This window comes from Saccopteryx leptura, chromosome 5 (assembly GCF_036850995.1).
Source record: "Saccopteryx leptura isolate mSacLep1 chromosome 5, mSacLep1_pri_phased_curated, whole genome shotgun sequence".
NCBI lineage: Eukaryota > Metazoa > Chordata > Mammalia > Chiroptera > Emballonuridae > Saccopteryx > Saccopteryx leptura.
The window spans coordinates 38,790,130-38,934,308 of NC_089507.1; the positions used below are offsets into that span (position 1 = coordinate 38,790,130).

At 40.3% G+C, this 144,179-nt stretch overlaps 1 protein-coding gene across 2 annotated transcripts; it reads right to left on the minus strand.

Moving 5' to 3' along the window:
* Positions 1–8,862: 8,862 nt before the first annotated feature.
* KDR (kinase insert domain receptor) lies at positions 8,863–54,335 on the minus strand. 2 transcript variants are annotated; one of them, XM_066384579.1, is made up of 31 exons: positions 53,987–54,194; positions 50,263–50,356; positions 48,087–48,286; positions 45,067–45,197; positions 44,332–44,500; positions 43,215–43,354; positions 42,396–42,573; positions 40,782–40,896; positions 40,531–40,694; positions 38,067–38,223; positions 37,015–37,138; positions 35,998–36,106; positions 35,003–35,323; positions 32,762–32,908; positions 32,317–32,448; positions 29,545–29,651; positions 28,984–29,119; positions 28,524–28,628; positions 27,138–27,251; positions 26,484–26,572; positions 25,733–25,886; positions 23,705–23,802; positions 21,359–21,481; positions 21,099–21,210; positions 20,757–20,856; positions 20,241–20,346; positions 18,634–18,785; positions 12,941–13,040; positions 12,339–12,424; positions 10,387–10,652; positions 8,863–10,124 (listed from the first exon to the last, which is right to left on the minus strand). In XM_066384579.1, the coding sequence occupies exons 1-30, from the start codon at positions 54,051–54,053 to the stop codon at positions 10,430–10,432; spliced, it is 4,053 nt and encodes a 1,350-aa protein (XP_066240676.1). In that variant the 5' UTR covers positions 54,054–54,194; the 3' UTR covers positions 8,863–10,124; positions 10,387–10,429. The 2 variants fall into 2 exon arrangements, with proteins under 2 accessions (XP_066240676.1, XP_066240677.1); XM_066384580.1 differs by lacking the exon at positions 8,863–10,124 and having other exon boundaries at positions 10,280–10,652; positions 53,987–54,335.
* Between the last annotated feature and the right edge of the window lie 89,844 nt (positions 54,336–144,179).

Consider the following 144,179-nt stretch of genomic DNA (forward strand, 5'->3'; position numbering starts at 1 on the left):
CTTTCCAGCCTATGACTCACGGAGGAACTTCCCTGCCTAACCCAGCCTGGACTCCAGATCCTGGGCCGCGGTGTCTCAGTGCCTCTTCCTGTCTCCATTCCGCCCAGACCCCTGAACAAAGCAGAAGTCCGGAGTCCACAGCGAAGACTGAAGTGCTGTGTATATACTTGGGTGTCATCTGTGGAAGCAGCAATTTTGAAAAGAAAAAATAACTTCCCTGCCCTCAGAATAACCTGGTGAGCTCTTAGAAGTGCTTAGTTTAACCATTTGAGCCTGAAAGCTTGCTCTCGCCTCTCGAAAAAAGAAGAGTACACATAGTACATTCCTTTTAATGAACTCATGATAATAACAGGTAAGACCAGGGGTCCCCAAACTTTTTAAACAGGGGGCCAGTTCACTGTCCCTCAGACCGTTGGAGGGCCAGACTATAAAAAAAAATTACGAACAAATCCCTATGCACACTGCACATATCTTATTTTAAAGTAAAAAAACAAAACGGGAACAAACACAATATTTAAAATAAAGAACAAGTAAATTTAAATCAACAAACTGACCAGTATTTCAATGGGAACTATGCTCCTCTCACTGACCACCAATGAAAGAGGTGCCCCTTCCGGAAGTGGGGCAGGGGCCGGATAAATGGCCTCAGGGGGCCACATGCGGCCCGCGGGCCGTAGTTTGGGGACCCCTAGGTAAGACATTTGTTGAGTGCACTGTCCCAGGCACTGCGCATGGCAGGCCAGGTATGGGAGGGCCTGAGCAGGGTCCTGATGGCCCCCGACTTTCCTAATCAGTCTGCAGGCTCGAGGAGGGCCTACAACAACCTTATGAGGTATGTACTGTTATTATCTCCATCTTATGAATGGAGAAGCTGAGGTTTAGAGAGGTCAGGTCACTTGCACATGATCACACAGCTCCAAACATGGATTCAGACATGAGTATGTCTTACTCAAGAGCCAGCTTCTTGATCTCTAACCTGCTGGGCTGAGAGGGAACCTGGAGACCACCTGGTCTGACTGGTGCTCTGATTCCTTAACTCCTTACAACGTCTCAACTCCTCTCCAACAACCTTACAGAACAATCTCTACTTACTCTGCGGAAGGGGGAACCCATGAGCCACAACAGCAAGAGCATGTAATTAGGAATCTGATGATCCAGGGTCTGCCATGCTCGTGGTTTCTATCCATTGACCTAATTTGCTCTTTGGGAAGACAAAATAAAGTCCTAGTACTTTCCATGGAAGCCTCTTTATTTATTAAAACAGAGCCCTTGCATATGTCTTAAATCTTCTCTAGTCTATTTCTAGTCTCCCCACCATTCTTTATGTAAAACCATGTGGTCACCCTTCGGGTATGCTGCAGTTTGTCAAGTTGTCTCTTAAATGTGGTTATAAGAAAGGAATGATGGAATTCAAGGGGGTCTGACCAGTCTTGAAGACAGTGGGGCATCTCCCTCTCTTGATCTTCACATATTTATCTAGTTATACAGCTTAAAATTTCCCTCACCTCTTTGGAAACACCAGTATACCCTGAAAACACAGTCAACAAAAGCCCCTGAGTTTTTTTTGTGTTCTTGCTGGTGCATAGGAGAGTAGGCTAAAATGACAAAAATCAGTTTGCTGAGAGGCAATTGGCTGAAATTTTATTTGCCAAATGACCAATTTTACTGTTGCATTCTCCAGACATTGAGTGCCTACCATTGTCAGGTATGACTAGGCACTGGAGATAAAGGGTGAACAAAATATACAAAAGTCCTGTCTGATGGAACTTGCATTCCTCATATAATGGAGTTGCTCCAGACACTTCTGAGTTCTGATTTCTCTGACTGTCATTTCAACAATGCCTCAAATGGCAGATAAGCCTTAATTTTATATTTCTAGCAATTGGTAAGAAAAATTCACCATTTCATATTGATGTGATTAGTCTGGATCCCTTTGCATAATTTCCATATTAATGGCAAATATCTAATCTAATCATATGCTGAAATTGATGAGTTTGAATGAATCATTGAAAATGATTAAATATATTCATGAGAGGTTTAAGCCTTTTGAAAAATTGAACATTCCATATAATTCTGCTTAGAAGATACATGGAGAAATAGTTCGTTACAATTTCACAGAAAACTTCAAATTGTTGTAATGTTTATAAATGCTTCTTAAAGATTTGGGCTTATTGATTAATTGAATTTGATGAATTTGGGCAAACTGATCATTTGAGAAACTGATTTTTAGCAAATTGGTCATTGTCTGCTTTTGACAAACAGACATTGTTCATTTAAAGCCATTGCTAAAGCCATGGTGCCCCATTCCAAAATTTGTGCAGAAAAATCAAATAAGTTCGAGTCAGCCTTTGAGTCTTGACTAGTGAGCTTTTTCCTTTTTTTGTATTACAGTATAGTTAATGTATACTATTATATGATTTTCCAGTGTACAACATAGTTATTCAACATTTATGTACCTTGCAAAGTGATCACTTGATAAATCTAGTAACCATCTGTCGCTGCACAAAGTTATTACAATACTACTGACTACATACCCTGTGCTGGACATTCCATCTCTGTGACTTTCTCATTTTATGACTGGAAGTGTGTGTTTCTTATTCCTCTTTACCTTTTTCTGCCATCCTCTCACCATCAGTTTATTCTCTGTATCTATGAGTCTGTTCCTGTTTTGTTTTGTTTGTTTTGTTTTTTAAAATTTCACATATAAGTGAAATAATACAATATTTATTTATGTCTGACTTACTTTACTTAGCATAACACCCTCTAGATCCATCCATCATGTTACAAGTAGCAAGATTTCATTCTTTTCTATGGTTGAGTAATAGTCCATTGTGTGTGTGTATCACATATTCTTTATCCAGTTATCTATCAATAAACACAGGTTGCTTGACTATTGTGAATACTCTGTAGTGAACAGAGGGGTGCATATATCTTTTCAAATTAGTGTTTTTGTTTTCCTCAGATAGACACCCAGAAGTGGGATTGCTGGGTTATATGGTAGTTTTATTTTTAGTGCAGAAACTCCACAGTGTTTTCTGCAGTGGCTACAATCCCACCAGCAATGCACACAAGAGCTCTTTCTGAATCCCCACTCTGTCACACTACAGAGTTCCCAGGCACATGCCATCTAGCACTTTGTTTGTCATGCTAAGAGAAGTCTTACGCAGGTCTTTTAACTTAATGAACCAGGGAGAGCAGTAAGTTTCAGACTGAACGATGCAGTCCCCATATATTATCTCCAATTTAATGAGCTAATATGTGAGGAGTGTGTCGTTCAGTGTGCGGCATGTCGTAAATGATCGTTAGTTCTCTGCCTTTGAGCTGCTCAGGTCTCAGTGACTACATAGCTACCTGCAGTGCCCGCCACCATGAGATTTAGAAACAGAGTGAAAGCTAAAGTCATAGCATATATTTAACTAAAAAACTCTTTTATGTTGTGATTAAGCCTGCTCTAATATATACCATCCAAAATTAATACTCACTGGTACTTGTTTTGTTTTGTTTTTAAGTGAAAATTATGAACTTAGTTTTGTAAGACCGGACTCAGGGATGGTTTCTGGCATGACATCTTCCTGTCATGCTCCTCAGTTAAAGAAGCAATCAGCTCTCCTCCAGAACAAAGGACCAGGGGAATGAGAGCTGGCCAGAACACTGAAGTTCACTGATAAGGTGATAAGGGAAGAATGAGGATCCTTTTCTCTCTTCATGACAGGTCCTCAAGGCAATTTGCCAGCCATATTAGACAGGGGATGGGGGGCGGGGCACAGCAATATATCATGATTTATCCATGATGATTGAACTAAAAGAAAATTCATTTCTATTGATTTGAAGTGCAGGCTACTTAAAAGATTCTCACAGTGGTTTACACAGGATTACTCTGGAATTGCGAAACTGATGTATTGAAGGAATGTTGTACAATACATGATAATATTTTTAAATGACCTAGGAGAAGTCATTATATAAACCAATTCCTGCTGAAGATTTCTTAGTGAAACTAATGACAAGGATGGAATTTACTTTCTGTACTTTGGGTTTGCAGCCACTGGAAAAAGTTTCAAATGTAAAAGAATTATAATATAAAGGACAACACTGTGTTGCTTACAGTAAAACGAAAGGTTCTTTTTGTGTTGCCATACAATGCCCGCCAACGTGAAACTCTCTGGAGCATTCTCAGAGGCTCATCTCGCTTTACAAGCGAAAAGTGAATTTTGCAACATGAGGCAAGCCAGACAAAAGTATGCCTTATTTCCTTATCTTTCTTACTTGGTTGTTCCCATGAACATCCTGACTCTAAAGTTAGGTTAAGTCCCCCCATGGTGGAATCTATGTATTATAAAACCTAGAAGGGTTCTTGGCCTCAGGCCATTATTCAAGAATGACTGAATATGCCTGACAGGTGGTGGTCCAGCAAATAGAGCATCGACCTGGGATACTGAGGCACCAGGTTTGAAACCCCATGGTCACTGGCTTTAGTGCAGGCTCATCTAGCTTGAGTGCAGGCTTGCCAGCTTGAGCGTAGGGTCGCCAGCTTGAGTATGAGATCATCGACAGGATCCCATGGTCGCTGGCTTAAGCCCAAAAGTCACTGACTTGAAGCCTAAGGTTGCTGACTTGAGCCCAAGGTTGCTGGCTTGAGCAAGGGGTTGCGGGTTTGGCTTGAGCCCCCCAGTCAAGGCACATATGAGAAACAATGAATGATCAGCTAAAGTAATGCAACAGTGAGTTGATGCTTTTCATCATCTCTCTCCCTTCCTACTTGTCTCTCTCTCTCTTAAAAAAAAGAAAAAGAATGACTGAATAAAGAATGAGTCAATAATAAGAACTGTACTCAATTCATTAAAGTAAGACCATAATAATACATAGAGAGTTTCTCCTCTCTATGGTTCTGTTGCTAACCCTTAACCCATGCAGCTAAAGAAACAGTTTTGACCACTGCCTGCTAAGGTACCTAGCACATAGTAAATGACTAATGAACACTTGTGAAAACCATCAATTAATAGGGTACCTATTTTATAAGTACAGTTAAATATCAACAAACAACAATCAAATAAAATGTTACTCAGTGTTTCTATTAAGGGCTGAATCTTTGGTACTTGATTCTATGGAAGCCCTTGCTTTTTCTCAATATGTGTTGCAGGACACTGTCTGCTAAATGTCTTGTTGACCTGGGGAAGGAATATGGGATATTTTGAGTCACTGTATACTTAGCTTGAAGTCTCTATTTTGCATCTGGGTTTTCATTTCCACGTATGTTCTCTCTGTGGCAATGAATGGAATGTTTTCAATTCGATTGTCAGGATAAATCATTACAACTTAAAGGGATCACCCACACAGCATAGCACCAGGCTCTCATTAAACCTCTCCTGGTAACAGAGGTTTAGAGAGGACTCCTGATGAGTCATTCCACGCCCCATATCCTGTTAGCTGCACAGGCAAGAAGAGAATGAACCCACTTTCCTGTATTTATTTTCCCAAAATGCCATTGGGGAGAAAGGGAGAGCATAAGCAGAATAAAGAATGGATCAAAACAAGTGCAAAGTCCAGTTCTCTTATTCCCTGCTATTTTTCTATTACAATGTATCTAAGAGTTGAGCATATCAAACAATTAAGGTATGAAAGTCCACTGTCACCAGTCACTGGTAAGTACACTGAGCATAGGTTCTAAAGTACCTGGAATAAATGACAAGTGAGGCTGAAATAAAAATTTAAAAAACCATATTTTCATTCTTTCATTTTTAAACAAAGAAACAAAAAAAAATCGAGTTGTTTTTCAGATGACTCAAAGTTACATCAAGTTTGTATGTTATGTTATAAAGACAGGTGCCATTAGAGGCCTTCTCACTAGCGCTCACCTGATATCAATCACAGTTTACTGTACCCTTTGCCTTATCAGCAGTCTTCCTTTTACCCGGGAAACATTTTTTCTAACTCGGAGTCTTTATCTCTGAGTGAGACCCCTGCTGGGGCTGGTATGTTCTAAGACTTGCTTTAGAACAGGGGTACCCAAACTTTTTACACAGGGGGCCAGTTCACTGTCCCTCAGACTGTTGGAGGGCCAGACTATAAAAAAAATATGAACAAATCCCTATGCACACTGCACATATCTTATTTTAAAGTAAAAAAACAAAATGGGAACAAATACAATATTTAAAATAAAGAATGAGTAAATTTATTTTTTTTTATTTTTTATTTTTTATAATAAATTTTTATTAATGGTAATGGGATGACATTAATAAATCAGGGTACATATATTCAAAGAAAACATGTCTAGGTTATTTTGTCATTAAATTATGTTGCAAACCCCTCGCCCAAAGTCAGACTGTCCTCCGCCACCCTCTATCTAGTTCTCTGTGCCCCTCCCCCTCCCCCTAACTCTCTCCCTCCCTCCCTCCCATGTCCTCCCTCCCCCCACCCTTGGTAACCACCACACTCTTGTCCATGTCTCTTAGTCAGAATGAGTAAATTTAAATCAACAAACTGACCAGTATTTCAATGGGAACTATGCTCCTCTTACTGACCACCAATGAAAGAGGTGCCCCTTCTGGAAGTGTGGTGGGGGCCGGATAAATGGCCTCAGGGGGCCACATGCAGCCCGCGGGCCGTAGTTTGGGGACCCCTGCTCTAGAATGTCAGGTCAACTTGGGTGTTCAATTTCTCTCTGGGTTGCTCCTCCCATTCAAAACAGAATAGATAAATTTATTTTACCTTTTTAATCTCTTTACCACCTAAGATCATTCTGTAACTCCCCCCGCTCCACTTCCCCTCCAAATATGGACTTAAAATCGTTGTTACAAAGACCGTTCAGATTTTCACTTATGTCTAAGCCCTTACATGGAAGACATTCCCGTAGCAAATGCAACTTGGTAAGAACAGATTAGAACCCCCTTTGAGCCATGCTCACTACCTACCTGGGAAGGCATGAACATGGCATGACTACTGCCACTGAGGGGAAAGGGCACGCGAATGTGGAAAGCTCTGTATGGAAAGCGACACTCTCAAAGGCTTTTTGCTTTCTGAGTTTGCCTACATTGTATCATCTCAGTGAAACTATCTGAGTAAGAGGCAAAAAGAAAGATATGCCAGGGGAAACGGGAAAATTGGGTTCCATTAACTACAAAGTTGTGGGTTTGAGATTTTTACTTTTCTACTTTCCCTCACTGAAAGAGAACAAAAAAAAAATGTACATAACAGGAAAACTTGGTCCTCCCACAACTGTCGTCTTCCCTGTTGATGTGGTTGAGCAGAAAGGCTGCTGGCCATGGGGCGGGGTGCAGGGGAGGAGAACAGTGCAAAGGGAGAAGCCCAAGGGGAAGGGACGGGGGACTTTCAGAGGAGGGGAAGGGAGGAAGGACAGAGGGCAGGAACCCAGGGCAGACAGCCGGGGCTTCATCTAAAGCACAACAGAAGCCTCCAATTAAAGCTTTAAAAATAAGACCCTGTCCAGGAAATATTGATACTTAGAGCCACAAAGTTCTCTTCAATACAGGGGCAAATGAGAAGAGAAAAGGAGCTAAGAACAGGGGAATGGAGGACAGAAAAGAGAGGAAGGGGAGGGCCACGCCTCACTTCTTAATCATTCTGCCTGAGGTGCTGAAAGTATTTCTTTATAAAGTGTGAAGTGCTAACTGAATCCAAATTCCTGGCGTTGGAAACAGTGCCAGGGGCTGCTCATGAGAAACAAAATCTCTTTTTTCCTAAAACGAAGAAAATTCTGTGTTTCTATGAGGTCTTCTCTATCTTGAATAACTTAGATTCTTCTCCTGTTCACTTGCTGGATGCACGGTAACAATGAGACAGGGGAGGCCAGCTCTGACCTGTAACTTAACAGCATCGGTCAGAAGACCCCAGTCCACTAATCCCAGACAATGGCCAGTCTGTAAGTGATGTCTCCAGAAACAACACACACCCATAGCCACCCTTTTTACCATAAAGCTGTGCAGAATGTCTCAGGGAGATGATAGGGTTTGAAAAATGATACCATGTATAGCTTCTCAACCATGGAGGAGGAAAGGGGGAAGAGGTATATTTAATAAGTGGTGCTGCCATGATGGACAACTGCTTGAAGAAAACAAAGCTAGACCCCTATCTCACTCCATATACAAAAATAAATCTTAAGTTGATTTAAATGTAAAGAAAAAATAAGAAATTTTAGAATTTGGGATTATTTTAGAGTTGGGAAGACCTTACACAATAAGGTTAAAAAACCTAGAAGCCATAGGGGAAAAAAAAGATAGGCATCTTTGACTATCTAAACATTGCAAAATCTTGCGCAAAAAATATCACAAAGAGAAGGGCCACTCGTTGGTGTCAATGATTTGTTAGGTAATCACTGACACGTTAGATAATTCTACTCACTGGATTCAGGCAACAGTAGTCATTGAAAATGGCATCACTGGATCTGCTGTTCTGACACTGTAAGTATAAAATAAAATATTATGGAAAATTATCAATATGCTCCACACTTTCCTGCACTGCCTGGCTCTGGCCGCCTGTCTCAGGCTTTCTCATGGTTGGCGATTCTAACAGGCATGGGGCTTCCTGGAAGGCCACAAATCCTGTTAGAGAACTTACCACATATCTCTCAGCCCATGTTTTAACACTCCCCAAAAATGCCAGGGATATAATGAGATTGCAGATGTGGGTGAATTATTTGTGTTCTGAAGAAGAGGAGGAGGGAGAGCAGCAATTCTACTTCAAGCCAGAAGTAGGTACCCTCAAAATAGCTAGGATCATATTATACCATTGTATTTTTTTTTACTAAGAATACATTTATTTATTGGTTTATAAAGTATATAAACATTTTATGAAAATATTCTTTATAAGAAGAATATAGGAACGTGTCAAAATGAAAAACCACCACAGGGAAACTACGTCTCGTTCCCCGTCTTCATTTTAAAAGTGAGAGAAATGAGAGGCACAGTCTTGCAAAAGGATTCTTTCAAGTTTTCCAGTTTTTTTTTAATAAAATGGCATCAGTTGCTGAAAGAGCATTATGATCTTTGTTATGCTACGTATACTGATACAAAATGTGAATAGTACAAAGTTCATTATATATAATATAAGGTTTTAATATATTACATTTGTTTCTACATAAAACAGACTATAAATATATGTGCCATAGCATGTTTTATAGTCATGGTTCCCAGCATCTCACACTATGGTACCAAACGAAAAATACATTTTGTCTTTTAAAAAGGAAAGAACAATGGCAGAAACCAGTAGAAATAGCTTTACATGTTAAAAGTCTACACAATACAATAGATGTTGTTATAACTTTAGCTATAAAATAATTTCAAAATCTGACTAATAATTATTCAGAGTGAACAAACCAAATCAGCTTTTTCTAGGGTGTAGAGAGGCCAAATCACTAAAATACTGACTAGTTGAGGGGGGGAAGGGAGGGTGGCACAGGGAGGAGCGAAGGAACAAAGAGTAAACTCCTTCCTAAAGTCTCGCCACCACAGCTTGATGCTGAAACTCCTGCGTTCAGGCTCAGACATATCACATCGGGACAGATATGTGGGTATTCATCCAGAAGAAACCAGAAGCTGGTTTGTCCAGTCGGAATTCTTCAACACAACAGGGAGCCTCTGTCTGAACGTCCTTTCTTTGTGATGTCTGAATAAAGGATCAGCCTGGGAGACAAGGAGCTCGAGCTGCATCATTTCCTTCCTGGGGCTTGGCCAGGAGACACGTAAGAGTCCGGAAGGAACTCTCATTAGGAGTCGGAAATGGCACAAGGAACTCTCATTTAGCCCAACCAGGAAGAGCACGCAACCGTCTAAAACCAATAACCTCGTCTGAAGCCTTTATATTCCCTCACCGACCCCAGGCCCACCTCCACCACAGCCAACACAATGCATCTGCAGGCTCCAGGATACTCTCAAAGCAAGCCGCCATCTTCCTTTCTATCAGTCCAAACTCCACACATAAGACTTGGCTCAGGACCCACATTTTAAACAAAGCTTCTTTGATGGTCTCAGTGCTAAATGTCTTTCTCATCTTCCACACCAAAAGCACTTCCATTGCCTGGATTATCTTCTAGTTTCACAGAGGTGTCAATGCCCCAGGTAGTGCTACTTAATGGAGAATGAAGCAATTTCTTGAACTTCTCTTGTTATAACCTGTGGGGAGACCCACAATAGGGAGCATCATACATGATTTTTAAATGAATGAAAAAGACAATAAGGACATCATGGGGGGAAGACACAGACACATTCTTGGGTCACAAGCATCTTGTCAGGAAACGCCTGGGAGACTGGCTCCCTATAGTCTGAGGTTCTTTTTTTTTCTTTTCCTTTTTTATTTTTATTTTTTTGAAATGAAAATCAAATGTGGCTACTTCCTGGCGGTGGAAAGAACAACACTTGAAAATCTGAGCAGCACCTCTCATATGATTTCCAGGAGTGAGGGACTTGGGTAGCTCCTTTTAAGAAGGAGGAGAGCTCAACGAGGTCCCAGAATCGGGCTGCAGAACCTGGGCTGCACTGCCAGCCTGCGGTCCAGTCTCCATCAGCTTTAAAAGTTCCGCCTCCTCACTGGAGTACACGGTGGTGTCCGTGTCATCGGAGTGATATCCAGACTGGTAGCCACTTGTCTGGTTGGAGCCTTCAGATGCCACAGACTCCTTGCTTTTGCTGGGCATCAGTCCACTGCAGAAAAAAAAAATGGCAACCACATGAGTTGATGGAGAGCAGGCTGTTCTTTTGCTTCTTATTCTAACCCCATTCCCAAACCCATGTGGGCTGTAATCTCCCTGGAGACGCCAGCCCGTATCTCTCCCACTTGTTAATCAACATATCAGGTTTTCTCAGACAATGTCTATTTTCAGGTCCTAGTATGAATCTGTCCTTTCAGATAAGTCCTCTTATTCAAGTCCAAGTCTTTCAAGCCTGAGACAAGATGAAAGGCAGTTGTCCTGAGTTATGCAAAGGCTCCAAAAAATAGAGCATTTTTATGGCCTTGTGCAGTGACAAGTGTGTATGTAATGATAGGAGCCAAAAGGATTCTTTCATGCCATGAAGGGAAATGGAGATGTCTTGGAAGTCTACTTGTGCTTTCCCCACACTGTCAATGAGGGGATTACAAGGCTGTGTATGGTGTCAATGAAGTTCTCAAGCAATGGAAACTTTAATAAGTTGGAGTGTGTGTGTGTGTGCAATCAAGCCAGACATGTGAGAAACTGCCTTTCTACTCATCAAAATCACATACTTTGGAAGGACTGAGGACCTAGATTACTGGTGTGGAGTCATGACAGATGGTAATCATGTCAAAGCTTAGAAATGTAGGCTGTGTTGATCTAAAACTTTAGGATTTCCATTTCTCAAGCCATTCTAAGATGGGGGGGTTCCCTCTTAATTAATGCTTTACCAAATTATTCATATTAAAAACTGCAGAAAGGATTTTATTAACTCTATGCTCATCTATGGTTTTAAAATCACTTCCAATCACCTGAAATGTAACTTTCCTTTCAATCCAACCCCAATAAAATAAGTTTAGTGTCTCAGACAGTAGCATGGTAACTGGCACACAGTGATTACTAAATAAATATATTTTGAGTCAGTGAATAAAATATGATTGGCTCTCACGATTTCTGACCTTGGGCCTCAGGCAAACAAAATGGCATGATGGCACATTTTAATGTTTGTTTTCAACATGGACATCCCTTAATAACCCATAGGTATCCCTATTTTATACAACACTTAAATTATAAGTAGTTCAAAATCTTCTCTATTCTTACCTAGAGTGAACCCACTAGCAAATAAATAACTACTCTACATTATATTATTCTTATAAATACAGATTTTTGTTTATTTGTTAGGTCAAAAGCTAGTACATCTATTCAAAACAACTACAAATTCCTACAAAATCACATGGAGAAAATGGTATTCAAAACAAAACTTAGCGTTTCCCCCACAACTAAGTAACTAATAACCCGGCCAATAATATCTAAGTATCTTAAACAAATAGATATAGGCTTGTTTATATATCATACTTCCTAAGGGCAGATGCATCATTTATGTACAGGTTTGAAAATTCTTCAGCGTCCACAAAGATTTTAATCATCTCAATTGCTTTAGGGATCACACCCAATGACCACTTTGTTATTTAGCTAGTATCAGACAAATCTTATAAAGATCTAATTTATTTCAACTTCTCTTTAAGACTCGCCACTTAATTTAATTGTTAGAATCTTTAAGTTCCTTATTAGTTATGTTGATGCAAATTTGCGCAACAAAAAAAGACACTGCGTGAAAACACTGCATCTCTATTGAAAGTCCTAAATTCCTTCCAGAACTTCCTGTTGAAATTTGTCTTTCTATTTGGCTGAGCCTTACCTGAAAGATGGAGCTAATTTGGTTCTGTCTTCCAAGGTTTTCAGCTCTTCTGATGCAAGAACCATACCACTGTCCGTCTGGTTGTCCTTTTTAAGAGATAATGAGACGGCACCGTTGATTTAGTGTGTACACTGACCAACTACTTAATTACACTGATTCCTTAACTCATTTATCAGACAACACATTCCAATGTTCTGCAGAGGGAGGTAAAGGTGTCCTAGCCAGAAACTGGGCAAGCTGCAAGAGGGAGCAATCGCTGCCTAGAAATAGACACCAGGCCAGGGAGGAAAGGGACTTGGGAAGAAGAGGAAACTAGGAAGAAGCTGAGAGACCCATTTCCATCCCTCTTCTCCTAGTAATACTATCCACACTTAAGTGGAATTGGGCATGAAGGTAGAGTACCCTGAACCTTGAACTAGGGGCTTTACTTATGGAAAAAGCAAGGGGGCCTGATATGTTTCATTTCAGTAGCGACCCTATGACACAGACACTTAAGGTCTTATAATGAGCTTCCAAGACTCTAATGCTTAGGCTAATATTTATCTAGCTAATGTTTCCTTCTTTGTATCATTTCGAAGACTATTTTTAAAAGTGGTACTTACATCTGGGATTACTTTTATTTCTGGTTCTTCCAACGGGATATCTTCAAATGTTTTTACACTCACAGGCCGGCTCTTTCGCTTACTGTTCTGCAGATACTGACTGCAAAAAGAACAAATATTTATATTTTAGTGGTGGTATATTTGGCTGCAGATACCACAAGTGACACCTAAGTTCATTATCTTTCAACCACAAGTTTAATGGTGACCTTCAAAACATCCTTTGGAAGAAGAAAAACAAAACAAAAATCCTTCTCTGCTAGCATACATTTGGAGGCTTAATTTCCTGTGAAAGTCCATTTGAAAGTATAATATCACTGAGGGGCCTAGATGAGCCCCAGTTCCTTTGAATCATACGTCTGAGGTCCAGAGCTGGACTGAAGGCAACAACAGCAAACCAAGAGATCGACTGCCTCTGCTTGGCTTCCCAGTTACAGGCAACTCCCCCGTTGAGTTCTCGACATATTCCTGCTCGTTTCACATCTTCCTGGCCATCTCCTAGGAAAGTTTTCCTAGATGTTGCCCTCTGAGCAAGCATCCAATGAAGATGGGTAAAGGGAACACCCGCAGGTCTCACTGAATTTCACTACAGGAGGCTGCACCAAGCGGGGTCTGAAGACAGTCTCTTCCATCTCCAGGGAATAGAGGCTCAGTGTGTAGATGGGCGGGGGGGCTGAGTCTCACCGTTCCCTATTTTCAGCCCACGGAGTTGCTGGTCTTATGAAAGGGCAATGGTGCAAGTCTATGAGGTATTTGTCTATTTCAAAGTCTACACAAACTTGGGGAAGTCATAAATATTTCTATGCCTCGGTTGTCTCATCTTTAACATTTATTGGCTATAACTTTCCCTCTCTCAGTCAGAAGGATAAAGGGAGAAGATGAATAAGGTGATAAATAAATGGTAGGTGGTTAAATGTTCTTGAAAAGAATGATGTTCTATCAACCAAAGCTTGTTTTCCTCCTTTGTATTCAAAGAGTGCCAGTTTACTTCAGAAATCCAATGAACAGGACTTGTCAGACAAGTCCTGTGTCCAGGGGGTGCTCTTCCCTTGCCCTGTGACTTTGGGTGACTCTGACTGATCTGGTTAAAATCACTGACAGCTCAAGTAGAGAGCAGGAAAATCTTCTTCTAAGGAAGGGAGAGCAAATTCATTCTTCACTCGTTTCCCAGTGTACTTATGTCTCCCTGTATTTTCTGTGAAAGAGTGGAGTGAGGACTCACTTGAGCCAAAAGAAGAGAATGGAAACTGAGTCTCCTTCCCTACCCCAAGAGGCTGGCTCCTCCTCCCACAGAGAGGAGCCAATAAAGTTCACCAGTGACATCCTCACTCAGGAAACAAGGCATGATACCCAAAGAGAGAGAAAAAGCCTCCTTTTCCTAAGTTCAGCCCCTAAAAGTGGCAGTTGCTAAAAACTATTGGTAGTGCTGCATCCAAGGGGCTCAGTGCATAGAGTGTCACCCCGGTGTGCCAAGGTCATGGGTTCAATCCCCAGTCACAGCACATATGAGAAGCAATCAATGAGTACACAACTAATGAAACAACTAAGTGGTACAACAAACTGATGTTTCTCTTTCTCTCTCTTTCTCTCTCCCCCCTTAAAATCAATGGGAAAATTAAAAATAAATAAAAACTGTTGGGGCGCTTGCTGGTTGGCTCAGTGGTAGAGCATTGGCCTGGCATGTGGAAGTCCTGGGTTTGTTTCCCGGTCAGGGCACACAGGAGAAGCAACCAGCTGCTTCTCCACCCCTCTCTCTCCCTTTCTCTTTCTCTCTCTCTCTCTCTCTCTCTTCCCTTCCCACAGCCATGACTTGATTGGTTCAAGCACATTGGCCCAGGGCACTGAGGATGGCTCCATGGAGCCTCTGGCTCAGGTGCCAAAAATAGTTTGGTTGTAGCATAGCCCCAGATGGGTAGAACATCAGCCCCAGACAGTGGTTGCCAGGTAGATCCTGGTTAGGGCACATGTGGGAGTCTGTCTATCTCCTCTCCTCTTACTTGGAAAAGAAAAGAAAACACAAAAAACTAATGGCAACATAGTCAATCATTCCTTTACTTTCTCATTCAGGAATCCCTTCCCTGTGTACCAGGCACTGTGCTAAACGCTCCTCAACCACTGCCTGGTGGCATCTTCGCAAACGATACTTCTCTAGGGGAGTATTATTGTCCCAACCTCAGATGACAAACTGAGGCATAGAAAGGTTAAGACATTTGTCCAAAATCACATAACTAAAATATCTAGAATATCACTTTGAGAATAATGAACAACCACTGAATAATTTTAAGTATGAACTGTCCAGCTCAGATATGTCCTTTAGAAAGATGACTCTGGGTTGAGAAGGGTAAGACCAGAGCCAGTGAGACCAGTGAGGGGAAGTTCCCCCATCTGGGAGAAAGAAGGGCAGCCTGACTAAAGAAAGGTGATGCTCACAGGGTCTGGAGAAGTAGACAGGGTGGAGAACTAGACAGGGTGGAGAACTATTTCAGGATACTAGAATCAATTAAAATTGGCAATCTTGGGCAATAGTGGAGCTACCTTAGAAAGGACAGTTCCTTGACTTCTGAGCCCAATAACTCCAAATGTCGCGTGGCCCTTCACAGTTAAAAAGGCATGTCCATGGATATTGCTGTATCTCCTCCTCCCCCAAATAGGTTTTGTGTGTATGTGTGTGTTTTATTTCCCATTTGGAGATGAAGAAGCAGGTCCTTAGGGAGAAAATGGCTACAACTGGGAATCAAACTGTGGTTTTAGACACTAAAACCCATGCATGTGTTTTTTGTTTTTCTTCCCTTGTTGGGATTTTGTTTTGTTTTGTCTTGTTTGTTTTGTTTTACCCTACTCTACACTGACTCCCTTAGAAAAGTATGAGGGAGGAAAAAGAAGAAGAGAACAGTAGATATGCTTGTTCAAGTTTTTATTAAGCACCTAGTATGTGCACAGCACTGCCCTCTCCCATATGTGACCTGCGTGATAAGAGGTGGTGAGGAGAAGAGCTATATGGGGTGTGAGACTGACCAAAGATGGAGAAAAGACAGTTTCATTTCAAGCTGTCTAATATCAGAGCCAAATTCAGGAACCTCTGGCCAACGGGCTGTCCCAAGCATCAATCTACAAGGAGCATTTAGTCATCACCAACAATTAACCAAAATGAAGAAAACACTATGTGCCAAGACCTTTCTCTAGCAGAAAACTGAAAAGAAATCTTTGATAAGCTGGTTGGAGTGGGAGATGAAGCTCTGTAGAGAAACGACGGAGCAACCGCAGATGGCCTCCCAACTGCCTTCAAAGAGAGATGAGCGTAATTAATATGTGTTTTCTTGCAGGAAGCATGCAAACTTGAGGCCAGAGCTGCTCCGCAGGGGAAAACTAAGTCTAGACACTGGTGGTCCTTCCTCCCCACCCTTCCCCCACACACCTCTCAGCCTCTCTTTAAATAAATGCTGAACACATATTTTTTTAACCAGGCAACAAACACGAGGTTGGCTCCCACAGTGATGTCTCTGTCCAGCTCTATTTAAAATGCACAGGAATTGAAAATTAGGAGAAGGAAGCAAGGGAGAGAGCCTCCTCATCTTTTCTACTAGACTGGAAACGTGGCAGAGGAGAACACAGTCTGCCAGAGGGACCCCGGCCTCGTCTCTCTCCCCCCAGGGGAGTGGAACCACAGAGAGCATCACAATGAGGTGTGCCCTGCACAAGATGCCTTGATTCCACCTTTCTTTTAGCCCCGATGATTAAAATGTGACTGTGGAGTCTTATTTTTATAAAAGGAGAAAAGGCAGAGGCGGTTGGGAGGGGATACGGACAAAAGATTCCAATTTTCATTTTATTTTTTAAATTATGGCTGGATAAAAGAGAAACTGAACTGGAAAAACCAATTCAAAACCCCTAGGCAGAAAATAGGAGCCAGGCCTGTGTTCAGAGTATGGTGTCACATTTGTCCACGCTTCTGGGGATAAATGTTAGCAGCCCTGTCTTAGATCCAGCATCGCATTTGGCACTCCCATTACACAAACATGACTTCATCAGTGCTCAGCACCATATGCAAAGTGCCCCAGCGAGCCAAGACGCTGCCGCTGGGGTCCTCACTCCACCTGGTCACAGCAATCCCAAGGAGTGGAGTTCGTGATCAAATGGCTTTCCGATAAACGAGAAGGCAATAGTGTTGCGGGAATAATTACCATGCCAGAAGGCCAGCTGGACTTGAACGAGGACTTTTTTAAACATAGGAGTGGAACTATATAGGCTTTCGTTCCATTACTCTTTCTCTCCGAGAGCCCCTCCTCAGCGTGGGAGAAAACAGCACTGAGTTCAACATCAGAGAAACTGGATTCATCCTGGGGCTGGGATTCTGAACGGCTCACGTAAGAGCTATCATTTACTGAGTGCTTCCTAAGGGTCAGGCCCTTAGAAATGCATTATGTCAGTAATTCTCAAAACAATCATTTTCACACAACACCAGTGACCACCCCCTGGGTTGCAGTGATGATCTGCCCCAGGTGACACAGTTGCTAAGAGGCTGACCTGGGAGTCCAAACCACTTCTATCTGACTCAAAATCTGGATCTCGAATCATTATAGTGTATTCCCCCCCGAAAATCACTCTGAGCCTCACATTCAACATCTCCATCAAAAGAGATTATACTTTCTATCTTGCCTTAAACTCTGAGAGTTATCATGAGTGAAAAACCTGACGATATAAGGAAAAGCTGTTTGCAAAATGCCAAAAGTTCGACAGAATGGAGCAGGCAGTTTGCTTGTTGGCCCCCAACCACTCTGAGCTTTCTCCTCTCTCATAACGGAGTTCCTGCTGCCCCGTGTGAGTCCCTCGCACAAGCTGCTCAGGGTGCCTCCTCACCTGCTACATGACAACCTGGCCAAGCTTTTAAAGGCTCACGCCCCTCCCTGTAGTCAAAGCACACTCAAGAGAGCAGCTTGGGCCCGAACTGTCAGGGGATCCAGTCACAGGAGGAACAAACCCGAACAGGTAAGAAAAGAAACAGAGCAAAGAGAAGTAGTCCCAGGCTGAGCATAAGGCAATTTAATATCAACCTTTTCCTTCTGCACAGGTGCTGGGAGAGAGAAAAAAGAAAGCTGCCTGCAGAACTCCTTTACAAATCAAGGAAGGACTGCAGTGCATGTGTTTTAAATAAGCCCAGAAGTCTCATTATGCAAATACAATCCTGAAAATCAGACCAGGGAGGGGCTTCAGGAGACCTGCTGTCCAGTCTAAGGCAAGGCACACCCCCCTGGCAGACTGTGTCCTAGCCCCAGAGGCATAAGTGTGTTTTCCTATATGCATAGAACTCTTCCTTCCTGACTCTTTCCTGAGCCATTTAATTCACGTTAATAAAAGAGTACATGGGGATAATTTAAATACAGATGTCTTTGTAAAATTGGTCTCTTTTTCTGGAGATTAACAAACTGTGGCATTCCAGCTATTTGCAGCTGCAGGGCTTAGAATTCTGAAAGGCAGAGCTACGGCAGCAATGTGGGCTACAGATGGGAGGAAACACACCTACCCAGGCCCTCTTCAAGGAGTACTTCTCTCTAGATTAATCTCAGAGCTATGGTTGAACGTGGAAGTGGGGTGCAGATGCTTTATAAAATGTCTTTCTTCGACCCCCCCCTTTCCAAGATGGCCTTGAAGTGCCCCGCCCCCACCCCACCCCCAGGGATGTTGGCCATATACAGTACCTGATTCCTGCTGTGTTGTCATAATGGAATTTGGGGTCACACACTTCCTCTTCCTCCATACAGGAAACAGGTGAGGTAGGCAGAGAGAGTCCAGAATCCTCTTCCATGCTCAAAGTCTCTGATATTGGAAGAACAATGTAGTCTTTGCCATCCTGAAACAATAAACACAGAGTGCTATTGTTATGGCTTCAGTCCTTCAAGGGTTTTTTCATAAAAAACCAAACAGCCAAGGGGGCTTTTGGGTGATGGGGTATGTTGCCTTGTATCTCAACTGTAAAACTTTAAGACCACATTGAAAATGGCTTGTCAAACACAAATGGGCACTTGAAAGAGGTGTGTCTGTGAGAGCACAGTAAAGGAGTTCATGAATCAGGAGCTGGGTAAAGGGCACAGAGAACAGTGACCAAGCAGGCTGGGGTCACAGACGCAGCCAACAGAACACACACAGCTCTGCCGAGCTGAGAAACCAGTTCCTCGCAAAGCCCGATCCACACAAGCTGGGCCCTTAAAAGAATGTGTCATCCAATGTTAGCCTCTACGTATCAAAGCAGTAGAAAAACTGATGACAGTCGAGAGAAAAGCAATAAATGTGCAGGGAAATGGGTCTTCTAAAAAAAAAGGTTACACGATTTAACATTATTTCATCAAAAGGAAGATATAAAGGGCAAGATGATACCTTTAAGTGTTTGGAAGGTTTATGATAAAAACAGATTTGACCCATTGTCCCCCAGCTGTTCAGAAGAAAAGCAGGAGGAAATTGGCTTCCATTCACTGTCGTAAGAGGTGTTGACTAGAGATTCAATAACGTTCTTGCAGTAAAGGCTACAAATCTAAAATCTTCCTGTGGATGTCATGGGAATTTGGAATTTTACTGGGAATAAAGTAAAGCCTTCTAGTTTGCTGGGTTCGGGTGTGTTTTTACCTGCAGAATATATTAAACATTCCTTGAAATTCCGTCGACTGTTGATATTCTTCGGAGCAACTAGTTTGCTGTTGTTGTTTTTATTTTAAAGAGCATCTGAAGACTTAGAAAGATACACTGGTAGGAGTAAGAGTGCCCCACTCCCAGGTTATGAGTTAAGATCTCGTTCTGTCTAAAAGGGTAATCACAGCTTTTAGAAAATCACTACTGCTCAGATCTGGAAGAATACAGCTTCTCATTCAGTGGCTGAGAGTATAACATGGTGACCCCAACAAGGTCTAAGGCAGGGGTCCCCAAACTACAGCCCGCGGGCCACATGCGGCCCCCTGAGGCCATTTATTCGGCCCCTGCCGCACTTCTGGAAGGGTACCTCTTTCATTGGTGGTCAGTGAGAGGAGCATAGTTCCCATTGAAATACTGGTCAGTTTGTTGATTTAAATTTACTTGTTCTTTATTTTAAATATTGTATTTGTTCCCGTTTTGTTTTTTTACTTTAAAATAAGATATGTGCAGTGTGCATAGGGATTTGTTCATAGTTTTTTTTATAGTCCAGTCCTCCAACGGTCTGAGGGACGGTGAACTGGCCCCCTGTGTAAAAAGTTTGGGGACCCCTGGTCTAAGGAGTAGAGGAGTTCCTGACACCTAAGTATTCTTTAAAGAAGCTTTATGGATGGAGGTCACAAACCTGCTGAGCGTTAGCTTGTAACAGATTTCCCAAATGTTCCACCAGTTCTGAAAACGTGGGTCTCTGGTTGGGATCCCCATGCCAGCAGTCAAGCATGGTCTGGTACCTAGAGAAGCAAACACTGATGTCATTAATTGCCTCCTTCCTTCAGACCTGACGCTGAAAAGAAGCACTTGGATAAGTAAACGTTTACAAAGAATCTGCCAGGAGCCAATATGCTAAACAGGGATACAGAAGACACGTGATGCTTCCCCACACTTGGAGCATCAAGTGAGTACATAGAAGAGAAGTATAGATCAACAGTTAATAAAAAAAAACAATTGGATGGGATAGATAAATCGCTGTCATGTTGAGAAGAGATGGATCTGTGCTTGAGATTATTAAGGAAGGACTGAAAGAAAAATACAGGACATAAACTGGGCCACAAAGGAGATGAGATGTATATAATGGCAAGTCTAGGCAGGGAGAACTTTGTGAGTGAAGAAAGAGAATAAAAAGATACTTTCAAAGTCTTACATTTCTGGGGTGGTATAATCAGGGGCCCTCATTCGAGTTCCTTCTTTCAGTCGCCTACAAAATTCCTCATCTATCTTCACTCCAGGATAGGGGGAAGCCCCTGGAATAAAACAGGAATGGGACGTTGGTTATTTGATTTGATTTTCTCTTACAGAAAGCCACAAATCTGATTCTTAATACACTCATCAACCTAGATATTTTTTCATATATATTTATTCCAATACAAAGCTTGCAAGTAAGTTTCATCCAATAAAGGTCGAATACAAGACAGGGAAAGGTGTATTGGGGACCACTGACTTTTATCATTCTATTTGGAGTCCGGATGGAAGTACCAAGACTTACCCAAGGAAAATATTTCCCAGAGCAAGACACCAAAAGACCACACGTCACTCTGAATTGTATACACTCTGTCAAAAATAGTTTCCGGGGCCATCCATTTCAAAGGGAGGCGTGCCTAAGAGGGTAGAAGACAATCAGAATCAATTTAGCAAGTTTCTGAAGAGAGACACTTCCTTTACTCCTGAACACAGGTCCTGAAGTTTGCTACAAAGAGTATGAATTCTGTAACTTAACAGGTCACTGCATTCAACTTTGAAACTTACATCTCCTTTTCTGACATAATCTGGGTCTTTATAAATATCCCGGGCCAAGCCAAAGTCACAGATTTTAACCACGTTCTTCTCCGACAAGAGGATATTTCGGGCTGCCAGGTCCCTGTGGATACACTGCAAAAAGAATCATGTGTACATTAGGTCTCAGCACAGCTGATCTTTTCTACATCTGTTGTGACCTCATGCTTTAAAAAAAAAAAAAAAAAACCCACATCAGAAAACCAACTGATTAACAAGCACCGGTTTAATATCTTTTATCAACACTTCAGGGAAAAAAATCTGAGTTTTGTTGAGACGCACATCTGCTTATTCCATAAACGGCCCCAGACTTTGGAGTTAAATAATTAAGTTATAGTATGATGAAGGAGTCATAAATAGACTTTTCTCGGACACAATTAAGAATGTGTTTCTGGTCACATCCACACATCCCTTTTGCCTGGCCCCATACACAGTCGAAACATGTTATTCTAAGGGACGCCCCAGAATGGGGTTATTCTGAATGAATGCCCGGAAACCAGAAACGAGGGGCTCTCGCTGGTTTGGTGCCTTTTGTTGGTTTCCCCATTGCCTATGTAACTCTGATAAACAGTTCCCAGTGGGGCTCATCCTGTTTTCAAAGTGTAGGATTATCAGAAAGGTCTATGAAAGCAATTTCAGCTTCTCACTAGTCAGGTGCATTCGCTGGTGCACTAAAAAGAAAAACCAACTCTCCTTGGCCTTCCTTCTATTATTTCCAGCTCCCATTTCTCTCTTCTCTATATTCTCCAACTTTATCTAGCTTCCTCCTACTAAGCAGCTTTAGCTCCACCTGGTAGATTTCAGAGAGCATAAGAGTTAAAGGGAACATTTTTAAATGAATGAAGGCTTAGATGAGAACTCTTAGGTCAGTGTAGAAGTGACCATGTAACTGACAAGCCTACACCTCACACCTGTGAAGCACTTTGCTCTGAATGAGACAGATTTAAAAGCACAATTGTATAGCATGTTTGAGCAAGGCAGGAGATTCCAAAAAGACAGACAGCCTTTCCCACCTTCTTTCCAAACTAAGAGCATCTATTTTTAACCCGATGACCAGGTCATTTTCAATAATTCCCTGGGTGGACACACGGGAAGCTCACGGCTCTCTCTTCTCCCCATTCCCTTCCCAGCACGGACAGGAACCCTGGCTCAACAGCAGGCTCCGGACTTGAAAAAGTCATTTAAGAAAATCAGAATCTCTAAGGAGGGCAAAGGGCCTTTCTCTCTGGGAACATCCTAGAGGACCCTCCTCTCCCTTGCCGGTGAGAGACAGACAACAAGGGCTCCTGGCACCAAACACCAGGAATCCTGAAGCTCTGAAGGCTGTGATGAGCTTTAAACTTCAGAAAAATAAATGGGTTAAGGATCTCACTCTAGTTTAGGAAAAGCAACAACAAGCAGACAAATAAACCCAAAATGTCAAGTCTTTCTTCCCCCCGGTTGGCTTCAGCAAATGCATTTTATCAATCAACAGTTTTCTGAGAACTTAATTTGAATTTTTCTTGTTTAATGTCAACCCCTTTCCCAGAGGGGTGACTTCAACCAACCTGGCTCCCTCCGCGGTGTTTACAACCTGCGGAATATTTGTAACTCGTCACATCCCCATCTCAGCCTTTGTTTGGCCTACTTTTCTAATTTTAGCTCTTTTAATCTCTCTCATCTGAAGCCTGTCCTTCCTGGTTTCTAATTATACTACTAACAAATACTTTTTTTTTTTCAGGGATGGTGATGAATGTAAAATAAATTAAAAATAGACCTATAACCAACGGATCTGCAAGCTCAGTCCCTCACCTCTTCCAGGTCATTGCTCAAATGTCACCTTCTTATAAAGCCTTCCTTGTCCACTTTGTTTAAAATGGACATATACAAACATAAGAGCATGTGCACGCCAAACATACCACTCCTATACACTCCATAGCCTTTCCTGCTTACTTTTCCCCCTAGCACTAACTTCCGTCGAACCTACTATGGATTGGACTTGTTCATGTTTACTGTGTGTTCCACCCACTAGAATGTAAACTCCATGACGCTGGAGAGCTTTTCCTGTTTGCTCACACAGTATCCTTGGCGCTTAGTAGATGCTCAGTAATCAAAGACTCAAAAATCACATAAATTAATTTCAAGAAATCCTTATCACACACACCCCCCGCCCCAGCCAGTCGAGCTGAAACAGGGGCCTCCCCGATAGAGTTCTTTGAATCGTCCCACGAATGGTGAATGAATAACAGTTCCAAACAAGCAGCAATGCCTGGTACTGGAGATCTTATTTCCAGATCTGTGATCTGAGGAGACACTTTGTCCCTCCTTGAGCTGTCTTACCTTCCGAGATGCCAAAAACTCCATGCCCTTAGCCACTTGGAAGCTGTAACAGATGAGATGCTCCAGGGTCAGGAAGTTCTTGTACAGATCTTCGGAAACTGTCGGAAGATGCAGGAGGATGGAGATCAGTATTTCCACCAGAAACTGTGTGTTGTTTGTAAGTGTGTTAGAGTAGTCTTCATTTTATAACTTGGGAGTTAAATTTCAGGAAATACAGCAGGAAAAAAAAAATGCCCCTATCTTCTGTAAAATTGCTGAATACCAGTATGATTAGCCTTCATGATTCCCCCTTAGCGAAAATATTAGTTTTTCCATGTCAGCCCAATTGAACCAGCAAATCCACAATACAGAGTAGAGGTAAAATTGGCAGAGATAACAGGGTGAAAGAGGACTCTTTCAAATTTACTGTTTTAAATTGTTTTTTTTTTTAAAATGTACCCGGAGGGATAAACAATAGTTTCATATCAAGAACTCTAAAAATAAAACAACAATATTCAGGGTCACTGACTCTTTTCTCTCCAGGCTTTGTCCTGGGACAAAGGACAAAGGTCAAATTATAATCTACAACGGACAACTAAAAATACCAGAAATACATTTTCTTCTCTCACTTTCAGGATGAGAAAATGCTATAAACATAATAAATCTCCCCTGCGAGGATGCTTTGTTCCTTCAAGGGTATGAATGAGAGTTGACAGGACCATGAAGAGAAATGTTGAATTTACTTAAATTGGTGGTATTTACTTCTGTGCAACTGGTACAAATAAACACTCAAGCATTAATGGGTGTTTCAACATGATCAACTTTAGTCAGATAAGACACGGTTTCTTTCCTGGAGACAAATATCACAGTAAATGAAAACTCAGTTATAATAAACTTGCAAGTATTGGAAAGGCTCTGAACCGTTTTCTCAATGACCTTTGATGCTTAGGGCTATAGGGCACTTGGTGAATAATGAGGGAAGCCCCTTCATTTTCCAAATGAAGAAATGGAGGCAAAATTCCAGGCCAACACTCCTGCTCCAACTGACTACCTCAATCCCCTGGGTTTCTAGCTCATGGATCATTGTGAGAGAGAAGGCTAGGGAGGAGATGGCTCCATTTGGGGCAGGTCCAATTATAGGAGGTCTAAACAACCTCTGAAACTCTTCCAGACCACGGTCTAGCCTCACACTGCCTATTAGGCTTCTCAGGGAAAGAAGTCAGATTTCAGTACTATCTATGGCCTCATGTCAAGGGATATATATAGAAGGGAGTATCTTCTATTACTTCATGATCGGATCATTTTAAACTCATGTGCCAAGAGGAGCCAGATATCAGGAAGCCTGTCTCTACATCCATGGAGCTCTCTCTGCTCCTTCTGAGGGAAGCAGACACACAGCACATCCTGGAGGTGGAAGAAGTCCTGGAAGTTAGGCTGGGAACACAGTGCCACTCACAAAGAACCCTAAAATATCACTGGACACATAACTGGACAAAGGAAAGTGTGTTTACCAAGACTCCTCGGAGGAAGTATGGTTGGAAGGAAGACTTGATAAGCCACTGAGGGTTGGGTAGAAACAACAGATGGCCACTACCCCATCTTGGAGAAGGTTGGGTATGAGCTGAATGACTTCTGCCATGCAGGTGAAGTAAGCAATGTGGGCCTGAACTGCTCTGGCAATGGGGAGGCTGATCAGCCACCAGAGAGCCCTCTTTGCCCTTCTGGAACATAGCTCTGAGCCTCTCCGGCTAATAAATGCTGAACCAATATTTTAAAAGCATTGGTTTCATAGCAGCCAATGGCTTAGCTGTCCTGGGGTTCGCGATTTCTCCGGCCAGCCAGGCTTTGTCTTATAGCCTCGCCCACTGCTTTTTTTAGAGCCTCCACACTTCACCTTTGGGGAGACGAAAGGGAGCCAGTCTAGAAATTCAGGTCTTGCATATCAGGCAGCATTAGATTTCTCCTGTGGCATGATTTCTCGTAACACCCTGTCACCTTGTCTGTTCCTACAAGAGCATGCGTGAATGTGCAGCAGACGGTGGCAGGTACCTTCCTCCTCCTCCACGTCACTGAGGGATTTCTCCTCCACAAACCCGGAGCTGGCTGAGCTCTGGCTGCTGGTGATGCTGTCCAGGCGGCGTTTGGGATCCAGGGTGAGTTCCCCAACGTATTCTTTCCCTTGACGGAACCGGGCCCCTTTGGTCTGTAAACAAGCACACGAACAAACAAACTCCTTGACTACAAAACTGATCTCTAAAATATAGTCAGCTTTGGAAACAATTGTAACTGTTAAAAAGCAGACCAGAAGGACATCAGTGTCAGGATTGTGCAGTCTCTGGGCTAAGATTCTGGACTAGCGTTCTACATAAGAAAGATTTTCTTCCACAAAGCCTAGCTCCCTCCTTCTACAGCTCACAGAGATAAATGCCTTGTTTCAAGTTTCACTCAGATGCACTTCCAGCATTAGGGTACTCCTTCCAGAGGGATTTCCACCTGACAGGGTCAAATATGTCCGAGGAGAGACAAATGCAGAGCTGTCGCTCCTTGCTTTAGCCACGCCTACTTTCTCCCCTCCTTAGCCTCCGTCCATAATGGATCGATAGATAAAAGTCACAAAAATAGAAGAGCAGAAGCCTACATCCCCCAAAAGGTCAAAGAGGACGTTATGACATCCAAGAGGGGAAGTGAGAAGATTCCTCACAAGTTTTTCATAGAATTTTAACCAAAAAATTAACCTGTACCACTTTGACTTTTCCTTTATTTTATAATGTAGCCAGAGTTGAGTTAGGAAATGACATACCTTGTAGGGGACAAATTCATTTCTCTTGCTTCTTAAGTAAGTTGATAGGTTTCCAAACTTGCAGAATTCCACAATCACCATGAGTGGGCCTGTGGACAGCAGTATGTCAAGCAAGGAAAATATGTTTTCATTCATGTTTCTAAGTGTATAATATATTTTTGAACCAGAAAATGTCATAGAAAGGCTGCAATCTTCCATTGGGGACTGGATCATAGAAATCAGCTGGTCATAATCCCCTTAATATTGTAGCTTTGCTTTTTCCAAAAGGCACTTCTACAAGACTGACAAAAATTTGGAAAGAATACAGATCCACTTGCTTTTTGACACAATCACCTAAGATGAGTCCATTTTAGGGGGAACTACTATTAATGTGCTTTGTTTTCAAGTTTTGGGGGAAGTTTATTTTTCTCATTTGAACACTTATAGCACAAGTAGAAACTGTATTATAGTGATGTGACATATTTTAACTCACAGGAGGATCTAGCATAATTCAGAGTATCCATTTAACCTCCATAAAATATGTTTACATGCATCTGGAAATCTGGAAAAGTATCCTAAGTGAAGGAAATCGTGAGATTTGCATGGTTTCCCTCAAACACCAGCAGAGACGCATATGCTCTAATCTGGCGACCAGAACCATCCACAGCTACTCACCCCCTGGCTTGGTACAGGCTCCTAGGAGGTTGACCACATTGAGATGATGGCCAATGTGAATGAGGATCTTGAGTTCTGACATGAGGGCTCGGTGTTCACTGTGTGTTGCTCCTTCTACAAACACAGGGCCAAGAGGGAAATCATTAACATGGGTATCGCCTTAGGAAGATTGATGTATCCGACTGATGCACAACGGCAGCCCAATTTACAGACTTGGTCATTCTCCTAAAAGTTAAGTATAAATTATATTTTCTAATTCCAAATCAATTTTTTTCCTCTAAGTGCACTCAGAATGTTTGAGATTTATAGGAATCCACTGTGAAGTCTTTTGCAAAGCGGAGACTACGTCTCCAAATAAAATCACACCCAGGTTTTCTTCTTTTAGAAAACTAGAGTTTCCGATACCAGGTTTGCTATGCTTCTTGGGGCTTGGTAATTTCAGGGCTTCCGCGTAAGGAAGCAATACCATGTATTAAACATCCTCACGTGTTCAGGGCTATGCTGAAGTTCCCGCCGGTCTGTGCTGAGCAGGAAACTTAACAAGGGCCAGCTGGCAAGGCCAGTGGCATACGAGAATGATGAGGCTAAGACTGAGTTTGGCCTAGTGCTGACCCGTATACTTCCCTGTGATTCACAGACATGGTCCACACCTCAGGTCCTGATGAGCCACCTCAAAATTACAAAGCCCCGTGGCTATGAGAGACAACTGGCAAAAGGAGTGAGATGGTTTTGACATGCACAAGACCTATCAGCAAAGGGTGGGTAGCATCACTCCATCAATAAAAATACATCACAGTTGGAGCAAAGTTTTGTATGCATCACCTCCCCAAATAAAATGGCAAGACTAGAATTCCACTACTATTAGGATTAACAACTGTTCACAAAGCTTTTAATTGTTTTTAAATCTCGCCCATCATCCTTTTTCCCTAGCACAACCATTCTTATTTTTCATATTATCTTTTATATGTGAAATCTTTTATATATTTGAATTCTAGGGAACATGCTGTTTCTGTACTCTACTATTTTTACTTATTATATCAAATTTCTTATCATGTTTCCAGATGGTCTATAATTATCTTACTAAAGAACCATAATCTAGTAAGAAAGAATTTTTACATAACAAGGTTGGTTTTTCTCCCCTATAGCCAGGCCATTCAGTGCAGTGGGCAACTGAGACCCATCCCCAGCTTGGCCTGCCTGGCTGTGCACCCTGGCATGAGGCTATAAAAGAGGAACTTTCTTTCCAATTTGCACAAAGGTACATAGGTTGACTGCAGGCTTGGCTAGTGGGCCCACCTAACCACAGAGCCACTTATACAAGCCTTTCATCATATATAAAGACCAGATGAAACAGATTGTTCCATCACCCTACAATTTTGCTTTTACCTTTCAACATTTTGACGGCCACTGTCTTGCAAGTTGCTGTCTTGTCGATTCCAAAGGCATCTGCTTCAATCACTTGGCCAAAGGCACCACGACCAAGAGGCTTACCTACAAGCAGCAATGAGAGCGGCAACAAAACAGACTTGGATTATTACACCACCAAAGAGATATGCAGAGATTCCAGCTAGGTAGGATGACCACTCATCCCAGTTTAACACGAATAGTTCAGTTTACATTCTGTCCTAGCTTAATTGTTTAGTATCTCCCCACTTCACTCCCCAAATGTCCTGCTTTGGACGATTATAAGGGACACTACATTCAAATTCTAGAGAAGAAATGAATATTTCTGAACTATAATCCAACCCTCACATGGATTAGATTTGTCATCATCCTAAAGAAAGAAGATACGGCCTGATAAATCCTAATAAATCCAGTATCAAATTAATGTAACTTAAAAGCACACCTAGTTTCAGCCGGTCTCTGGGGAACTCCCACTTGCTGGCATCGTAAGGCAGGCGTTCACAGTGCTCATCCAAGGGGAGCTCATCTGGATCCATGACGATGGACAAGTAGCCGGTCTTCAGCTCCCCTTCATTGGCCTAGAAAACATTGCTCCTTTAAGTCTCACACACTCTGTTGTTTGGCTATTGTTTGGTATGCTTGTTATTGTTTTGATAGCAGGCCATTCCTGATGTCTCATTTTTAAATAAAACTCATGGAGTTTGAGAGTAGTCCTATTATCATTCTGTTTCCAGTGTCCCCTCAACTCCCAAATGAGCTCAGAATTAAGTTCTTAAATCTTAATTACACTAGACAGTGCAAGCCCTTTTCCCTTTTGTGGCTTCTATCAATTAAAGCCCAGTGGTCCAGCCAAAAGAAAGTGGGCAAGAATGTTATTGTATTAAAATAAACTGTGCCCACTGAGCCAATAACAATGGGAAGAAACAACTCAAAGAGCCCCAATCAGCTTTCATTAATCATGAAAACCACCATGCATGGGATGGAAGAGTAATTATTTGGTTACCCGCTTAACAGTCCGTAGAACAATGACAAGAAGTAGCCAGAAGAACATGGCAATCACTGCAGTGCCTACTAGAATAATGACTTCCAAGTTGGTCTTTTCCTGGGCACCTGGAAAGACACGAGTGAACAAGTATCAACAGTTGGAAGCTCATACCTTTTGAAACAAGATGACAAAGTTCAACACTAAAGCAAGATCTCAAGCTCACCAACATGAAAATATCCTAAATAAAACATCACACACCTCTGACGTGGATGGAGTCTATAATATTCTTAACGAATAATAAAATTTGCAAAATTTGCTCATGAAAATTTCCAACAATAAAATTCTAAAGTAATTAAGGATAGAAATATAGTCTTCAAAGACAACCGTAGAAAGTGAAAGAAGAGAAGACCAATGAAAAGAAAACAGATCAGGTTATATAGAGAAAAAAAGTGTATTTCTGATGAGGAAAAATAAATGCCTGGTTTTACTCTGATAGTTATGTTTTGTTCTGTATAGTAGTTGAGAAAGCCCAACAACAACCAAACAAAATAGAAACAAACTCATAGAGAATATTTTGATGTTTGCCAGATGGGAGGAGGTTGGCAAAAATGGATAAAAAAGGTGAAGGGAGTAAAGATCTACAAACTGCCAGTTATAAAAACGGTCACAGGATATAAAGCACAGTATAGGGAATACAATCGGTAATGTTGTAATAACTCAGTGAGGCGTCAGATGATACTAGACTTATTGAGGTGATCACTGCATATATTATATCAATGTCTAATCAGTATGTTGTACACCAGAAACTAATACAATATTCTATATCAACTGTCATTGGGAAATAAAATAATTTTTTAAACTTCCAGGAAAGAAAAGAGAAGAGAAAAAGCTAGAGGTCAACAAGGAAAGCTGCAGAAGCCCAGGGCTGTGAGGACAGCTCTGAGTGGGAGAAATTAAGGCCAGAGAGGACTCTTTCCACTAAGAGTGAATAGCTGGGAGGCGATAAGAAAGCAGTTGTCACTTAGGGCCTCCAGTGGACGAGGGCTGTATGAATCAAACCGGCCACAAGCTGTGCGTGGCCTATAGCAGCTTCATGAAGGCAGAAAGACAGGTAATTAATTAGTTAGCAAAATAAGAGTTAATATACACAGTTGAGAGACAAGCATCTAGGATGCTTGGAAGCAGATTTTGTTTCTCTGATGGTCATACTGAAGTAATTCTCTCTTTACACATAGAGATTTAAAAGTCCATTTATACACGGTAAAAAGTTCAAAGATTTAATTGTCTGTATAGGTTTGTGTATTAATATTCCCATAATAATATTTGGGAACCTAACAGGAAAATTAAACATGTACCTCTTCCTTTCTTAGTATTTTCTTTGGGTAAGAGGTAAATCAAATCCCTGTGCCAATGTTACCTAATTAGCTATTGGTAACATTAGCTAATGGAGGCCAGGCAGAGTGGAGGAGAGAAATGAATGTCTTGCTTAGGATTGGCCCCCAAACATGAAGCACTTTGGAAGTGACAAAACTACCATGTCACTTGAAATCTTTATTTATTTCATGCACTTGAAAGCTTTATTTGCAAGCACAGTTTATGAAATGATAATAAGTCTACAGATTTGAAAACAAGTCAAGATATCAAGATGCAATACATGGCAACAAAGATTTGACAGATTAAAGGGACTACAATCTAGACTTTGAGAGACAAGTTAGGATGAGTTCATAGAAATCCATCAAGTCCTCCATCTGTCACCACCTTCTTTCTTCCCCTCGCATACCACTCCTTCACCCGCATAATACACTTTCGTTGTCTCCCTGATGGGTTATTAACAAAAAGATATAGAAATACACTCCTGAAGATAAAATATTCTGTCACAAATTACCTTTCCCATCTGAGAAAATGCCAGATCTCAAATCATTCCTGATCACACATACAAGTTTCCTTTCATGTTTAGATAAGAAACCCAAATTTTTCAGTTCAGAGAAGCAATGGTCTATTGTTCACAAATGAATCTTAATTTTCTTTAGTTCAATGAAAACTATGAACATTTGTGAATATGTGGATAGCACCGATTTTCATGACTAGGCAGAAATACTAATGATTTTCTAAATAAATATAGAGGTATAATTCCATAACAAGTTCACTGAGCTATTCAAATAAAGAAAGAATCAGGGAAAGGCGGATATCCTGTCTGCCTGGCAAGCATTTTTCCACAGTAAGAACTGTAGGGGTAGAAATGTGATGCAAACAAAATGAAAATAATGCCTGACCAGCCGGTGGTGCAGTGGATAGAGTTGGACTGGGATGCGGAGGACCCAGGTTCGAGACCCTGAGGTCGCCAGCTTGAGCGAGGGCTCATCTGGTTTGAGCAAAGCTCACCAGCTTGGACCCAAGGTCGCTGGCTCAAGCAAGGGGTTACTCAGTTTGCTGAAGGCCCCCGGTCAAGGCACATATGAGAAAGCAATCAATGAACTAAGGTGTCACAACAAAAAACTAATGATTGATGCTTCTCATCTCTCTGTTTCTGTCTGTCTGTCCCTGTCTATCCCTCAATCTCTCTCTCTCTCTCTGTCTCTGTAAAAAAAAATAATAATAATAAATAAATAAATAAATAACAGGAATTACGTTCTCTGGTTAAAATAATATCTACTCATTATAGAAAATTTACAAAGTACAAAAAATATTTTAAAAATCACCTATAATCTTCCCACCCAAAGTATATGAGTATGTATAAGACACAAACTAATTTTTTAAAACCATCAGTTGTGTCAGTAAACTCCCTCTGACCTTCTATTATGAAAAATGCCTCCACTTTTGCGCATCCAAGAACATTGCAAGCCTGGCAGGTGTAGAGGCCTTCGTCCTCCTTCCTCACCCTGCGGATAGTTAGGTTCTGGTTCCCATCTTTCAGTACGATGCCTAAGAGAGGAAGAAAATGATGACTTTCACTTATGATATGGTCTGGTAAAGTTTTTCAGGAAAAAATTTTTTAAATAAAAATGTTGCCCTTTATCTTGGGCTATTATCTAACTCCAAAGAGTTTTATAGAATCAACTGCTGACTCATCACCCCTGGCTTCCATGAGAATTCAACAAGGCACTGAATAATCTTGATTCCAATTCTATGAAATGAGCCAAACCACGGGCCCTTAGATTGTTATTTTTTTTCTACCTCAACTATATCAAGAAATAACATGGATTTTAGACAACGTGCCCAGGAAAATTCTATTCACCTGAGTCTTCCACAAGTGTCTCATTATCTTTAAACCAGGAAATCTGTGGAGGGGGATTCCCAGACGCTGTGCACGAAACCTCAATGGTTTCACCGATATTTGTCGTCTGATTCTCCAGGTTTACTGTCATTGTGGGTGCCAGGCGCTCTACACACATAGAAAGAAAATAGAATATTTAGGCATAACTTTTGAAACGGTGTGAGTATCAGTAAATAGTTAGACTGTTTAAACTTAGTAAACAGTACATTGTTGTTTTACTAAGCTGAAAACACACAGAGGTTGATAACAGTACCGTGGGTCACTGAGTAGTGAAATGAAGTCACTAAGTCAGACAGTTTAGACAGGTTATGGCATCTCTGTGAACATTCATATTAGTGAATGTGATGTGGAAATCACATTACAAAATAAAGGTTGTCACCTTTATGGATTTTTTCTCTAATCAGACATGGCTCTTCCCATAAAGTTCTAACCTGTGACAACCTAGAATTCCTCCATGTTTCTCTTAAAAAGTAGAAACCTTTAGTGCAGTTCAACAAAGAATGCCGTATATTTACTTAGTACTCTTTACAAAACTCATTTATACTACTTCTGTTGTTCATTATCGGTCCTATGACAGAGAGGACGGGAGTATTAGCCTTATTTTACCGATGAAATAATTGCAATTCAGGGGGCTAAACAATTTGCCCAAGTCTTTAGAACTAAGTAAAATATTGAACCTAATAGTCCAGTCCGATGCTGTTTCCACTAAAACACAAACAAAACAACACTCTAAGGAAAGTCAAAGTTTAAAGAAAAGTAAGCCCATGGGTGTTTATTTCCATCAGCAAAACTTTAGATCTACTTTTTTCTTATAAGTCACTAACGTGCTACGGAAATATTTTTTCCAAGCCAACCGAACATTGAAAGGAATCTTGCTGAAAGAATCTGTTTTAACGGTTAGCAAAATGAGATTACCTCCATAGTAAACTACATTGGGGTTTAAGCAAATATCCTGACCTTTAGTCAATTTCTTAGTATAATTTTTGGGAGACAACTTGGGAGTCCCTAGGGAGTCAATCCAGCTCATTGTGAGCACATATTTCCTGGGCGTGGCAAGGCCTGGAGCCTCCTTCGCATCTTTTTTCTGAATTCTTCCAGTGGCTTAAAACCAGGCCAGTCACCAAAGTGAACAGAAACCATGACATGTGGTGTGTTTTGAAGGGCTCTGGGATGACATCACCCAAAAATATCTCTTCTTTTGACACCTGAGTCTTAATTAACACTAGCAAAAGCCATCCGTGTCTGTCTAAAGATATCTCTTCAAATATGCCCAAAATAAGGCCTCTGAGGTATTAAAACTTTAATATAGATGAGTTAACCTGGAGAGCTCCACTTCCTAACAATAAAAAAAGTTTTTTAAACCATGCATCTTAGAAACTGGGAAGGGACACTAAGGAGACGAGAAAATGGAGGGAGCTAGCACAAGGCGAAGCTCACCAAATTTGCCTGATCTCCCCAGAAACAGAACCATGGCTGCACGGGTATTGTACAAAGATCAAAGCTGGATGAGGTGTAGACAGTGGCTTCACGGGGATTCACAAAGCTATCTACTCACTAAAATGATCATCTCGGGGGCCTTGAACTACTCTGGGCCACATGGCATGATGCAAAGGTACAGGCATTGAGTGTAGCGGCCCTCACCTAGGCTCTCACGGGTCCTAAACTACCTGTCCGTCACACTGTTCACGCCGCAGATCTCTCGGCCTGTGCCACTGCGTTCAATGACCGAAGCAGAGCCAGAAGTAAAATAGAAAACCATTCCTGTCCTCACAGACACAGGGACCTCACTATACTAAGACTGCCCAGTGGTCATCTGTATTCTCATCCTGTCCACCTATTCATCACTGTGAAGTTCTGTCATCCTCCTAACGCATACTAGACATTTCACAAATATGTGCCTATTCAAATAAATGAATGCCCAAGAATAAGGCAGAAATTTCCCTGGGTCAGGCTAATCCCTTGCAGATACTAGTAAGTTATTTTATCATCAGGCTTGGAAAGAACCAAGCTGTTTTCTCCTTTTAACCCATCACTTTACCATTATTAGCTTCTTTCTGCCTCAAGGACTTTCAGTGAATAAGATAAGCATGCACCAGTTGACTTTATAAGCTCCTAGCAGGAAGTAATCTTCATTCAGCCCCAGAAAACACTACATTTAATGCATTCCAACAGCCTCCGGATGACCTAGAGTTGCCTCCCTACCTAAGACTGTGAGCTGCCTGACCACGCAATGTCTCTTCTTGGTCCTCCTGTCCTGAGCAAAGCAGACGTAGTCTCCTTGATCCTGCAAGGATGCATTCTGGAGCTCCAGGATCAAAATGTCATTTGTGCTATTAGAGAACATGGTGGCGTTCATTTTCCAAAGAGCATCCAAGTTCTTGCAGACAGATGCGGGGAGAGCCTGTGGGCCAAGTCTGTACCACGTGAGGTTCTCAAAGGTCGTTCTGTCTGCACTGCACCACAAAGACACGCTCTCCTGCTCGGTGGGCTGGGCGCCAGGTTGCACAGTGATTTCAGGACCCTCTGAAATGTAAGACCCGCGGTTAGAAGACAGTGATTCAACTTGGGCATCACACTATTGTATTCCTGTTGCCTTCAGACTGACATAAAGCACCAAGAAGAGTGAAGCTCTAGCAATCCCAGACAATGTAATAATACAAGGAGACAACCACACTGGACAATTTAGGTTTCAAAAAATATTATTTCACCAAAAGATATTATTTGAAAATGTAAATAAATTTTTACAAATATCTATCAAGTATCAACTAACCTTAGCCAGAAAACTAAGCAGAACAGACAAAAACAGCAGCATTTGGATGGCACTGCTGGTATGTCATTACAATTGCCTCCAGAAAACCCAGCCTTATCAACTGGTCAGCAGCAAGCCACCAGAATTCACGGAACCAACCATAAGCCCAGCATTGTGCTAGGCTCTGATGACAAAGACATAAATATGATGCAGGAATTGTGATATAATAAAGGTATAAAACTGTTATCTCTCCAGTGAAGCTGGATGTACCTACTTCTCATGAGCCGCTACCTGAGGAGTCTCAATTTATAAACAAAAGCACAATCAGCAACCCAAGTCCTCTTCTTAAACGCCATGTCACTCAGAGGACTAGCAAGGGCTACAGAGTATCAGACAGCTTAGCACAGGCTTGGAGAGACCCAGCCCACCCGTGGACAGCAGCACTTACTGGTCACGTGAAAGGAGATAACCCTCTCTCCTCTCCCGGCTTTGTTGACCGCTTCACATTTGTACAAAGCTGACACATTTGCCGCCTGGATAACAAGGGTACTTACAGTCTGTGGAAAAAACAAATCCCAGGCCATCAACAATGGAGGCTGTGTTTATGCGCATGCATTCGGGCTAAATTCAGCCACCCCACAACTGCTCTGACATGCCTACTGCATTCATACCACTGCACTGACCACTCTCAAGTTCATGCAGCTTTCATTATGCTGGTTTAGATCACGTTACAGAAAATGGGCTTTGGAAATTTTGTTTTGTTTTGTTTTGTTTTCATTTTTCTGAAGCTGGAAACAGGGAGAAACAGTCAGACAGACTCCCGCATGCGCCCGACCGGGATCCACCCGGCACGCCCTGCCCACCAGGGGGTGATGCTCTGCCCCTCCGGGGCGTCGCCATGTTGCGACCAGAGCCACTCTAGCGCCTGAGGCAGAGGCCACAGAGCCATCCCCAGCGCCAGGGCCATCTTTGCTCCAATGGAGCCTTGGCTGCGGGAGGGGAAGAGAGAGACAGAGAGGAAAGCGCGGCGGAGGGGTGGAGAAGCAAATGGGCGCTTCTCCTGTGTGCCCTGGCCGGGAATCGAACCCGGGTCCTCCGCACGCTAGGCCGACGCTCTACCGCTGAGCCAACCGGCCAGGGCTGGAAACCTAGTGTTTTAATATAATATATTTTCTCATTTTCATAATTATAAAATCAGAATCACCTCGCAATAGATGTATTGATTTAGTGGCATGTGTGTTTTACCCTATTGTAATGTAAGCTATTAACAAGTCAATGGTGCTTCTAAAAATCAATGGTGTTTTCAAACTGACTTAGCCGCCAGTATTTTATCATTTGATTTATTTGATTATCAATATCCAATATTCCTCACATATTATTAATACCCTGCTTCCATGCCATCCTTCCATCCTGCCATGAAAGAGAGAAAGAGACAGATTTTCAAATGAAAGAACTTCAAACTCACTTTGTTTTTCCCTTCAATCAGGGCAAATTGATTTTTGTTGACTTCAATTTTATTTCCCCCCTGGAAGTCCTCCACATTCCTCCATTCTTTACAGGTGTATGCGTTTGTCGTTAAGACAGCTTGACTATAAGAAAGCGATAACAGATCATATTATGATTAAATTTTTCTTTAATTTACATTAATAGTAAGAAAAGGAGTCAGATTTGGGCTACCATGTTCTTAGAAATGACTTTCAATGCACGCCTTGTTACAAGACTTGGTGCCAATTAAAAATAGGCCTCAGCAATTAGGGAAGAGGTTCTAGGTAGATTCATTCAGGATACAGGAGGGAAGCAGCTATTCTGGGAACAAACCTCCATTCATAAATTGGATCGACAAGACAATTCAAGTTAATTTAGTTCAAAGGAAGGCAAGGAAACTAAGAAACCACTGGGCTCCTTAAAGTACTCTCTGTGGGACTGTGGCCTTTGTGTAGGAAATGGTCAGCATCTGAGGAAGAATCTAGTAGTGGCCATCTCAAAAACAACAACAGGAAGTGAACTGCTTAGGGTGGTGGTTCACTTAGGTGGCTTGTTGTTGTGTTTTTTTTTTTTCCTAAGGATGTCTGGACTTGTGTTAGAACCTGATAAGCTGGCTTGAGCCTCTGAGGGCTGGGGTGCAGTGAGGTCTACTGCTCCCCTGAATCCAGCAGGCCTTCCCTGAGATGAACCTTCTCACAGATAAGGAGAAGAGATGTGGTGTTCACCAGTTAATTGGTATAACCAGAAAAACCAAAGACTGGCAATTAGCAAAGTGAGCCAAGAACCTGCATTTGGAGAGGTGTACATCTGGGCTAACCTATGAAGAGAGAGCAAGCTAATCTGCAAGCAGGGTACCCCAAGGAAAGACAGCTAATATGTAAGACCAGGAAAGGTAGAAGGAGGTTAAGAACACAGCCTGAGGAATAACTATCTCATCAGAGACAACCTTCTTAGCTTCTCATGGAGTCAGAGCAGAGCTTGGTGAGAAGAAATGCAAAACGGCAGGAAAAAGGAGGGCATGGCCCTACTTACGTGGGCCTGTAGGTGCACTCTTCCTCCCGCTGCCAATACCAGAGGATGCAACTTGGGGGAGGAACCGCGTAGACGGTGCAAGTCAACGTGTGGGTGGTGCCGTACTTGTAAGAGTCCACAGGAGAGATCAAAGATTTCTCACCAATCTGGGGTGGGACTAGAGATGGGAAAAATAACTTGTGAATTATCAATCAGCTTTGCAAAAGTAGAAAATAGAAGTCTTCAGCAACTAAAGCCTACATTTTTCTAAGCAAATGATTTTTGGTTTTTCAAAGAACATCTAGACTAGGAAACAGAAGACCTGACTTCCAGTGACAGTACTACTGCTGCTACTAAAAAATTACTATCACTACTAATAATACCACTTATTAAAGCTGAATGACTGTGCAATCTCACCCCCTTGTTCCTCAGCTTTTCTCATCTACCTAATAGAATAGTTCTCTTCATCCTTCCATTCTCACAAACCAAGACAGACGGAAAGAAAATGGTTGTGAATAATATAGTACCATAAATATATGTATGTATTATGCAACAAGCATCGTTCTGGCTGTTTTACACTGATTGGTTCATTTAATCCACACAACCACTATTGTTTTTCTCTATTTTACACATGAGAAAAATGAAACATTAGAAACACAAATGACTTGCCCAAAGTTACTCACTTCTCCTCCCACTTCACCTCCCTTTCCTTCTCCTCCTACTCTTCCTCCCTCGCTCCCTCCTTCTCTCTCTTTTTTCTTTCTTTATTTTTTGGCTCTAAACTCATTCATTTGAAACTCTTTCCTCATCACTTTTAACTTAAAGCCTTAGATTATACTTTCAAAAGTTGAGTGCTTTTTTATTATACAGCCGGGTAAATATGATACTAGGGCGAGTCAAAAATGTTCAATGACTTCATGAATTAATGAGGTAGGATTATTCACCATCCATTTTTTTATAGGTTTCCCTGTTTATTTCCTTCTCCCCACCTCACTTCTCAGCTTCTCAACTTCTCGCCACTCCTCAATCCCCTACTCCCAAGTGGCCTCTGAGGAACATTGATGGAAACTGTTATCTTTAAAATACTCCCTCAAGCTGATGTCCCAGCAAAGAAATAAAGCCAACCTCAGCAAACATACAGGGAGGTGGTAGATACAGGGGGAGACACCTTACTGTCACATGAGAAGATCCTGGAGTTTTAATATGCACACCAATAAGGAGGACAAAGAATTTACAACAGAGATGTATTTCTCAAACTGTGTTTGGAGCATGGTATTAATGAATTTACTGGGGGAGGGATGCTTTCGTCAAATAAGTTTGGTAAACCTTGAAGCCTCTATGTCTCTCCCTTGGAGAATGGCAATGTACATTCTCATATTAAAGGTCCTGAGAAGTCTTGCAATAAAGACAACTGTTTGACATCAACTTAGATCGCCCGCACTTACTTGACCATGACACCCCTTTTTTCCTCCACCCAGAGCACTTATTTGCATCTTTCAGTTTGAGAAAACAAAGTTCAAATCATCCTTAAATAAAAAAACAAATATCTTCTCTTTACAGCCTCAGAGTCAGATCCTAGGCTCCCATTTAAAAATAAAAACAGGCCCTGGCCGGTTGGCTCAGTGGTAGAGCGTCGGCCTGGCATGCAGAAGTCCCGGGTTCGATTCCCGGCCAGGGCACACAGGAGAGGCGCCCATCTGCCTCTCCACCCCTCCCCCTCTCCTTCCTCTCTGTCTCTCTCTTCCCCTCCCGCAACGAGGCTCCATTGGAGCAAAGATGGCCCAGGCGCTGGGGATGGCTCCTCGGCCTCTGCCCCAGGTGCTAAAGCGGCTCTGGTCGCAACAGAGCGATGCTCCGGAGGGTCAGAGCATCGCCCCCTGGTGGGCAGAGCGTCACCCCCTGGTGGGCGTGCCGGGTAGATCCCGGCTGGGCGCATGCGGGAGTCTGTCTGACTGTCTCTCCCCATTTCCAGCTTCAGAAAAAGACAAAAAAACAAAGCAAAACAAAAACATAAAAATAAAAACAAACAAAATTTGAAAAGCTTCCAACCAGCTTGGGCAACACTAATACATCAACCACAGAGTCAAACTGGAAGCTTCCCACAAAATGCAAAGGAGCCTTACACATTTGCAACGCCAGGTGCGCAATTCTGTGAGATGGGAGCAACGTGGTGCAGGTTAAGTTTCTCAGCCAGCCCCGCGGGCATTCTCAGCATTTAGCCATTGAGGGTACCATCTACTTTAACCTGTCATTTGACCACCAAACAGTTCATTTGCATGGCCTCTTAAGCAAGCATTTCCAGAGCACACTCTCCTACACCTCATTTCAACTTGACTGCTCTGGACCATTCTTATACACAGAAGCCCACTCATGATGCGAGTGAAGCAGCAGGAGGCAATGGAATGGCGGCCTGGCTCTTCAGGAAAACATAGTCATCCCCTTCATAATAACTTTCGGGTGGAGAAGGGAAAATGCGTGGACTCACCATTCACAACCAGAGATATCATGTGGCTCTGTTTCTCTTTCGAAATGGGATTGGTAAGGACAACAGTATAATTTCCTGTGTCCTTTTCACTCACTTCCATAATAGTCAGTACATGCCCCACTTTAATGGTATGATTGGACTCAATAGGTCTTCCATTTTTATACCTATGGGGAGGAAAAACCCAGAAATTATACAATCTAAAGATTTTCTTTCATGTGGAACAATGTTTTGCACGGATTTTCAGGAGTTACCATTTTATTTCTGGGGTGGGGTAACCAAGGAACTTCACAGGGATTCGGACACGGCCTCCCACTGTGGCTTCCACCAAAGAGTCCATGCCACTATCAAAAGCGACAAAAGGTTTTTCTGAAATAAGATAAAAACAATATAATTTTTATAAATGTCTGTACCTGGCCATCCAGCTTATTATTTCATTTCAAATGAAGAGTCAAAGGCCTGGATGTCTAAGTTCACGTATTCCCCACACTATCTTGCTAAAGGCCACATTCCAGCCCCTCCCACACCTCCAGGCTTTGCGCTGGCTTTTCTCTCTCCCCAAGTGCACTCTGTAAGCCTACCATGTGCTCAAGTCGCAATTCAAGGAGATTTTCCTTTGTGAAGCTCACTCTGAGCTCCCCAAGGACAGTTGGGGGCTCCTTCTCCTCTGCTTCCGTGATACCTCAAACGCACCCTCTCATGTCCCTAGGACTCAGTCCTCAGTCCTCTTCTCAGTCTGCCCTGTCCTCTACGCTCAGGCACAGGTTCCATTCACATGCTCCTAAATGGATGGCTTTTCTGTGTTCCAGGTTATAAACTAAATACCTCCTTTGGATGGTTGATGGACTTCTCCAAAAGATCAACCCAATCCTGTTTCTACTTACCCCTCTCTCAATCTTCCCTGTCTCAGTAAGTAAAATCACTATTCACTCAGTTACTCATGATAAACACTCAGAGGTCATCCTCCATTATTTTCCTCTTACCTCCCAGAGCCAGCGAATCAACAAGCAGACCCTATTGGCTCTAACTTCCACAGTATATCCAAATCAGGTCCTTTCTCACTTCTACTTCTACCACTTTGTCAATTAGCCTCCTAACTTCTGGCCTTACTTTCCTAAAGTATTCCACATCTGGCTTGAATGCAGGTTCACTAGCTTGAGCACAGGGTCACTGGCTTGAGCATGGGATCATAGAAATGAGCCCAAACATTACTGGCTTAAGCCCAAAGGTCACTGGCTTGAAGCTCAAGGTCGTTGGCTTGAAGCCCAAGGTCACTGGCTTGAGCAAGGGGTCACTGGATCGGCTGTAACCCCCCAGTCAAGGCACGTATGAGAAAGTAATCAATGAACAACTAAGGTGCTGCAATGAAGAATTGATGATTCTCATCTCTCTCCCTTCCTGTCTGTCCCTATCTGTCCCTCCTTCTGTTGTTCTCACTAAAAATAAACAAATAAAATAAATGAGAAATTAAGTTATTTGCCCAAAGCTTCACGGAAAGTAATTCAGTCCAAGTTTCTCCAAATGCAAAGCCCATGCCTACTCAAGTACAACTCTCAACCTTGCAATAAAATAAAAATTTAAAAACTATCTTAGATAACAACCCTCTGTTTATTATAGCAATAATAGCAACAACAACTACAGGTACTATTTAGTGAACATTAGTGATATAGTTACTGTCTCATTTTATCATTAAAGTTGGGATTTGAACCCAAGATATGCCCTTGACCTCTAGGTCATGACACATCTCTAGCAAGAGTTCGCATATATCTGCTGAATGAACAAAATAGAAATCACTAGCTGACCCAAGTTCATTTAAATTATCTCACTTTCCAAAATGCAGCATAATTCCAAAGGAGATGTTAGCTTACCATGGACCCTGACAAATGTGCTATTCTTCTTGGTCATCAGCCCACTGGAAGCCTCACAGGTGTATGTCCCTTGGTCACTCCGGGTTACCCCATCTATAGTCAAGGTGCTTAAAAATTTCTTCGTGTCACTCTCAGTCTGGGTTTTCAGATCCCGGTTTACAGGTTTCTTATGCTGATGCTGAAAAACAGTTTAAAGTCCAGCATAACATTACCCAGTAGCTTCTAGATACCCAGAACACCAAGCCTTAGCCCTTTGTCAACACTATTTAATGCTAATAATAGAGGCATCAGAACCTTTAACATATGTAGACAACAAATATATTTGGTTCCAGGAGAAATAAATGGAAACAAGTGAATTGGGATTTTTTTTAAAACTTCACATAGTGAGAATGTGACGGGTGTGAATTGCAGAAACACAGGTAAATAGAGCCACTGTTTAAGAAGAAGTGTGCCTCATGCCACATCTTGAAGAGAAATTTCCCTAAAAGAAAAATAGATCAAGGACTTTGCCAAACAGAGAAATAATGCACCCTGGGAAGATGTAATACCCCAGAGAAAACTGGTCTTCACAGCCTGACTGCAGCAGAGTGAACACAGTTCTTGGCATTGCATCTTTTCCATTAATGCGGTCTGTTCTACAGTTCTCTTAAAGTGTGTGTGTGTGTGTGTGTGTGTGTGTGTGTGTGTGTGTGTGTGTGCATGCGCATTAAGGCATTTACATTTTATCTGGCTAGACAGGTCCCTATCTCTCTCAAGCAAACTCCATTGGGGCTGATCATCAAAGCATTTACAGATCTGGTTTTAAATTGTTAGTGTTACCTTCAAAGAAGGGTATTCCCACTTGAAGTAAATCCCCACATTCAGTTCAGTCCTCGCTGTACAATTTAAAACAAGCTTCTCGCCAACAGCCAGCTCAACTCTGTGAGGGGGGCTCAGAACTACATCATAAATCTTGGACCCTGGATTTTTTCAAGTAAATTGAAAAAACAGAAAGTGAGAGAAAAACCAAATCTATGACTTGGCACAAGTTTTTCCCAAAATGATGCAACTTTAAAACGTGTCATATCATCTTTCCCTGAGGGTTTTCCCAAACTTGGGAACTCCCAGAAAAATGGCTATAGGTATTTACAAAGCAGACCTGCAGGGCTCTCAAAGATGGTGGAGCCCAGTGCAGAGAAAAGTAATAAAATTTGAGTAGACAATAGCCAATGGGCCAACTTTAGTAAACTGCTATTATTTCCATAAAATAGGTATAATTAAAATAATCAATACCAACCAATGTTCTGAACATTCAATATTCTATAAAATATGCTTCAGTTAATAGTATTCTTTTTCATCCTTGGTCATGGCAAGAAAAGAGAAAACCTTGTAAGCACATAGGTTTATTTGATTTAAAAAAAGAGTAGAGGCCCTGGCCGGTTGGCTCAGCAGTAGAGCGTCGGCCTGGCATGCAGGGGACCCGGGTTCGATTCCGGCCAGGGCACATAGGAGAAGCGCCCATTTGCTTCTCCACCCCCCCTCCTTTCTCTCTGTCTCTTTCTTCCCCTCCCACAGCCAAGGCTCCATTGGAGCAAAGATGGCCCGGGCGCTGGGGATGGCTCCTTGGCCTCTGCCCCAGGCGCTAGAGTGGCTCTGGTCGCGGCCCCCTACCCCCCCCCCAGGGGCAGAACATCGCCCCCTGGTGGGCGTGCCCGGTGGATCCCGGTCGGGCGCATGCGGGAGTCTGTCTGATTGTCTCTCCCTGTTTCCAGCTTCAGAAAAATACAAAAAAAAAAAAAAAAAAAAGAGTAGAGATAATGAGTTGTCCCACACCATGTCCTGAGTTAATACATTTTTCAAATCCCTGTCCTTCACCCTAAGCCTTAATCTGCAGGCTATTAATACAAGAATCTTTATTATGTGATAATAATGATGTAGGAAGGAACTGTCCTCTTACCTACAACCACAACTATGTACATAATAGACTGGTAACTTTCATCATTAATTTTTGCTTCACAGAAGACCATGCCGGCATAGCTGATCATGTAGCTGGGAATAGTAAAACCTTTCTTGCTGTCCCAGAAAATTCTGTTACCATCAGGAACAAACCTCTTCTCTGGATATCTCTAGGTAGAAAAAGGAATATTAAATATTTAATCAAGTGCTATCCAGAAGTGAAATCATGTGAAATGATGTCTTTAAAAAAATGGACATTTTTAAGAATACATATTGGTTTTATTTATTGTCATTTTGATTTTTCCTAAAGGATCTTTACATCTCATTGTTGATGTTAAGCTACTCATTTTTTTTTTTTGATTGAGATAGAGAGAGAGTCAGAGAGAAGGATAGATAGGAACAGACAGACAGGAAGCAAGAGAGATGAGAAGTATCAATTCTCTGCTGTGGTTCCTTAGTTATTCATTGATTGCCTTCTCATATGTGCATTGACCGGGGGGCTACAGCAGACCGAGTAACCCCTTGCTCAAGCCAGTGACCTTGGATCCAAGCTGGTGAGCTTTGCTCAAACCAGATGAACCTGAACTCAAGCTGGCAACCTCGGGGTTTCGAGCCTGGGTCCTCTGCGTCCCAGTTCAATGCTCTATCCACTGCACCACCGCCTGGTCAGGCACTAGCCATCTTAATATTAGCTTAAATGATGGAAACATAAGAGATGATTGAAGATGTAACTTACTGCACAAAGTGACACGTTGAGGTTTGAAATGGACCCAAGACATGGAATCACCACAGTTTTGTTTTTGTTCTCCATGATGTACACAACTCCATGTTGGTCGCTAACAGAAGCAATAAATGGAGATCTATAATCTAAAAAAAAAATTAATTTCTTTTAGTTAAGGGCATTTACTAAAAATGTTGGTTATCTTTCAGGTTCATAAACTCTGACCTGAGAAGTAAATGATTGGGAATGACACTTCACACTTAGCAAAGGAATCCACAGTCAGTCTGCTGGCAGATATCAGGCTCCAAGTATACCCTACAGGGGGTGTGCGTGTGTGCGTGTGTGTGTGCGTGTGTGTGTGTGTGCATGAAAATATAAAAGAAAGCTCTCAGAATGGGATTGCTTCTTGTCACAAGGATCATCAATCTAGTATATTTTATAGGAACCACATTTAAACAGACTGATCATTATAATTTTTCAAAATGAAGGAGCATACTTCTTTATTTTTCATTAGTTGTTTTCATATACACACATATTTTTTATATATAAATTTTCAAGTAAATTTAAAGTTAAGTCTTTATACTTTACCTACTGAGTTTTATTGAGGTTAAAATTTTTTATGCTTTCTTTCTTGGAGCAAATAATGAAAATATATTAATGGGTCCCAAAAGACCTTTAAAATAAACAAGAAATAACTAACAATTTTGAATTGTTTTATGTGGGTATTTTAAAATTGTGAAGACTAGGGGTGAGTTTTTAATAAAATAATGTTTAATGTTATTGCATTTAGTTTAATATTTAGCAGTCATTAATATCTTCAGTGACAAAAACTTGAAAAATCTATCATGGCAAAGAGTAAGGAGAAAGCAATAGAGATTTCAAGATCATCCAAACATTGTTCATACAATGTTAATACAGTGCTGGGAAACCCCTCCACGCTGCAGAGATAGAGTTGATGTGGGGTGCTAAGTCATGCTTGAAACTTCAAGGGAAATAATGGTTCAAACTGCTATGACCAACACACCTGACTTGGCATTTTCGATGCGCTTCATGATGGTTGGTTCACGTGAAGGAAGAGTTAATTAAACCAAAGAGGACAAAAGCAACTAATTCTCTGAAACAGAAGTTTGATTTCCTTCCCAGCTGGAAAGCACAGAAAGGCAGCCAATCCAGCCTACCACATGCCACAGCCATTATCTTGTGAGGCCAGGACCCACTTCTTGGCTCCATCCATTGCTGGAGGGAATGGGGTCAGAAGGCTAGGGAAGCAAGGTGGGGACCAGAGGGGCCATTAAAGGGCTGTCCATAGGGAATCCTTCAGTGTTTTCTTTCCCATTGTTAAGCTTTATGACCAAAATCTTGAATAGCTTACCTCTTAGACAGGAAGCAAAATTTGATGGTATACCAAAGATGGGCAATATATAAATAAACAGTGCTAGGGCTTGTTACTTCTCAATATTACCTACTTTTCATCCATATGTTAGGAAATGTTAAATAGCTTGCTTGCAGAGCAAGCCTTTTGCTTGTTTTACAGAAACTTTTGGAAGCTACATTAACCCCTTTGACGTAAGACTAAAACTATTCAGTAAATCAATTCTATTTCAGTATCCTATGAAAAGGAAATAAACAAAAGAAACCCAAACAACCACCCATCCTCTCAAAATAAAATATTTACTGAAACTCATGAAATGAATTTTCACATGTCTCCAGGTTTCCTGACTCCAGGGAGAAGGAAATAAGGAGATATTATGGGAGAGGTTCATCTTGTAGTCTATTTCCAGACAGGCTGAAAGCAGGAAATCCTCGCAATCTTCTGAGAAAGCCTGGTCTCCCAACACTGCCAGATCAAAAGGAGCCAGAAATTGTCGAAGAGCTGACTGAGCCTGTCTCTTTCTAGTTCTGCAGAGGGGCGGAGAAGGGCACAGAGGTCTACCTCGGATTGCGATGATCCTGGACAACAAGAGTTCTCAAATACTCTACAGCCCAGAAGTGACATTTGTTATTCTGATATAGTCTCCACTTTTCTACTGTAAGTGGAGATACGCAGTATGTTTCCCAAAGATGACAAAATTCCTGTTCTGTAAAAGATGCTTCTGGGAAAATAGTCGAACCCATTTTTGCCTACCTCAAATCCCTGGGAATTTAAAGAGGTATATAAGTGTATAAATAAAATGTCTAAAAAGCTCATTTTCACTGAAAAAGAGGTATTTAGTACATCCAAGCAAAATACTATATAACACTTACATTCCTCTAGATTATGATCATAGATATCTCATTAGTCAAATCAAGATTTCACAGGGAAAATTTGGGTAGTTGAAGATTTTTGAAACACAAAAGAAAGGATAATTTATATAATAAATACTGGACACAGGTAACATTGTATTTTATCTGACATGGATGTTAAATTGGCCTCCACAGTGTCAATCCCAAGTTGTAAACTCTAGAAAGATGTGGCCTATTATCCAAGATCTCAGACCACACAAACAATGGGAAACAACACTGTCCTCAAAGGCCCTTCCAGGCAGCACCTTCACTGCACCCGAGTATGGGAATTGTTTATTACAAGGTCTGAGAGGGAAAAGGAACGTCCCTGTGTACAAAAGCTCCTGCTTCTGGGGCTGTCTCCCTGTGCATTCTTGAGAAAATCTCTTACTGATCTAGATAACCTATCTCTCCACAGAAGCCTCTCCATAATTCACTCTGAACCTTCCTTTTCAAGTATTTCTGAGGCTTTTTTCTCAACCATCAGAAGGTTTTATATAAATCTCCACAGCCAATTATGAACACAGATTGTCCCTATAAAAAAGATCAGAATGAAACCAACTGGGCAAAAGAGACGGAGCAGAGCCCAAGCTCCAAAACAAATCAACACGCCGTATTCTCAGAGGATGCCTTGGAGAGAGGAGTTTTGTATATTCCTGTTGGCCAAGAGCCTTTAGGGTGAGCCTTTTGCTGTGCTCCGATTTTAATTTGTGCCTATTGTGTTTTATGGCTGGTAAACCAATGTGGGAAATGAATCTCTTTTAACCACTTACCTTGAACGTAGACATAAACAACTGAGGCCACCACCTCCATGTCCTGGTAGAAACACTTGTAGGCTCCCGTATCATTTCCTATCACTTTCGGAATTGTAAGTGTCTTACAGAAGAAGCTGTCACTGCAGTCAGTCACCTCCACTCTTTTCTCAGAGCTACTCTGATTATTGGGCCAGAGCCAGTTCAAGTCCCTCTGTCCCCTGAAAATTAATTCCAGGAAAATATTAACACAAAATGCCATACTATGAGACTGTTTCTATAAAAACAAACAAAAAAAAACTAAGAAGGTCCAGTTCTCAAACTTCTATAGGCTCCTCAACAGAGTCACACGGACTTCTACTAACAATAACAGGTTATATCAACAAATGACAAAATGTCATAGACTTCGCTTCAGAAATCACTTATAGAGATTCCTGAGGTTTTTTATTTTAATTAATTAATTCCTACTTTCAACAAATACTTATTAGGTATGTGCTATGTGCCCAACATTACTAAAAACTGGAGCCACAGCAGTGAACAAACCAGACAAAAATCAATGCTGTTATGGAATCTCAATCTAGTTGGAGGAGACAGGCAATAAAAAAAGTAAATGAACCTCAATAAAGCAGAAAAATTTTTAAAAAGTATTTAAGTTGTATTTTTTTAAACAGTAGTGATTAGTACTATAGACAAAATATAGATGATGCAAAAATGAAAGGGAAGAGTTCTGGGAGGAAGGGACTTAACGAAGTCGGTCCTATGGACATTGGAAGGAATAGCGTTCTGGGCAGATGGAACACAAGTGTAAGGGCCTTGGGATGGGTACATATCTGAAGTATTAGTGGAATGACAAGGAAGCCAGAATGGCCAGATAAGAGCGATCAAGCAGGAACGTAAGAAGTGAAGTTAGGAAGGAAGGGGGTGCAAATGTTTGAGAGCCTCGTAGAACCTTGTAAGGAGTGCATTGAAACACAGATTACTTTTATTGCAGCATTTTCTCTACAAATTCCCAAGGAAGAGAGTCAGTGTTAAAAAGAAAGTAACATCATCGACCCTTCTTTCAAAGAACTTGAAATTTCCATGAAGTTGCAGCTACAGTCACGAAGTTACTTTTAACACACTTCAGAGCTTTTTCAGAACATAAAAAAAATGTTTATTCGGAGTTCAAAAAGGGAGTATGAAATCTTTGAGGACTTTAAATATTCTTTGTTGTTGAGGGTAAGAGGAAAATCTACTGAGAAATGTATCTTGAAATAGCAAAGCTAGAGAAGCAGCACCTGTTAGTGTGCTTTTTTCCCCCCAAGGGCTGAGTATTAGTGATAATGTACTAGGGTATCCTTTACACTCTGCAGTCTAAAATAGATCTGTGTCATTGTGTTGAACACTTGATATTCAATGATCATAAACAATGGCAATAAGCTGCCCAAGGCTCTTGGTGGCCTTCCAGCACTCTTCTCAGAGGGCAACACTACCTCCACCCATCGTTCTGCCAAAAACACACTGGTCCTGACAAGCTTCTGCACAATCACTACATTAAACCCAAGGGTCTTCTACTTTTCCTACTGGGAAGGGGCTGAAAGGAAAAATTTAAAGGCCTCTTCTTCTTGGCACAGAGGCTGTTTCCCCAGTTAGGAAAAATCAATAATTGCATGGCTTCTTGCTAGCAAGTGAGAAGAGAGGCATTCCAGAATATCGAGCCAGAGTGTGGAAGTTCATTACCTGTGCAGAACAGGCACTCAGTAATATGAAGGGCTAAATATTTAATTGTGAATCTAGTCAGAATTTTATCATGAAATAAAGTTCTTGAAAAAAGTTCAACAGGTGCCCAAGAGCCACTCTGAGTATTATAAATATGGCCCCATACTTCTTCAACTCTATCCCAAAGGTGTGTCCTCAGTTTCATTTATTCATTCAATATTTATTGAGTGTCTATTATATACTATATGCCAAGTACTATACTGGTTATTGATGTGTGTGTGTTGGCAGAGGGCAGTAGAAAAAAAAATACCAGCAAAATCGTGCAGAATTTTTGGGAGAACACCTTTCTCATTTTTTCATTATTACATCATTTCTGAGAAACCTCACTACTTATAAACAATTACTATAAATCTATTACAATTATGCTGTATGGAAATTATTTTTCACTCAATAACAAGTTACTTAACATAGGAAATATATATCTAAAATCAATCTTTACCTGCAAGTTATCTGAAGAGTTGTATTAGCCATAATCGTAAGGATGTCTTTTTGTATGCTGAGCCTGGGTGGATCAAAGGAAACAGTAGGCAAACCTAGAAACAAATTAAGTAAATGAATGCAGTTGCCACTGAGTCAGACTCAATAGGAAACACCTTCTATAAACAATGCACACTCCATAACTTTCAAAGACCTCTTCAGAAAATCATTGTATAAAACTGTGAATTTACTTTTCACCATTCCCAGTAAAAGTTCATAAGCTGTGTCATAACAGGAAGAATGGGCAGATGGTCATAAACCAGCACAACAGTTCTGCAATTCATGAAGCTAGGGTGGAGTTCCTGTTTTCCCGCATTGCCAACTTCAAGGTCTTACAAAAGGATATGGGACATTGAAACCAAATGAACCTTCATCTGATGATCTCACTCCCTTGGAAAAGGACCCACTGACATTTCTTATAAAACGTAGGATGCACACATTCGACTAAATTGCTGATTAATGAATACCACTTAGAAAGAGTTCTATATAGTTCGTATGTACCCTAAAGGGATTAGGAATATCCATGACCTCGACTCATTTTCCTTTATCCATTTTCTAGTGTACTTCCTCTGGTAACTGAACGGCCAAGTTTGAAAGACTACATTAAAACTAGTTGAAGAGAACTGAGTTAAAGAAAACATTTTCCAATGTCATATAATATGCCTGTTAATATACTTTTCCTCAGAGAATGGGATTTAGAAGAAGTGTAATGCTAATGAATTACAGTCGGGGAATCTCAACGTAATAATCAAAGCTCTGAGTCCCTACTAGCTTGGAACACAAGAAATCTAACTTTACCTAAAAATACCTTGGGACAAACTCTCCACCATGGGTTAGATTATTCCACAGCAAGAAAACAGTTCTTCATCAACTAAATACAACCAGCGACCAGATGTTGAAAAAGTATCAGAGAAAGAAAAACTGTCCATGATGCTATGGTCTTAACTGATATTCAGATCTTCAGAACACCACCTTAAGACAAGATTAGTGCTTGGTAAGCACCCAAACTTAATATGATTGTTAACTCACCTCAACTAAGTACAAATGACTGTCTAGGCCTAAACTGGCAAAGACTTTGTTGGACAAATAAGGGGGTCTTAGCAAATAGGAGAGAGTATGAGTAAACAGAGTATGAAAAAATGTTCAGTGCAAATATTCAATGCATTGAATGTATGGATGCCAATGTGAACGGCTGCAGGCAAAATGAGCAACTAATCACACATTCTCACACACTCACTCAAATGTGCAAAATAGGCTACTGATTGATATAACTGTAGATTTGTTGATAAGTAACATAATAAAAAATAGTTTTGAAAATCTGTTAAAACCTGGAAATCAACTTATATCAACAAATCTCAGAAACTAATTGGCATTTGTACCAACTTGTGTTTCAGCCAATGGTTCTTAGACTTTAGAATGTGTCAGAACATCCCTGGGCCTACAAATCTACATTTTAACAAGCTTTTCAGGAGACTTGATCATATATGGTCTATGAACCACTCTTGGACAACTATTGATCTTGGATGGTCATATTCAATTAATTAGCACTGCACTTTTCAATATGAAGGAAATAACCACCCCCAAAGTAGACAATAAAGCAAAATGTTTAAAAGCAAAAGAAAAGCCTTTCAATAATGGAATCGCACTTTGTCTAAGAAAAGGAAAATGAAAACAAGTCATTTGGATAAGCATAGATACCAAACTCGACTGAAAAACACTAGAAACATTTCGAAAGCAGTAACAATCTATTTCACACAATGATCCAAAAGAGAAAGAACCCATTATTTGGGCACATTTATGTGAGAAAAGAGAAATGGTGGCTCTGTCCATCCCACTAACAAAATAAGAGATTCTTGAATATCTTCATAAATTATTGCAACAGATTATCTCACACTCTAGATGTACTTTCCTATGTTAGAAAAAAAAAATGTTATTCTTTGTGGAAAGCCAAAACAACACCATACTATTCTAGAGACATATCAACAACAAAAAACTATATAACAAGGCTATCAAAAATGGTAGCTTTCAGTTCATATCTGTACACCAATGCTCAATTTATTATTTTTTTTTCTCCATTAAGCTTCATTCATTCTCAGTGCAAGTTCAAGTGCTACTACTCTTCAGAAAGTTCTAAATAAATAACTATAAGAAGTACATATGCTACTGCTCAATAAAAAGCCCTTCTATGTTCAAATCCCATAACCAAAATTAATTAATTTGTGCACTGTTACCCTTCCAAAGACAGGAAGGAATAACAACAGTGCCTCTGTCTCTAAAACTTGATGGCACCAATTATAGTCCAATCCAATTAAGCAAGTCACACACTCCAAAAGGGCAACCTCATCATTATATTCAGTGCAACCCGATTAGTTTACTACTGCTGCGCTATGAAACACCCCAGGCTTTAAAGCAACCCACTTCTTTGTGGGATACAGAACAACCACATGTTCCAGACCTTCATTCTATCCCCATAACGGGGAAGAGAGAGAGAGAGTTTGTCAGGGACAAATGAATGTCCATGGTGGAGCAGGCCCTGATGAACTAAATCATTAAGAAAATTCAATAACTATAGACAGATGATCTTCTTACTTTATGTGTGTGTCTTTTTTAAAGACCTGATTCTTTTCTATTGATAGAAGGCATTTTTCCCTGAGTTACTTTACCCTTTTCCCATGGTCTCCACCCTCTCGCCTTTCTCGCCCTCCAAAGGGTGCAACTCTGGAAATCAGCTATCTGTGGCTACAGAAAACAGAAAGGGAGGAGAGGTGGGGGAAAGAAGAAGAGAAAAGAGAATTGATTGCATCAAGAGCATATGTGTTCCTAATCTTGAAGGAGATAGATATTTGTTGGCAAGGAGAGTGCTGGGTGGCGCTAAATCTAGGTACCAAGTCCCGCAGAGGTCGTTTTCAGAACGGGAACTTCTGACCATGCGCTTAGGGCAAGGACCACAGCGCTTGGCTTGGAAAGATGTTGAAATTGTTTTTCAGAGGAAGGTGACTGTTACTTGGAGACACTTTGGGAAGCTGTCAAAGTCCCGGATCCAAGTCCCAATTCCCCCCTTCTTTCTGCAAGGAAAGCCGCATCCTGCACCAAGAAGGGAAAAACCATTTTTCTCCCTCCGGACCCCAGCTCATATGGGGGTGGGGGGGTGTATGTGAGTTTGAGCCAAAAGGGAAGAGCAGACCCGGGTCACCGCTCGACTCCTACTGAGGCAGAACCGAGCGCACTCTGCGATCCCAGCGAGCTGGCTCGCGCTCCCGGCAAGGCGTCCTTCTCCGCGCCGGGCGAGGATGGTGCGAGCAGCGGCACCGCGTTCCACCGCCCGGTCCCGCCCGCGGGGGCCCCTCCCGCCCGCCAGCCTGCGGCCCCTTCCCACCCCCGCCTCCCGAGAGCCCCAGGGTGCCTCGGGTCCGCCGCACACGGCCCAGCAGAGGCCCCTGTCCGAGGCCAGAGTCGTGAACAGGGAACAGGGATCTGGTGACTACCAACTCGCCAGGTAATCTTGGGCTAGTAGCTGAGCCTCAGTTTCCTCGCTGGCAAATGAAAGAACACCCAGTGTCAGGTCACTTTCCACTCCGCAGCTCTACGATTCCGAGTTAGATGCCGCCTGCAGGTCCTCTCCGCATCCCCATCTCTCCGCCCGCCCCCGGCCTCTCCGCCTTCCTTCTGGGAGGTGGGCTCCTTACCCACGGAGGCGGCCCGGGTCTCCGCGCAGAGCCACAGAACGATGGCCAGCAGCGCCTGGCGCTCCATCCTGCCCCTCACGCCGGGCACGGTGCCCGGAACTCGGGCCCGGGTTCTCTCTGCCCGGGCCGGCCCCGCAAAGAGGGAGTGGAGGTGGAACGCGCGCTGCAGCGCAGGACTCCGGGTCGCGCAGGGCGAGGGCGCCTCGGCTCCCGGCGCAAAGGCGTCTGAGGGTCCCGGCGGGAGAGGATGTCCCGGCTGCGGGACGGCTCTGGACTTTTTGTACCGCGCGAGTGATGCCCGCGCGGGCAGAGGGGACGCAACCAGACAAGCCTCGCTCGCCCGGGGTCCCGGGACTCAGTGCAGGGGGGGAGCGCGGCCGCAACTCTAGAGCCCGGGGGCGGGGCGGGGCGGGGCGGGGCCGGGGCGGGGCTCCCACGCCTGCTGCCGGCCCCGCCCCGCCCACGGTGCCCAGCCTGGATCGCAGGCTCCCGAAGCCCATTACATCTTATCCCTCCGCTTGGCCAGGAACCTCTCCTGGCCCCGAGTCGCTGGAGGGAGGCGTCTCAGGCGCAACAAGCCTGTTTCTGGTAGGAATAAAATGCAGCTCGTAACAGGTTCTGAGCTACTCCGAGGTTCAGTGGGTTGCTGAGTCACCGAGATGTTGGGGAGCAGTGCTGGGAGCTCACACTCTTGCTGAGCTCAACACCATGGCCTTCGGGACGCGCGCCCAAGTTTGGGAAGGTCTTCGTCACCACGCGAGCCTCGAGTGGCTGGGGGACAGATTGAGGATGCGCAGCAGGTTGAAGCCACTAGGGAGAAGCGGACGCTGAGCGAAGCGAACGCAGGGGCGCAGTCTGCCCGAGACTGCGGCCAGCACGGGTGTTTGGTTGGCCAGCACAGTCGCACAGTAAAAATCCGAATCTGAATGCCTTTAGCGACTACAGGTACTTGCTCGGTTCTCCAACGTTCCCGCTATGTTCTCTTCTACCTGGAGGCTTCAACTGTTTTTAAGTTACCTGCCTAACAGTTACCTGCCTAGCCGGCATTTAAATTTAAATTTGACACACACACACACACACACACACACACACACACACACACACCCTTCCATTATGTGGCTTTTGTCGAAAACCTAGAGGTACCCAGGGCTGTGGCGGACAGGCAAAGGGCTTGAGGGTCACCCGCCCAGCCCCGTGGGGCTTTCCTTGAGAAAGGACTTTTGTGCACCATGCCGCCCTACAAGGAGCCACTAGAGTGACACTTCTTAGGTCTTAGGCCAGGTCCCTTTTCAAAGCACAGCTTCCAGACAAGAGTGCCTTAGGCAGAGGGGACTGAGGCCCAGCTGCCAGCTTCTCTGGAGAAGCAATGAAGCAGGAGCTCCCAGACCCTGGGCACCCACCAGGGGTCCCAAACTTTTTACACAGGGGGCCAGTTCACTGTCCCTCAGACCATTGGAGGGCTGCCAAACACAGTGGTCCTCTAACTGACCACCAATGAAAGAGGTGCCCCTTCCAGAAGTGCAGCGGGGGCCGGATAAATGGCCTCAGGGGGCCGTAGGTTGGGGACACCTGGCTGGGCCAAACCTCACAACCCTCTCCGCATGTGTAGACTCCTTGTGGCGCTATTAGGTAGAAAACTCAAGATTCCTTTCTAACCATAGGTGTTCCTTCTTTTCTTCTCTCCATTTCTCCCCACATGTGGAGAATGACATCAGATGTCTTCTAACCTCATTAAATACGGATCTTCCAGATCACTGTCTCCTACTTCTCAGGTGTTTTTGAATGACAAAAGGACAGTCCTTCCCGGAGAGGAAGAGGTAGAATTATTATTTCTATCTAGTCCAAATCTCTCCTCCTGAAATACACAATTAATGTAAACTATTGCTTTTGTTTCACTATTTTAAAAAATATTTTACTGTAATAACTCTCCTACTTTGACAGGTTAACAATCGAAATACTTTAACCCTGAAATATAATGCATGAATATGGTTAAATTTTTTTTAATATAAAAAGGGTTAGAATGAAAAGCCTTTCCTTAGGCAGAAGCAAGCATTTCTACCTTTCCTTTTTTTTTTCTAAGCAAATTCTATGCATGTGTAAGTATAGCTATATCATTCTCCTCTGTCCACAAAGAGTAGTCTTGGTATAAATACTGTTTGTGTGTTGGCTTTTTTCACTTTAAAATGTAACTTGTGGTCTGACCAGGTGGTGGCGCAGTGGATAGAGTATTGGACTGGGATGCGGAAGGACCCAGGTTCGAGACCCTGAGGTCGCCAGCTTGAGCGCAGGCTCATCTGGCTTGAGGGAAAAAAAAAAAAGCTCACTACCTTGGACCCAAGGTCTCTGGCTCAAGCAAGGGGTTACTCGGTCTGCTGAAGGCCCGTGGTCAAGGCACATATGAGAAAGCAATCAATGAACAACTAAGGTGTCACAACAAAAAACTGATGATTGATGCTTCTCATCTCTCTCCGTTCCTATCTGTCTGTCCCTATCTATCCCTCTCTCTGACTCTCTTTCTGTTCCTGTAAAAAACAAAAAATAAAATAAAATATAACTTGTGGGTCATTCTACATCAACCCTCAGCCCCCATCTTGTTATTTTTAATAGAGGCATGGTTTTCACTATATACATGTGCTAATATCTAATCTATGAGTTATTTATTTGTCAGGGGCAGGAGTATCCTTAAAGAAACTCCTCGCTTCCTGCTAGTAAACTTAGCAAAGAAAACAGGATGGGCTCTGGCAAATTTGGATGAGGGGGAGAAAGATGGAACCTGATTTGGAGAAGACAACTTTTCTCCATCTCTATCTCCGAACAATTCTTCTCCCTGCCTTATTTACAAATCATGACACTTCCTTTTCCACGTCTCACTTAAGAAGATAGTGTCTCCTCCGAATGCAAACCAGAACCTGCAGGCCATGGTAATAGCCCCCTTTAGAAGTCTTGGAAGGAAATGATGTGTCTTTGATGGCCACAAGACCAGAATTTGGCAGGGTCTCAATGAAATCAGTCTACCACAGTCCCTCCCACACAGCATTCAGAAGTGCCTTATGTTCAGGAAAAATGACAAAGTCTGTTTAAAAAACAGAAAACAAAACAAACAGAAAAACCTGTTCCATATTCAACACCCTTCCTTATCAGACACCACTACAGAGGAGTGATTTTATGAGTTAATCTGTCAGTACACATATGACCACCAGCTATCAAAGTGCGCAAGTGTGTTCAGTGCTCCATAGATGGTACTCAGACACAGTGGGGTGTGGGGGGGTGAGAACAGTGTGGTGCTAGGTTGACAGACTCTGGGGCCACACTGCCTGGGCTTGACTCTCAGATTAACCCCTTACTATCCATGTGGTCTCCAATTACTTACTGGTTGCATATCTATAAAAAAAAACACAAAAAATTATAAATAGTGCTTTTCAATAGAGTTTTTGCAACAATTAAGTGATTTACTGCACGTAAGGCACTTAGACTGGACCTATCATCTGGTAAGCACAGATGCCTAGCGCGCATTAAGTACCCTATACACATTAAGAAGTATTCTGCAGAGTTACACTGCAATGCATGGTCTCCATCCTGCTGCCATGACCGAGACTGCAAATAAGGCTCCTTCATTCCACAACAGTTTTTGAGCACCTACTATGTGCTAGGCACTGTATTAAGAACTGAGGTTACAATGGTAAAAACAAAGGCAATGAGAGCATAAATGAGCAGTCTTCACAATAGCTCTGCTCAGGGCTTTATGTACACAAAATATACATTGTTCATCTCACCAGAGCACACTGCACAAATTACACTCTGTAATCTGGTTGCATTGCCAGCAATATTTTGGACTTCAGATCTTAAAGAGTAAATATGAAAGTGAGCAAATGTTAATAATTGTGGAAGTTGGAATATGAGTACATAAGGGTTTATTTTTACTATTCTCTCTACTTTTACATGCTTTTCCATGATAAAGATTTTTTTTTGTTTTAAGAAACCCTAATTAAAGTGATGCCTGGTTTAGTATAATACCTCACCTCTGGGAAATGATTGAAGCAGAGAGGCTGGTGGATGAGAACTGGCACTTTTGACTTCATACATTTTTATAACTTTTTGTCAAAACAAGAACTGTTACTTTTACAAAAACGTATAAATCAAGATCAACTCTGTCTTCTAGTGGCTGCTACATTTTCCAATATTGCCATTTGTTGGTTACATAATCCCCTGACACTTTCTCTTTTTTTCATGTTTACTTCATTTAGCGTTTTCAATATTTATTTATGCTGTAACTTACCAGAACCCACGACTACCTTGCCAGATGTGGGCTAAACTCCATAGCTGGTGTGGACTCACGACTATCATGCGTTAAGAGATTATGAGCATACCCTTTCTTTCTCATCATCCACATTCCTTACACGCCCACGTTTGCTTTACTCTCTGTGTGATTTATATTTTTAACTTAAACTTAAAATGGATCTGTATGTTCAAGGAAAAGAAGGCTACATCGCCACGAAGTCGGGCTTGCCTTGCCTTGGGTGTGTCTATCGGTGTTTGGTTTTATATATAAAGTCTTACATTCTAATAAATATGAAACAAACTCTCCATCCTTTTTTTGAAGCAGATGAGACAGAGCTTCATCACTTCCACCTGCAAAGGAGAAATCTCTGTTACTAGAAATATGTATGCCCAGGTGCTCTCCTACACACTCTCCCATATAATTTCTTGTTATGTCACACAGAAGGACAAATAGAACAAGTTTTAAATGTGGGAAGCATACAGGGAATTTAATTAATTAACTAGAAATCCACACTCTACCGGGAAAGTATGTTAGAAAGTGAGAGTAGGCCCTGGCCGGTTGGCTCAGCGGTAGAGCGTCGGCCTGGCGTGCAGGGGACCCAGGTTCGATTCCCGGCCAGGGCACATAGGAGAAGCGCCCATTTGCTTCTCCACCCCCACCCCCTCCTTCCTCTCTGTCTCTCTCTTCCCCTCCCGCAGCCAAGGCTCCATTGGAGCAAAGACGGCCCCGGGCGCTGGGGATGGCTCCTTGGCCTCTGCCCCAGGCGCTAGAGTGGCTCTGGTCGCAGCAGAGCGACGCCCCGGAGGGACAGAGCATCGCCCCCTGGTGGGCAGAGCGTCGCCCCCTGGTGGGCGTGCCGGGTGGATCCTGGTCGGGCGCATGCGGGAGTCTGTCTGACTGTCTCTCCCCGTTTCCAGCTTCAGAAATTAAAAAAAAAAAAAAGTGAGAGTAGCCAACACTCACTGAGCACATCGTTTGAGGGGGTGCTGTTCTGAGAGCTTCCCTTCACCCCTTCCCTCATTCTACAGCATCCCATGAGGGCAGGGAGCACTGTGAGCACTTCTTAGTGAGGAAGAGGGTAAAGAAAAGAAATTATTTCTTCTTGATTTAAGTGAACGTTCCTTTGCCTTCTTAAAAGTCTTGCAAAATAAAAAGTTGTTTTATCTGTTTTTGAACAATTAATGTATAGTTTTCTCTCCATTAATTAATGACATGATACTAATCAAGACACTTTGTTTTTTAAAAATAGTAATGATACTAATAATAATAAGTAGATTTTATGTGCCAGGTACTTTTTTTTGGATTATCTTATTTTAATGTTCACAGTGACTCGAAGAAGATATAGTAATTATTCTCATGGGGGACTGGGGCGAGATGAGGTTTACAAAGTAAGTGGTGGAATCAGCAAAGAAGGTACAAAACATTCCAGACAGACCCCACTGGCACATACAGTTTCTTGCTGAAGACTTGTCTCTTTCAAAGGAGGAGGCTGAGTGAATTGATGCCATCAGCTTCCTCAGCCTCTTTCACTTTCCTAGGTGGATGGGAGATCAAGTCCCTCAGGAGACTCACGCTGGGCCAAATGCCCAAGGAAGAATGAAAGGCAGGTCATTAGATCTCCCCTTCCCCCACCCCAGGAATCCCAACCCAACTGGATCTTCACCTTCCACCCAACCCCTACAGTGCTGATCTTTTCCTCTGAAGAAAAGCAATTGCTCCTCTGCACGTAATTACTTGGGCATTTGGGGGATTTCTCTTCTGCCAGGATTAATTTTTGTCCTTTATTTTTCTGAAAAACCTGAATTCATCCTTCAATCTCCAGCTCTATGCCCTTCCCAAGTGATATGATTTAGCTTTTTAATCAGCTGTCTTCTTCAAGTAAGACCCTTTCAGAAGAAATAGGCAGATATTTTAAATCTTACCTGAGTAGGTAATTGGATTTAGAAGGACAGTTGTTAAGTTATAAAAAGAGTGGTGAAATGCATGCTAATGATACTTATTTAATAAAATGTATTTTGTATACTATAGACTTAGTGTGATATGTCTAATTAAATACAGCTATTATCAAAGATACTGGGGGTTAAAAATGTTTGTGCTAGCTATGTATCATGTACTTTACATGACCATTCTTAAATTGACATTTAAATCATTGTTGTACTGTTATACATTTAATAAATATATCCAGAACTGTAATGAATTTATACTTTATCCTAGAAAAATTAATATGTGTTATTTTGTTATTGATAGAGCTAGGAAATTACTTTTCTTTTTTTATATACACAAAGCATTTATACAATATAATAGATGATATATGATAATATAGTCATATGTTTATATGAATGATTTTCCCTCAAAAGACAAAATTAGGTCAAATTATTTTGTGTTTTCAGTGCCTAACAGTCTCTGTGGATACTCACTTCTAAAGACATTGATGAATTTCCAATAATTTTTGTCATTTTCCTTTCTTCTGCTCTTTCCTTCTTCTCTGCCTCCTCCATCTTCCCAGGATCATATGCCTCTTGAGTATCCACCCCAAATGTCTTTACAGAGAGCAATTTGTTTAAATAAATAGAACTATAGAAAAGCAACACAGACAGAGAGTGAAAGAGTCCTTAATTTGCTAAGCAGTGTTGATTTTGATTTCGAGTAAATGAAAGGAGAAGAAGAGCATTTGTAAGATTTGCATGTGCTATACAAGAAATGTGTGACTTGACCTTCAGGTCTGTGCCTTTTACAGATTGTAAGCATTTTCCAATGAATTAATACTATCTCCCCTCTTAAAACCTTATCATCTCTCCCAAGAACCAAATAATGAAAAAAGAAAAATGCTCATTTCCAAGCAAATTGTTACCAGTCACTCATCTCTCACAGAAAGATATGTATACATTTCTAGCTCAGTTGTATTCGTTTGCAGTGTTTTTCACATTTATACATAATAAAGGTAGTGTTCCCCAGTAATGGATTTCACCAGCATTGCTAGTCAATGACAGCAGAAAAGTTTTATGCATTTTGTATATAAATTTAGTCTCCAGAGTTTCCAAAACATTGGTGAGTAAGTCCCCTGAGGCACAAATAAAACCTCTCTCTCTGGGAGTGTTTCTAAACATTTATTTCTAATACTTCACTACCTTGGTGCACATAATAAAACCAAATAAAACAATTCACTAAAGAACACCTCACACAGAGAAATTTATAAATAAAATGAAACCTACAACTTCAGATCTCACTGATAATCATCCAAAAATTGGTCAGGCTGGATATAGGCAGATGAAAAGCCAGAGGGGAGTCATTTCATGCATCTGACCACATAATATCAATAGAAGTTCCAGATGTGGAGAAAATGAGGCCAGTAACAAAGCAACACATCGAAAATATTAAACAATAAAATTGGCCTTTGGACTGTATACAAAAACACATTTCCTTGTCTAAGAAACCTTGTCCTTGCTTCTCCCTAAATCTATTGTACCTAGTTGTCTATTACTTTTACCTTTCCTTCATCAGAAAATGTCTTGAAAGGGAAGTCCTCCTCCTTCACCTTGTCTCCTCAAATACAATAGCTTCTTCCAGTCTTGACTGTCCAGTGTCTCTATAACTTGCATCCCATTGTCCACCCTTCCTGAAGCTCAATCTCTGCTTAATGCTCATAATGCTGAACCACATACCTATTCAGCCAGTGCCCTTCAGTGGCTTAAGATTCTTTACTCAACCCTCAACATAGGGAAAGAAGACATTCTTTGTCTTCTTTCATGATTTTCTTGAGAATCTCACTCTCCTTTGTGTCTTCAACTATCTTCTTTGTAGGGATAACTGGCAAAATTGTGCTTTTCAGTTCTGACTTCCTACCATAGCTCCAGACTCTGATCTGCAGCCCTTCCTGGACATCTCCATGCGTATGTTCCACCAATCTCTTAAGTCCAAAGTGTCTCCAACGAGACTCTGTTTTTTCACTTGTACACTGGCTCCTTTAGCCTTCTCATCCACAGAGTCCTTCTAGATGCTTATCCTCCACACTTTCCTGCCCTGTTATTCTCCAGCCTTTTACCTTCCACCCAAATCCAATCTTGTGTGCACTGTTTACATCTCTCGTAACCACTCCCTATTTTCATTCTTCAGTCTGCCTCAATTCATGACCATTTTGCCTTTGTCCTGGAATGATATTTTGATTTCTCTATCACTCTGTTGCCAAAGTTATCTTCTTAAAACACGAGGTTCATCTAAGGCTTCATTCTTTGCCCGTGTCCCGATTCTCCAGCTTATCTTCCAGTATACCATATAGATGCTCAATATTCCAGCCATATAGGATCCACTGCCACTTACAGAAAATGCTTTATACTCTCCTGTCTCAGGCTCCATGTATTTTTTTTTTTTTTTAGAATGTACTTTATTCCCATATCTGCCTAGAAGAGGCTGGCCTTCCTTTGAAACCAGGCCTTGAGACGTCTCCTCCCTCTTCACCCTCCCACTCTACCCATTTGAATTACTCTTTCACTGATACAACAGTCAGGATTCCTTGGGCTTTAAGCAACAGAAAAACCAACTCGAGTTGGTTTAAATGTATAAGACCATGCTGCTGTACGTTATAGGCTGGCTTCATCTAGTTTGGTCAGAATCACATTGTGCAATCCTGTTATTTCTCTCTGTGATTTTCTCAATCTGGCCCTTGGGCTCTCTTCATAGTACAAAATGAATGGCTGTTCATCCTGACACCACACTGTCCAAAGCAAGAGGAAACCTTTTGCCAGAAGCTCTTGAGGAATAATGAAGAAGACTTTTTGTCTTTAGCAAACATTTTTCATCTCATTTGCTTATTCCTACATCAATTACCAGAGTGCAGTGACTTAGTCTGTTCTGGCTGCTATAGTGAGACCCTACAGACGGGGTGACTGATAACAAACAGAAGAGTATTTCTCACAGTTCTGGAGCCTGGGAGTCTGAGATCAGGGTGCCAGTGTGGTCAAGTTAGGGCCCTCTTCTGCAGATTTCTCCTTGTATTCTCCGATGGCCAAAGGAGCTGGGGAGCTCTGTTGGGTCTCTTTTATAAAAGCACTAATCCCATTCATGAGCCTTCACCCTCATGACCTAAGCATCTTCCAAAGGCGCTACCTACCATGACCATCACTTTTGATTTCAACATATGAATGGGGGTGTGGAGATAGACACAAACATTCAGACCATATAGCAGGCAGGAATGATGCCATTTGATTTATTTGGGTATGCATGTCTGTCTTTCTCATTATATAGTGAGTTAGAAAGCAGGTTCAGTGTAGTTTTCATAATGATTTTTCCTAAACTTCCAGTTACCTGAGGGCAAGTTTTTTTTTCATTCTTCCTCTGAAATACTTCCCCTTCATCTACTGGTATCATTATAACAATAACTAACATTTTTTGGGTTACCATGTGTCGGGCCCTGTTGTAAGCATTTTACATGTGTTCACTCCCTTAATCTTCACCACCAACCTGTAAAGGATGAACTATTATTATTCTCATTTGATAGATGTGGAAACTAAGGATTAGAGTTTAAGTAACTTGCCCCAGGCCATGTAGCTTTCGTGGGGTGAGCCAGGATTTGAGCGAATACTCTAAAGCAAACTCTTATGTTGATTCATCTCTCTATAAAATACACTTCCTGGTAAAAAAAAAAAAAGTCTAAAAAACTCCTTTTTGTCTTTCAGCCCTCTCATTCACAGCATCACTCAATCTTTACTAACATCTGTTATTTCTAGTTTGTTCTTCTATTAAACCAGCCATCCAAGTTCTGACCATCTCTTGGCTAGACTTCTAGAATCATATATTTGAGAATTAGTCAATCTCATAACTTCTGCCAAAACTATCCTCCTGTCCCCAATATTTTGCTTCCTGACCTGATCTCCAATATCAAATGTTTAATGTCTTTCAGCTCATAATCATAAGAGAACAAAAGTATAAGAAACAAACGTTGGGTAATAATCAGAGTTGTTCCTGACAATAATTCTTATGGGACAGTGTGTCCATTGACTCCTTGATGTTGCTTTTTCTGAGATGAACTCTTAGAACTATAGGGACCCTCAAGAGATTATACAAACTATTCTCCTGTTTTCAGTCAACAAGTCATTAGCCACTAAAGACAAATCATGATTATTTACATCTTGAAAAAGTATTGAGAAGATTCTCTACAACCACACTTGGCAACTGTAAAGCCAGAAGCCAGGGTCAGGGCCACCATCAGAGCAGCCTGGCCAGTGCAGGTTTGCATTGGATTCGGACAGTTGGTAAAGAAACAATGGAGCCAAACACTGATAGGCCATTTTCTTTAATTCTAGCTTGCACCCGGCGGGCAAGTAAAAATACACACTGGGTTCCAAAACCCACTCACATTCAGTGCTCACAAAGCCACTGACTTCTCCGAGTTTCCTAGAATCAAAGGTTTCTAGCTCACCAGCCTTATTCTCCTCAGTTCCCCATCTCCTTCCTTATCCCAGATACAAACTCTGCACAAACTGGCATCTCACTCAGCACTCCGCCATCTTGGCTGTTTCTCCTGGCCACATGGCCTCTTTCTGCTCTCTGCTCTGCTCCCTCTGCTCTCTCATGCTAATCATCCCAGGAACCAAGAGAGTAAGCTCCCGTTCTGCCCCCATTTTATAGTGTAGAAATCCAAACCTTTAATCCAATATACAAAACAGGGAAGTCTCTAATACAAAGACACTTCTCTGAGGCATGATTGGATTGTACCGCCCCACATCAAAACGGGGTGGGAAAGGCCTAATCCCAAAACCAAGCCCCAGGCTACAAGGATTCTACCTGCCCACAGAGACACACATTAATATCACCTGGGCGGCGGCCTCCTCGTGGGCAGCGCCGTCTTTAACAAAGTGAGCATAATATATTTTATCTGCCCAACAACAACATAGAATTTTTTCTAGCATGTGACTGCCACAGAGTCCTCCCAAAATGTCAACACTATGAGGTTTTGTCCCACACTCTGTGCTCAGAAACCTACTGTAATGCCAGAGATCTGTCCCTAAGTACAGGTGGCAAACTACTGAGCAATCCTTATTCACTCAGCAAATTGTTCGTTTTCTTTTCAGTAACAAGATAATTACAACATATCTATGAAAACACAAGAATTTTAGATGTTTAAAAGGTATTACCTATGAACTAGATATACTGGACTGTTCTTGTTTTTTATTAGAGGGTTTATTAGGCATTTATTATTTTATTTTATTTTAAAGTTATTTTATTATTTTATTTATTAATTAGAAAATTTATTTATCAGTGTTAAACCAGTGGTACTCACTCCTGGATATACATTAAAATCTCCTGAGTCTAGGGAGTTTTGAAAAAATACTGGTACTTGGCAGCATCCTACATCATTTAAATCTGAATCTCTGGGAGGAAAACCTAACCAACAGGTGTGTGTGTGTGTGTGTGTGTGTGTGTGCGTGTGTGTGTTTTAATGTAACTCTAACCACATTAAACTCTTGTTAAACTCTTGTTCATAAGAATAAAAAGATATTTTCAAAACATAGAAATAAAAAACACTCATTATAACTTCAAGACTATTTTATCCATTCTGTACTATAGTCACTGTGAGCTTTCTAAAGAATACAAAAAATATGTGAGAAATTTTAAAAGTATAATTCATAAGAACAAAGTAATTTATTTTTAGCATACTCAAAATTATTTTAAAACAGTTATAAATATTCTTCAACCAAAAAAAATATCTTTAATGTGAGGAGTGCATTTTAATGTATTTGACATGATACAGGAGGAGTCTTTCAAAAGAGCACCTACAATATAAAAAGTTCTGATAACCAGAGAGAGAGAGTGGGTGGGGGCAAGTGGAAGAGGGTAAAGGGAGTAAATGGCGATAGAAGGAAACTTGAGCCGAGGTGCTGAACACACACTACCCTATACAGGTGATGTATTATAGAGCTGTACACTTGAGACCTAGATAATTTTATTAACCAGTATCACCCAAGAAATTTAACAAAATATAAAGGTCTTATAGCAACCTCTAGTACTTCAAATGACAATTTCATATTTATAGCAGAAAATGTTTCTATCTACTGCTGAAGAAAATGTCAAGGCAATAAGAGTCTGAAGTCAACAGTTTAGTAACAACAATTCATTTTGATAGAAAGATTTACAGCTTCCCAGGCCTTAGCCTCAAACAGAAGATAAGCTTTTATGTTTATTGAAACAACTCTCCCATTTTTTTCTGAGTTATGCGTTTTGTGAAGTGCCATTTCAGATGAAGGAACTGCTTGGGGGAGGCTCGGAAGGAGGAAGATACCAAAATTGAGTTTCAAGAAAGATGAATCATTTAAATCAGTTTCTCTGATCTAGAAACACTGCTGAAATCAATGTAGTACATGATGTTGTCTTCCGCCCTTTCTAGCGCCCAAAGTCAAAAACCAATTCCAACGAAATGAAGTAACATGTAAAGCTAGCGCATACATCTAGTTACAAGAATTCTTCACAGGCCAAAATGAGGATCCCAGAACTACAACCATTCTTAAAATTCTTTATAAGCTTTTATTTCTAAAAGTTTGTAAATGTCTGTATATATGTATTTGTGTACAGAAAATAAACTAAAAACATACACATCAGAATTTAACCGTGATCATTCCTTGCTGAGAGAAATATGGATAACTTAAATTTTCTGCATCATAAATTTTTATATATATATGCAGAAACAAATTCTTGAAAGGCACCCATGAAACTTAAAAATAATTACTTTTAAGGATCAACAATGGGAGAATAGAAGAGATTTCATTTATTACTCAATACTCACGTTTTTGAGTATTTTAATTGATAACTTATATTTTAAACTTTAATAAACATGTGTTAATAAATTTTGAATTTTTAGAAAGCTATTAAAGGCCATATTCAACACTTTCATTTGCCCAGTTGAGTAAGAAAAAGTGAACGGGGCTTGGTCTTCTCTCTCCTGCTTAGAGAGCATGGAGTAGTTATAATACTCCCTGCTTTCTCGTGTGTTTTATGGTGGCACTAAAACAGGATCTTGACCTATGAGAAGTCAAAAGTTCTCAATAATAATTTATGGTAAAAGTTAAAATGTATTAAGCTCTTGCTGTAGAAAACATTCTCTTATATATTATCTCATTTTTTCTTCAAAATAATCCTATGAGGCTCAGAAAATGTAAGCATTTTTGACAGCCTACATCACTAAGAAATGAAAGAGTCAGGATTAAGTCTACATTTTCTAACCTCACAAATCAGTGCCCTAAAATGGAAAGAAATTAAAATTGTGAAGCAATCAGGAAATTTGAACAATAAGTGGATACCAGTCTAAGTGGATAATATTTCTGCTGACATAATTCTCTTAAAAACTTTGTAGTTCTACAATTCTTCTTGATATTCACTCTATTAGTCAAAACCCACACTCACAAATCGTTTTGAGATACGTGTTTCTCCACCTTAGGGTTCTGTTGAGACTGCCGGAGCACGATAGCCTGGAAGTTTCTCAGGAGTCCAAGTGTTTGACTAAATAAGCTCTGAGACAATATCTGAGAGCTTTCTGCTAAACTTTCTGCTTCCAGCATCCAATATTTTCCTTTATGACTATACTCAAATTCATCAATATTCTTTCCTTTATATCATTTCTTCTACACTTACATATATTAATGGCTTAATAAAAAAAATTTTTTAAGCAATACTTTTTTAAAAATTTCTTAAAAATTTTACTTATTGATTTTAGATTTTAGAGGGAAGATAGAGAGAGAGATGGAGGAGGAGCGAGAACCTTCAACTCATAACAGTTGCTTCTTGTATGTGCCTTAACCCGGCAAGCCCCAGAGTTTCAAACCAGCAACCTCAGTATACCAGGTCAACACTTTATCCACTGTGCCACCACAGGTCAGGACAAGGCTTAATAAAATTCTATATGAAGAAGTTTTGGCCTGACCAGGCAGTGGTGCAGTGAATAGAGTGTGGAATTAAGAGAGGACCCAAGTTCGAAACCCTGAGGTTGCCAGCTTGAATGCGGGCTCATCTGGTTTGAGCAAGGCTCACCGGCTTGAACCCAAGGTCGCTGGCTTGAGCAAGGGGTCATTCAGTCTGCTGTAGCCCCCCCTCCACCGTCAAGGCACATATGAGAAAGCAATCAATGAACAACTAAGATGCCGCAACAAAGAATTGATGCTTCTCATCTCTCCCTTCCTGTCTGTCTGTCTGTCTGTCTGTCTCTGTCCTCTCTATCTCTGTCACACATACACACAAAAGAAGTTTTGATATACAGGGTTTGGTCCATATATTTTTTTATTTTACATCAATTGACTAATTGATTGCATTTAAAAATAATTTTTAAGCAAGAGAGAGAGAGAGAGAGAGGGAGGGAGGAAGGGAGAGAGATGAGTATAAATTCGTAGTTGCAGCACTTCAGTTGTTTATTGATTGTTTCTCATACATGCTTTGATGGGGGTGAGGGGGCTCCAGCCAAACCAGTGACCCCTTGCTCAAGCCAGCAACCTTGGGCTTTAAGCCAGCAACCTTTGGCCTCAAGCCAGTCATGGGATCATGCATATCAATGATCCTACACTCAAGCTAGCAAACTCTCATTCAAGCTGGTGAGACTATGCTCAACCTGGGACCTCGGTATCCCAGGTCTATCCACTGATCCACCACCGGTCAGGCTGCATTTTTAAAAATTGATGCCTGTTCAACTCTGCAGCATAAGGCCTTTCTTCATAATGAGATCTTTAATAACTATCCCATGACTGAAAAGGGGAGGGAAACCTTCAACATATATTCCACATAACTGTGAAAAGGAGAAAATCCTCAAATAGTGTATATATATTGGGAATTCACATTAGCTTACATGTATAGGCTGCCATTACTACTTTTTAAATCAGATTTCTATAGGTTAAAATCTGTAGTATTTAGTTTCATATGAACTGTCCTAAAAACATTTCCCTTTTCCCAGTTCTGTGTGTAAGTAGAATCTCAGTTCTGCTAACTGAGATTTTAACAATTTTAACCATGCTGAGCCACAATTTTATCTCTTTTCTTTTACTTATTTTTTGTCTTATTGTATTAAAACAATTAACATGAGACCTAACTTTTTAATAAATGTTTAAGTGTAAAATAGAATACTATTATCTATGAGGACAATATTGTACAGCATATCTCTGAAAAATATTCATTTTGCATAACTGATATGTATTTTACCAAACATTTAAAGAAGAATTAACTCCAATCCTTCCCAAACTATTCCAAAACATTGAAAAAGAGAAGACACTTCCAAACCCATTTTATGAAGCCAGTATTACCGTGATACCAAAACCTGACAAAAGACACCACAGGAAAAGAAAACTACAGTCCATTATTCCTGATGAATATTAAGGCCCAAATCTTTAACAAGATACTAGCAAACCAAATGCAACAGCATTAAAAAGATAATACCATGATCTAGTGATATTTATCCCTGGAGGCAAGGATGTTTTAGCATATGAAAATCAACTATTATGATACACCAGAGTGAAGGATAAAAGTAATATGATCATCTCTTTAATATTATTTAGCGTTTTATTAACATGCTCCTCAAAGTCCTGACAGTCTCTTCTGACCACTCCATTCAAAAGCCACTCCCACATTTTTAAATGTTCAAAAATCACCTTACTTCCAGGTACCAAAACCTGTGTTAGTTTTCTATTACTGCATAAAAAATTACTCTAAAACCTATTGGCTTCAAACAATAAGCAGTTATTATCACAGGGTTTTTGTAGTTCACAAGTGTGATTGAGGAGTTGGGGACAGTTTACTGGATTGTTCTAAACCTGGGTCTCTCATGAAGCTGTCAAGATGTAGGCTAGGATTTGGTCGTGTGAAGGTTTGGATGAGGTTGAGGAGTTTATTTCTGGTGCGGCTCTCTCACATGACTTTTGACAGAAGGATTCAGATTCCTGCTGAATGTTGGGAGCCTCCCCAGAACTACTGAAGTGTCCTCATGGCATGGAAGTTGCCTTCCCTAGAACAAGTGATCCTGGATACCAAGGTAAAAGCCACAATGTGATTTATGTCCTAGAATTAGTAGTCACAGCTTGTCATGTCCACAATATCCTACTAGTTACACAGTTCAGACCAATTCACTGTGGGAGAACATTAGTACGAGGGCTTGAATACCAGAAAAGAGCAGTCATTAGGAATCACCATGGATTTACCTATAATTTCTATCATTAAAGTTCTATAATTTCAGCATCCAAATCTTCACCATACTTTTTTAGATTCATCCCAAAGCATTTCATGTTCTTTGATGCCTTTGTAGATGGTACTATACTTTTAGGTTTTGTTTTTCAACAGTTTTGTGCTACTATATAAAAATGCAATTAATTTTTATATTATTCCTATCATCTGTGTCCTTTTAGACTCACATATTAGTTCTAGTAGCTCTTTGGTAGATTTGGGGGGGGGGTTTACGTAGATAATTATCTTTCTGTAAATATGATTTTATTTCTTACTTTCAAATTTGTATGTTTTTATTTGTTGGCTTATTATATAGATTAAGATCTCCAATATAATGTCAAATAGAAGTGATGAGAGAGGACATCCCTGTCTCTTGTTCAGGATTGAGAAGAAGGCATATAGTCTTTAAGTGTCTCAGACATTTCTTTTATCAGGAAGAAGAAGTTCCCTTTTATTCCTAATTTATTGGAAGTTATGAATGGATGTTAAATTTTTCTGACACTCTTGAGATAATCATATGGCTGTCCTGAAAAATTGCATAGTTTGCTTCTTCTATGTTGAGCCAAATTTTCATTCCAGAGATTAAACTCCACTTGAACACAATGTACTATCTTCTTTACATATAGCTATATTTGAGTTGATAATATTTTGTTAATGATTTCTGAATCTCTGTGCAGGAAGAACATTGGTCCATGGTTTACTTGCCTTGTAATACCTTTCTTTGGTTTTGTTCTTGTGGTAATGTTAGCCTCATAAAATTGGTTGGGATGTGTTTCCTTTTTTATTTTTCTGGGCCACATATATTTACAGGTGAAGTAATATTAATATCTTGGATATGCTTTAAAATAATTTGTAGTAGGTTTGAGGTAATGCCCAAGAATCTGCATTTATAACAGGGTCCCAGGTGATAATGATGATGTTGACCCAGGAACCACAAGAGAAATTCTGTTTTAATATAAAGTTTCAGGTTTTAAGTGTTTTACAATTTAAGCCCTGGGTTTAATCCAAATATAGTATTCTTCAGTTCATATGCTACATTGACTCTAAATCCTATTTAAATAATTTCATCAAACTTGTTTGGACATCCACTGTGTACCAGAGCCTCTGCTAGCTTCCGAAGGTACAAGGATACATATTAATGCATTGTCCCTGCCATTGAAGATTTCACGGTCTGATGTCCTTATCTTTAGTCCTGTTTATTAATTAAATTTTTTTTGTTCAATTCTAAGCTGTTCTATTTATTTCAACTTACTTTTAACTTTGTTTCTATAAGATAAATTAACAGCTGAGTTCATCCTGTAGTATAAAAATTAAGATGTTTTTCTATGTATTGGTTTTATAACATAGTCCAAATCCTTCCAAGTTTCCCCCAGAAGGGGGTCTTAGAAATCATTTCATTCATCTACCTACTCCCCTTCTACAGTGAGGAAACTGAAGCCCAGGACAATGATACAACTTTCCCAGGGTCACTAAGTTAGTAACTGACAGGGCTGCAACTAATCCCAACTCATAATAGTGCTCTTTCTTGGACATCAGGCCTCATGACTTAAATTTCAACTTTAAGAAAAATCATGGATTTCCATACCTAGTAAATATTCCAAAAATTTCAGTAGAATTTCACAATTAAGTTAAATTATTGAAGATCTTGATGAATTAGAGGAAAAATGTGCAGAGAGAAATATGAAAGGATGGGACAGGGTTTTGGTAGACATAGTAAAGGCATTATTAATAGTAGTAATAGTAGTAATATATAACTTCTTATGTGTTACATACTGTGACTTTCTTAGGACGTTTACTCTTCTCAATAACCTTATGAGATGTGTACAATTATTATACCCGTTTTACAGATAAGGAAACGGAGACACAGAGAAGTTTACTAATTTGCCCAAGGGACAACAGCTTTTGCCCTGAATTTTATCTAATGGCCTTGGGTAAAATCAATACCACAAATGTAACTAAATCCTGCTAAGAAGAAAATGCAAATAATATTTAATCTCTGTGTCAATTTGCATAGTTCTTCAAAGCCCCAGGACCTTTGTAGAGAACTTAATAAATCTCAGTAAGATAGTTGAAAACAGAAGGAAATTAAAAATTCTTTCTTCTATGCTTGTTAAAACAGATTTAACAGCTCTGTTCTTCTGAACAGGTCAAATAGTAAATAAAAAGAGTTCTTTCAGCAACCAGGATTCATAAAGAGGTCAATAGGTTTCACTGGAATGGAGCATGCACCAGGTACACACACAGACACAGACACGTACACACACACACACCCTCATTCAATTTCATGTGTAAACAAATATTACCTATACCCTTGGGAATTATTTTTCACTATCTTTAAGACAAACTGGTTTCGCTTGGCAGACTGCAACCCCTACAGGTGGCACCTATTCTCTGTGAAGTGTTTCCTTTTCCCATAACTGAGACATTGGCACCACGTACCTCCTTGCCATTCTCGACATCTGTTTCTACTTACGTGCCAGCTAAGGCCACCTGACCTGTGAAATGAAACAAAACAAAGGCTCATGGTCATTGTCTACCAAAATGTCTTGTTTTGGTCCATGCAGGCCCTGGAAACACAGACTGGGAAACTCAAATGGGATGCCAAATATTAGTCTACCTTAGGAAGAAGCTATGAAAAAAATATATTTCTCTTATTCATCTGCTGCTGATGTAGAAGTTAAGGTAGGACTCTAGAGGTCTAGAGAAATCAACTCATGAAGTGACTAAGCATTCACTACCATTTACAAAGCATTGCATATTGCTGCAGAGGTAAAATACATAGAGGTAAAAAGCTTGCCATGAAGAGGTTCATGAAATGAACAGCTCAGAATATGTCCGTTAGAAAGTAAATAAGCAAGGTGAAATACATAGCATGTCAAGTTTACAGGACAAGCAATAGTATCACTGGCATTCTTTAGAAGGAGTAAAGCCAAGGGCAGGGCTAATAGAAATACCTCAGTAGTAGTGAGATTTAAAGAAGAAAAAATTAACTTATTCTATGACAAATGAAATCACCTTCTTGTAAATGTTAATATAGGATGAAAATTACCAGGTCACATCTCTCCTAAAGTTGAACTTCATAACGTGTAAGAAAATAGTTGTCCGTGTTTACTAGGTATATTTCTTTTCTGCTTCTCTTCTTTTCCTATAGACAGCTTTCAATTGTCTATAGCAGTTGAGGATAGAGACCAAAGAGGATAAATCTAGGGAGATGTCATACCCTTCATTTTTGCCTTCAGGCTCTGTTCCCAGTTTTTCAGAACTTCACTAGAGTTGGTAATAAACACCAAAATGTAGTGATTTGAAGATATACATGCACAATTCTACAAAGGTGCCTATAACAATGATATTCATTGCAGGATCAGATGATTTAAAAGGTTTTAAAATTGGAGACAACTTTAATATCTATCCGTAGGGAAGAGTTAATTATATTGCTATTGGAAAAGAACAAACTGCCACGGATGTATGTTTTATATGATTGCTTTTAGTTAAAGAAAAGAAAAGGACTTCTGTGCCTCATAAATACACCTCATGCACAAACCAATTTCAGAAGGCAGTGTGAGAAATTGGAAGAATGTTGATATTTGTGAGATTGGCAGCTGACTTTTATTTTTTATTGTATTATTTTCTGTGCTGGTGAAGATTTTTAAAAATATATTACATTTATAATTAAAAATAATTTAATTAATATACATACATGTATATATGTAATATTTAAATTTTTTTTCAGCTATACTGATTTACCAAAAATGACCTCAAGACATCTACTCAAAGTGAGGTGGAATATGAGCCAAAAAGTTATAAAAGTCAACCATTAAGCATGAAAAATGGTCCTTATACATTGATTTTTTTATTATTATTTAAGCATGTTGGTCATTGCCTCTTAGAAAAAATTTTCCTCTAACAACAGATGAATGAATATTTTGACTTTAAGGTGCTAATAAATAGTCCAAAGCCTCAGAAGCTTGAATTTTAAAACCAAAACAATGCATGGCTCATAGAACTGATCATAAACTGTGAGAGGCTAAAAGTAGAGCACATGTTGATATGATGCTCTATTGGCTGATGACATTCTATGACAGCTGCCATCCTTAAGCAAGATTGGGGAGTTCTATATGTCCAAGTGGCCTTTCTTCTCCTTTGCTTGCTGAAGCCCAAAGCAGAACAGCCAGATGGCCATGAACTCTGTGTTTGGGATCTGAAGATAAGTAGGAGAGGTTCAGCATGTTCTGCTGATCCACCAGTTCAGGAAAAGTTAGTTGACGCAGCCCTTTGCCTTCCGTTTGGCTTGAATAAAGTCAGGAAAAGTGGTTTAGACTCAGTACTTTCTCTGCTCTTCTCGGGGTCCACATGTTTCCTGACCCTTGACCTTTTTTTCTGTCACCTGCACATGAGCTTAGCTGACAATGACTTCCTGCCTATCTCTCTGTTGTGGACCCATCATTGTGCTTCCACTGTCTGCCTATGTCTTCTGCCCACCATTGCCTGACCAAGCCATTGCTTAACCATACAGCCAAACTGGGTGTTTTGTTTGTTTGTTTAATGGAAATGGAAACCTTTAAAAATGGTAGAATTGAAGTGAGTCTCCACAGAAACCAACTAGCTAATTTGCATAGTTAAACATAACCCCAAGGAAACTAGTTTGACCTCTATAATTTTTAAGGAGAGTATAATGGCCAAATCTTTAAGACTGATGCTTGAAACGTCTGTTTACAATGATATTCAGTCCTTTATTTTTTCTAGACCTACAAATTTGGGGAGCTCCATATATAAGAATGGGTCAACACCTTGTGTCCATCTGTCTGGTTATGTCCCACAGGAAGCAACTGTGTGTCGTAATTGACATAATCCCAAATCTTAATATAGTGAAAAGAAATTGGACCAAGAATCAGAAAACCTGATTTTAATACCAGTTCTGCAACTGACATAATCAGGGACTATTTTTTCATTAGCAAAATATGGAAGAGGATTACTAGGGTCTTCTTAAGAAGTGTTTGATTCTGTGGACCAGTGGCCAGCCAGGGGAGTAGATTCTACTTGGTTGTATTTTCTACTCTGTTCAGAGAGCTACAGTCAGGCAATCTCGCGAATGCCCTAGAATGTGGCAAACCTCCCTTACACTGAAAAAGAATCAGAACCAATTACATCACCTGTCAATTGTGCTACTCTCTGAAAAACTTGGTCTATTTTCAGAAATTATATTATGTGTCAATGACACAAATGGAAAACTAGGTCTAATTTTCTTCATGGTGACTTAAGAATTTTAGTGTAGCAGAAGAGAGAAAAGAGAGAGATGATTGATAGAGAGAGAGAAAAAAAGAGAGAGATGATGGGTAGGTGGGTAATGGATAGATGAATGGATAGATAGATTGGTAGCGAGATAGAGTTGAGGTTCTGAGCATGGTCTCTAGAGTCAGACTACCTTGGTTCAGATTACAGCATAACAACATCCGGGCTGCATCATCTCAAGTACATTACTCCCCCTATTTGCGACTCGGTCAATTTACTGGAAAAATTCAAATAATAACAAAGGTGGTTGTCAGAATTAAGTAAAATCATTCATGTAAAGTTTATAGCATAGTGTCAGACTAATGGTAAGCATTCCATAAATGTTAACAATCATGATTGTTATAACTTAGGAAATAGAATGTATGTTATTTTTTCACCTTCGTTCCAATTACCAATTCTCCTGCCTCATACAACACACCCAGAGGTAACCACTGCTAGAAGACTGGTGCGTGTTTTTTACCTATTATATACATACATACACACACAAACACACACATAGTTGGTGTTACTGCCTCCAAAAGGGGGTTGTACATAATATATTGTTTTAAGACTTGATTTTTTTTGCTTAGCAATGTGCCTTATAGAGCATTCCATATCATATATAGACATTATCAATTCACCAAAATATATTTATTCGTATCCTTGTTGATGGACATTTATCATATTTCCCCATGTATAAGACGCACCTTTTCCTCAAAATTTTTGGGGTCTAAAAACTGAGTGTGTCTTATACAGTGGTTGTAGTTTTTTTTTAACTTGTATTTCCCACTTTTTCACATGGATGAGGAGTTATATGAATATTATGATGAATAAAACTTAAGTTCAATAACTTCATGTAATACATTTTTTTTTCAAATTTCGGACCTCAAAATTAAGGTGCATCTCATACATGGGGAAATACAGTAAGTGGTCTCAAACTTTTCAATGGACCTCTTGTAATATTTATTTTTCTCATGTGCTACTATTTCTGTGAAGCAGGTTCCTATCTTGCTGAGTCATAAGGTACGTTCATTGAAATGTCTTACGTACACTGACAAATCATCCCCTAAAGGGACATTATCAATTTCTATGCCCATCAACAATTTATAAGTTTGTCTGGTTTTACACATCTTCACCAACATTGGGTATTGTTAACATTTTAAAAGCTGCCAATCGGATGGGCGAATTATGGTATTTTTTTTATTATTTCCAAATCTTTTTTTAATGTTGAGCTTGAGCAAGCTTTGTAAAAACCTTTACTCTGTTTTATATTTTCTGTTAAATATCTATGTAAAAAATGTTGTCGGTAAGTGTGAACAAAGCACTGGACAATACCCCGCTGGTCAGGTGATCACCATTCTGGGTCCCCTTTCCCTCATGTTAACACAAGCAAGGTTGGAAAAGAGAGTAATTTTCTACTAGGGTTGTTACTGCCTTATTCTTGGTATTTTTTGTTTTCTATTATCTCTATCATTTGACATAGAAATCCAAAATTCTAAATTGGTACTATTCTAATAATACTATCTTATGAACAATTTGCTCAGTTGCATAGGAAAAAAATCTAATAAAGCCTAAATGTTCTTATTATAACAAATTTCCTTTAAATTCTTAACATTAATATTCACTGCTAATGGGAACACAGGGGAAGGGGGTACTCTTCAGCAGTACTGATAGATAGCCATGTGCTACAATCTTCACAGAAAGCAATCTGTTAAAACACCTGCTAGAATTTAAAGCATCTATGCCCTGTTTTCTTCAGAATCCCACCCTTTGAAATTTAACTATAGAAATGATAGCACTAGTGTGAAAGGTTATACGTACTAGGTCAGTGTGCAGTCTTCAATGTGAACATGAATCTTCTGGGGGTCTTGTTAAAATGCAGGTTCTAATTTAGTCGACCAGGCAACTGAGAGTCTTCATGTCTATAAAGCTCTAGGGGATGCTACCACTGTGGTCACAGACCACACCTGAGTAGCAAGGCTATTTATTGTAGCATTGTCCGTTAAAAACTAAACCCAGGGCCATAGCCGGCTGGCTCAGCAGTAAAGCATCGGCCCAGCATATGGAAGTCCCAGGTTCGATTCCTGGCCAGAGCACACAGGAGAAGTGCCCATCTGCTTCTCCGCCCCTCCCCCTCTCCTTTCTCTGTATCTCTCTCTTCCCCTCCTGCAGCCAAGGCTCCATTGGAGCAAAGTTGGCCCCGGGTGCAAAGAATGGCTCCATGGCCTCTGCCTCAGGCTCTAGAATGGCTCCGGTTGCAACAGAGCAGTGGCCCAGATGGGCAGAGCATCACTCCCTAGTGAACTTGCTGGGTGGATCCCAGTCAGGCACATGTGGGAGTCTGTCTCTCTGCCTCCTCACTTCTCACTTCAGGAAAATACAAAAAAAAATAATAATAATTAAACCCAGAAACAAAGAATGAACATTCATCGATAGGCTCAATAAATTATAGAATATCTGCATAATTTAGAATTATGCAACATTTACAATAATGAAATAAAGATAATTTGGAGGAAATGCTACAAGCAACATGCAGAAAATAGTATAACATGATTCCATTTTTGTAAAATAGTGACAAAAATTCTATTTGTGTGAGGAGGATGTGAAAATATTATCATAGAGAAAATATGAGAGACTAGTTTTTGGGTTGTTAGTATTAATTACCAGAAATTTTTACTCATTTTTAATACAGTTTCTTATGCTCATACCAATCTAAAAATGGTGTATAGTTTCCACTCTGAATTATGCTCACTACCTTCAATGGACCCTAGCAATCCTACTGTTTTTCTTTCTCATTCTCCAGGGAAACTTCCCCAAGTCTTCTTCACTTCCCTTAATCCTTTCACTCCCACATCAGGGAAAAAGGAAAAGCCATCATTCGGAATATCTCATCTTCCATTATTTAACATGTTAACCTACCTACATCTGTTCCTATCTTGCTATTTTTGTTTTTTTCTGATCTAAAAAAGATTGTTCTTCTTCTGTGTTTTAGAACCCATCCTCTCCCACCTTCTAGGACCCTAACACTAACAATAATGCTTACTCCTGCAGATGTTTCCATGCCCACTCTGCTTCACTGATTGTCCGCCTGGTCCCTGGAGTCACTAAGGTTTATGATGCATGCCTATGTTAATAACGTGGTATGTGGTATATATCTGTCATACTTTTTATACTTATATAATATAAACATACTTACCTTATTTAAAGCTCTTAATATTGTGTTTTATAAAATTAAAAGAATCCATCTGGAATTTAAGTGTTTATATATAGCTTAAACCAAGTAATGATATAATTTTATTGCCCAGGTTCAAATCCTGACTACACCACTTATTAGCTGTGACTTTGGACCAGTTACGAACCCTCCCTGAGTTATAGTTTTTCAAATGGGGATAATAATAGTTTCTATCTCAAAGGGTTGTTATGAAGATTGAGTTAATACATGAAAAACTCTTAGAATAGTATCTGGCACACAGTAAATACTTACTAAATGCTAGACGTTAACTGATCTAGTTGAAAAATCCTGCCATTATTATTAAATGATCTTTTAATTAAAAATGCTTCTTTTAGCAATATAAAGTCAGCAAATACACTTGGATCTTCTCCAGACTCTTGTGTTCCACTGATTTATATATAAGTATTATATTGTTTTATTATTAGCTTTACAGCAAATTTTAAAATTTTGCGGGACACGTGCTTTTCTCTAACCTTTTTCAAGATTTTCTTTGCAATGTACCTTAATATTCTTTGATATAAACTTCAAGATAATCTTGTCCCACAATATTTAGCAATATAAACTTTAAATAACTTTAAAATGATTTTGGATAGAGGAATGGAACTAAGATACCAGCTCTACCCTCTCGGGAAGAGAACTAGTACCAAACTAATACAAAACTATTACAGTACCAAAAGTGCCGATCGAGTCTATCCTCATTCATTGGAAGGCACTTACAACTCTTGGCATGAGGATGCAAACTTCAGAAGCTGTTGGATGGGTGAAGAGTTATTTCATTCATTCATTCATTCATTCATTCAATTATTTATTCATTCATTCAAATTCCACTATTTTACTATGCATTGTTCCGTATCAAAATCTAAAAGATTATATCTGCAAGAGGACAGCCACACAGGAAAAACAAGTCTCTGAAAGGCAACTATTGCACCAAATTGTTCTTAACACAGGGAAGTGTTAGCTTCTCCTACCACTCCAGCCATGGGTCATAACACAAGGATTCTTGTGTGTTTACTTTAAACTGTGTTTGGCATGTATGCTTTCTAGGATAAAATAGTTTATCTGGATTTGCAAAATCATTTCCTGTCGTTCCAAGATCAAGCACCATCTTGACTATAAACATGTACTCTTCTGTCCCCCCCAAGCAGCTTAGAGGGCACCAATTCAGGTTTCCCTTCCGATCGTGACCAGGAAGAGGCCCAATAAATATTTCAAACATAAAAGGATTGTTATAACAAAGGGGTCTTAAAATCCTCCTGGGTTATCTGAACAGCTTTCCGTTTCATTTTGTTTTCACCCGTCTTCCCCCTGAAATTGGAAGGATTGTTTTTTTACTCAGGATGAAACAAAAGTTTATGCACAGATGGGTGGAGATTAGAAAAAAAAATGAACAGCAGCAACAACAACAAAAAAAAGTGGGAATCTCCTAAGTGAATACATAGATAGTAAGCGGGAGAGAGAGCTATGTCAGGAAGATGATCTGACCAAAGGCCAGCGTGGTAATCCCCGCTCAGGATGCGTCTCCTGAGAGCAAGCAATTCCTGCTTCAGTGACATCTCCATGTTTTGGGGTTATAAACACAAACCTATCAGAGCATGTATTACACACACCTTACTGTCACATGGCAAATGGTGCCTGGCTTCCAAGATAAGCTTTATGGAGAGTGAAGAGGAAGGGACAAGAGAATTGAGAGGCCCAAAACAAAATAGTTCCTTTAATCCTTTGATGTCACCAGAAGTGATCAGTGATGAAAGAAGCATCATGCTTAATCCCGCCCCTTCCATACCCTGAAAATAGAGACTGAGGATCATCCACGATGGCTCTCTTCAAGGAGATGGTTTTCTATGAGCCTCAAACCAAAACCCAAAGCAAATGACAGTGGGTGTGCTGGCCGAGCATTGTGGCGAGGCATTTTTCCTCAGCTTTATTTCTTCAAAGTCTCTCACTCTGAGTGCCATTCGAAAGTATCTCTAAGAGATACTTAGATTAAAGAAGGGAAGTGATAACCCCCTGGAAATTGTTACAGAAGTTGCCAACCAAGGTAATTTATCAGAGGTTTAAATTTTACAAAAAGTACAAGCTAACAATGGACTATTTAGCTAAATTAGGTATAATGATATCTGGCCCAATAGAAACAAATGACAGTACAACAAAAACATCTGGATATTATGCAATGACTCTGGGCTCAGTTCTGGAAAAGACACTGGGTAGAACTGCACAAGAATGAGCCACACAACCTCACCACTCTGAAGACTGTCTTTCTTGTTAGAATAATACTTAGGCAATAAATCAAAGTAATAAGAGGCACTATATGATACATTATTAAAACTATGCATATACCATACGTGCAATTGGACTTGCAATAGTTGTTTGGATTTAATTGTAATGAGATTACTATATAGAACTCAAACTACAAGGTCAGGTCTTTAAATTATAAATTATTCTAGTTAAAGTATACTTCTTTTTCTTGAAATACAACTTTGGGCTTTTTCCTCCTCCAAATTCATTTATATAGTTGTTTGGGGAAAGATTTTTCTCTCTTTAGAATTCTTAAGTTTATGTACATTTTTAGTCTATTTAACTTTATTCAACTATCTGAAAATAATCTGACCTGAAATAAAGTAAATATCTAATAAGATTACATTCCCCCTACAAATAAAGTTAGTCTTAGCTTGAACTATGAAACTCCACATTAAACCATTTAATAATGTTTAATTACAGTTCTAAATAAGAATGAATTAGGTGTAGGAAATCACACAGAAACAAAGCCAATTATTCATTATAACACAGATGTTTTCCATAGTTTAAAAAAAAAAAAAAGGGAAGGTCAACAGGCAATCATGGAGAAAATGAAGCGAGCAGTTGAAGACGATGTGTCTGTAATGTATCTCCAACCTTCCCAAAAGCCATTGACAAAATCGTGTAGGAGGTTCATGTCATTCAGACCAGCTGTCCACACTGATCAAATCATACAGACAGCTGCTTACAATAGCAGTCAGTCACTGATTATCAAATTAAGCTAAATATTCAGCTCTCCATACTTTACAGCACATAGGGCAATGAATTTTAAATTCATTAAATAATAAGTAATGTTTATACAATGCTTAATCACAAAAAACTTTCAATTAAAGAAATTGCCTCCTGACCTGTGGTGGTGCAGTGGATAAAGTGTCAACCTGGAAACCCTGAGGTTGCCGGTTCAAAACCCTGGGCTTGCCTGGTCAAGGCACATATGGGAGTTGATGCTTCCTGCTCCTCCCCCCTTCTCTCTCTCTCTCTCTCTCTCTCTCTCTCTCTCTGTCTCTCTCTCTTCCCTCTCTATAATGAATAAATAAAATCTTTAAAAAACAACAACAACAACAAAAAAAAGAAATTGCCTCATTTGCCTCAAAATAGAACTCGGGTAGGTAGCTAAGGTGTCACTGTAATCCTCACATTAGTTTAAAAAAGAATAGTTTCAGAGAGGTTAAATCCTCTCCCCAGATCACTCCACAAGTGAGCCCAACTCAGACACTACCTCCCGCCCTGGCTGAGTTGAAGAAGCAGACTTCAGGTTTCACACCCCATGCACGTGTGACTGTTGAGTAAAGACCCTTAATTCATTGGAGGTACATTTACTACATAAATTGTTTTTACTTTTTCAAATAACTGCTATCAACTGCTCTGCGGGCAACCTCTCACCCAGCTGAGAGCGCCTCCTTTAACCACCTCTCTGCTGGACTCACTAACTTCCTGCCACTTTCTGGTTAATAAAGCCGTCCCATTTCAGCTAGCTCCCTCCTTCCTGGAGCAGGCAGGCCAGGGTGGCCCTGGATGTGGAGCTGGACACAAAGGTGGGGAGGGGAATCCCTGTTTGTGCATGAAGAAGTGGAAGTCTGCTTTCATGGACTTTCAGGGCTGTGAGCTGCTATGATCTCGTGGAGGTTGAGCCAGGCTTTGCCATGGCCTGGCTCTGCCCCAGAGGCCCTGGTTTGGTGCCTCTTCCCACCCCCAGCCACATTTGACCTCGGCATCACTGCCAAGAGGACACACCTCTCCCAAGGTGGGAGCCAGCAGCCGGGTCGGAGCCTCCTCCTCACTCCTCGCCCCAGCTGCTCCCTCACTCCCTCCCCACTGGGCTCTGGATGGGGGTCCTGAGCTGAGCCGCATGGCCACACATGCTTCCAGGTGGGGCAAGACTCAGTCTCATCTTCTTTCAAAGTTCAGATGGAAATCTTTTAGAGATGACATCTCACACCTTAGCCTTTGGGAAGGCGAACCCACTGGGAGTACCCGGGCCCCTTCCCCACCATGCCTCCACCTTGAGGGGTCCTGGCTGTGTCCCCCACACCAGCCCAGGTGTCCACATCTGGATTGCCTCTGAACTCAACACTGATCTGTATCCCTTGTACACTTGCACTACCATTAATCTCTGAGAGGAGAAAGAGACCTCAGGAACCGCCCCCGCGTCACCATATGCTAGCATGTGGGAACCTGAACGTTGGCTTCAAGTAGAGGTGCTTACCTTCCCCATTTATTGTTTTAGCTTTGTTTCTAGGCCTAGCAATGTGTATTGTATAAAAGAAACTCTTGACAAATGGTTATTTTTTTCTAATCTACCTGACTTTTTTCTAGGTCAGTTTGGTAAAACCTGCTTTTAAAGAACTTGACATAACAGCACTCATTTTTTTTCATTGCATTTGTTTTTTTCATATTCTCCATTTTTATACCTCGCACTGTAGATTTGAAGTGGCCATTATAATAGTAAGTAAACATTTCCAACTTTTTAACTTAAAAAATAATTACATTAGGTGTTATTAAAGGTAGCATAATGTAAACCGCAAGCCCCAGGGTATGTATACAGTCTTACTCAAGTGACAAGTCATAAGAGCTATTAAAACTTTATTGCAATAATAGTACTGTAACCTTTCGTTTCTAGAGTCTGAACTGTGTGCCAGCCTCTGTTCTGAATGTTTCAGGACTGTTAGCTCAGTTACACGCGTTAACTCACATAACCCTCCTCACAACCTTGTGGAATGGGCAACCTTAAATCTTCATTGTGCAGACGGGGACACTGAGGCTAATGGCCCACGTCTAGAAAGAGAGCAAGATTGGCACCATTGTTAACCACTGTGCAGTATTGTCTCTCTGGCCATGCCTGGGGAATATAAAACCAGTATCTTTCATGGATTTCTGTCAACTCTGGTCACAGAATCCCTGGCATTTATCAAAGTCTTACACTTTTACACAACCACTGTGTAAGACCTTTAAGAGCATTGTGTCATTTAACCTCAAATTCTGCCATTTCCAATCCCACGCGAGTCAGATGCGGAAATGGCAGCCGCATTTTTACAAACGTGGAAACTTCACCTCCAAGACATTAAGTTCTTTGGCCAAGGTCACGACATGAGTAAGGGTAGAGCCAGGCCACTAATCCAGGTCAGCCTGACACCAGCCTCTGGACTCTAAACCATGACACTTTGGGTTCTGTTCAAAGTGAACTAAATTTGGTTTAAACTCAACCCCAAATCCAGCCACCTGGCACAATCACTGATGCTATTATCAAGTCAGAGGTTGCAAACAGCTGACTTCAGGGTTTCCAGCCACCGCGGGAAGCACGGAAGGTCTGCAGCGCAGGGCTCACGCTGCATGTGCATGTGCCTTCAGACTGGGACTGAGCAGTGGCCGCTCACACAGCAGGAGCTCAGGCCCCACCCAGGCCACTTCACCCGACTCCACCAGATACCAGGCCCCAGTGGACCTTTAATTTTTCAATCCCTAATGTTGGGACGTCCAGGCCTGTTGTGGGTCTAATCTGATGACTGCAAACTGGTCAGAGCATGAAATAAATTCTTACCAATTGAGCATGGTTTTCCTCCAGTGTAAAGCTAGACATTTGGAGCTGGGAAGTTCTAGTGTTGCTGCCCTCTTGTTATTAGGCAATCCCATATCAAGGGTCCAAGATATGGCTCTTAGTAAAAGACGGGTGAAACTAATTTCTCTCTGGGGAAAAGGATCCCTGGAACATGAGGCTAAAGTCAACCTCCACGTGCATTTGTGCTCTCAGCAGTCTCATTTCTCTGTGGATTGCCACCTCACGTCTACACACACCTTCCAAGTCTTCTCTTTTCCTGGAGACCCAGAGGGTAAGGACAATCTGTAAGGTCAGTGTGATTCATGCGTTAATGTGGGGAGATGCTCATCTGAAAAGAGAAACTTGGCTTCCACAGAGCTTCAGATAAGAAATAGAAGGTGTAGAGCAAAGACAAAAGAGGAAGGAGGGACACCTAGTCTTTGCAAAACAGATACACTGGGCACGATACGATTGGACAGACGGGATTTGTGCATGGAAGTTGGCTGTCTGAACACGGTGTGGTTTGTCAGAGACACTTTGGGGGTAAAAAAATAACACGATTTCTCATTGTGACGTATTTTGGAAACCAGCCAATAAGAAAACAGCCTCATCAACTGAGATATTTTTATTTTGACCATCATGAAAATGAGCATAATATTCTGACATTTTATTTCTCTAGGCTAAAATTTACATATTGATAAATTCTTCTTTTCTGGGTGTAGAATACATAGATTTTAAATTATTGGGGATTTTAAAGACAAAAACCCACTTGAACAACAACAACCAAAAATTGACTTTATTTGTTCCTATAACAAACATCCAAGTAGTTCTGGCTTCAAGTATGGCTGGATCCAAATACTCATATGGTGTCATCAGGAATTATCCATCCCTGGCTCTGCTTTCCTTTATGTTGGCTTCCTTCTCTGGCAGGCTCTCCCTCTGTGGTAGCAAGATGGCCTCCAGCGGTTCTAGGTATGCACTCGGCCAGTCTAGCAATCCAACAGAAGGAAATAATCTCTCTCCCAACAATCTGAGCAAGCGGCACAGGGCTGTCTCTGTGTGATCTGGTGTTGGTCAAGGGCTCACCATAGAATTAATTACTATTATGCCCAGAAGGATGTGCTGTTCTTAATGGTTGAAGGTGAGTCCTCATTACAGCCAAGGAGGAGTGCCTTCTCTAATTTAACGGTAAGAGATGCTTCAGGGAGATGGAATTCTCCAAAAGAAAGAGATGGGACTCTATGTGTGGGTGAAGGGCACTGTGCAGGCCAGACCACAGACAGTTACTACAGCGTTCCTCATTCAGATCTTTGGGGAGGCTTCATTACTTCATTTTTCTCCTGGTCCTTTTTCAATAGTGTGTTCCTTAGCTTCTGGGTTCAACCCACAGATAAACCAGAAAAGTAAAAATTATTATTTTCATTGGATCACTGCACCAAAAACAATAAAACAGGAGCCAATATATCAACACAGAAACTATTTTCATGAGATTTCTTGGCTAGTCTTACAGACCCAATAGTCATCTCCAGGTAATATTAAGCATTACAGTGATACTCCCACATACAGGTTCTGAGGCTCCCACATCACTGATAGTAAGCCAACTCTTAATTATTAAAGGACAGAGAATATGGAAAACCATGGATAAAATCCAAAGTCGTGTTTTAGCCAACAGATTCAACCTCTTCCCCAGATAAACCTTCACCCCAGCTGCTGGGAGCAGCAAGGCACACTAATTTGACTTCCACATCTGGTGGAGCTGCTCTCCCACACATACCTAGATAGGTCATCCACTCCTCAGCACACTTCACAGAGTCTGATTCATTCAGATCAACTTATCCGAAATGCAGAAGGGGAGCATTTTATCATTGTTGGTTAAAAAAAAAAAAAGGAAAAAAAGATTCAATTAACCAAGAACTCAAAAAGCCAAGGGTGAAAATCAGTACAAAAGCTGACACTTGAAACTGAATTCCTTCCTGCCTTACCCCCATCTCCAAGTTAGCCACAGCTCCCGGCCTTTTTTCCTACCATCCCCACCACAGAAAGCCTCTTCTTTCTCACCTACCCTTAATTATTCTGGAAGTGTCTATAATTACCTAAGCATACACGGATCGCCACGGAGAGGTTGTAGATGAGAAACGGACAGGGTTGAAGACGGAACCTTGAAGGCAGGAAGGTGCGGAGGAGCCAGCTGAGAGCGAGGAAGAGCGGTCAGAGAAGCGGCGGGACGCGGAGGGGTCACGGGGGAGGCTGACTTAGAAGGGGCTGGCCAGCCGTGTCAGGCTCGGTTGTCAGTTTTATTCCATGTTGGGCTCTTCTCCCTGCATACACTCCAGCTGCCAGAGAACCTCGTTTAATTCACTAGAAGCCTTCTCCACAATCTCTTTTGGAAATGTTCACCTGGACCGCATGTTGTAGCCAGTCTGCTTGCTGACGGACCGCCCGGTCTCGGTGGTGATTTGTGCCCCTGTCACTGCTGCCTGCTAACATCATTCAGGCCTCCTGTGTGCTTCGCAGTGTCACACACCGGGCATGAGCTACCCGGTTCAACCCTCACAATAATTCAGAATGGGACGCTTCTGTTAATCCACAGTTTCCTAATGAGGAAAGTTGGCTTCCCATGATAAAATCACTTGCCAAAGGTTAACCCACTAATAAGTAGCAGAGTAATGACACATCTCAAAAATGGAGAGAAAGGAAAAACCTGGCCTAATCAGTGGTTCCCCGATCGGACTGTTTATATTTTTTAATAAAGTTATGATTCTCTTTTTAATATACCTATTAAGCAAAGCCTTGATTTTAAAAAAAAGTATATAGACTGTATTTTTTCATGGAAGGCATTTTAAAACAGGAATAATTAATACAAATCACTTTTCAAGACTAACATATTCTAGTAACATTGAGTTCTGAAGAAATATTTGTTTTTTCTAAAAGCACAGATCCCTCTATTAACTGAGAGAGAACAGAGACCTTATGGCAGTGATTGGATTGGTGGGTTAGGCTTAAATTCTGGCTCCCAAGATGAATTTTTTTTAAAAGAAAAAAAAGCCTTTGCAATTACAGCACTAGAAGCTAGCATACCAGGAAACCCGGGTTGGGATTTCAGGTACTGATTAACTGTGGGAGTAAGACAAATCTCTTAACCTCTGTGGGATATGAGGACGATAATAAAACATAGGCACCAGATTGCCATGAAGATTAAATATGATGGTGAACGAGAAAATATGGTTGGTACCTAGCAGATGCTCAAACAAGAAATTTAATTGAAATTTTCAATGCACTTATTTTTGACCCAGCAATCCCAATTCTAGCAGATAACCCCTTAGAAAGAAAAAGCACAACTGCATAAAGGTGTATGTATAAGGATGTTCATCAAGCACTGAAGTAACAAAGAAGAAATAATTGGAATGGCTGACTAGACTGTGGTGTGTCCACACCATGGTGGCTGCAAATGTGGCAATGGAGCCAAACTGTGTGGATGACAGAGTTGGATTATCAGAGTCGGAATCCTGGCAGCATTAATGTTCTATGATCCTGGGCAAAGTCCTCACTTTTTGAGGCCTCAGTCTCTGCCTTCAGCAAAAAGTGAATGATAAAAGTGGTTGCCTTGCAGATAGATCATTGTGAGGATTAAAGTGAGTAAATACTCGCAAAGTGCTTCAAAGAGTAAAGAGCACATGCTAAACTTTGCTAAATGTCAATGATTTTATAATCATTTTTAAAAGGAAGAATTCTACATTCTGATGCGGAAAATGTAAGTAAAAAGGTAGCCAGTTTTATCCTACATTGTTTAAGAAAGTAAGTATACAGATAACTGCATGGTTAGGAATAGAAATGGAAGAATATACCCAAATTGTGTACAGTTCTATCTCTGGGGCATGACATGAGAAGGGTCACAGAAAACACTCTTTTTATATAATTCATCTAAATGGTGAGATTACAAGTATTTTTCTTTTATTACTCTTCTTTAAAATTAAAAAATATTTCTAAATAAAAATAAAAATAAATAAATAAAAACATTACTGGTACTTGAATATAATGCTCTATTAGAAAGAGACCTCCTTAAAACAGCAGAATATACATTCTTTTCAAGCACTCATGGTACATTCTCTAGAATAGACCACATGTTAGGGCACAAAAGCGGGCTCAACAAATTTAAGAAGATTGAAATCATATCGAGCACTTTCTCTGATCACAATGACATTAAACTAGAAATCCACCACAATAGAAAAATTGAAAAACATTCAAACACTTGGAAACTAAATAGCACGTTATTAAACAATGAATGGGTTAACATTGAGATCAAAGAAGAAATTTAAAAATTCCTAGAAACAAACGATAATGAGCATACATCAACTCAAAATTTATGGGACACAGCAAAAGCAGTCCTGAGAGGGAAGTTTATAGCATTACAGGCATACCTCAAGAAGCTAGAAAAAGCTCAAATAAACAACTTAACCCTGCATCTAAAAGAACTAGAAAAAGAACAGCAAGTAAAGCCCAGAGCTAGTAGAAGGAAGGAAATAATAAAGATCAGAGCAGAAATAAATGACATAGAGGCTAAAGAAACAATACAGAGGATCAATGAAACCAGGAGCTGGTTCTTTGAAAAGGTAAACAAGATCGATGAACCTTTAATGAGACTCACCAAGAAAAAAAGAGAGAGGACTCAAATAAATAAAATTAGAAACGAGAGTGGAGAAATAACAACTGACACAACAGAAATACAAAATATTGTAAGAAAATACTATGAAGAACTGTATGCCAAAAAACTAGACAACCTAGATGAAATGGACAAATTCCTTGAATCATATAATCTTCCAAAAATCAATCTGGAAGAATCAGAAAACCTAAACAGACCAATTACAACAAATGAGATTGAAACAGCTATCAAAAAACTCCCAAAAAAGAAAAGTCCTGGGCCTGATGGCTTCAAAAGTGAATTCTACCAAATATTCAAAGAAGAACTAACTCCTATCCTTCTCAAGCTATTTCAAAAAATTCAAGAGGAAGGAAGACTTCCAAACTCCTTTTATGAGGTGAGCATAATTCTGATTTCAAAACCAGGCAAAGACAACACAAAAAAAGAAAATTATAGGCCAATATCCCTGATGAACTTAGATGCAAAAATCCTCAACAAAATATTAGCAAACCGGATCCAGCAATATATGGAAAAAATCATACACCATGATCAAGTAGGATTTATTCTTGAGAGGCAAGGCTGGTACAATATTCGCAAATCAATCAATGTGATTCATCACATACACAAAAGAAAGGAGAAAAACCACATGATAATTTCAATAGATGCAGAAAAAGCATTTGATAAAGTCCAGCACCCATTCATGATCAAAACTCTCAGCAAAGTGGGAATACAGGGACCATACCTCAACATGATAAAGGCCATCTATGACAAACCCACAGCCAACATCATACTCATTGGGCAAAAATTAAAAGCAATCCCCTTAAGATCAGGAACAAGGCAGGGGTGCCCCCTTTCACCACTCTTATTCAACATAGTTCTGGAAGTCCTAGCCACAGCAATCAGACAAGAAAAAGAAATAAAAGGCATCCAAATTGGAAAAGAAGAAGTAAAACTATCATTATTTGCAGATGACATGATATTGTATATAGAAAACCCTAAAGTCTCAGTCAAAAAACTACTAGACCTGATAAATGAATTTGGCAATGTGGCAGGATATAAAATCAATACTCAGAAATCAGAGGCATTTTTATACACTAATAATGAACTGTCAGAAAGAGAAATCAAGGAATCAATCCCCTTTACCATTGCAACCAAAAAAATAAAGTACCTAGGAATAAATCTAACCAAGGAAATTAAAGACTTGTACTCAGAAAATTATAAAACATTGATAAAAGAAATCAGGGAAGATACGAATAAGTGGAGGCATATACCATGCTCATGGTTAGGAAGAATAAACATCATTAAAATGTCTATATTACCCAAAGCAATTTATAAATTCAATGCAATACCGATTAAAATACCAATGACTTACTTCAAAGACATAGAACACATATCCCAAAAATTTATATGGAACCAAAAAAGAACACAAATAGCCTCAGCAATCTTGAAAAGGAAGAAAAAAGCGGGAGGTATCACACTTCCAGATATCAAGTTATATTATAAGGCCATTGTACTCAAAACAGCATGGTACTGGCATAAGAACAGGCACATAGATCAATGGAACAGAACAGAGAACTCAGAAATAAACCCACAGCTCTATGGACAACTGATATTTGACAAAGGAGGTAAGGAAATACAATGGAGTAAAGATAGCCTCTTCAACAAATGGTGTTGGGAAAACTGGACAGCTATCTGCAAAAAAATGAAACTAGACCACCAACTTACACCACTCACAAAAATAAACTCAAAATGGATAAAAGACTTGAATGTAAGCCGTGAAACCATAAGCATCTTAGAAGAAAACATAGGCAGTAAGCTCTCTGACATCTCTCGCAGCAATATATTTGCTGATTTTTCTCCACAGGCAAGTGAAATAAAAGACAGGATAAACAAATGGGACTTTATCAAACTAAAAAGCTTCTGCACAGCTAAAGACAATAAGAACAGAATAAAAAGACAAACTACACAATGGGAGAATATATTTGACATAACGTCTGATAAGGGGTTAATAACCAAAATTTATAAAGAACTTGTAAAACTTAATACCAGGAAGACAAACAATCCAATCCAAAAATGGGCAAAAGAAATGAATAGACACTTCTCCAAAGAGGACACACAGATGGCCAACAGGCATATGAAAAAATGTTCAATATCACTAATGATTAGAGAAATGCAAATTAAAACCACAATGAGATATCACCTCACACCAGTCAGAATGGCGCTCATCAATAAAACAACACAGAATAAGTGCTGGCGAGGATGTGGAGAAAAGGGATCCCTCCTGCACTGCTGGTGGGAATGCAGACTGGTGCAGCCACTGTGGAAAACAGTATGGAGATTCCTCGAGAAATTAAAAATCGAACTGCCTTTTGACCCAGCTATACCACTGTTAGGAATATACCCCAAGAACACCATAGCACTGTTTGAAAAGAAGAAATGCACCCCCATGTTTATGGCAGCATTGTTCACAATAGCAAAGTTCTGGAAACAGCTCAAGTGTCCATCAGAGGATGAGTGGATTAAAAAGCTTTGGTATATATATACTATGGAATACTACTCAGCCATAAGAAATGATGACATAGGATCTTTTACAACAACATGGATGGGCCTTGATAACATTATACTGAGTGAAAGAAGTAAATCAGAAAAAACTAAGAACTATATGATTCCATACATAGGTGGGACATAAAGACATGAACAACAGTGTTGGGGTTACAGGGTGGGGGGAGGAGAGGGAGGGGGTTGGAGGATGGGAGGGGCACAAAGATCATGGCTTTTCAGCATTTGCCATATTTCCCCCTTAATCTATAGACAGACAGCAAATATTTACGTATGGTGTTCCCAGTATAAAGACTGCTGTCTTAGGGACAAATGTTGATAAACTATTTCAGCAGTTCCTCCTTCTTCAAAGACTTATATGTCAACATAGAGCTCCATGTTTCATAGGAAATACTCAAGCTCACTCCATGCTCCCTGGAGCTTTAGCACAAGGGAATGCCCCCCCCTTTTTTTGTAGTATTTTTTCTTTTATTTATTTATTTTTTGTATTTTTCTGAGGATGGAGATGGGGAGGCAGTCAGACAGACTCCTGCATGCGCCTGACTGGGATCCACCTGGCATGCCTACCAGGGGGGAATGCTCTATCCATCTGGGGTGTTGCTCTGTTACAACCGGAGCCATTCTAGCAACTGGGGCAGAGGCCATGGGGTCATCCTAAGTGCCCGGGATGGCTTTGCTCCGGTGGAGCCTTGGCTGCGGGCAGGAGGAGAGAGACGAAGAGGAAGAAGAGGGGGAGGGGTGGAGAGATAGATGGGCGCTTCTCCTCTATGCTCTAGCCAGGAATCGAACCCGGGAATCCTGCACACCAGGCCAATGACTCCGACGGGTCTACCATATCATGCTTTTTACTTAAAAAAAAAAAATTTACATTTCTTTTGAATGCTGATGAACAGGAGACACCAAATCTTTTTCGCCTGCAAACTACTACCTTCTTTATTAGATCTAGCTAATAACACTGATTTGTCTTTTTCCAAATAGCTCCAGATACATGGAAAAGATTTATATAGGCGGATGGGGATCCTCAAACCCCTCAGCAAGATCTTCTGAGAATGGCTTTTAAGATACCTAGAGGCAGAAAAAGCCCAATAGAGATCAGGGGAACTACCAGCTTTTAGGATACACCCTTAAAGGCTCCAACGCCCAAAGGGGTCTCATAGGATGCCATCTGGGTCCTGCTTCAAAAGTGGAAAGGAAGGTCATTGAGCTAAAGCCTGCCAGGCTTACACGCCTCTGCTGTGAGGAAACAGGGACACTGGAAGGTGGGCTTCCCCCTCGCTCCTCTAAGGGAGGGTTCAGTCTCTTCCAGCCCTGCCCCAGCCACCTATGACCTAACCTTGCCCAGAAAGCTGGGGTTTGCCACTGAAGGCTGAAGGTGCCCAAGGCCATCGGCCCCATCTATGACACTGTGGACGAGCCTAGGGTATTTCTTCCAAGAAGAAGGTAAACTGATCTCATTTGCACAAGGGCCACTTAACTATGTTTTGCCTGAATAGTCAAGTTTTTTATTCTTCCCTCAAAGATCTCTGTTGTGGGTGTTGATAGTCCTATTTTCTGCTGCTTTGCTTAATATATAGTGTCTCCTTTATCCCTCCTACCTCAATGCCCCTCTCATATTTCAGGCTGGGACCTACTCCTAATTTAGAGCTCTCTTTCCTCCTTTTGCCAACTTGTATTATGAATTTACCTTTGCCACCCAGCTTAGTGTATCCCAAGGTTCTCTTTACCATGCCACAGTCCCAGAGCTCCAGGGAAAAGCAACCTGGTCTCAACTTTCCAGGCAGAGGAGAACAGAAGCTCCATATCCACGCATGCTGCAAATGGCTTTTTCCAGTCTACCTGAATCATTACCAGCTAGAAGCAGTGGTCATTGGGACTTGGACATGAGCTGCAAAGTATAGAATGGTGACAACAATTCCAGTGCCATGCGGACTTTTCCTGTGGGGAACTTTCCTGTACTCCTGCTTCCTGTGACAGCTCCTAACAGACTGAACTGTGGTTGGGTTGCATTTTTCAGGGATTTGGCATGGTGATGGGGCCAACTTGGACTTGGTGAACATGTTAAGGACACTATTCTTTTATGGATTCTTGCTGTATTGGCCAAGAGTTTGCTTAAAGGCTTTTAATCACTGTAAAAAAAATAGAGGACTGGATGAAGAAGATGGGGCACATATACACCATGGTATACTATTCATCTAGGAGAGGTGATGACATCAGATCACTTGCAGCGGAATGGTGGAGTCTTGGTAGCATTGTGCGGGGGTGAAATAAGCGAATCAGAAAAAAACAGGAACTGCAGGATTCCATACGTTGGTGGGACATAAAAGCGAGACTAAGAGGCATGGACAGGAGTGTGGTGGTTATGGGGGGTAGGGGAGAGGTACAGAGAGAACTGGATGGAGGGTGGCGGAGGACGATCTCTCTTCTGGTGATGGGTATGCAACAGAACTAAATGACAAGATAACTTGGAAATGTTTTCTTTGAATGTATGTACCCTGACTTATTGATGTCACCCCATTAAAATAAAAATTTATTTATAAAAAAAAATTCTGATTTATAACTTTAATGATATGGGAATAAAAAAATGTTAATTTATTGTAAAGTAAACAAAGTTTTTAAAAAACATCAATAATTATATCTCTAAACAATAGACAACTAAAGTTTTGTATAATAAAAATTATCTTCAATTTGAAAAAAAAAAAAAAGAAAGAGACCTCCTCCTTTCCTAGAAACCCCTGCAAAACAGGTGCCGTGGTGTTTGGTCCCCCAAAGCAGTGATTTCCAATCTTTTTTGAGCCACGGCACATTTTTTACATTTACAAAATCCTGGGGCACACCACCTACCAAAATGACACTTTAACACAGTACATATTATATATATAGTTAATAATATAGTTTCTAAATGTATTTATACTCACTTAGTGTGAAACCTGGGCCTGTTTCGATGAACACAAAAGGGATATCCTGGCAGGAATGGTAGAAAGACACACATGAAGCTCTTTCTCAACGGTTCTCAGTCTCTCTCTGTTTTTAGTTTTTATCTCAGTCAAGCTTGAGAAGCTCAGCTCACATAGATATGTGGTTGAAAACAGGAGGAATGTCAAAATAGCTTTGTTGGCCAGAATGAGGGACTCCTTGGCAACAGATAACCAAAAACTGTCCAAAGGAAGATCAGCAAACTTTAGCTTTAAAGTTAGATAACATTGTGATGCATTGTATATCACCTTCTGTGGGGCCTCTTTTAAAAAGAAAAAGGTCAAATATTTATATACACCATCAAGATAGACATAACCAGCTGAGGCTGAGGCTTCATCTAGTGGTGGCAACATTTACCTCCAGTACTGACCAGGATTAGAAATCGGGACCATGGGGATGAGTAGCAGCTTCAACTACTTGCCAGGGCCACACAATGACAAGTGCGCGGCAGCCCGAGCAGGGACCTTCCTGGGTGTGGATGAGAGGCGGCCTACTATTGGTTCATCGCTAGTGTTCGGGATGAATCCTAGAAGGTGATTGGTCAGTGAGCGTTCCCTGTGCCTCCACTCTTCCTGCCACTGATAGCTGGAGGGATTGTGAGGGGAATGTTTATGTTCGGATGGAGGTGGCTGGTGGTGGGCTGGATAAATAGCCTCCGCGGGCTGTATCCGGCTCACGGGCCGTAGTTTGGGGACCCATGTTTAATTTCCCCACGGCACACCTGACCATGTCTCACGGCACATTGGTTGAAAAACACTGCCCTAAAGGATATGAGGAGGTAAAAAGAAGACCTCCAGAAGGGTTTCCCGACATTTCACAAAGCCTAGCAGAAACTGTGCATTTGCTGGTAATGAGACTGCTTAGCAGAGCTAAAGCAACCTGTGTTTCTGCTCCTGCCCAAGATTACATGAACTCAGTATGACTAACTTTGATATCCTATGGCTGATAAGACATTCAGAAGGGTAGTTTTATTTTTCACAAATTATGATTAATTAGGTTTAAGAAGATAAAATAACTCTTGGCTTCATAAATGCTGTTAGTCATACAAAGGCTTTCAAAACACAAAAATCAGTGTTTTAAAAGACTGAAGATCACCAAACCAGCAAACCTTGGTTGTCTGCTGGTAGAGTTAACCATTTTTCAAGTATTCAAAAATCTCTAGGATATTTTCTTTATTGAAGCAAATAAAGGCAGTCCTTCTTGGCTGTTCCTGCCTGATACTAAGAACTCTTAAAGCCTTCGAGTCAGGCAGCAGTGTTTGCCGACTAACAAACAGCTTGATGGTCTCCAGGTCCAATACGGCGTTGCCATCATTGCTCATTTATTCTCACCAGATGGAGTAGTAAATAATACACTTTGCCTAACCGGGTAGCTCTCATAAGCTGCCTCTGGCCCCCTCTCTGCTGTAGCCATGGCCTCAGTCTCTGCCAGTTAAGCCCTGCGTGGCTGAAGGTTTAGTCATCACTTCAGAGCCACTCTTCCAGGAAACGGCCATTGTTCCTGCATTTCCTGATCACTTACTTCCTGTCTTTTTTTTTTCCAAAAGGAAAAGAGTAAAGACCATTCTAAAATCATAGCGATTCTGTGCAAACTCATAATTGGCAGTTTGTTGGGTTATAATCATTTACTTGACTTGGGGTCCGTCTCAATAGGCCATGACTTGCCTAACCTAATCAATAGTGTCCCAAAGCCATAGGCCACTTCTACATGAGTCTAGGATGAGTGCCACCTTGTTTTCATTTACAATTTATTTGTGGCGTACAATTTATACTTTGCTCCAAGACGTCAAAGAAAGCTTGTAAGAGTCTCGGCTTTATCAACAGTACCCCACAACCCATTTGATGACGAAGATGCTTAGGTCACAGAGGGTCAACACCCTCCCTAGCTGGAGAGGATGTGGCAGGCACATGAAAACCTGGAAATGCCTCCTCTCTGCTCCTGCCCTTCCCCCAGCTCACACAAAGATAACTTGGTCCAACCAATGGAGTCTTGCTGTCCAGAAGTGACTGAGTCACCAGGAGGGGGAAATGAAGAAGTGGGAGCTCAGGAAACTAAGAACCTGGGTTTAATATTGGCACCCACATACACACTCACTCACACACACACACACATACACATTTAAGGGCTTACTGTGTACCAAGCATTGTGCTAAGTGTTTATATACACTATCTTGATTAATTTTGACACCTCCTCTGGAGTAGGCACCTTTATTTTTCCCATTTTACATATTAATATACTTGTTCAAGTTCACACAGCTGGTAAGTAGTTCGTTCACACTTGTCTGACAAAGCTACACCATTACCCTTCTATTTGCTACCTATGGGACTTCTGTGAGTCACCTAACCATGCTGAGCCTCAGTGTCCTCATCGGGAAAATGGGAATGATAAAACCTATAACATCTGCTTCCATATTGTGTTGAGAATTAAGTGAATTTACATACATAAAATATTTACTGCATATGTTTCTCCTCCTTACCTCAGTTTTGGTTTGTTTCTAGATAAAATGTTTATATCACAAAGTTATTGTAAGAATTAAATGTAGAAACACATGAAATGCTTTGGAAACTGTAATTTGCTACATAAAATTTGTCATTATTAATCTCAGATATATTTTAAACCATATATATGACTAGGTAGTCTAGACAAACCATATAGTCTGCCAATTATCAAAAAGGCAAAGATAAAAATGTTTGGTTTCACATTTGGGTTGAGGGCGTTAAGAGAAATGTGCTTGCTCATACATTGCTTATGAGTATGTAAATTGTTACATGCTCCAAGGAGATAAATTTGACATTTGTCAAAATTGCAAATTTGTCAAAAAGGTTAATAATTATTCTTTGATCTAGCTTTTCCAACTGCATATGTGTGAAATATACAAGGCCATTTGTTAAGCATCATCTGTAAAAATTGAGAAAAAATGGAATCAACCTAGAAATCCAACAAAAGGGACTGGTTATGTAAATGGAGTTTTATATAACAGAACCCTAAATAACTTTTAAAAATCTCCTTATCAAGTGATGTGAAACATTTTCCAAGACATCCTGCTACTTGGAAAAAGAAAGATGCAGAAAAAGTTTATGCCACCACACATGGTTGTGCGCGCAGACCCCACACACAAACATATAGATGGATATACTCATTTCTGTAGAGACCAACACTGTCCAGTGGAAATAGAACACAAGCTACAGATGTGAGCCAAATATGTAACTTTACATTTTTTAGTAACTACAAAAAAAAAAAAACCCCTCAAAAGAAACATGTAAAATGCATTTAAAGATATCCAAAATATCACTTCATTGGACAATCAATACAGAAAGTGTGCTGAGCTATTGCACAGGCTTTCTTTCACCAGTCACTAAATAGGAGGTGTGTTTTACATTGATAGCACATCTCAGTTGGGACGAACTACGTTTCACGAGCTCCATGTAGCTACACACACACTAGCACACGTGGCAAGCAGCTACCTCGCCGGACATCACAAGTAGTTATCTGCACAGGAAATTGGGAGTTGCCTCTGCAAAGAAGAACCAGTCTCTCTGGGGATGGGAGTAAAAGCAAGAATTATTACTTTTCACCCTATACCTTTTTGTCCTTTCTTAATTCCTTGCCTTGTGCATGTATCACCTTTCCAGAATAAAATTATTTTTACTATTCTTTACAGGAACTTCTTATTCACTGTGGCAGACGAATAGGGACAGATGATTCATACAGTGTGAAGAGAATTATCCGCAATGAATGACTCTTTCCTATTCCTTTTACTCTTGTCATTGTTTAATAATGTAAAGGATCTGTCTCATAGAAGTGACTGTGGAGCAATAGTTTGTCACTGAGAGAATGGAGCCAGACAGGGGAAATATATACTTCTAAATGTGGAAATCAGTCAAATTAGAAATATTTTTTTAAACTAATTTATGGCTGAGTGAGTGTAATGTACAGTGATCCTACCCAGGGAGGATCCTCTCAAACATTCCCCCTATGAGCTCAGAGACGCCTCCGTGGCAGGACGCAGAGCAGGAAATCATGGGGGGCACATGAAGGCAACGACAGGAAGAAGGGAACAGGAAGGACAGGTGAAGAAAGATGAGGTTTCCATAAACAGGAAACAACCGTATGGCCTCTTTACCTCTTAAATCTTATGTGGAGACAAGCAGAGAACCCCACTCCCAACCAAGCTTAATCCTGGTAAATACTCAACTGAACTGAAGCGAGGTAATATCTTCCTCTGATTCCTTCACTGGGGGCAGGGGGTGTGGGGAGGGAGAAGCAGGGTACGTGGTTTGGCTGAAGGAAAGGGGACACTTGCGTGTGCCAGGAAGAAAATTTCACAGAAGTCAGAGGGACATAGGATCTAGGAGAGCAGTAACCAAGGAACAGGTTTATGGCTGTGGACAAGATTTAGCTTCTAGGACGTTTATCAAAACAACATTCATAACCCAGGCACACTGAAGACAACCAACGTTTTCATTTGGGGATTATTTGTGATATGATTCAGGAAGAAAAGCAGATGACAAAACAATAGGACACTATAATTCCATTCTTAAAAATAATCATATACACATGGACAACACCTACACACATGTAACTGGGTGGATATTTAGTAAAATAAAAAGGGAAGTAGTGGGAATGTAGATGTTAGTTAATTTTTCTTTTCAGCTCATCTGTATTTTCCAGAGTTTTCAACAATGAGCTCATATTCACCAGCAATAATATAAAGGGAATCATAAATTTATCTCACAACTATCGGATATACAAAGAAGAGCTAGTTTCCTTATTTGATATGTAATTGCCTCATTCCTTACAATACCCACTTGTTAGAGGGGAAACATGAACTTTACATCCTCTCTACTTTAAAAGATACTTCAATCCAGTACATTAAATAGTCCCTATAGAATAGGCACTGTCCAGTATGGTAGCCACTAGCTACTTGTGGCTATTTTATTTTAAATTTTAATTAGTTAATATTAAAATTCAATACTCCACATATCTACATAATTTGATTTCCCTATTGATTCTTTAAAGTTACAAAACAAAAAGTTTATTTTCACTGTCTTGTATCAATACTTAGAAATATTTTAGGTCTCTCTCTAGACGTATTTAGAGGTAAACTAATTAAAAGTTGATTTTTATCTTGTATGTGTTCTGTGAATTAAAAAAATGTAAAATAGAGACACAAGAAAATACAGACTCAAAGAGAATACACAAATAACTTTATGTTAAGGCAGCGATTTTCAACTGATGTGCTGCAAGAATTTTTAAAACATTCAATACCTGACTTTTTAGTTAGAGACACTAACTTCTTTTCTCTTAGGTTGTCAAATCAAAAAAATGACAATAGCCAACACAACAATAGCCATCTGGTGTAAATGCCATGTCTTGAACCATAAGTATATAGACCACATATTAGAGTCACACCTTATTGGTCACATTGCATAATAAGGTTGTGTCTGATTGGTTAATTCTTGACACCAAAAATCCTTATATACATGTATAGGCACCTAATTTTTTAAAAAATCACTTTGGAGGAAAAAGGGTAGGTAATTGCTATTATTAATTTTTTTAAATCAAAATTTTACCTATTTTTTGTCAGATTGGCAAAAATATGTATTTTTTGGTGTGCCATAGAATTTTAGTAATTAGTTTATGTGTGCCATGAGATGGAAAAGGTTGAAAATCACTCTGTTAGGGTATAAGGATTATGAGTGATAGTGTTTGTTGTTTTAAATTTTCCTTTAATGTTGTTACATTGTTTTTTACAGTAAAAAAAAAACCTGCTGAAATTGAAAATAAAATTTCAGTTTCTCTGCATCATTAACCACATTTCAGCCGATGAGTAGGCACATATGGCTCATAAGTACCATACTGGGTACTGAGACTGTCTGCGTCATTGTAGAATGTTCTGTTGACGATGCCCCTGATAATGCCTCATCCCAGATTTATCCGCCATCCGGCGCCTCCTTGGCTGGGGGATCGGGGTGAGGTCTGCAGAGGCTCCAGCTGGGCAGAGAAAAGAGTGTGGTTTCCCATCCTCCTGGCTCGGGCAGGCGGGAGGCTTGTGGCCTGGTGCTGTTCTTCAGTGAGCTGGGGCTTCCTGGACCTCGGGGCTCTTCAGGTCTTCGAGTACCCATAAAACATCCCTCCCTCAACTTTCCTGACTTCAAGGGTTTTGCAGACGCTGAGTCTCTATTTGTTCTTCTGACACACTCCCCCAGTTCACAAGCAGGCCTGAGGGGGCAGGGGCACAGCCAGCTTCGCTCCCTGCAGCACCTTCTGTGACCTACTCTGCAGTCTAGGCCCACGGGGTTCTTCTGACCACCTGTCGTCACTCTGGCCTGGGCGCCTCAGGAAACTAGGACTCTACTCCATCAGAAGTCTCCATCAGCCATCCCTGATCTTAAGTCTGCAAGCCACAGTTTTTCCTGAGTCTGAAATGACTGAGGGCCCAAGGTGATTAGTGTTGTGCCTGAGAAGTACGGGCAAGGCCCCAGCCCTCAGGCTCCCAAACTCCTCGGGCTGTTTTTAACATATATCCTCCCTCAGAAGCTTCAACCCAGAGAGAGACAACCCAATCTCCACTGGCTGGAAGAGGCTGAATGGCTGAGAAATCCGAGTTTGAGCATTGCTGGACAGACACTGTCCAAGGGAACATTCTACAACTATGTAGTTGGTCTAAATATCCAATATGGTAGCCATGAGCTATACATGATTATCAAACACCTGAAATGTGGCTAGTGGCAATGAGAGGTTGAATTTATTTTTTTCAATTTTAGCTGTTATTTTTTATTGTGAAAAATCAATATAACATTGTCCGCTTCTTATCTCTCCCCTCCCTCCTTTTCTCTCCTGCCCCCTTCTCTTCCCATCACTCCTCAGGGCTGGAAAGGGACTGGTATTCGTTTAGTACCCATGTGACATGGCAGTGCAACAAGCCTAGTAACCAGTCTGACTCATCTCTACTTGAGAGAGCAAGAAATACTCCTCAGTGTATTTTAGGGGGAAAATAAGAGATTTGAAAAAGCCTTCCTCAGAACAATAGCTGTCTACCAGCAGAATGCAATTTGTTTGAAACATCGGGAGGGACTATTACTTGTACCTTTGTCTTTGCATTCTACATGTAAGATTTCTAATCTCCACACCCTCTCATGTTTTCCCACCCCACCCACCCACACAGAGGGATGCCTGGGTCCCACCAGGGCCAAGGTCATCGCCTCAGAAAGATTAACCTGAAAAAGCACATGAACAAGTTCCAAATCATTAAACAATGAGGGTAAAGTGTTAATTTCTTAAATTTTCATTACAATTATTGGCTTAGAGTCTAAGCCTTAGACCAGGGGTCCCCAAACTACAGCCCGCGGGCCGCATGCGGCCCCCTGAGGCCATTTATCCGGCCCCCACCGCACTTCCAGAAGGGGCACCTCTTTCATTGGTGGTCAGTGAGAGGAGCATAGTTCCCACTGAAATACTGGTCAGTTTGTTGATTGAAATTTACTTGTTATTTATTTTAAATATTGTATTTGTTCCCATTTTGTTTTTTTACTTTAAAATAAAATATGTGCAGTGTGCATAGGGATTTGTTCATAGTTTTTTTATAGTCCGGCCCTCCAGTGGTCTGAGGGACAGTGAACTGGCCCCCTGTGTAAAAAGTTTGGGGACCTCTGCCTTAGACTAATCAGAAACCACTTTTAGAGAGGTGGTAGTTCCCACAGTCCCATTTTTTATGCACTGTATTCCCCATGTGTAAGATGCTCCCATGTATAAAATGCACCTTAATTTTGGGGCCTGAAATTTGAAAAAAAAATGTATTACATAAAGTTATTGAACTCAGGTTTTATTCATCATAAAATTCATACAACTCCTCATCACTGTCAAAACTCCCATCCCCTAGCTTGTGATCATCTGTGTCTGATGACAAATCACTGTCTTCAACAATGAGCGTAAAAACAAGCATGAAAAAAACAGGAAATGCAAGTAAAAAAGTCTATATCTGCTGTATAAGACGCACCCAGTTTTTAGACCCCAAATTTTTCGAATAAAGGTGTGTCTTATACATGGGGAAATACGGTAGTTGAAGAGGGGATCAAATGGATATTAAAGAGCTGACACACCAAATGTCTACCACACTACTAACTCTGTGACATTGAGCAAGTTGCATTACTTCTCCATGCCTCAGTTTCCTCATCCATTAAATGGAAATAATAATGTTATTATGCACTATTATGAAAATTAAGTAAAATCGCATATGTAAAGCAAAATGTCTGCAACGCAGTAGCCATCTGGGAAATATCCCATAATAATACAACTAAAAAGAATAAAAACAACATTAAACAGAGGAAATCTTCAAACAAAGAGTATCAAAAAGCCCAGTTCTTGCTTTTTGGTCCAGGATGGTTTGAAGTGTAACCATTAAATGGTTTAATCTCCTTGAATCTCAAAATGTGGTAGAATCACAGGGATGACAGATCCTTACAGATCACTCACTCAACTCTCCACTAAACCTTGGTGTCTCCTGAGAGCAGTGACTAGCCATTCTCCAACCTGGGATACCTCCACAGAAGGGGAACTCATTACTTCCAAAAGAGCTGACTTTTTTCTTTTGAGTACTGATGTTCTAATTCTCTTCCTTAGATTATGTTACTTTCTCTAATTACAACATTTTCTCATTTATTCTTTTAAAAAGCCATCGTAAGTCAAACAGCATAGCAGTTTGTAAAACATTAAAGATTCCCCACTACACTCCATCAAATTCTACTCTCCAGAGGTGACTCCTCTTAACAGTGGTTTTTCCATTCCATTTACTCAGACATTTTCCATTTCTACACAAAGTTATACATGTACACACCTTGTCATAAATGGGATCAGACTCTATAGATACTTCTGCCACCAGCTTTTCAAAAATGTATTAGTGTATAAATGGACCTGGTCCTATATCCTGACACTAGGATTGGTATCACTACAGGGACAGGCCAGGATTATTCTAATATATATATATTTTTTTGATGGGCTTCTCACTGGCCCTTATGTGTACTTCTGGTGCCACTTGGAAGAGACTTCATGGTTCTAAAACATTTAAAGTCAGCTATCACATGAAAGGTTTCTCATACGACATAGTTCTAAATATCTCCAAATGCGCTGGAGTTGGCCTGGGTCCCCAGAAGCCAACAGCATGTCCAGGACAGCAGCACAAACCAGTGAGGAGAACAGGAGGCCGGGCCTGAGCCTCCTGCGGGAGAGCTTAGGAGACTACAGTACTCACTGGCCAGGCAGCCAGTTTCCTCCCTCCATAGTTCAGTGACCATATGATTTATCTGCCAAACCTGACCTTTTTAAGAGTGGAAAGTACACTAACTGGATAGGGTATGAAGAAACCAGGACTGTTCAGAGCGTAATAGAGTTTTTCAGGGGAAAATTGAAGTCAGTTAAAATGGTAAGGCTTTTCTTGTTTGTTTTCTTTTTTGTTTTAACTGCTTTTAAGCTATGCTCCAAAGCTGCAGTTTATTCATTGGGGGTGGGGGAGAATTGATTTTGAAAAGAGCAAATCTTTATCAGATAGAGCAGACATGAGACACTAACCACTCTAACTTCTATTATGGATGAAGAACGAGGCCCAGAGAGGTACAGGGATCTGTTTAAGGTCACTTAGTTATTCAGTGACATCTTTTTTAAGGAAAAAAAAAATTATATATATATATGTATATATATATATATGAAATAGAACCACAATTTTTTTATTTCTTTTCCTTTTTTTATTTTAAAATTTTATTTAAAAATTAACTTTAAATGGGTGTATTTTTTTCAATTTCAGTTTATATTCAATATTATTTTGATTTAGTTTCAGGTGTACGGCACAGTGGTTAGACAATTATATACTTAAAGAAAATGGTCCTCTCAATATTTCCACTACCCACCTGGCCCCATACATAGTTGTTACAATATTACTGACAATGTTTCCTTTGCTGTACTTCACATCCTCAGGACTACCTTGTGACCACCAATTTGTATTCCTTAATCCCATCAGCGCTTTCACTCAGTCCCTCAGTGCCCCTCCCCCCTGGCAACCAACAATCTGTTCTGCATATCTATTGATAAGTCTGTTTCTATTTTGCAAGTGAAATCATATGGTATGCATATTTCTCTGACTGGCTTATTTCACTTAGCATAATACCTTCTAGGGCCATCCACATTCTCACAAATAGTAAGATTTTTGTTCTTTTTTTATGGCTGAGTAATACTGCATTGTATATATGTACCACCACTTTTTTATCCACTTGTTCATTGATGGGCACTTGGGTTGCCTTCACATCATCTTGGCTATTATAAATAATGCTGCAATGCACAGAGGGGTGTATATCGTCTTTCAGATTAGGGTTTTGGGTTTCTTCAGCTCTATTCTTAGAAGTAAAATGACTGAGTCATAAGGCAGTTCCACTTTAAATTTTTGAGGAACTTCCATACTGTTTTCCACAGTGGCTGCACCACTCTGCATTCCCACCAGCAGTGTACAAGGTAGAACCACAATGCTAACCATAAACTCTTAGTTGCCAGTCACCGTGCTAAGGTTTTAAAAAGCATTTTTATTCAGTTAATATTAATAGAGAATCTACTATATGCCAGTAACCATGTTATGTGCTTGGGAGGCAATCCTTGTCTTCGAAGAGTTCCAATCTATTGACTCACAGAACCTACCAACAAACCACCAGAGTCAATAGTCTTATCACATTTTAAGATATATGGAGAAATGTAGGAGGAAAATACAGCAGGTCCTTGATTAACGTTGTTTTGTTCAATGTTCTTTTGTTACAGTATAGATGAGATGCCCTACAAACTTAATTTTTGTTTATCTCAATTAGTCTGTGGTAAAATTGGTTTCCTTATGTTTTGTTTTGCTTAAAGTTGCAGGACCTATCAACGACATTAAGTAGGGACTCGCTGTATATACATAAGAAGAAACAGAGGCTCTGAAAAGCGAAATGTATTCCCAAAGTCACATAACAAATAAGTGGGAGAGCAGGATCCTGACTGTCTGCCCTACTCCCAGGAATCCCTCCACAGTCTGTTCTTCCCTAACACAGACTCTGGCATTGGGAAGACTTTCTGTCTTCCTGTTGTCTTGGAGGTGATTTAAACTACAAGGGTATGTTCCATGCCCGGCTCTCAGGCTGAGTCCCATCAGAGCAGACAGGCAGACTGACTACTCAGGTTTCCTTTCCTTGGTGTTTTCTTATCTGTCTCCCACCAATGGCTTAGCCTCTGTGGGTTACTGGGGTCAGGAAGTGGCATACGGTCTCTGTTTTTATTCTCTGTGTGGAAATTTTCTAATTATAGGTCACACCAAGAGTTTCCATTCTCCCCCATGGCACTTCACTCTGTTTATGTAACTTAATAAGCCAAGACCCAGAACTTTTTTTTTTTTTTAAAGACTTAAACCATGAAGCTTTTAATGAGGAATCAAACTCATTCCCTTATCTTCTGACTAGCGAATAGCCGACATCTGTTATCTGCCTAGTCTGTAGCTGAAATTACGGTCTTCTCTCCGGTCGGGATTTTATAGTCTGATTGCGCCCGAAGCTTCCTGTGTAAGTCATCAGCGAAAGTAGGAACTTTAACTCCCCTCTGCCTCCCACCATTAAAAAATAGATTCAAGTACAGCCCTTTAAAATCCTAGCTTTCACAGAACAAAGAGATGATATATCAAGTAATCAAGAAACAAGAATTAGAGTTCACGGTAGATGGATAGATCAGGGCCTCTGATGCATGCAGCAGTGCTATATACATTTAGAGCATAAAAGGGAGTGAGATTTTACACAACTGTTATGCTTTGGAGAACACAAGCTAAGGGCCGGCACTTAAACAGTTTTGTTCTAATCGTGTGGATATGTCTTCCCTAACTTCACTGCCTAAGAGGAAATTCTTAAAGTTATGCCATCTCAGCCTAGGATCGACTGGAAATGCATTCAGCAATAATAACGGTTAGGCAAACCCTGACCAGTAACAATAAACTACTCATAAAGAACAAAATAAAAACGAAGATCCCTCTTTTATGAGGCAAAAAGACATTTTTAAGCCAAATTTTTTAAAGTCATAAAACTGCTATGTAGGAAAGCTCCTGTCCTCTCCCTGCCAGCCGAGCGGAGACAGAAGTCTGCGCTGCAGAGCCTCCCAGCCACGGAGGCTGAGGAGGAAATGGACAAAGACGGGGTTTGGGTCAAAGACCTTGACCCCGAACATCTACACTAATATTAACTTGTTATAAAATTAAATTTTTAATTATCCCCTAAGGGCTGCAGAAAACACACCTAAAGAAAGGGAAAAACTTCATGGAACCGGCTGCCAAGTAGAATCACGGAAGGTGCTTGTTATTCAGGAAGCAAATGCACCAAAGCAGGAGCGCAGGGCCCAGAAAGAAGAGCCGACTGCCCACAGGAAAGTCACTGATGTGGCAACAGGAGCAGCCTCGCCACCAGAACTTTCCTTACCGGCCTCCCTCCTCCATGTGGTGCAGCGGAAATGCAAAACCATGTCCTATGTTCCTAGCACAGAGCCTGGCACAAAATCAGGGCCGTCGCCATCATGATAAACGCTATTGCTTGGGAATTCCAAGCAATTGTCATTTAAGAGATAATTCAAAATCAAGCATTTTCCAGCCTTTAGGTTTCCTGAACAATTTTATTTTAAGCTATGCTCTATTTTGAAAAATGGGGGAGGAGGGGGAGTCTTACCCTAGTGTCTCTGTTAAACTTTAGCTTGTTCCCCCGTGTGGGAATAACCCTAGAAATCCCCAGTCTATCTCCTGTGTTGATTCACCAGCCAGGTAGAATTTGTTGAACTTTACTTTTTTGGTGTTTATATTAAGAAAAGAGTGCATATTTTTTTGTGGCTTGGTATAATGCAGAATATTTCATATATACAGCATTACATCGCTTTATCTATTACATATTGTTATATTGATATGTTTTTCTCAAGCATATACAAGTTACTTTCTCTTCCCCTCAAGGCCTCTCACCAAATCCTGCATAAAAATCACTGCTTTAAAACTTAGTCTAGGAGAATTATTTCATCTCTGATACATATTGCAGGTGAGTTTTCTAAAAATATAGAAGTTTGGGAACCTGCTGAATTCCTATGAATGGAAGTAAAAAGAAATATCCAGGAACGTAAGGCTAATATGGAGAAAAACTGGAAGAGTAAGGACTAAATAGACAAGTAAAGACTAAATACTATAGTCTTCGGCCCTCAACAAAGTGAAAGTGGTCACCTGAGCAACCAGAACAGTAACACTAAATAAATCCAAATATCTTTTCATGTAATCACCAAGGCCACCAGCAGCCCACATAGTGCTTTTAGGCAAATGAGAAAAAGATACCTGTTCTTCAAGGCACTTTATTTTCATCTTCTGAAAAATCATTGCAATATACTGACTTTGTTTTTTTTTTGGTTGTTTTTTTTTTTTTTTTTTTTTGTATTTTTCTGAAGTTGGAAACGGGGAGGCAGTCAGACAGACTCCCGCATGCGCCCTACCAGGATCCACCCGGCATGCCCACCAGGGGGCGATGCTCTGCCCATCTGGGGAGCTGCTCTGTTGCAACCAGAGCCATTCTAGCACCTGAGGCAGAGGCCATGGAGCCATCTTCAGCACCCGGGCCAACTTTGCTCCAGTGGAGCCTTGGCTGTGGGAGCGGAAGAGAGAGACAGAGAGGAAGGAGAGGGGGAGGGGTGGAGAAGCAGATGGACGCTTCTCCTGTGTGCCCTGGCCGGGAATCAAACCTGGGACTCCTGCATGCCAGGCTGACGCTCTACCACTGAGCCAACCAGCCAGGGCCCTGACTTCGTTTTTAAGAACAAGAAACTTCAGTCCCACGCGCTTAGACAATGCCATGTAAAGTTGTCCAAGTCTACAATGTCCATGATGTGAATGATGTTCCATCGAAGGACCTTGAGTCAGTCTACAAATCAAGTTCAATGATACTCAGCTTCCTTGGGAATTGTTTGTATTTGTTTGTTTGTTTGTTTGTTTGTTTTTTAAGTCCATCACCCAAATCAAGAGGAACAGTGTCTGTTTCATGCATTGCTTCATCTAGCTCAGTCCTTGGCACCTAATATGTTCTTAACAGATGTCAGTACAATGATTGAATGAATGAAAGGTTCTCCTTTAGCATAAGAACCAACTGCAAAAGTGAAAAATAAATATCGCTGATGTTTACTGAGCACCTTCTATATACCAGACCCATGCTAAGCACATGCGCATTTTCATGAAAACCTTGTGAGGTAGCTACTATTATTACACTCTACACCCGCAGAGTCTTAAAGAGCTTAAGTAACTTACTGTAGTTATTCTGCTCATGAGTTATAAGCATGATCACCATAATCACATTCCGAACCACTACACTGACAGGTCAGTTTGCAGCCTGCATCGCTCCAAGAGGCTGCTACACCCATTAGAAACACAGAGTTCCATTGTGTGGCCAGTCCAAGGGAGAGAAGGGACCAGAGGCTCCACTTCCTTTTCTGTCTGCAGAAACAAAGTCATCCTCTTTATGCAAGCCAAGCCGGTAATGAGGTCACACAATAATCCTGGTCCTGGCCTGCATGCCCAAGACTCACCTTTGAAATCAGTTTGCAGCAATTCATTCAGCTACAGAACAACAGGCCCTTGGGTGGGTCACCTGTGGGTACAATACCTAGACTGAAAGCACATTCTGAAATGGCCTGGCCACTAGATGGCATCTAAGCTCAAATGACACAGAACTATTTGGAACACTTCTTTCACCATATTATTTTGCTTATTGTTAAGAAAATAATAACAATAACGGTATTATAAACACTTACTATGTGCCAAGTACTCTCCCAAGCTCTCTACAAGTATTATTATCTTATCTAATCTTTACAACAACTCTTTAGAGTAGATCCCCTACCATCTTCATTTTACATAGAAAAGAAACTAACCTTTAGAAAGTCAAGTATCTTGACCAAGGTCACACAGCTAGTAAGAGGCAGAGCAGAAATTTTAACCTAGGCAACCTGACTCTCTAAAACCCAATGTTCTTTTTTTTTTTTTTTTTTTTTTTTTTTAAAAAGATTTTATTGATTGATTTTAAAGACAGGATAGAGAGAGAAAAAGAGAGAGAGAGAGAGAAAGGCGAGGAGAGGAATGGGAAGCATCAACTCACAGTAGTTGCTTCGCATATGTGCCTTGACCAGGCAAGCCTGGGGTTTCAAACGTGACCTCAGCATTCCAGGTCAATACTTCATCCACTGCGCCACCACAGGTCAGGCAAAGCCCAATGTTCTTAACTGCTCCACTCTTCTGTTTCCTCCTACCCTATCATCATCCTTACACTTGGCTGCTGAGCACAGATTCAGTATGACCACAGATTATTTTTTAAACTCCTTTTGGAAAATTCTCTCTCAAGGACAGAAGAAAACCCCATTTGCATCACATAAGCAAGTCAACCAAAAGCCAAGATTCAGATGTACTGGAATTATTTACTCAAGGGCACAACCTCATCATCCTAGTGGTGAAAAACCCGGTCACACCTGTGGTACAGTAAAGGAAAGTCATCTGGATCTGGCTGCCAGGTCTTACATGTCAGAGAGAGCCCTGCCCCGGTGATCTGAGGTGGAGTCCTGGCTCCTACTTACCCATCATGGGAGCTAAAACAAGGCCTTAGCTTTTCAAACTATAATACTACATATAGCTAAGGTACTATAGCTGTTAAAGGGGGTAAATAATGCATGGCCTGTTCTTTTCACTGGGTAAGAATAAAGCATGTAAAAGTGTTCATTGTTGTTGTTATTTAATGGTAAGTAAAGTATAATATCATTAGATGCCTTCTTTTCCTGTTTTTACCTAAGCAACCTCCTGTTTAACCTTCATGCTCAGACTTTTTTAATTTACAACCCAAGACTGTTTCCAAAGGACTGTTCTTACAGCATAAATCTTACCAGACCTGTTCCTCCCACTCCCACCCACCCATTGACTAAAAAACAATTCCAAACACGGCGGCCAAGGCCTTTCATTGCCCACTGCCAATCTGCCTTTTCTTCCTCATCTCTCCCAACTTAGTCCTCCTTCACCTCATGCCCCAGCCAAACTAAATTCTTCGCTGTGTTCAAACACTTTTCTCCTTTCCCTACCCCTCTATCTTTACTCAGCTCTTCCACCTGTCTGACTATAGTGTGTTCTGCTCAACATCAGAACCATAGGATTTTGTTTAGAGCTCATGATCTTTCTTTAAGGAATGACTCCCCTGGCGTTGCACTGGCCCAAGCATTGCATGATCCTTGTCATACCTGTGAGGCCCTCTCACCTTGAAATATATACCTTGAGAAGTATAATCTAACCCGACAGTGTTAAAGTGACCCATAGACCATGCTCTGAATAAAAATCTGCCACCTGTTCTGATACATCAATCCACAATGCCTGTTCCCTTAGAGGTTCAGTTTTTATTTCAATTCAGAAGCTATTCCCACAATTCTCTATAGATTTCTCCCTTACCTGTCCCACTCTCTTCAATTAGCCACTCAACAGTCCACTAAGATTCAGTTCAAGGCAGGTGCTTCATGAAGCCTTTTTCAAGCGCATTGTACAGCAATTATTTGTATATATTTTTATTTCCCCTCTAGGCTGTTTATTCCTGTAATTGAGGGACTAGGGCTTATTCATCTTTGTATCCCCAATAGCTCCTATTACAGTGTCTCACAAATGGTCCTTTCTTAAAATGTTAGTTCACTTAGATGGCAAGTCATTTAAGAAGCAGGGTTACTCTTGCATTGCTGGTGGGAATGCAGACTGGTGCAGCCACTGTGGAAAACACTATGGAGATTCCTCAAAAAATTAAAAAGGGAACTGCCTTTTGACCCAGCTATCCCACTTTTAGGAATATATCCCAAGAACACCACATCAATGATTTAAAAGAAGAAATGCCCCCCATGTTTATGGCAGCATTGTTTACAATAGCCAAGATATGGAAACAGCGCAAGTGCCCATCAGTGGACAAGTGGACTAAAAAGCAGTGGTACATATGCACAATGGAATACTATGGGGCCATGAAAAAGAAGGAAATCTTACCTTTTGCGACAATATGGATGGACCTGGAAACTATTATGTTAAGTGAAATAAGCCAGACAGAGAAAGAAAAATATCATATGACCTCACTCATTTGAGGAATCCAATGAACAATATTATCTGAGGAACGGAATAGAGACAGAGGCAGGATTAATGGGTCCAGAGGGAAAGCAGACAGAGGGAAAAGGGATGATAGGAAGGGATCAGAAAAGGGAAAGAGATTGGTGAAATTATACACACATAACACAACGTTATAGAGAGCAGAAAGCTAACCCTGGAGGAAAAGGGGGAGAGTGTTGCTGGGAGGGGGGAAAGGGGGATGTTGTGGGGAACACAGGGGAGAGGGATGCATTCGGGGGGACACTTGAATCTATGTAAATACAATAAATTAAGAAAAAAAGAAGCAGGGTTAGAACAGCTTATAGGATTTGGTGGTATTTTAATTCTGTATTCTGCAGTGTTCATACATGTTCGCTAATTGAATTTGTTCTACTACAGGACTCAGCTATTCAAATTCTACAACCATTACCATATTTTCAAGAAAGCCCAAGGGTGACAGTGAACTTGAGAGTGTGCTATTTAGATCCAGAGGCTTTCAACTCTGGCCCTGCTTCTCCTCCCTGCTGAAATGTCAGGCCGCTGGCAGCTGCCACCATCAGATCCCAAACAAGCGTGTGAATAACAATGGGAAGTGTGACAATTCCCTAGGATTTTTTTTAATGCCTTCACAGGAAGAGCTTGACTATGGAGAAATCTATGTTTAGACTGTTGTTTTGTATTTAGTTTAGTAAACTGCATTTCAAGGCTTCTGGGATGCAAGTTATATTCATTATATGCACAAACAATTTCCCCTTCAACATGATTTTCAGGTCAGCATGATAAAGGGTAACCAAAATATGAGAACCATTGTACAAAATTGACCCACAATGAATATGAAACCTTAAGTGAATACAGTTGAACTATTTGTTGAAGCATATATATAAATACAGTAAACCCAAGCATGATTTTTGCTATCTCTCTCATGAAAACGCATTACTTTTCTCTTTCCAGATTTGAGATAATTTTGAAACAAGGGAAGAGGGAACAAACCTAAGAGGGAGGGTGTTCGTGAGCAGAAGGTTTCTGAGCCTACTGCTCCTTCCCCTGTTCACCAAGAAGTACGGTAATAGGAGGTAGTCCTGATAGTGGCCATCCAGCCAAAGTTTTAAATCTAATATAAATGTTCACTAAATTAGGTGCCCTGTCTTAAGTTGTATGTCTTGTCCATTTCCAAAAATCACTATGAACATCCATCACAAGATTGAAAACCATTTTAAAAAGTTATTTCTCAACACACCCCATATTTCCAAAGGCTGTCCCGTAATACAGCAAAGGATAAGATTGAAATCAACCTATGTCTTACTAGTAAAATGAAGGGACATTACCCATGTATATAAACAAAATGTCCAGACTGGGAAGATGGAGTCATTGCACTTTTTCCTGGCCCTCTCATTCACTACAACTAAAAACCCAGACATTATGCATAAAACAAACATAAAAAGACTTTGAAAGGTGGCAAGAATAAGGCAGACTGAGAAGAAAAAGGAAATAATAAAGATAAAAGATGAAATCAATAAAGTTGAAAATGAAAAAAAAAAGTAGAGAATATCAAAAAGAAGAGTTGGTACTTTGAGAAAATTAATCAGGCCCTGGCCAGTTGGCTCAGTAGTAGAGTGGCAGCCTGGTATGTGGATATCTTGGGTTTCATTCCCAGCCAGAGACCACAAAAGAAGTATCCATCTGTTTCTCTACCCTTCCCCCTACCCCCTTCTCTCTATTTGTTGTTCTCTCCCCCCCCCCTCCCACAGCCATGGCTTCATTGGTTTAAACAAGTTGGCCTCAGGCACTGAGGATGGTTCTGTGGCCTTTGCCTCAGGTGTTAAAAAAAATAGCTCCATTGCTGAGCAATGGAACAACAGTCCCAGATGGGCAGAACATCGCCCCCTAGTGGACTTGCTGGGTAGATCCTGGTCCAGGCACATGAGGGAGTCTATCTCTCTGCCTACCTTCCTTTCACTAAAAAAAATAAAAACTAAATAAATAATTTATCAAATTGGCAAACCTCTAACAAGATTGATAGAGGGAAGAAAAAGACAAATGGCCAATATCAACAATAGAAATGATAAAGGAATATCAATACAGAGTCTGAAGACATTAGAGGAGAATAGGGGAATCCTACAAGAATTCTACCCTCATGTTTTAACAACTTAGACAAACTAGACCAATTCCTTAAAAAACACAAATTACTACAACTCAAATAGTATGAAAGGGATAACTTGAAAAGCATATAAATAGTAAGGACATTGAAAGCACAATTTAAAAATTCCCAACAAAGAAATTTCTAGGTCTAAATGATTTCACTGGAAAATAATAGAAAACGTTTAAAGAAGAAATTAATATCAATACCATACAATTTCTTTCAAAAAATAGAAGAGAAGGAAGTGCTTCCCAATTTGTTTTCTAAAGTTAATATTACGCTAATAACAAAATGAGGAAAAGGCAGTACAGTAAAAGAAAACTACAGGGTAATATCCTTCATGAATAAATGCAAATATTTAACAGAATATTAGCAAATAGAACTGAACAATATATAAAAAAATTATATATCAGACCAAGTGGGATTTATTTCAATGATAAAGGATGATTTGATATTTGAAAATTAATATAATCTATCATATTAATAGGCTGAGGAAGAAAAATAAATGATCATATCAATCAATACAATAAAAAGCATCTGACAATATTCAATACATTCATGATAAAAAGTAATCTCTGAAAAACATAGAAACAAACTTGCTCAGCTTGCTAAAGACTATCTACTAAAACTTGCAACTATCATTGTACTTAATAATGAAAGAAAATACTTTTTCTCTAAGATAAAGAACAAAGAAAGATGTCCACTAACATCACTCTTTTTTTCCTCTTTTTTCTTTTTTTAAAAAAATTTTTTTATTGAATTCATCGGGTGACATTGGTTAATGAAACTATATAGGTTTCAGGTGTACAATTCTGTAATACAGCATCTGAATATTGTATTGTGCGTTCACCACCCCAAGTCAAGTCTGGTTCTGTCACCATTCATCCCCCCTTTACTTGCTCCTGCCTCCCCACCCCCTCCCCCTGTGGTAATCCCCATGCTGTTGTCTGTGTCTATGAGTTTTTTTCTTTGCTTAATCTTTTCACCTTTGTCACCCAGCCCACTAACCCCCACCCCTTTGACAGATGTCAGTCCGTTCTTTGTATCTATGAATCTGTTTCTATTTCATTCATCAGATTCCACATATCGGTGAAATCATATGGTACTTGTCTTTCTCTGACTGGCTTATTTCACTTAATATAATCATCTCCAAGTCCATCCATGCTGTCACAAAAGATAAGATTTTCTTCCTTTTTGTGACTAAGTAGTATTCCATTATAAAAATGTACTATAACTTTCTTTATTCACTTATCTACTGATGGGCACTTAGGCTGCTTCCAAATTTTGGATATTATAAATAACACTGCAATGAACACAGGGGTGCAATACCAATCTTGTTCAACATAGTGTTGGAAGTTTTAGCCAGTACAACAATGCAAGAAAAGAAAAGAAAAGTTATAAAGACCATAAAAGAATACATAAAACTATTCTTATTTTCAAAAGGCATAATTTTCAGTATGGTAAAATCTCAAGAAATGTGAAAAAAAAAACCTTCTAGACCTAACAGAGTCACAGGATACAAAATAAACAAACTACTCTCAATCATATTTCTATATGCTAGCAATGAACACATGAACATTTAAATTAAAAATAGAGTCCATTACAGTCATTCTAATAAAATGAAATACTTAGGTGTAAATCTAACAATACATATACAAAACTTATATAATAAAAATCACATAACACCAGTAAAAGAAATCAAAGAAGATATAAATAAATAAAAAGGGATACCATGCTCATGGATTGGAAGACCCAATACAGTCAAGATGTCAATTGTCCCCAAATTGATCCAGTGGCTAATTGAAATTCTGAACAAATCTGAGGAAGATTATTTTGTAGATACATGATAATTTTTAAATTAAATGGAAAGGCAAAGAAACTAGAATAGTAAAACAATTTTGAATAAGAAAAATAAAATAGGAGGTTCAGTTTAGCCAATTTTAAGATGTAATATAGCTACAATAACAAAGACGGTGACTATTTGTACAAGGATAGACATCTAGATCAATAAAACAGCATAGAGAACCTAGAAATAGATCCACACAACATACTTAATTGGTATTTCACAAAGATGCAAAACAATTCAATGGAAAAAAGATAGCTTTTTCAAAAAAAATGATGCTGGATAGATTAGACATCTGTAGACGGAAGGAAGGAAGGAAGGAAGGAAGGAAGGAAGGAAGGAAGGAAGGAAGGAAGGAAGGAAGGAAGGAAGGAAGGAATATTTAATACTTACATGAAAATTAACTCAAAATTGATCACAGACTTAAATGTAAAACATAAAACTTAGTAAAGTAAAGGGTTTTGGGGGAATCTTTGGAATAGAGGACTTATGTAAAGAGTATGTAGACAATATCAAAGGCATGAATCATAAAAGGAAAATTTGATAAATGGGACTTCATCAAAATTTAAAACTTTTGCTTTGTAAAAGTTCCTTTCAAGAGTATGAAAAGACAAACTACAAACTGGGGAGGGTGGGGGTATGTTTGCAAACTACAAATTCTAAAGAGGACTAGTATCTAATATATATATATTTATATATATATGTATATGTATATATATATATACATATAGATATATATCTGTCAAAATGCAACAGAGAAAAAAAAACAGAAATGGTAAATAGAAAATTTAAAAAGAAGTAAAACCCATGAAGAAATACTTTACTGGAGAAGATATACTAATGGCAAGTAAGTACATGAAAAGATGTTCAACTCCACAGAATTATGCTGAGTGAAAAAAAAAAAAGCTAAACCCAAAATGTTACTACTGGCCTGACCAGGTGGTGGCGCAGTGGATAGAGCATTATGTGGAGGACCCAGGTTCGAGACTCCAAGGTCTCCAGCTTGAGCGTGGGCTCATCTGGTTTGAGCAAGGCTCACCAGCTTGAGCCCAAGGTCGCTGGCTCGAGCAAGGGGTCACTCAGTCTGCTGTAACCCCCCAGTCAAGGCACAGATGAGAAATCAATCAATGAACAATTAAGGAACTGCAACAAAGAATTGATGTTTCTTATCTCTCTCCCTTCCTGTCTGTCTGTCTGTCCTATCTGTCCCTCTCTCTGACTCTCTCTCTGTCTCTGCCACAAAAAAAGAAAAAAATGTTACTACTATAGGTTTCTATTTATAAAACATTCTTGAAGTGACATAATTATAGAAATGCAGAATGATTAAAGATTGCCAGGGTGTAAGCAGGGAATGGGGCAGAGGGAAGCAGTTGTGGCTATAGAAGAGCAACCGAGAAATCCTTATGGTCATAGAAATCTTCTGTTTCTTGACTAGTTCAATGTCAATACTGTATCCTGATTATATCTTACCATAGTTTTACAAGATGTCACCATTTGGAACAGCTGGGTAAAAAATACATAGCAATGCTATGTATTATTTCTTACAACTGCATGTGAATCCACAGTTATCTCAAAATTCAAAGTATAGTTAAAAAAAGTTTTAATAAGTAAATAAAAATAAAAGGTACAGCATTTAAAGAAAATACCAGAGGAAGTAAACAAAGTAGATTAAGTGTCGCCTCTGTTAACTGTAATATACAAGGGTGGGCAAAAGTAGGCTTACAGTTGTGAGTGACATTTTTTTTGAGTTAATAAAGCTATAGTAATAATCATAACCTGCATATTATGAGCAACTGCAAACCTACTTTTGTCCACCCCCCCTCATAGTTTCTACCTTTTGTTTTATTTTCAAACTACTAAACCTCTTTCTTTTTCAGGATAAAACAAGAAGACACAGTAAGAGGGAAATTTTTGAAAGAGCTTGCAGACCAGTTGGTTCATTATAACATGGGAAAAGTTGAAAGTTATAGTACTGTAAGATGTACATGAAAGTGAGAAAATAAACCAGTGAGCCAGTCAAAGTAAAGATATCTCACCCAACCTGGTAATTACATTTGGCCTATGAGCCTGCAAGACCTACAGGAGATATTTATGACAGGCAAAAACAAACAAAAAACAGGAAACAAATACATTTTTAATGGAGAGAAAAAAGAGCCCCAGTTTCAGACTGTATTTGATTTTCAAAGTCTTCTCTTCTTGGCCTTCACGTTTTCTGGGCATGATGGTTTTGCAATTGGAACCTACTGTTGATTATCAAGATTATTGTACACAAAAGTAAAACTGGGCTTTCAGGTCCAGAAAATGCTTTGCTTACAAAGAAAGATTTAAAAACTTTTATAGTCAGCCTTGGGAAAATATTACTATTGGACTATAAAAATATATATATCACCATGTATTTCCCAGCCATTCCAATTTTAGATATGATGCATCTGATAAAACTTGTCTTAAGTGTGCATCAATCATTAGTCACAAAACATTGTTTTATTTGTGACTTTGCTGAAGTTTAAAACATTTCTCGTAGGTCAACGGTGCAGCATTCATTCGCATCACATTTTTGTGATGGAATATTCTCTCAGAATCCAGATGAAGCCAGAAAGAAGGGCATCTATAAATTCCTTCCCAAAGACATCGTGAAAAACAAAATGTCATTAAAGAAAAGCCAAATATTTCTTTAAAAGCAAGAAAATAGTCACTATCTTAACAGATAACAATTACGAACTCAGCCCCAGTACAGGGAACAAGGTAAATGGTAGAAGAAAATATATTTTCAGTAACATTATTTTGATTCTATAGAGATGAGACAGGCAAGTGCAAACCAGTTTAATTTCTAGCCTTAATTTGGCCTTTGAAGAAAGGAAATAATTTTAGTCACTCTTTCTTAGGTTTAGGTTTGGTCTGAATTATATTTTTGCTCCATTTTGTGATGGTCAACTAGTTTGTATTTTCTATTTCAAAGGAATTAAAAAATAACTGTCATTGTCTTAAAATAATTGTTCTATAACTGCTATCTATGATTTATTATATGCTTTTAATGCTTTACTTCATTTGTCATATATCAATCTAATGGCAATTGGATTGGATTTTTTTTTTTTTTTACATATGTGGGGCATTTAATATGAATCAAGAGAAATGTCTCTTCATGTGGTAGGACTAGATAAAACTGAACAATTAGTTGGCCTGACTCATGGCCACTTGCTTTTTTTTTTAATTTTTAAATTTATTTATCCATTTTAGGGAGAGAGGAAGGGGAGAGACAGAGAGAGAGAGAGAGACAAAAACATTAATCTATTTATGTGCCCTGACCAGGGATTGAACCAGCAACCTTTGCATATAGGGACTATGTTCTAACCAAGCAAACAATCTGGCCAGGGCCCATTCACTATTAAAACCCATAGTACAGCCCTGGCCGGTTGGCTCAGTGGTAGAGCGTCGGCCTAGCGTGCAGAAGTCCCGGGTTCGATTCTCGGCCAGGGCACACAGGAGAAGCGTCCATCTGCTTCTCCACCCCTCCCCCTCTCCTTCCTCTCTGTCTCTCTCTTCCCCTCCCGCAGTCGAGGCTCCATTGGAGCAAAGATGGCCCAGGCGCTGGGGATGGCTCCTGCCCCAGGCGCTAGAGTGGCTCTGGTCGCGACAGAGCGACGCCCCGGAGGGGCAGAGCATCGCCCCCTGGTGGGCAGAGAGTCGCCCCCTGGTGGGCGTGCCGGGTGGATGCCGGTCGGGCACATGCGGGAGTCTGTCTGACTGCCTCTCCCCGTTTCCAGCTTCAGAGAAATACAAAAATATACATATATATAAAACATTAAAACCCATAGTAGAGAATCCATGTTCCTTGTCCCTTCACATCGTTTGAAATAAATGGAGACTAATAAACAAAGGATGAAAATGGAATCAGCTTGGACTTTTGCCCTGCGCCTGCTACGTGAGTAAAAAGAAAATTCGGTCATGATTCAGATCCTTTTTTAAATGCCATTTTATCAGTGACTGTTATTTTGAGCTGGAATTTAATAAAATTTTGTGAAAAACACATAAACATGTATAGGTTTACTTGTTTCCCACCCAAAAGAAGTCCATCAGGAAGCAATTGAGAGCTGCTAAGGGAGTACCAGACTCCTTATACTTTTCATGTATCATTGTCCCTGACACACGACTTTCATGGCTGCATTAGGGTTCTCCAGGGAAACAGAAGTCACAGGATGTATGTATAATCTGTGGGAGGGGGCCATTTTAAGGAACTGGCTCATGTGATTGTGGAAGCCAGCAAGTCCAAAATCTGTAGGGTCGGCCAGCAGGCTGCAGACCCAGGAAAGAGTTAACATTTCAATGTGAGTCCAACAGCAGACTGCAGGCATAATTTCCTCTACTTTGAGGCACACCAGATTTTTTTCTCTTAAGTCCTTCAACAGATTGGATAAGGCCCACCCATATCATAGAGGGAAAGCTACTTTACTCAGTCTACTGACTTAAATGTTGCTATTATCTAAAAAATACTTTCACAGCAACACCTAGACTAGTGCTTAATCAAATATCTGGGTACTGTGTCCTATAAAAGTTGACACATAAAATTAACCACTACAACAGCATAATGAACATAGAAGTCTGTTGAAACTCAGTCACCACGCCTTCTAAGTAGCAGGAAGGGGTAATAGGCAAAGGCAAAGGGCATACGATAGTGTCTATTTCTCTTAAAGAATTTTCCTGGCAAACCAAATCAACAAGTACTTACATCTCAGTGGCCACACCTCATTGCAAATGGTCTGAAAATTGTAATATTTCAGTTAGGTAAACTAGCAGTTAGCCAAAGTAAATAATTCAGGACCCAAAGTGAGTCTTTGTATTTATTCTGCTTGAGGTCAGTAGCACTTTTGTATCTGTGCCTTGATATCTTCCATCAGTTTCAGAGAACTCTGATCATTATTTAAATACTGTTTTTGTTTAGTATTACAACCCAGTAGCAAGGTACCCGCTGCTGTGCAGGGACCACTTTTACTTGTGGAACTGAAATGATAGGATCATCACTTCTGATATAGATGGAACAATAACCAAATCTGATGCTTTGGGACAGCTAGGTGAAGGCTGGACTCATCGGGGAATCACAAAGCTCTACCATGTCATCAATGAGAGTGGCTACAAGTTTCTGTACTGCTCTGCTCGTTCCATCAGCATGGCTGATGTGACTCGTGGCAAGGGCACGATCTTGCCCTGGGGTCCTCGGATGCTGTCCCCCAGAAGTTTGTTCTCTGTCTTGCACAGGGAAGTGACAGGAGATCAACCAGAGAAATACAAAATTGAGGGGTCTAAATGACATGCAGCATCTGTTTGCTCCATCTAAGCAGCCTTCCTGTGATGCCTTTGGAAACTGTCCAGATGATGTCTGTGGTTACACACAAGTTGGAGTTCCAGACTGCAGAATATTCACTGTGAACCCCAACGTGGAATTAGTACGAGAGAGGTCCAAAGGAAATAAGTCATCATATCACAGACTGAGCGAGCTCCTGGAGCACAGGTTTTCACTTCTCAGTAAGAAACAGAATTCTGCCTTTCTATGCTCAGAGTCCCACAGCTTCTGCTCCTGGTGAGATCCAACCCCCAAATGGACCTGGATAATCTGGCCTGAGGCAGCTGCTCCTAAAAGTCCTCAGTCTCTCTCCTTGCAGCTAGAGAAGGTGACCTGTCCTTCTGCTGGAGAGAGAACACTGAGCTCCCCTCCCAGCCACAGGGGCCGGGCAAGACCTGTGTTGACAGCCAGGCACCAGAGGGACAAGGAGAGCTCCTGGAGCTGGAACTGCCGCCTCCCTCACCGTCAGGGCTGGGCGGAGCTGCAGTTCAGCGCCCCAGCCAGGAGAAGTGAGGGGAGCTTGGCCTGGGACCTGGTGCTGGAGGCCTGGGCTCCTGTCACTGGTTGGTTCTCCCACGCACTCTGCGTCAAGTCGTGTGCTGCGCGTTCCTTTAATTGCATAATTTAAATGGAAGGAAAAGGAAGCTAAATAAGAGTGAAAGAGAATATTGGACAAAGTTATAATTTCAAATAGATATATATTTCCTTCTATCAAACAAGTTGGAGTAGATTCGTATCTACTAAATTCTTTCTAAAATCATACTTTTGGGAAACGATAGAATCTGGAACAATTGTTACCATTGTAATGAATAATTATAATCATCAGTTTATCATTAAACCACTTTATAACAAGATATCTAAACTGCAACAGATGGATTGCTCATTTTAATCAAAAGAAAAAATACACAAGTAAACACTGCTTTTGCCCTATTCCCTCCCCCCTCCGGCCTCCAGCCACACACGGTGGACCCTTTCACTAGGTCCCAGGGTCGCTTGTATTGGGTTTTGTATTTTTTTTTTTATATTGTTTTCTCTCAATTCTTCAGTCTGAATATTTTCTTCTGATCTAGCTTCCAGTTTCTTAACCTTTTCTTTGCTCTTACTAATGTACCCTTAAACCCATCTGTTGAATTCTTAATTTCAATTCTTGGAATTTTAAGATGTAAAACTACTGTTCAGCTTTCTGACATGGTTTCCAATTATCTGTGGAAGTTTTCCATTTTGCCATCTAATCTTTCAAACATATGTTAAAGCCTGTGTCTGCTACCTCAAATATCAGGATATTTTGTCAGTTTGTATATATCATCTAATGGGTTTTTTCTTGATTTTTGATCATTTGGTCTTGTCTGCTAGTATTGCTGTCAGATTTTTATCGCATGCAAGACATTGAGAAGAGAACGCGATGGAGACAATTCCTTTTTGAAGTCCTATCTGGCTCTCTCCTCCCCCTTCAGTTTGGAGCCATGCTGCCTGGATATGATCCCAGCTCCAGGATCATATCCTCAGTTTCCTCATCTGTAAAATGAAGAGAATATAACATCCACTTCATAGGGTTGTTGTAAGGACTAAATGAGGGATTCACGCAAAGTTCTTAGGACAGGGCCTTACGCATATAGTATATGCTCATGAATGTTAACTGTCACAACCATACCTCGAGGCCTCATCCTGGTTGTTAGTTTCCCCTTTAAGCCTTCCCTAACCCTTCGAGCCTTAGATTAGGCTCCATCTTGGATGTTTCTACACCTCACCACATAATGCCTGAGGTGGCTTGTTACACTTGTCCACGTTCCTGCCCTCTTGCATTGCCCCCCTCCTCCCCCAACTGTAATTTCTTTATTCACCTTTGGATCATCAGGGTTTAGAGTAATATTTAGTATATAATGAGCGCTCAATAAACACTTAGTAAACTAAGTTATTATTTTAGTTTATGTTCATCCAAGAGTCAGGAGGCTGATTTAAAAGGAGAACTCTGAGTTTGCTGTAGAGCTAGCTCCCACTGGCACATGCAGCTCTTGTGCAAGCGATGAAGACATCCCACTAACCGAATACACTGAAAAGCAAAGTGCATCCCTGCTGGGTGGGTGATATTCCAAGCTGCTGCAGCCCCATGCCAGGGCACCCAGTTTGGCCAGTCTAGCTCTGGCTGAACTTTCAGCCCTGCAGTGATAATTCGAAGCTCTGTCTGACACTATAGTCATACAGAGATGGTTTACCTTTGCTTCTAGCAGGTAGTCATAGTAAGAACAGGTCACTTTCAACCCATCGACTCAAGAGTTGAGCTAGCATGAAAAAGAATTTTGTTTTCTGTAAGCGTTGTCTATTTTATTCTGACTCTTGGGTTGCAATCTTTTGGGGATCCCAAATGAAAACCTGGAATGTTTACGAGAAACCCTCCCCCTGGGTGGGCCCTAGTTTCCAGTATTGTTCCTTCAGCTCTATTCCGGTGGAAACTCAGCCTCTCAGCCACCATTTTCTGTTCCGCTTCTTTGCGCCTCGTCCTCCACTTGTGAATCACCCAGTGCCCGGAGGGGTTTATCGACAACAAGAAGTTGGGTTCGTTTTTGTGTTTTTCTTCTCTCCAACATCTTGGCCCCTCAAAACTTCTCTGTCTTGGCAACTCCCAAATGCCTTTAAAGATATATCAATTTATCTATCATTCCAAATTATTGTCAGCTGAAGAACCGATCTTCAGTTTGGCATTACCAGACCTGTTCTGATGATTTTTGATGAATTGCCCTAGAGTGAGTCATAATCTCTCATAACCTACATTTGTCAAATTCTTCCACTGATCGCCAAATATTCTTCTCAGTTTGTGCAATTTAAATAGCTTGTCCCTTATGCTGCAAGAAGTTTAGGACATTGAGACTTTTCTTTTTTTTTTAGTTAATAGAGAACAAGAGGTGTTACATGTATGCTAAATTGTTACAGTACAATAGCCTATCTGAATTCATTTTCAAATAAGTCATTTTATCCTAAATCTAACCTTTCACTTTAGTTTGTGTCTGAGAACCCCATTTTGTTCCACGGACATGTTTACACTTGAGCAATGTGTAGATTCAAAGTCTGATACTTCCAAAGCAGTGCTCAGAACTTCATTTATCCAGACCTTCTCCCACACAGAGCACTGTGCTTTGGTTGTAAGAAACGATTACAGAACCACAGAGCTTTAGATCTGAAAGCATCTTAGAGATAATCTAAGTAGATTCACTTATTTCACAGATGACTCATTGGCTCCATAACAATAACTTTGGCATTTTAACTCCCATTCAGTTGTCTTTTCATGATGAAGTGCTAGTTGTTGGTAAAAAAAAAAAAAAAAAAAAAAAAAAGAGAGAGAGAGAGAGAGAGATTCCTTCCCAGCTCTCTCCCCTCTTCCACTATAGACTCAAACCTTTGAAAGATTTTACTAAATATGTACTTCTAAAATGACCATTCATAGCCTGACCTGTGGTGGCGCAGTGGATAAAGCATTAACCTGGAAACACTGAGGTTGCCGGTTCGAAACCCTGGGTTTGCCTGGTCAAGGCACATATGGGAGTTGATGCTTCCTGCTCCTCCCCCCTTCTTTCTCTCTCTCTCTCTCTCTCTCTCTCTCCTCTCTATAATGAATAAATAAAATCTAAAAAAAAAAAAAAAAAAAAAAATAGGTAAAATGACCATTCATATAATTCTAACATAAGAAAAGTATAATTTTTCCATCATGCTTTCTAAAATAGTGAACATAGCTCAAAAGAAAATTCATTACTATCTTCAGAAAACTAGTAGTATGGAAGATTGTCCCTTTTCACCAAAACTATACAATCTTTATGTAGAAAGACATATAACTGAATTGTCATACTCTAGTGCAATACATTATGTATATGATATATGCTACACATAAATCACATGTAGTTATGTAACACATCATGTAGCTGATTATATGATTAAGGTGGTCATGTTACATCTGCCTCCCCTGATACACTACTAGGAGCTCCTTAAGAGCAGGAATTCTAGTTTTTCATTGTCAGCCTCCACTTGAGGTCTGCAACATAGAAAAATGTTAAATGAATGAGATCTTCCGAATCTATGTATATAACTGGTCAAGACAATAACTATTTTAAGTATTTATAGGAGGATAGAAAAATTTGAACTGAAATCACTGAGTAAAAACATCAGGAAGATGCAGGTTGGGGTAGATTGCTGTTAACATCTGAGCTAAAGGGGTGGGATTTAGGTAGCCTGCAATGTGGGGTAAGTTGTTGTATCAGTTTCCAATTGCTGCTGAAACAAATCACCACATAGTTCAATGCTTAAAACAACACAAATGTATTTTCTTATGGTCCTGAGGTCAGAAGTCTGAAATGAGTGTTACAGGGTTAAAGTCAATGGATTAGCAGAGTATTGGTCTTTCTAGAGACTACAGGAGAGAATGTTCCTGGTCTGGTCCATCTTCTAGGGCAGGGGTCCCCAAACTACGGCCCGTGGGCCACATGCGGCCCCCTGAGGCCATTTATCCGGCCCTCACTGCATTTCCAGAAGGGACACCTCTTTCATTGGTGGTCAATGAAAGGAGCACATTGACCATCTCATTAGCCAAAAGCAGGCCCATAGTTCCCATTGAAATACTGGCCAGTTTCTTGATTTAAATTTACTTGTTTTTTATTTTAAATACTGTATTTGTTCCCATTTTGTTTTTTTACTTTAAAATAAGGTATGTGCAGTGTGCATAGGGATTTGTTCATATTTTTTTCATAGTCCGGCCCTCCAACAGTCTGAGGGACAGTGAACTGGCCCCCTGTGTAAAAAGTTTGGGGACCTCTGTTCTAGGGCCACCTGAAATCTTGGTTGGTGGCCCCTTCCTCTATCTCCAGAGCACATCATGTAAACTTCTGCCTCTGTCATCACATCTCCTTTATTGACCTTTGATTTCTTGCTTCTCTCTTATAAGGACCATTGGGTCCATCCCGATAATCTAGGATCATTGCCCCATCTCAAGATCCTTAATCATATCTGCAAAGTCCCTTTGCCAGGCAAGTTACCATATTTGCAGGTTCTGAGGTTTGGGTTGTGAACTTATTTCAAGGTCCTTTATTTACTCTACCACGGATGTTTCAAACAAAGGTCCAATGCAGTGGTTCTCAGAGTGTGGTCCCTGAACCAGCAGTAGCAGCATTACCTGGTAAATTTGTTAGAAATGCAAATTCTCAAGCCTCCTCCCAGACCTACTGAATCAGGAACACTGGGAAGGCCCAGCAATCTGGAGCCGTAACATGCAGCCCAGGTGACACTAATGCACAACGAACCACTCTGAGAGCCACTGCCCTAGTGTTTGGAGAAAGAGCCAGCAGGTTCAGAGGGCTGTGAATAGATGGGTACCACAAGGATAGAGGGTTCTAGAACATAAGAAAACCGAGACTACACAGACGGAATCAGAGAGCCTGGAACCTCAAGTGAAGGATCATATCACAGGCAAATTTCTGTCCCCAGATATGGATTTAATGACCTTCTGAAGGCATTTCACAAAATGAATTGCTTAACTGAATATCATCACTGATTTCATGAGGCATAAAATTAATCTGTTCAGGTTCACAAATTTAACAGATTGACCTAGAAAAATTTTTCTTACTTTGAAAAATGGAAACCAAAAATTTACTATAGGGCTTTCCAGATTAAAGACCTACTTCCTTACACACTAAGAATAAATAAAACATAAAAACAATCAAAAGAATAACTAATAAAGTTTTAGTTTCAGAAAGTCTTCCTTAAATTAGCTATAGCAGTAGCTGCAATTTATCAGTAACTTTACCACCTTCATTTTTTTCCTCGGACAAGCAGCACAGTGAGGAATTTTTAACAACAGTGTTATCTCTAGAAGGCTAGGCCCTCCGAAGCATCGCAGGTGACTTCCCAGGAGGGTTGATTAAGAGCAGAGGACAATTGCTTTTGCAAAGGCAGAGAAATGGAGCCATTTAGAATTGTGCTCTCTTAGAGGCAAACAGGAAACAGGAAGCTTTCTGTCAGCCATTCTTACCCTGCCCCCAGAGCAGGAAAAGCAGTAGGAGGAGCCATATCAGTTACTTTGACCTATCCCAGGAAATGGAGTGGTTTACTCAGTCTATAGGCCTGGACTGGTAAGGACAGAGCAGAAAGCTTCTGCAACACACGTAACTCTCCCACACGTCAGATGACACCCATTCAGTGTTGATACTAAGGAAGTGAAAAGGAATGTCTACTGAAAACACATTAAATAGGTTTTAAACAAAAAGGGAGATAATAGCTTTGCCAAACAGCAGTAAACAAGTAGGAGAAAAGCTACATTTTGTCTTCAAAAGTTTTTTGTTCAGCTCAAAACTCCACTGGGTGGACACCATCCTAAATCACCATAGTATTCAACAATAAGAACTCAAAACAAGCATAAAAAGTAAGATTAATTACAGAAACCCTTAGCAAACAAAATAAGAATAAGAGTAGCTAGCCCATGCTTTCATACACTCACACACACACACACACACACACACACACACACACACTGCTGTACCTAACCTCCACAACTTGTGTTAGCATTTTTTCACAATATTTGACAATATTCCAGAATAAACTTAAGTTTAGAAGTAGAAAAGCATCATGTTGAACAGGTCAAATTGTATCAATACATAAATTTTCCCACTGTCTGACCAGTGGTGGCACAGTGGATAGAGCATTGACCTGGGACACTGAGGTCCCAGGTTCAAAATGAGGTTGCTGGCTTGAGCGCAGGCTCAACAGCTTGAGTGGGTTGCTGGCTTCAGCGATGGATCATTGACATGATCCCATAGTCACTGGCTTGAGCCCAAATGTCACTGGCGTGAAGGGCAAGGTCACTAGTTTGAGCCCAAGGTCACTGGTTTGAGCAAGGGGTCACTGGCTCAACTGGATCCCCCTAGTCTAGGCACATATGAGAAGCAACCAATGAACAATTCAAGTGTTGCAATTACAAACTGATGCTTCTCATCACTCTCCCTTCCCCTCTCTCTCTCTCTCTCTTTCTCTCTCTCTCTCTCTTACACACACAGAGAAAACAAACAAACAAATAAGTAAATAAAAAAACAAATAAAAAATAAATATCATCACAATTAAACATTTTAAAACTTCTCTTCAGGGCACTGAAAAGGTTCTATATAAGATCTATATTATACAGATATAGCATAAGGGTTCTGTGCTTTGCGATCATGTGTGTAGAACAAAAAGGAGCAAAATCGAAGTCATGTATTTGGTGCTTTTAACTAACTTGAACTCTGGTTCTGACTGCTGCCAAGGTAAGCCAACTGATCGTCTGATTTCAGGTGGTTCCCAATGTGTTCCTCCTCCACACTTCTCCATCAGCAATGGCATCAGCAACCGAGTCACCAGAAGAAGAGCACTTAGAGATATTCTTGTCTTTATTCTTTCCTTGTCCCTCTCCCCCATCCTTCACACACACAGCTTCAGTCACTTGAGACCCCTTCCCTTTCTACCTCTAACATGCCTTCACCCCTGCCCCCCCTCCTACTGCCCGACTTTTGGCCCCAATCAACTCTCTTTCTGGGCCACTAACCCTGCCTCTTGACTCATGTCCAAACACTTGAAACCTTGATCAGAAGGCCTGAACCCCCTCAATGCAGTAGGACAAATGTCCCTCATATGTGCATCTCATTCCCCTGCGAAAAATGAACGGTTCCCTCATCGATGTTACAGTATCACTTTCTTTTATTTTTTTCACTTTCTTTCATTTTTAACATAATTATTGCATAAAATTATTTTATTGAGACATAACTTGTATACAGTAAAGGGCACAAATCTTATCTATACAGCTTGATTAACTTTTACAGATGTGCACACCTGTAACCACCACCCATAACAAGATATCAAACATTTCAGCAGCTCAGCAAACTTTCTTGTACCCTATCCTAATCAGTGCTTTGTCACCCAAAGATAACCATTATTTTAACTTCTATCATAATAAATGAATTCGCCTGTTCTTAAATTTTATACAAATGGAATTCCACAGTATGTACTCTTTTGTTTAGTATTCTATTCTATGAATATAACACAATGCGTCTACTCTTCTGTGAATAGACACTTGGATTGCTTCAATTCAGGGGCTATTACTATGAATAAAGCTGCCATGAAAATTCTTATACATATCTTTTCTGTGGACACACGCACTCATTCCCGTTGGGTATACACCCAGAAGTGGAACAGCTAGGTCATGGGGTATATGTGTATGTTTCACTTGAGCATGCATTGCTAAACTGTTTTTCAGAGTGGTTACACTTATCACTTTCTACATCTCTGAATTATTCCAATAGTTGTGCTCTTGTATTGTTAGTTTTTGTGTGTTCATTCCCCAACCACACCTGAGCTCTTAGAACACAGATTTCTATGTTGCCTTACCCCATATGTGTATTGTAGTTATAATTAAATATTTATATTACATACAAGTAAAAGATTAAATGCATTATGGAGCAAAGTGAGGGAAGCGAGCTTAAGACTTTTATGTTTACCTTTCTTCTAGACCCAGCCCGGGGGTGACACATGCCTATCTTAGCCCTGTCAACACCTCAGTCACTCAAAGCGAGGTGGAATATTCAAATCAGTTCCCAACATTCCCCAGGCCCTGATGAATTGCCCAAACGCTCAGTCGTGTCTCTCTGCCTGGCACTACTGGGTTTCAAATTTGCTGATCAGCATCTGGTTAATCATTAAACTGCTGGAAAATTAATAGGCTTGAAAACCTCCAAAGTTCAACTCCTTTTTCCCCCTGTAACTTCGTGCATTCTCATTCTGAAACGTGCTGAGGAAACCGTGCTCATTAACTCTCCATCCTGCCTTCCAAAGCGGGATCAATTAGGGCCGAAGTTCCCCACCCCAAGCAACACCCCAAAGGATGAATGTCCCTTGATCTGTTTGTGCAGATGGAGGGTGTTAGTTACACAAACACGTGGAGAGAAGATAGGATTACGGAGGAAGTCCTCCCGAGTCCTCCAGCTCTCCCTGAAAGTGAATTTCTTGTCCTTTCTGTTTTCCTTCTGAGTTTTAAATGTGTCAGTGTTTTTATATATTTCAGAGGTGTCATGGCACCAACCACTTTCTGCTCCTTTTCACAGGGACTATTTTCTGTGTTTTGATGTCACTTCTAATAAAACATTGCCTCCAGACAGTGTCAGCGACCGCATCCAAAAGAAGCCCTCTGCAGGACTGACACCGTAACCCTCCCTAATCTAACAGATAACCCCCCCCCCCCGAGATAAAGTTTTCTAAAACTATGCAAAATGAAAAATATATATGTTGCTATTATTTTCTTTTACCCCAAGAGGTAAAATTCAAATGTCCTTTTAATTTTAAAGAAAGATTTTCTTTCAATTGAGAGAAGTGTCACACGTCTGACTAAGTGACTTGCTGTTGTTATCCTATTCAACAGGACAGGTTTCAGGGGGAAATATCTAACCTGGGCAGGCAACTGTCCTGTGACGTAGAGGCACCTCATTCCTCCACCTGAAGAGATGCTTCTAAAACAAGTCCACTAATAAGTAGTTTTGAACACCTTAGGGCTTTGCACCAGCCTCCACCATCTGCCTCCCCCTTTCAAAATCAGTTAGGAAGAGGACTGCTATTTAAACCTGACAAACATTGTCATTCATCCTGGGCCAGGGTCAGGTTACCATTGGCAGAGCGGTAATAATCTGGCTGTTTCTTTATAATAACTTCAGGCAGTGTTTGTCCTGTGACACTTTTTTGTAGGTTTTACAAATGTCTCACCCAATTTTCTCGGCCAGGTCTCTGTGTCACTAACCCCTCAGGATTCCCAGTAACGATGGCATGTAGTCTTCAACTCAAATATGCCTTTTTATTTAAATATCCAAAAAGGTGGCAATGGAAATACAGATTTGGGGGCTTCATTAATTATCTTTTTTTTAAAAAAAAAATAGGTAATTCATAGTTGTCTAAATGTTTCCTACAACTGTTAGCCCAAGGAATCCCCTCTGTAACCTCTTTTTATCTTAGATCTTGTCTCCCCTCACCTCTCCCTTTTGCACTTTCTCCTGTTTTTCCTCTCTCTTCTTTTCTCCCCCAGCACGCGTGTGCACACATACACGCGCACACACACACACACACACCCCTCAGGATATATATCTGAACAAGCTCAGGGTACACAATTGTTCAATCTAACCCAGCACATTGGTGTCTTGTGAGTACCCAGCAAGAATGACCTTTGCTGCGTTCTCCTGACCCTTCCAGGCCTACGGTACAGGGGGACAGCCGAGTTCACACTGTCATCCTCCAGGCTCACGGTACAGGGGGACAGCCGAGTTCACACTGTCATCCAACGGCTCAGCCATGGAATAATTACCATTCAATCAGGCACCATATTTTAAAAAATAAATTTGACATAGAAAGGTTAAAGTAATAATAACAATACTAACAATAAGACTGACAGTGATAATTACAACAAATTATACACAATCTTACCGCAATGATGCTAATTTTATTTTGTATACTTAATTTAACAAAATCGAATATACTGCATGTGCATGTTGATTGTTACATTTATCTTTTTCTACCTAATATTGCGCTAAACATTTTCCCATGTTTCCACATAGTTTTAACATTTCACTTGTATAATGGCTGCTCAATCTTTTTACCTAATGTTCACTTAATTTTGTCACCACTAATATCAACTGGCTATCTTAATCTATCCTAAGACTACACTAAGTTGCACCGTTGATATCCAATAAAAGTAAATATGTCAAACTATTAATAAGTGGTGGCTCTGGGGGGATAGGACATTGAGTAGTTTTTCTTTCTGTTTTTGTACTTCTCAAGTTTTTTCAAATGAACATGTACTTTTTAACTTAAGACTCTGTTTAATAATAATAACGGTAATAACTATCACTTAACCAGTATCTATTTTATAGCAGGTACTTTTCTAAATCCTTTATATAATACGCAACTTTATAACATTTAATCCTTATAATAATCCTAAAAAGTAAATACCATTACCATTTCATTTTACAGATGAGGAGAGTGAAGCACAGAATAATTATGGTATTTACACAAAGTTACAGATCTAATAATTAGAGTAACAAGAATTTTAACTCGGGCAGTATAACTCCAGAGCCTATACTCCAACCTATATGCTATACTTAAAAAATATAGTATGTTTTCTAAATATGGTTAAGTTCTTACCGTTTTGAAATAGTCCACTGACCAAATGACCAAATTCAAGTTTCAGTGAGACTGTTATGCTTTTGATACTTTGAAATTGCTATGTGCCCAATATAGCACCATCTCTAGCATCATTGCCACCACCACCACCATCACTATCAACTCAGATACCACCGTCATTTCAAAACCTTTATTAAGGTTTTAGTGTACACAGAACACTGTCCTAGGCACTTGGAGAAATACAAAGTACATGAAACCCATGTTCTTTATTCCTGAGAATATCAGAGCTAGTCTGAGAACAATTTTAAAATGAAAGAGAGTAAGTACCCACAGAACTTAAAAAACTTAGGCCCTGGCCGGTTGGCTCAGTGGTAGAGCGTCGCCTAGCGTGCGGAGGACCCAGGTTCGATTCCCAGCCAGGGCACACAGGAGAAGCGCCCATTTGCTTCTCCACCCCTCCGCCGCGCCTTCCTCTCTGTCTCTCTCTTCCCCTACCGCAGCCAAGGCTCCATTGGAGCAAAGATGGCCCGGGCGCTGGGCATGGCTCTGTGGCCTCTGCCTCAGGTGCTAGAGTGGCTCTGGTCGCAATATGGCGACGCCCAGGATGGGCAGAGCATCACCCCCTGGGGGGCAGAGCATCGCCCCTGGTGGGCGTGCCGGGTGGATCCCGGTCGGGCGCGTGCGGGAGTCTGTCTGTCTCTCCCTGTTTCCAGCTTCAGAAAAATGAAAAAAAAAAAAAAAAAGAACTTAAAAAACTTACATAAATACCTGGAAATTATGGGCAAAACATAAAAACTTTCTCTACCTGAAATACAAAGGTAGTTGAAGATAGTGCACAGTGGAAGGCTTTTATTTATTTAGGACAATAGCTTCGGTTCCCCTTTCCACCCCACATATACAGACATAAAGTTTTACAAAGGAAAAAAATGAAGATTAAAGTCAGCTGTACATATTACACTATTCTTGTATGGTATTTTCAGCCTGGATCACATAATTCCCTAGTTCTTATGTCAAATTAAAAATAACTATTTTCATATGTAATGTGTAATTGTATGCCACAAATTTATGAAATAAGATTCAGACCCTTTATTTTCCAAAAAATTTCTGAACACTATTAGTAACAGGAAGATCTTAGTTCTCATCGTCAGATGCTAATTGCATAGATATTAAGCAGACTGCAAATCTAAAATTAAATGATGGCTCTGCCAGTTTCTTCAAACGAATGTGCTCAGCCTTCAGCACTCGTCTTACATTTTGAAACCTACCTGATTTGTTTGGTGTAATATGCTAATGGTACATACACATACATTTTGAAAACTAAAAACCTGCTACTTGCACTAATTAGACTTTTTAAAAAGATTTTAAATATGTACATTTACCTTCAAATGTTTACTAGAACCATGCTAATTAAAGTCAGGCTTAGAAAATGGCCTGAGAAAACGATGTTAGCTGATAATACAAATAATCTATAAGTAGTATGTACATTGTATATAAAATGTTTTTATGAAACACCTGGAGGTACTTAATTACGATGTGTGTTTCAAGCACTTTAAAGGTTTTCCTGGCATCTTGTTTAGCTTATTAAATTATTTATAATCCTTTTCTTTTCTTCATAGCTACAGAAGTAGATTTCCATGAGTTCGGAATCCATGGTGTCCAATCAATGAGAATGTTTCCAGCTTAGAGTAAAACTCCAATCAGATAACACTGCTCCGTCATTTCTCAACTCGGACTTTGTAGATATCTTCTGCCCTAGTTCTGGTGAAACATCCCTGAGTGAGGCTCTTCTTTGAAACAGATTTATTTTCTTTTTATATCAGGTCAGTATTTCTTTCAGTTTTCCTAACATTTCATTTTTTGCTGTGACTTTAATTTTCATAGATCTATATAGCCAGATTCTCATTTATTTCACTTATAAATCCCACCAAAAAATGTGTTTTATGCTTTATATACATTAAAATATAGTGATACCTTTAAGTAGTTTCTTTTCTGTGAAAAAAATAAAAGGATTTTCACATGTATTTATTTTTAGAATAACTTCTAAGCTTTAAAAGTCTGGGGAATATTATTTTCCTTATGGAAATAAACCTAAAAAATAAGAACAAACAAACAAAAAAAAACCCCTCCTATATTCATAATTATCTCTCAACTAAAGTCTATACTGTGTTACTTAGTTCCCCAGTTGATCCATAACTGGCCCCCTGATATGCCTTCCTAGTCTTACCTTCTACTCCAACTCAAAACTATTCTCTTATGTACTTAAGTTCAATTTGTTATTCCAGGGTCCTCACCTGTTAAATGGGTTAATAACCTTTATTTCTAGTTGTTGCTATGTTAACTAAGCATGAACTCACCTAGCATCGAAGCTAGCACTTGGTAAATGTTTAAAAACTGGGAGGAGGTATAGAAGTCATACAGAGTTGGGCCTAATCTCAGTGAACTACGCATGGTAACATCATTCCTCTCTCTGAGTCTCCGTTTCCTTATCTATAAAGTAGACTTACACTATTAGATAGGATCAACACATAGCACCTGGCAGAGAGGAGCTTCCAAGTAGACACACGTTGCGAATAAATAAACAAACATTACTATTCTTCATAAAAAAACAAGAGACATAGATACAGATTTCCAGAGATTCACTTTCAATCCATGGAGACCAGTTCACCTCTCCAAACCAGAGAACATGTGCTCTTAGAAGGCAGAGGCAAAGCAACTTCATTGAAATTGCTTTCCAAAATGTATTCCAGAGCTCAGCTCTGCTCAGAACAGCTGATCTAAAGTCTGGCTGCCTGTGAGAGCCGAGTTTGGACACAGTGAAAAATGAACAGTGAGGTACGTTGGCAAAAGCTGGCTTGGCCAATTACCTGAGACAATAATCAGACACAGATTACTCCGTTTATGAAGTTTCCTAGGGCAATTGTTACCTTGAACAGACTCTGGAATACAGACTTTCTACCCTAGGTCACCTTCCCATGGAGAATGGGAGATGACAAGTCTAAATAAAAGGCACCACCTTATTTTTGTGTGTGTTTTTTAAAATAAATATGAACATTACATTCGCCTGTTTTAAAGTTTTGAGTCAGGAACATAAGAGTTTACGTAATAAATACAACAGAGTCTTAAAATGGAAACTTAAACCCCCCTTAGAGTTTGAAGAGACAGACATTATATAAGAAGCAGAGGGAAGAATAAACAGCAAGTCAACTGAGGAAGGAAAGGGTCAGAGAAAAAACAGAAACCATCTGAGGGGAGGAGAAAGAGAGACCAAATGAGGAAAAAGGAAAAAAGAAATGACCACGGAGCCTCAGAGGAAAGAATTAGTTCATCTGAGAAAGAGGCAAAGTTCCGATGCTGAGGAATCAGATCCAACAGGGGAAGGAAAGACGTTAACTCACTGAGTACCCGGGACCCCGAACAGGGCACTTTCCCCTCGATAATTTTGACTCCTCTATTTCTTTTTTTTTTTTTTACTTTTTTAAAAATTTTTATTTAGAAAATTAAATTTAACAGAGTGACATTGATCAATAAGAGCACATAAGTTTCAGGTAAACATTTCTATAGCATTTGAACTGATGATTATGTTGTATACCCATCACCCAAAGTTAAACCATTTTCCATCACTTTATATTCATCTCTCTTTATACCCCTCTCCCTCACCTCTCTCTCATTCCCCCTCCCCCTGGTAACCACTTCACTTTTATCTATGTCCATGAGTCTCAATTTTATATCCCACCTCTGTGTGAAGGCATACAGTTCTTAGCTTTTTCTGATTTACTTATTCACTCAGGATAATATTCTCAAGGTCCATCCATGTTGTCATAAATGCCACTATGTCATCATTTCTTATGGCTGAGTAGTATTCCATTCTTATAGGTACCATACCTTCTTTATTCAGTCCTCTATTGAGGGACACTTTAGTTGTTTCCATGTCTTGGACACTGTGAATAATGCTGAAGTGAACATGGGGGTGCATGTGTCTTTACATACCAATGTTTTCGAGTTTTGGGGGTATATACCCAGTAGAGGGATTTCTGGGTCATATGGTAGTTCTATTCTTAATTTTTTGAGGAACCACCATACTTTCTTTCATAATGGTTGTACTAGTTTGCATTCCCACCAGCAGTGAAGAAGGGTTCCTTTATCTCCACAGCTGCTCCAACACTTGTTGTTATGTGTCTTATTGATAATGGCCAATCTAAGAGGTATTGAGGTGATGTCTCATTGTAGTTTTGATTTTTATTTCTCAAATAGCTAATGAAGATGAGTCCATTTGTATGTCCTCTTGGGAGAAGTGTCTGTTTAGGTCCTTTTCCCAGTTTTTAATTGGACTGTTTGCTTGTTTGTTGCTGAGTTTTGTGAGTTCTTTATATATTTTGGATATTAACCCCTTATTGGAGCTATTGTTTGAAAATATCATCTCCTCTATTTCAGATGAGGAAAATAAACAGTGACTCAATGGACTTGTCATTATATATATATATATATATAAACATATTCAGGCAAGTCTCTAACAATATCAGAAACAAACAAACAAACAAAAAAGACCAAGAACTACCTTATTACCATTATTGCATTTGACCCTCATTTGTGGTCTTTATCTCCTTAGCAGAATGTCAGTGAGAAGGTTTCTAATCAAATACAGTTGTGGGAGTTAATGCCTCAGCTCTCCCACCTGTAGGTAAAAACAAAGGCAATTTCTTATTCATCATCGTACTCTAGAACAGTGGCTTGTACCTTACAGATAACTTACAAAAGTTAGTTGAATTTAATTAAATAGGTTATGCATTACTGAAGAATGTTCATATTGAATTTTTTTATAACAACAAATGAAGATTTAAGGCCTTCAATATGGCAAGCTCTCGCTTTTCAATCAAGTACCCCAGAAAATATCCAACCTCCTCTTCTGCTTTTGGCTTCCTTTCCTGAGTTGTTGATGCCATCAGAATGAAGAAAGCTAACTTAGTTCTTCTTATAAGAAAATAGATGGAACCTGACCCGTGGCGGCACAGTGAATAAAGAGTCGACCTGGAATGCTGAGGTCGCCGGTTCAAAACCCTGGGCTTGCCTGGTCAAGGCACATACAGGAATTGATGCTTCCTGCTCCTCCCCCCCTTTCTCTCTCTCTCTCTCTCACTCTCTCTCTCTCTCTCTCTCTCTCCTTTCTCTCTAATAAAAATGAATAAAAAACAAAAACAAACAAAAAAAGAAAGTAGATGGAGGAGAATGACCCTCCTTGACCATTTTATTATCTAAACCCCACATTGTACATAGTGTTTGCTATCTTTGGTTAATTCCTTATGAGACTGTGTCAGCTTCTTCAAAATAAACCCTCTGTTCTATAACTCTTTTTCTTTCCATGTATCTCTGGGTAAGGCCTTACAAACTCTAGGGTTTCAATACATGCTTTGTTGATACTAAAAGTCTAACATAAAGTTTAGAAATACCCTCTTTAGGTACACTTTAAAAAAATTAAATTATCACCCTCATTCTTCAAGTATTATTGGAAGTCAACCTGTTTTAAACTAAAGGAAAGACCTGGGAAGATTATTGATAAAACAGTCTTGAGTCCCTTTTATTGTCCTAGTTCAGGCTCTCCTTATCTCTTGTTTGGATAAGATTCTTACCTGGTTTCCCTAGCCACAATTTTTTTTCTTCAACTCACTCTCTACACTGCTGCCAGAATGGTGTCCGTAACATACAACCTTGGTTAGGCCACAGTTCCCCTCAGAAAACTTTAATGAGTCTTTCTTGCTTGCATTACCAAGTTTCAATATCCTTGATGCAGTATTTAAGACCTTCCAAAGTCCAACATCAGCTTATTTTTTCAACCTCAACATTTTAGCTCTATTCATCCACCCCCCATTCCAAGCTCAAGTGATCACTGACTGAGTAGACAATGCATTTTCAAGCCTCACTATCATGATCATTCCATTTCCTCATCTTAGAAGCTTGCCTTTCTCTCCATCTTTCATCTACCAAAGTCGAACTCATTCTCTAAGACCCACATCTCAGTAAAACCACCTCAGAGATCCCCAAGTAGAACTAATTATTTCTTTTCTGGGTTCCCATGGTACTGTCACCTCTAATAAATGCTCATTTTCTATGTCGTTCTGTAACAGTTGGTTGTCTAAGGGTTGTCTTTGCTACTAGCCCAGAAGCTCCTGGAAAGCAGGCACCAGATATTTGTTATTCATATTTGTTTCCTTCACAGTGGTGAGCCCAGGGTCTTGTACAGGGTAGGAGATTGATAAATAAAGAATAGATGAATGAGCAAATGATATAACGTACTCAGTGAGCCATCAGCAGTTTCTTAATCAGTGAACTGAGATATTAAAATTTTCAATTAGAACACTTGCCTCAGCCCCTTTAGGGCTGAGAAACAAATAGATGAGCTTAATCGTAAATACATGTTTTGCTCAAAGTAAGGAAAGGGTGTCACCTGGTGAAGATGAGGGCTCATCCCTGTGACTGGGCCCCTTAAATATTTAATGAAAGCAGTCTGCTTTCACCTCCATTTGCTTCTACTTTGTACTGTGGTTGCCCTTGGCCCAATTTGGTCAGTGTCTGGCACATGAAAGGTGCTTAATAAACACTGGCCCCCAACCCCAGCCTGGACCTGAAGCCCAGTCAGTAGCGACTCTCAAACCAAGAGGTTCTGTGTGAAGGGCTCAAGGGTTTTCACAACAGGTCAGGGCCCCAGTGCCAGGCACCATCGCAGCCGCAACTTAGCCCAAAGAGAGGCTGGACAGAAATGAAAGCATTACAAAGGCGGTGGGGATCACAGAGGATACCAGGACAGGCAGGCAGAGAGAGCAGAGGCTAACAGATTCCTCCGTGATGGCTGATGAGCTGTGAAAACTTCCCCTTAAAGGCTGACTCTGTGCCTGGCTCCTGAGATACCCTATGGCAGTGATCCCCAACCTTTTTTGGGCCACGGACCGGTTTAAAGTCAGAAAATATTTTCACAGACCAGCCTTTAAGGTGGGATGGATAAATGTATCACGTGACCGAGACAAGCGTCAAGAGTGAGTCTTAGATGGATGTAACAGAGGGAATCTGTTCATTTTTAAAAAATAAAACATCGTTCAGACTTAAATATAAATAAAACGAAAATAATGTAAGTTATTTATTCTTTCTCTGCAGACCGGTACCAAATGGCCCATGGACCACTACCAGTCCGCGGCCCAGGGGTTGGGGACCACTGCCCTATGGCATCTGGTGACTTCTGGAAAAGCAAGGACTTGAATCTCAGCTTAAGCAAAGCCATCCCTTGCTAGAAGCAAATGTATTCAAAGTCATGAGGGAAATTAAATTCATTTTCAACCACCCACCATATCTTGCTCGTGTGACTTTTGGGGAGCAAACAGGGAGTGAAGGGGAAGGTTGGAGAAATGGAAGGACTTTATCCTCCTTACTGTGTCAACGTATTGTGATGCTTTTAGTTGTATTTATGTTAACAATCTTAAAATCAGTGTGACATAAGAGAAGATTTCTAACTGAGCAATGCCAAGTGAAATCGCAATTATACTAAGATGGGCATGTGATTCTCAGCCATATGGCACTATGTACAAGAAGCTTACCCCCTCTGCCCAGGGCAGCATATAAAAAGAAAAGATAACTTCTGTTCTGGACTGTAGAATTTTGACTATAAGTAATTAAGTTCCCAAGAAACAAACACCCTATTAAATAGCCCCATGGCTCCCTGCTTCCTTAAAACAGGCCTGGAAAATAGATCTTCATGAGACAGCAGAAAGGAAGACGCTTAACAGAACTAATGATCAAAGTATCTGGCTGCCTGTTTGGGGAAAGTCTCTGGGCTGTGTTTATCAACTCCCAGCCCCTCTTCCTCCTAAACACAGAAGAAAAACAAAGTGGAATCTTGAAGTGCATTTCAGAAAACTCCATTCAAATTTCAGGATGAAAATCAGAGACTGTCAGAGCCATAGAAATAAACAAGCGCCTCGGTTACGGGGGATGCTGACATACATCAGAGGAAATGCCAAGGACGAGACCTGCGATGTAGGGGGAAATATGGCCTCTTACATGTTTTTAACCGACTCTTCCTCCAAATCTTTCAGAGCTATAATTATATCATATATTTAGATGAGTGTTCTCCTTCTCATTAAGAAAGATAAGTCATCTAAAAAAAAAATAACCATAAGAGGTAACCGGGGGAGGTAAGGTCTCTAAGATTTATGTGTAATACATGTTTGATGCACAGAAGAGGGAGACTTTCCTGGCTGGGGGAGTGGAGATGACTTCACTGAGTGAGTGGAGGTGGGGGCATATGGACTGTGTCTTCAAGGATTTTGAAGACAAGCAGAGATGAAAGTGAAGGGCACTCAAGGAAAACAAAGCAATGGGAATAAAGGTATGGAGGCAGCTAGCTCGGTCTGGTTGGTGGGTCAGATTCATGAGCTATAAGAGTAATGCAAAATTGGAATGGAAGGAAAGCTGAGACCAGATCACACGAGGCCTTGAGCTCAGTGAGCCTGGAGGGCAAGAAGCTCAGTCTACACTTGGTAAGACTACACAAGGCCTTGAGCTCGGTGAGCCTGGAGGGCAAGAAGCTCAGTCTACACTTGGTAAGCAATAGAGAGTCATTGAAAGTTTGTGGGTAGTAATGTTATCCAAGTGATGACTTATTTTTTTGATTGGTTGTTTATTTTCCAGGTGAGAAGGCAGGGGATAGATTAGAGCACAGAGGAGACTGAGGACGGAAAACCATGTGGGAGAATATTGCAATAATCTGGGGAAAGAGGGTGATGGTTTGAATTAGTGCAATAGAAACATCTATCATACTACTATTGACATTGAAGGTCTAAAACAGGCAAAGAGCCATTAAGAGTGATTAAATCAGGCAAGCATGTCAGTATGAGCATCTCAAATAGGGATGGCAGTGGGCTCCAAAATGTGTTCATAGAACTAAAGGCAAAGTCCCCAGTGATTGGTCTTCCAAAAGGCTGACGTGGCTATTCACGAAAGGGCCATTCCCACTCCTGCGGGGCTCTCTGCTCCACAGGCTTGGAGCAGCAACCTCACATAGAAAATACAATAAATGTATTTTAAAACAGACGATTAAATAAAGAACTGTTCTACAACTCACAAAAGGAAAACTATCATGACTTATAATACCTCTTAAAACTGTAAACCTCACTAACAAAGAAAAATAAATAAAAGGATAACACTTCTTACCTATTCATTTTTTAAATATTTTCAAAACTTTTAATAGGTTAATGAGAATACAATCATTGGTTAATGAGAGTATCTATCAAAAATCTTAAAATTGTTCTTATTCTTTGGGTCAATACTTTAATTTGTAGGAAATGGTGCTAAGGAAATAATCATTGATATTTATAAATATCGAGTTTGTTGTTTGTTTATATTATTGAAAACTAGAAGTAGCCCAAAAGTCTATAATTAGAAACTTTTTAAATTACTTTTGGTTCATCTGTACAATAAAATAGTATGTTGCCATTTAAAAGTATGTTGCAAAGCATTATTTAGTGACTTGGAAATTGGCTCACTTTATATTAATTGGAAAATTAGTGAGCAGAATAATAAATGAAATACATATTTTTTTGAAAAACATAATGATATATGATTGAAAAACTATCTACCATATACTAAAGTTAGCTATGCTTATCTTTGAGTGGTAAGGTAATTAGTGATAGTTATTCATTTTTAAATCTTTTTGACAAAGTTTCTTAGAAAAACATTTACTACATAATAAGAAAGTGAGGTATTTTTAAAACAGAACTTTTTAATGGGCCTTATTGCTCTAATTATTGTAAAAAATATTTGTTGAGCACCTACTATGATCCAGTGATGGAAAAGTAGTCAATATTCCTACTGTCATGAGACTTAAAATTTGGGTTTCACTTTTATTGCTCAGTCAGTGGGGAAGGTATGTGCCTTTCTACCAAGACTCCTTTGATTGCAGGCAACAATATCCAGTTCAAATTTGTTTGAGAAAAAAAGAAAATTTAAGAGTTCATGAAACCAAAGGCCATGAGTAACCGACTTCACACTTAGCTAGATTAGTTGGAATCTTCAGAACTTGATAACTCATGAAATTGCAACCTACTTTCCTCTGTGATTGCTCCATTATCAGTCAGGCTCTCCTGATAGTGTCAAGATGGTTGTCAACAACTCTAGACTTATAACCAATGTTCTTAAAAACCCCAGCAGAAATACAAATACTGTCTTTCTGATGGTTAAAAAAAAGAAGAAGAAGAAGAATTAAGTTCAGTTGGTTTTGACAGGGTCATGATCCCATCCCTGAACCACTTACCGTGGCCTGAAACTATAGTGCTCTGACAGGCCAGTCCTAGGTCAGCCACCCTGAGCATGAGCTAAGAGTGGAGGAGAGATTTGCCCCAAGGAAAATCATAAGGCTGTTACCAAAAAAAAAAAAAAAAAAAAAGATAGATGCTGAGATCCCCAAAATGCTGAGATGTCCGCACTAGCCTTACATCACAGCACAGTTGTCTGGTAAACAAGCTGGAGTCCTGGCTTCAAGCACTAAACTTAACCCAAAGACTAAGCTGCATTTTGACACTATATTTAATGTAAGCAGATGATGTGAATGTCACCAAGCAAATTCACTTTTAGACTCATATCAATCTAATTGCACACATACCTTGAAAGTGTACTTATATGTATACATTGTCATATGAACTCTGATCTTATACATATTACAAGCCACCACTTAGCAGCAGCAAGACCAAGGATCAGACCTTGACTTCTCTTTCTTCCAAGAGTTTCTGCTTCACCTTGCAGATTCTTACCCCATATAATCCCAGCCAACAAGAACTCTTCAGACTTTTAGGATTTCACTGGGAACAAAGCACACTTAAAACCTTATAGATCAGCTCATAAACATCTCAGTATTGTTCTGGCCAAAGATGAAACAGTGCCTATCCATAGGAATAACTAGCTAGTTAACAACATCTGACCCCATTTACCCCAAGGCTCACTGGAAGTTCTTTTAATAATTATTTTTATTAAAGAAATAAAATGGTACTTACTTAATGGTAAGTATTTTACCATTTTAAGACTCACACTTGGTAGTAGGAAATCAGGCTTGCGAAATATATTTACGGTAGAATATCTGCCATTCCATACCTAGTTCTATCCTCTGTGCACCTCATCTCTCCATAAGTGGGAACAATGTTCAATTCTAGGACTTGGGTACATGGGCAGCACTGGGTGGGGGGATAAGATGAAGACCTAGTAATTAGGATTAGGGTGCAAGGTCAGAAGTAGTCCAACAGAAAGTCTGATTTGATGCTGAGTGAATGAGTCTAAGTCGCTACCCTTAATAGCTTCCTTTCCACCTGTGCACTTGGTCAAAGACCCTATAAGCAGCTGCGTCTCCGATTCTATGGCTCAGGGACTTCCTCCAGGTTCTACCTCCCATTCTTTACTTTGAACCTTATTGTTTCGGTCTGGTTTCCCTAATTCCTTCCTGTTTCCTTGAATCTGGATTTTCCCTCTTTGTCTATTCCCTTCGGGTTGCTAACTGGGCTCTTGGCTTATTTCACTTCATCTTGGACCTTTAGCAATACGCTCTGCAGCCCTGGACGGTC

Coding starts and splice junctions, on each gene's coding strand:
- KDR (XM_066384579.1), bottom strand. CDS start 54,053: ATGGAGCGCCAGGCGCTGCTGGCCATCGTTCTGTGGCTCTGCGCGGAG. Junction 50,357..53,986: donor GACCCGGGCCGCCTCCGTGG/GTAAGGAGCCCA, acceptor ATTTGTTTCTAG/GTTTGCCTACTGTTTCCTTT. Junction 43,355..44,331: donor GTACATAGTTGTGGTTGTAG/GTAAGAGGACAG, acceptor GAAAAAATCCAG/GGTCCAAGATTTATGATGTA.